The following is a 144,179-nucleotide window of genomic DNA, read 5'->3' on the forward strand; positions in this document are numbered from 1 at the left end:
ACACCACTGGTTTACATCATGTTGGTGTATCAGAAATATGGGATCTCCCCTCTCAAGTGTACCATACTACATCTACCACCAAGACACACATAGTCTACCACCATCATCCATTGCACCCCCTCCAACTTTGCTCTCATGCCTTCCCTCTCCCTTTGATAGCCTCAGTTTTATAGTCAACTTTCTAGGATTCATTCTTAGTTTGGCTTTATCTGACTATTTATTTGAATTCACTATATTCTACACATAAGTGACACCATCAGGAATTTGTCTTTCTCCTTCTGATTTATTTCACTCAGTATCATCCCTTCCAGCTCCATCCATGTTGCCACAAATGACATGAGTTTACCTTTTTGATCACTGAATAGTATTCCACTGTGTGTATTTATCACATCTTCCTGATTCACTCATCTGTATTTGGGCACTTAAGTTGTTTCCATAGCTTGGCTATTGCAAATTACTTATTTTTACAAAAATTTACCCTATTTGAAGTTGCTACTAGTACTTGAATTTTTTCTGCAATTACTTTCCTCATATTTTTTCATTGTTTTGCAGGCAATGAATTTCCAAATTATGTTTGAGACTGATTTATTTCAGTAAATACAGAATTCTAGTTTGGGACTTTAAAGATGTAATTCCATAACTTTTTTTACCTTTGAAAGAATGTCTTTTTTTTTTTTTCTTTACAGCCTGACTTGGCCTCTACCTGGGTTTTCAGCAAGTTCATTGTGATATACATGGTTATAGGCCTGTTTGTTTTTTTTAATTTTTCTTGCTTGGGTTTCATGGAATTTTTTTTAAGACATTCTATTTTTAATCATATTTGTAAAATTCTCAGCTGCATTCATAGTCATGAACTCTAATATCTTACTATTGTATGGACTATACTTTCCTAACTCATGAACTCAAGATGGCCCCAAGGAGAAAACTTGGGCAAATGTGGGGCTGAGCTCAAGTGTACTCCCTCTGTCTGGTATTGTGTCCTTGCATTGATTGTTTTATGAGTGGTTCCAATATTGGGGTCAGCTTTTATATTTGTTCAGTCAAAGGTAAATTCCAATTATGGCAAAAATCAAATTTGCCCTTGTCTAATAGAAAACTAAATAAACCACAGCAACAATAAAATACCCTCTTGAGTCAAAAAAATGACCATTAGCACCAGCAAAACAAGGAAAGAGATATGATTTTTTGCCATAAAACTTCAAAATGAATCTTCTAAGGGAATAAAAGGTTGTGGTGTAGACTGCCCTACCATCCAGAAGCAATACTGATGAGATGTTAGATTTGAGTATTCCCCCTCACCAGTAATAAATACCTCCAAGCGTGGAGTGAAATGACCCGAGCAACCATCCTCATCCTTTCCTTACAGCTGACAGTGTGAGTAGTTACAATGGAAGTAGCTTAGGGGACAGAGTAAGGGAAGATTCCAGGAATGAATGAGGGAGCCATGGCAAGCATGAAGAAATCTTTTCTTTGGAATGGTGGGTAATCCAGATGCATACACTCAGTCATGCTAAAGGTCCGGGTTAGACCTAAGAAGAAAAGCGGAGTATGTGACATTTAACAGAGGCTTCATAGAGACTCAAAGGACCTTTTCTCTTTGCTTCCTCTTCTCATGTCAGGCTGGTAGAAAGAGTGAAATGTTCAATCTATAAACCATCACTCCACAGAGAAAACAACAGGTGTCAGAGGACCAGAGCCAAGTGGATTTCATTCACTGTGTATCACAGAAAATATGGTATTAAAAATAACATAATAAACACAAAATAAGTTATGCAGAAAAGGAAAGAGCCTGGTAGTGAGTAAATAAAAATAGCTAAAAGAGGAGATAGGTTTTTTCAATTACAAAACATCACACCTAAAAGGCCCTACTGAAAACATCAGTTAATAAAGAAATGAAGAGCTTAATCAAAATAAAGGATAATACAAAAGCTATGTTAAAATAACTTAAGTAAATTCATTCCATTTGATTATCTGACTTAGCTGAAAGCACCTTGGGAATGAGATTTATAGAACAAATGCAAACATTCTAATCCTGACAATGAGAAGGTAGTACAGAAGTAAAAATATAAGAGGGAAAGGAAGTGAGAGGAGTAAGTGAGAGGGATGATTTCCTCCTTGTTAAATAGCAAGAAGTCAATTGATATTGAGAAAAAATATTTGTGGTTAAATATAAACAAATGTATACATAACCCATAAGTATAAATATAATCAAATATATTGTTAAACATTATGAATTCAGGCTTGAGTTTATGTAATAGTTTAACTTTATAGGAATCTTTAGGATAAAATAGTTCATGAGGTAAGTAAACATTTACAGTTCTGCCATCTTTTAAGTTTCACTTTAATTACATTCTACTCAAGTGTTTTTTTTTTACTAAAATAGCATCCATTTATTAAAAATATGCTAACAGGACCTCCCTGATGGCACAAGGGGTTAAGACACAACATCTGAGGCTGCCCACAGTCACTGCAGCACGAGTTCAATGCCTGGTAAGCCAGGGAGCTACCCACATGCAGCAGCAGACCTATCCTGACTCACCCGCTGCTCCCCTCACAGTGCCTTTCAGTAGATCTGCCTGTTCTGTTCCCCATTCTGTCTCTGGTGAATCCTCTCACCCCCCACACCTCTGGCCTATACCCCAGTTCTTCTATGCATAAATAAATAAATAAATCTTTAAAAAAAATGCTAACAGCACTTAGTATATGTACATGCTGGTTTACATATCTAACAGTTCATCTGTGTTTTCTCCATAGAAGGAACAATGCTCATATGGTAACAATGGTTCTTTCTGGAGAGTGTGATTTTGGGGGTGATTTTCTATATATTTTTTTTCCTACAACTTGAATTATTTACAATGAAAACTACACACATGTGACCACACATACTCCATAAAATAACATACACACACAAGTCCAATGAGCGGGGTGTTGAACTGACTCTTCATCTACAGGTTTTGTGTTAAAGGTTTTAGCTTAAGGCTGAAGCCAGGATAAGAGACTGGAGTATGACAAGATCTCTCACCAGGAGGATTTCTACCCAGTAAGAACCTACTGTGGAGCTGTAAGAGCTAGGCCTCCTCTGCTGTTCTTATTGATCTATGCAGCAGGCAGTAATGGTTCCTTTTTGCTGCTTTTGAGACAAAGGAAGGACACCCATTGACAGGATACGTACTGAAGCTATAGCACACGGTGTCAGGTTCCAGTACAGCTAGTTATATTCCTTGGAGCATCATGTCACCATCTGCAGGTGTGTATACTAATGTGTCCCTTGGTGAGAGAGGAGTGCCAGTCTCTGTGGGAGGGCAAAGTGGGAAAATAGAGAGAAACAGGTTCCACAGATAAGATTCCAAAGAACTAAAATAAAAGGGACCTAGCTTGAGCATTCTGTACTATCTCCAATAAGATAAGAGAGGCACAGTGGGCACTTCAACTAAAATTTCTGTATGTGGGACATGCATTTACTAAATCCTTTCATGAATATAGGATTTTATTGTGAAAGAAAGTAAGACCCAAATACCACAAAGTACAAAATTTCTGGGCAAGTCTTTCCTTCCTCAGTCAGGTTTCAAAGACTTCCTGCTGGATGGGAGAAGGTCTTTTACCTGAACTTCAGATCTATATGTTCAACTTCTTGCTGGCTATTCTGTCCCACACGCAGCATGTAAGATAGCCAAACATATCCTCTGTCTTTCTATTCCTTCACTCAACAACTATTTTTTGAATAGTCACCACGTGCAGCACTGGAGTAGAGGTATAGACACTACACCCCTCTATTCAGAAAGTGCAAGGCTTGATGAAGGCTGAGAAATGAAAATGGAGTACAATGCAAACATGATGGTTGATCACGGGGTGCTGTGCGTGAACAGGTTCTCCAGTTCAGGTACATGTTGGGAAGAGAATACAGATGATAGATTTGTGATCAGGAAGTCAGATGCAACCAGGCAATTCCAACCTCTGCATGGATCAGCTACTCCATTCAGCCTGGCCCACCCCTAGTGGCTGCAGTGGCTTTCCAGGTCAGCCCAGCCCTGGGAGCTGACTCCATGGTTATATCTCTTCCATCAAGGACTCAGAGCAGACTCCTCATTGGGCCCTATGCCCCTCTCTCCCAGGTCACAGTGGTTTTCTGGAGGCCACCTGATATCTTGGAAAGAACATACAGACTTTGAATGGAAAAAATAAAGTCTTGGTGTTCCCCTGATCCTTTGGACAGAAGTTGCATTTTGGGGAAATCACTGGGGCTCTCCAAACTCACCTCATCGATGAAAGGCTAATAATGACAATACCAAAATGAGATGAGAGAGGTGAAAGCAGGTCTAGTCCAGCACGAAGATGACTCTTCTGTGTTCAAGTCTAAGGGCGAAGGCGCATGACTTCAAATGTTATACATGCTGATCTTGTGAGGAGAACGTGCAGCTCTTGGGACTTTCTCCAATACAGATATGCATGTCAATTGAATTTATTATTTATGGCTCTTGCAGCATGTCTCAGCTTCCAATCAGTGAATCAGCCTCCAATGAAATCCTGAAATCCATACTTGGATTTCATTCCAACTATGCACTAGGCCTTGGGCGAGTTCTTTATCCCTTCTTTCGGTTTCCCCTTGGGTATCAGGGATAATTAACAGTTCCTCCAAGGGAGGCTGTGAGGATCACCTGAAGTAAGGAACAGTAAACACCACCTAGTGAGGCTTTCACACGCAACGTTTGAAGCCAAGGACAGATGTCCTGCGGCCAGGCCCCACAGGCCCAGAACCTATGAAGGGAAAGGGACGCCTGTTTGGGGTGCCGCAAAAGGGGCAGGTTGCAGCTCTCCAGCCCGGGAGGCAGCATGGCGGGACGGGAGGAGCCTGGCCCGGCCCCGGTAGGGGGCGCCGCAGCGCCGCACTGCAGCATCCTGTGGCGGAGCGCAGGGGCCCGGCGGGCAGAGCTGCGTCCTGCCGCAGTCCCTCGGCCGCTAGTCGGAGCGAGCGCCAGCGCGGACACCCCGCAGCCCCCGCCCGCACTTGCTGCGGCCGCTCCCACCCGCGATCGCAGCCTGCAAACTCCCCGCCAGCTGGGCAGCGCCGCGTGCAAGGGCTGCGGGAGCGACTCCGAACTTGCAGGGGACCGCGGCTCTCCGGGCCTGGAGAGTGCGAACAGGTGAGTCACGCATGTGCCCAGGTGGCTCTGTCGGGATGACTTCCTGCAGACCTTTCCAAGCCCCTGAACGGTCGGCCTGTGGGGCAGTCCTCCTGGCCACTGGGTCCCCCCAGGGCGGCTATGGGGTTCGCTGAGAGGGAGTGTGGGCGCCCACGACTGGAGCTTGACGGTGCCCTCCTGGCTGAGACCTAGGAGGATGCCCTTAGACTTAGGCTGCGATTGCTTCCTTGGTTGAGAGCTTGGGACCTGCAGTCCACTATGGGCGTGTTTGTTTATCCTTCCCGGATACCTGTTGCTTTCAGAGCAATGCCACAGCCAGGGGCTTGCCCAACCCTCCTCCCTGCTGCAGCTGCTGCATTGTATGAGGAGGGAGAATTCCTGATCAGGAGACAGAAAACTTGATTTCAGAGCTAGAGAAAAAGCAGCCCAAAGAGAATCTCATTCCCACGACCAGACTAGATGGTTTGCTTCCCTAAACCCTACCTCTGCCCTGTATTTTGATGATAACATAAATAGAGAAGTTAGAAAAACAATAACCTTATAAAGATGCTTGCTTTTTCTTCCCCCAACCCCTCCAAAAGGAAGTAAAGAGCATGGACTTAGATAAATATAGTGTTAGGAATGATTTATGGTAAATGAAATCTTTCTCTAAATAGGTAAGAAAATCAGGTTTTAATCTCAGACATAGCTAGGTGTAACTTTAGTCTTAGGCGTGACAGGAATTTAGAAGTTTTGGGTCTAAAGAAAGCACTGTCCACCTAAAAAAGTGAATGGCAACTTCTAGACCCAACCAAAACAATTCTGCAATAACGTGAAGACATGTTTTCCTAGGTCCATGTTATGGGAAATCTTCGGTTGAATTATTCTGAACATAAGAAACTTGGCAGCATGTCATTCATGACAACTTTGTTTTCTATATCAAATATAACTTTTCACATGTGAAGGAAATATGTCAGCTTTGCCTTCTTTTAAATGATTTTTCTAAACATTTTGTCAATAGCTAACTGAATTAGGTTATAAATGAAAAGAAGTATCACTATCTTATATGAAATTCCTATGCTTCTGAGGCCATTTGGGAGTTACTGAAATATTTGAGTTAACAAATGTTCATTTTCTAAAAAATCACATTTGATGACTATATACATGAAGCATAAATCAGATAATTATTTAGAGTTTATGTGTATGGGAATGAACAGTTTTGCATGAAATAACAAATTATAGTTTATATAAGCTCCAGACATGTGCATGCTCTATGTTTCAAAGAAATGTTTGTGATTCTTCCTTAGAATTTATGTATAGACAATATCTCCATGTGTTATGTTTCCATGATGCTTCTGTAAGGAAGCAATGAACTTTAAACATGAGGCTTTTTCTTAATGAATGCATATAAAATGGCAAAGACGGAAATGCTTTTATCTTTAGCCAAAAATATGGGACTGGACAAATTGCAAATGTTAAAGCTTCTGGATGTTGTTCTATTAATTATTACTAAGAAGTTTTCCCATCATTGGGGATGAACTAAACAAGAGCCAATGTAATGGTAATGTTGACCTTAGTGTCCTCCAGAGGAGGCCCTGGCACTATGGGAATCAGTGAACACAAAATATGTTAGGTACAGGTTGATGATTTAGATGTATCATAAAGAAAACAACCATATCTTGGGCCTCCCTGGTGGTGCAAGGGGTTAAGCACAGCACTATGAAGCATTCCACAGCCTTTGCAGCACGAGTTCGATCCCCGGCCGCAGGCCAGGGAGCTACCCACATGGCACAGCAGACCTCTCCTGACTCACCCGCTGCTCCCCTCAGGAGTGTACTTCGATCAATCTGCCTGTTCTGTTCCCCACTCTGTCTCTGGTGAATCCTCTCATCCCCCGCATCTCTGGCCTGTACCCCCCAGCTCTTATATACATATAAATCTTTTTAAAAAATCACATCTTAATGCATTTTAGAATTACTCTTGCAGAACGATTTTCACTACTTTCTTTCCCTGAAGAAGCTCTTTTGAATATCTGTAGATGACAAAATGCTGGCAAGAGCCATTTGCATGTTTAGATCATGGATTTGTGTTTCAAAAATATTTTTACAAACTGGGAAAATGGGTGAAATGAATAGAGTTTGTCTTCATTTTATTTTAATTTAACAAGGATAAAAGGAAAGTCTTATATTGGGGTTTGAAGCACTGACTGCAGACATTCCAATGAGGGGAGTCTGCAGTTTGTATGAAAGATGTAGCCTTCATTTGAGTGGCTGTAGTACAACACGGCCACACGGCCACACAGCCAGAGAAAAGACAGGAAAAATCTCAGTGAACTTTTCTCTGGATCACTTCATCAGGTCACATCTCAAGTGGTGCATGCATGCAGTGGATACCACATTTTCAGAGTGCTTTAAGGCAAGGGAGGGGGAGAGAGCTGCATATGGTGAACAGGAAAGGTGAAGGTCAAAAAAACATAAACAAGAACATACATTCCCCTGGAGAACAAGAGAGATGCTGGGCCTTTTCCTAGAAAGCAGCAGCTTAAATGGGACAAAGGTTCCTAATAGTTGCTAGGCTATCTAAAGGGTCTGAGTGAAAGGAAAAAAAAAAAAATTGGCTTACTGCCCTCCTCCTTGACCTCCAAGTCCCCCATACCTAGAAGTGGTAAATGACATCTTCAGGAAGGATTCCTGCGGTGACTAGAGCATTACCATTCCCTGGGTTGACCCATAGGCTCTTTACATTTCCATGGAACTGAGAACTGAAGCACCTACCTATCTAAGATGTGCTTACACTGTGTGTACAAGTGTCCCCAACTTTTTGTAGATTTGCCACTTTGCTTTTAGATTTGCATTAGTAACTGTTATCATTAAAAGAAAGAAAGATGATTTCTAAACAGCATCAGCGTGGGTTTTGCAGTAACTGTTCTGGAGGCATCAGCCCCAGCAAGTTCCTTCCCTGGGAACTACTTTCTTTTTTTTTTTTTTTAAAGATTTATCTATTTATGCATACAAGAACCGGGGTATAGGCCAGAGGTGCTGGGGGTGGGGGGGGGGCGCGCGAAGAGGATTCACCAGAGACAGAGTAGGGAACAGAACAGGCAGATCTACCGAAATACACTGCTGAGGGGAGCAGCGGGCAAGACAGGAGAAGTCTGCTGTTCCATGTGGGTAGCTCCCTGGTCAGGGATCGAACTCATGCTGCAGAGCTATGGATAGCTTCACAGTGCTGTGCTTAACCCCTTGCACCACCAGGGAGCCCTTGGGAACTACTTTCTATAGGCTATTATTTATCATATCATTCCTGCTTTGGTTTTATGTGTTATTTGGTATAATCTGGTAGGTTACTTTTTGGGTCTGGGATTCATAAAAATTCCCACATAGAATGGTAATTGCTTCTTCACTTACTGCCATTTTAGGTTAGGAGAATTTTGCAGGAATGCTTTCATTCTGACAGCAAGGGAAATCTATTGTGTCATTTCTCAAGTGTTAGGATGACAACATAAACTAGCTTGAAAGGGAATCAGAAGTTCGGGTATGGGATTTATTTCTTGTGTATCAGAGCTTTATGTCTGGAAAAATATAATTAGGATGTTACATATCGATACCTGGAACATGCATGTCTGTCATGTGACTTGATCATGTAATCTAGTGTGAAGTAATTGTGAATTGCAAAGTTAATTGTATTGCAATGGGATTGACTAATATGAATGTTTATTATTCAGCCCAAAGGGAAATAAAGAATTCCAAATGTGACTCTTCCCCAGCAGCTGTGTTTGTATATAGGATGTTTACAACTATGTGGAAATGCATGTAATCATATACTTCAAGTATTTGTTATCAATTACTGACAAAAGCAATGGCCTCCTAAAACAACCCCTTGAGGAAATATTTTCGAAAATGCTATCATGCAAGAAAATGCATGTTTTAGAACCAGCACATCCAAGTTTAAGTCCTGGGTCTATAATTTTTTAATTGAATAATTTATAGTAAATTATTGTCACCCTCTCAGTGAAGATCAAAGTGGAATATAAAATGTTGATGAAGTAATGTTGGCTGGCATGTAAGAAATATTTAATAAATATTCCTTTCTCTAGTCACATATGAATCATGAAATCCCAAATCTCTTTCAGATTTCAGATTTACAATGATATGGTAAATCCAAAGGCTGGAACCAAAGATTTTCTCAGCTCTTTAGTTTGAACAACAGTGCATTTTCTACCCAACACTCAGAATGGCTAAAAGTGCAGAGGTCAAACTGGCGATATTTGGGAGAGCAGGTGTGGGCAAGTCAGGTAAGATTTTTGTTGTGTCTGTTGTGTGTGTATGTGTGTGTGTTTACTTTTGCCTCCTGGAAGGATGGTTGGCATTTCCTATATCCTCATGTGTTGCTTTTTTAGATGAAGTCTCTTTATCTATAATTTTTACTTTGCATAACCAACTTTTATGTACATTTGCCTATTTATGATAAAGTAGCTCCACTGATAAAACTCAGGGCTATATTGTCAGTCTTGCAATTCTGAAGAGGGCGATTACACAAATCTCCAAAGAAATTAGATTGTGAAAATTAAGAAAATATTTTTGCTCTTTATTCTCGATGATACCCTGAAGGGCCAATTTTATATCTCATTATAGCTTGGTATTCTCAGTCATCAGCCCAATGTGAAGCCTTTGCTGGTTATAATAAATGCTTGTTGAATGGACAGATCTTTACAAGAAACAGAGCTGCATCATGGCCCAACAATTCTAAAGCTGGGGAGGACTGGCAAAAACTTAGATAGCTATTGCCAGCACTTCTGGGGTGAATTTAAATGACCAATTTCTGCTTCATGTTAGTCATTCAGAGACTTTCTATTCCCCACCTGAGAAAAGTTTTAAAGATTTTTAAGATTAAGGGTGGACTGATGAAGGTGAATAGGTATTAAATCCAATTTGAAACATACATCTGATTTTATAATTAAAGAATATTAAAGTAGATGTTGCTTTTGAAAAAGCTTTTCAGGTAATGTTGCCTTGAGCTCTACTGAAGGAAAGAATCATAACTGACTCTGTATACCAAACTTCTGGTTCTCAGGAAGGGACTCAAGCAGATATCTAGCAGTGTGTATTGGTAGAGGGAAACAGTTGGGATCATCCAATACAACAGGTAACCCAAATAATCTTAAACAAAAACACATATGCAGTTTTTAATTCTGTGATGACCTTTCTTTCCTAATCGGCTCTCTGCTTTGATTTCAGCAGTAAGTCTTCCCTATTGCAAGTCTTTTCCTCTTTCTATTTTTTCTTTTTCTTCTCTGCCATCCATTCCCCTTTCTTCTACTTGTTGCTTGCTCTCGCCTCTGGCAGAAACCATGCAAAGAAAATAGATAGTTGGCAAGGCTAAGAAACTGCCAGCCTTCCCAGATGAAAGATAATTCAACTTCTCCCCATTAATCTCCTCAGTGTTTCCTGATAGCATGAGAACCTAATTTCTGTGGCTGGTAGAAGGATCTGGAGAATGAGGAAACTGTTTCATGAGTGGAGGATGGAAGGTCATTGCTGCCAAGAGCAGTTTGTTTAAACCCTCTGAGTGAAGAGGGTCTAGACCCGGGGCTGACTGTTTATTGCCCTTTCATTCAAAACTCACCCTAGGTGATAAGCAAAGGGGGATTCTAACCTTACAGCCTTTACCAAAATAAACTCTACATGGTTTGAAAAGTTAAACATAAAAATAAAAACTCAGTTGAGGAAGCCCTTAGCTGAATGTGCATCTATTCCTTTCCCTTCTGTTCCATCCCAGAGCTACTTCCTTCTATCAAGACTGATCCATCAGCCTGTGCTCAGACTCTAGTTGTCTTTGTCTTCCCCCAAATTGTTTCAATTATTCCTCTCATTCTCTGCCAAAGGTTTTCCTTTAAGCTGTTCTTTGCCCACTGCCCCACCTTTTACTTTTTCTCTTCTCAAGCTTATTGAATGTGGGCACTGTCTTTACTGTCCCATTCATTACTTACAACGGGGCCATCTTCCATTGTAATCATGCTACTGAAATGCGTCTGCTAAGGCCACGCCGATCAATAACCAACAAATGTAATGAACATTTCTCAATTCTGATTTTCTGAGACCTCTTGTTAACATTCAACACAACTATTGACTCTTTCCTAAAATTATTTCCTTCCCAGGCTCCCTTAGACATCAGAGTTCTTGGCCTTTCTACTCTGTCGCCATTACCCCTAACTGGATGCCTTCCTCTGCCCAGCCCACAAACCAGAGCCTGTAGTGCCCCCCACACACATCCTTTTGTATTATTCTATACCTTCTCCTTGGCTGAGTCCACATGCCTACTCTGATGGTAACCAGGCATGTGGAACACAAATTCTGCTGACCTTGGTTTTATTTTGTGTAAAGTGCAGGAGATGAACTTGTTCACGAAGGTCATTTTCCACAGTAAAGTTCCAGGCTTCTGGATTCCTGAATCTTCTTTGGACTAGTTCTCTGTCATGCCTATATATGTCTGACCACTTTTGTTTATTTTCATTTGGGTGAAATGATGATGACAAACTCCACACCTTTAAACAACTACCCCTTTGTTAGTCATCTGTACATTGACAGTGTTTTCCTATTTCCACATTAGAGTGTTTTCCTGAGACTGTATAACCACACCCCATATTTAAAAAATAGTGTACTGGTCTGACTTAGGCATGGGAGGGAGACCTTTTCCCATAGTTCAGTGAAAGCAACCACAGACTTCTTCAGGTCTATCAACTTTGAGATTAGACTTTAGCCAGACAGAGTTCATGTTATTATTTTTCACAAATATGGATATAGGATATCTCTGCCTACACATTTGCACACATCCACATCCCTGTAGTACAGACAAGTCAGTCTTTTATAAGTAAGAAATTACACCTGCTGGAATGTGATAGCACTCCTCCTTTACTCTAGTGTCTGCCCCAAATCATCATGGTCTCCCTGGTAAGATCAAATAACCTGCTTTTCTCCAAATACCCAATAGCAGCAGCATCGCTAGGAGCCAGCTTGGAGTGGTGGAAATAGCTCTCTGCTTTCGAGGGGCCTGTGTGAATTGATTCAGAGGTCTCAGTTCTTACCTTTCCCCACATTCAATACCATATTGGAATTTGGGGTAAATAAGACCAGATTGCTCATCTGCTAACAGAGACGAGTATAACTTGGGGTTAAAAGCATGAGCTCTACAGTCACACAGTGAGGTCTTGCTCCCAGTTCTGTACTTTATTAGCTGTGTGAACTTGGTAACTTTGGTAAAATACTTAACTTCTCAGTTTTCTCAAATGTAAGGGAATATAAGAATGTCCATCTCAAAGAGTTGTTGTTACCATTGAATGAGTTATTATCTATATCCAAGTTTGTTAGAAGGGCACCTGGCACCTGGTAAGGGCTCATGGCTTAGGTTACATTACCACCATTTTTGAAATATCCTCATTTTAATTCCTAAGTTCTCTAGGGAAACACACAGTCAAGGATATATTTACATGCAAGTGAGTATTTTGGTTTTCAGCAAAAGGAAGCTTACAAAAAAAAAAATCTTTGTATTGCTACTTAGCACACCCTCAAAACACACTTGCATGCATAAGAGTGCATGTGCACATTCTCTCTCTCTCTCTCTCTCTCTCTCTCTCTCTCTCTCTCTCTCTCTCTCTCTTTCTCTTTCTCTCTCACTTGAATCCAAAATCTGGTTAATGTCCATAGAGCTTGCCCAGTAGTGATCATTACAAGACTTCTCATGGCATATCTTGGAAATCTTGGACAGCAATAAATATGTTCATAACATCAATAAACTAACACCCTTACATTTGGAAGGGCTTCTAGTATGTGGTAGATGGATTCACAAGCCCTGGTAATAGGCACACGATGTTTAAAAGAGAATGTAACACTAACCAGAACAGGACTATATGTACATGTCAGCATGGACAAAATTTAATAATGTGCTATTATTACTAAGGAGCACTGGTAAACATGTGTGTGTCAGGGGAGGGTCTATTTCATGGTCTTTTGTGTTGAGAGGAGTCTTCTTTTTTCTGTCTAACGATACCTAGCAGTTTTGTCTTAAAGTGAGTTTGCTCACTGCCTTAGGGACTTGCTGACTTAGCATCCCCACTTTGGGGATGCTGCAAAAGTAGAACAACATGATTTTATGGTCCTTTCCATCTTCTGCTCCAGCAGAGTCAACATTTCCCTTCACTGGCTAAAGGTAAAGCACTAGTAACAAGTACAACAGGATTTCCATACTTGTGTGTGTGAGCCTGTGAGTTGTCAGACTCCAAGTAATTAAAGCAATCAGACCTGCCATAAAACCTAAAGTGCACACCACATTTATTTAAATGTTTCCTGGATTCATATTATTCAAATTTGTAGTAAGTGTGGGAGGGGATGAGAGAAAAACAAATGAAATTTTAAATTTAGTTTTACAGTTGACATTCTCATTTCAGAATTGAAGTATCATGTGCCACAGCTAAATATATTTTTTGAAAGGGCTAGTCTCAGTGTTAATTGAGTAATGCTATCCTCTAATTCAAAAGCCAATTGATGCACTCATCCATGAAGGTTCAAGTTCATAGACTTAGATTGCTGGGCTATAAACTGGCTGTCAAATACAAATAAGCCTGTGATTTTTTTTTTTCCCTTGGCACAAATAAAAATGATTTATTTTTTCCTTATTCTTGCCTGTTCTTTGCTCTCTAAATTATAAAAAGTTTTGAAAAGCTTATTTTCATTTTCATTTTAAATGAAACTGGGTAATTCTTATTTTAAATGTGACTTTTCTACTAAGCATCAAATGCTTCCTTAGCATATCTGTGTACTTTAGGGCTGGTGGATGTTTATCAGATCTCATACATATTATCCAAAAAAAAAAAAATGCAACATAACAATACCAATAGATCTTGGCTAGGTCAGTTTCCTTATGATATAAAATTCCTTTGTGTTTAGAACTTTTTCTCTACCTAGGTAAATATATTCCAGTTCACCCCTGTAGTCAAGCTGAACTGGGCAGGATAATGTTTCTGAAGTATTGCTGTCAAAGTAGTTCTAAGGGAAGAGTGCTCAGATATGGATGTTTTCAGTTCTGTAAGCATCTCATTACACTCATGTAATTATTTGACACACTTTATTAATTATATAAAATGTGTGCAGAATTTAGTATTAATCCATAATATATCTATATTTTTTTAATGTAAAAATTATTCTCCTGCTAAAATCAGTCACTAAAATGAACTCCTCAGAAAAATACAGCAAGCTGATCCATGCTTTCAGTAACACCTGGGCTTCAGGTCCAGCTTGATGACTGCAGTGATGGAAATCGCCTCCATGGTGCACACCACAGCACCGAGCATTAACACCTCCCCTGAGCCTCACTTTTCCTTTTATGGTTCCAGTCAGCTCTTCAACTTCTTGATCATTCTTGTTTTAAGATTATATAATCTTAATAGTAAATTTTCTTTGTCTAGGTAACAAGGGAGCAGATTGTATTTCAGGAAGATGTAGAACTTCCATGAGAGAGCAAGAGATATACTGACTGTGTGTGTGTGTGTGTATAATAATTTCCTAGGAAGTTGAAACTGAAGGATTACCAGAAATGAGGTTTCTTGTGTAGCTGGTAGTTAAAGGAACAATTGTTTTCTAATGGACTGAGCCAAAGGAGGATGGTAGCACTGACACAAATTTAGATTAGGGCTAGAGAAAGTCATTCTGGAAATGTGAATCTATTCCCCTAAGTCATATACAGTGTTGTCAACCAATCTTACCTCAGTTTAAAAAAAACAAAAGTCATTCTGTTGGCATTAAATATGGAGATATGGTTAGCTGTGGCTTTCACACATTTATACCTTCCCTTCCCTGCAAAAGACACAAACGCAAAAGGAGACAAACAGCGTAGATGAGTGGATTTTTCATTTGCTTCTTCTACTCCAAATGGAGTAAAAGGGTGTCTTCAAACTGCAGGAATATTCTTGTGGGTATGTATAAAACTCAGACCCCTGTGCAAGGCATAAGTTATGCTGATCTTCCTTGCATACCCAAGAAGTAAAGAAAGATGAGGAATGGCATTCATGAAGGATTAGAAAAAGAAAAGGGGGGGGGATTAAAATCATAAAAAATTAGTTTTGTATTGGTGAGTGAACATATTGCAGGTAGCTAGTGAATAATTCTTAGGCTTTTCTCTAAAGAAAAATAGTAGAATCTAGGGAAGAAACAATAATGGAAAACAAAACTAAGAACTGTTTTTTCAAAGCCAAAAGGTCATAAAGGTCATATCTGTTCCTGCTTTTTCTACTGAAACATATTATTGAAATTCAATTGTCCTTTATTTTTAACCTAGGTCAATTTATTTGTTGAAATATTTTCCTGTAGTTAATTATCAATTGTCAATTGGTTCCATTTCATCTTGACTTGTTTTCCTGGCAACTGACACAGACTAACTTTGAGGGAAGGGAATGAAGAAAATTGTAAATCATCCTTGTAATTCCCCTTTTTATTCCTGGTATTATTCCAACTTATGGGTTAGAGGAAATCAGCCAAATTTTCAAGGTGGTACTGGCCTTGAAGCCAAAATTCCAGTGCAAATGCATCTCTGTTGCTACAGCTGCCTTTGGAAGTTGATGTGGTTTCAGAAAAACAGCCATAATTTCTTCCATCCCATTAAAAATGAAAGTAGCTATATTCTAAAGACAAGGAAGTCTGAAATAGGTTATGTTTCAGCATGGAATAAGCAAGGTCACCTGCTGGCTGGTGCTCGAGCAGCTCTATTTTCCCACTTATGATTCTGCAAAGCTCTTGTGACTTTGCTACTAAATGTTTTCATTTTACATCACCTATTTTCTACATCTTCCTAAACACCCTATATTAAGAAATGATATGCTCATTAGAACTTCATAATGTGAACCGTATAAATCCTGATGAGTTTTGTTTTTATAAGAAATTTCCATTTATCAATGAATAACCAATGCAGTCCCTTGAGAGGACTGGGTATGTTATCAATCAATACAAGAGTCTCACCACCTGTAATGCAGTACTCCATTTGCTATAGCTTTAGATCAAGTGTAAAAAAATGAACGAATCATCTTTTGCTAATGAGTATGTTTCTTGTTGTTATCAACAGAGAATATGTTACACTATGTTGTGTCAATCTGTGCAAATCAAAAAAGCATCCAACTGAACTGACTGAAAGGATTCGGGTTTAAGCTTCAGTTTTATCCCATCCATGTCTCTTAATCTTCTTTCAAATTACATCTTTGTTTGCTCCATTTTTTTTTTTTAAATAGTGATGCAGGCTTTGAAGGTATTTTGAAAAATTCCTAGTGTGCTACAAATGTGGTCTTCATGCTGTGGCGTTCTTGTTGTTAAAATACATGCCATTCTCCCCCATGTCCCTTGATTTGTGTTTAGAAAGCATTCTGGGGAGTTTTCCGCTGTCCATCATTGGAGGCTGGATGTCCAGCACTGAACAGCAGCCCCTGAGCCCATCACATTGCAGATTGTCCAGAGGTTGTCATTTCTATGTTTCAGGAATTTGCACTTTCAAATATGTTAAATAAATAGACATTGAGTCAGGATTTTTTTTTTTTTTTTTGGATCAGAATGTAAGGAGGACAAGCAGGGAGGAGAGTTCAGGAAAATAATTTAGAGCTAGGCCTTATGAAGATGGAATCATGGAATGTGATAGAAATTTTAGATAATCTAATCTTATCCCTATTTAAAATGAAAGTTTTAAAACATTTAAATTTATTTGATAAATGTTTCTCAAATCTATAAGCATATGTGTCTATATATTCCCCTACACTCTTAAAATAAATTTGATTCAGTTAGGACACCATCTTTTTCTGTTATTATCCAAAGTAGCTAGCATTGCACCCTGCACACACAATAAGATTCACAACATTCCAAAAAGGCAGAGCAAAGGCCTTTTCTGCTCGTGATTTATCCCCACAACCTCACACAGTATTTGACACAGACAAGATCTTCAATAAGGCAAATAAATTAAGTTAGACTATGTGGTCTAGTTTGATATACATGCTTTATAACTTTATTAAGCTCTTAATATACTAAGCTCTTAATACATTTCAAATGGTCTCTGTATTATAACCAAAATGGTTTCTTCAGCTTTCTTCATTGCATATCTCCAGGGACAGAAACTCAATAGTCCCACTCCCATGCTCGATAAGGGTATCAAACTGTATGCTTCAAAGAAAGAACCACCACCATACACACAAACACACACAAACAATACACACTTGTATTCTTTCATTCATTCACTTATTTATTTCAGGTGGGGCAGGCAAAAACAGAGTAGATCGAGCTGGCAAAATGGAAACCCAAGAAGGAGCAAATCAGTATGATCTTAAGGAAAAATTGCTTTCACTCCAGGAAACCTTAGCTTTTGTGCTAAAGGTCTTCCAGATGAGATGCACTCACATTTTTAAGGTTAATCTTCTGTACTTAAGGTCATCTGACTATAGAGGTTAACGACGTCTACAAAACAGCTTCACAGTAATGCCAACGGTAACGTCTGATTAAATAATTGTGTATGATTGTCCAGCCAAAGTCACAGGAAAAACTACCATATCAACTCCTCCTCTGCTTTACTCTATCTTCTATGGAACCACGCTTCTACTCACTGGCATTAAGCTTCACCCCTGGTTCCCTCTTTCTATGTCAGCCCTTCCCATATGTGAAGCTAGCTAGCATGCCTTGACCCAGGCCTGAGTCTTCTCGTCCTCCATCTACTGCACAGCTACAGCATTTACCTGACAGAGATCATGGTTTCTAGTGACAGCCCTCTATCTTCCCTGTTCCATACAGTGTGGGTCTGGAAATGAATGTGGATGCTTCAAATGTGGGAAGTGCAGGCAAGATCAGCACACAACAGAATTTTTGCTTTTAGACACTGCTTCTGCCATAACATCCTAATGTCACATTGTTTTCAGGTGACAGTGGATGAAGTGTTGGCTCATGGGGAGTTTACTGCAAATGAAGTCTTTTTATTTTTTAGTAAACCATGCTGCTGAGTCAGATATTTCCAAAGTTACACCCAAGTGCATGTATTTAACCCAGGTGTAGAAGTTTATTTTCATCTTCCTAAATACTGTTTTGTTTGATTCAACCTGTTCTTCTGGTCTGTCAAGAGCGTTTTGGATTCAGCATCTGTTTCATTCCTCCTCACTGTCTGTCATCAGGGAAAATGTTGGTTTTGGAACGTTATAGGCCCTCGGTGCTCTTATGAGTCATAGAATTTTCTACTTTGGTATTATTTAGCTCATTGAAAATAATGAGGAATCCCAGTGAGTTTCTGGATAATTTACAGTGAGTAAAGAAAAACAAAGGAGGTCTTTAGAACTTGGTATGAGGATTAATTAACATCAGATCACACTATTTCTGTTCACTAAACAAGTTCTACTTAGTTGTGTCATCAAAGGGGGTGATCTGGAAGGAAGCCTTATAATTATAATCCATTGCTCAATATCTCATTTAAAATTCATTATTTCTATAAAACATTTCTGAATATTTTAATTAATGTTTCTGTCTCACATTATGAAATATAATAAAGTTATATAAAGTGCCTATCAGTGATCAAATTGTCTTGGTCCACAAATCTGTTTTACATAGAAAGCTGTTTTTCAGATATTCATTCCAAGAGATAGATGAGTGTATCTGTACTAAAACCGCTGGATTTACTTTGTTTAGAGCTGATGCTGCAAATTGAAGCTGTGTATGGGAAAGAGTGTCGTTTCTGGGTTATAGTGGTATGCCCCAGGATCACATGGAGGGCTTGTTAGAATGTATGTGCAAGACCTTGTCCCTAGAGGTGCTGGCTCAGTAGACCTAGACCTCTTATAGGGCCAGAGAATCTGTTTTTCTAACATGTTTCCTCCCAGATGATGTTGAGGCTTCTAGTCTTGGGACCACCTTTCAGACATCAATATGTTCAGTTTGCTAAATGCTCAGTGTCCTTTTGAGATAGATGTCTTCTGCTTTATAAGACCATATGGCTTTTTTGTGAGTTGCATGTGATATATATTGAGCACCAGGCTCTGTCATGAATACTGGCCATAAGGAAGTAAATGAAAGACAAACTCTCTGCCCCCAAAAGTAGGGAGTAAACTGAGACAATAAATACTCCTTGGGGTAGAGCAAATGGGAGGCTATTTTGTGCTTCCTTAAGTCTAGAACTTTTCATTTTACATCACAGTAGGGTAAGTTTTGTTTAAAGAGTGTCACTCCTAACAACTGTGACAGGCTGAGCTTTGGTTTTAAGATGACATTTTGAGCTGTTTGGCAATAGTGAAGGTCAGTTGTCCTAAGTGTCTGGGTGATAAATAAACATGTATAGTCTCAGGCTTTGGTGCCATTTCCTCTGAGAAAAGCTAAGTAGACAACATAGGAACTGAACCCATAACCTTGAGCTTGTTGCCACCAAGCTAATGCCAGTCAAGTTATGACTGACACAGAACCAAATTAAAGTAAGATGGCTGTTCTTTCCCCAATGTTTGGAAAAAGTGAATTGAAACTGCTCTTTGACAGTGACATTTATAAAACTTGCGCAACTGTAGTGTAGAAAGAATTGCAGTATTAAGAAAGGTTCATAAGTTTCCACTCTTTTGGATAGAAAGATAACATCTTTTCCTCAATGATGCATTTCCTGTTTTCTTTTCATTTTTTTTAGTATTTTAAAAAGTTCTCTTTTGTTCTATGTTAGTGGATAGTAACTTAAGAGGTAAAGCAAAAAAACAAAAAAAAAAAGTAAGAAAAAAATGTATTTATCTGTCTGAAGACTATTTGACTTCTTTTTTTGCATTAAGAACCCCATAAATTACAACTAAACCTAATAAGTGAGCCAGCTTCCTAGACATTTGGCAACACAAGTTGACTTAGACGTTTTAAAGGAAGATGCAGCCATGAATGGTTATATGACTAATGTTATCTGTTTCACTGCCTGGGACTTTGTTTCTATTCAAATATTTTCTATTTTGATTCTGTCTTTCTAGCAGTGTTAGAAAAGAGGTAAAATCAGGAGCACAATAACTACACATTTAAATCCTCAAGACACAAAATTTAACCCATGATTTCTCTGTTTCCCATTCATCAATTTACAAATATCCATGAAATTCCTATTTCTATGTTCTCATCTCTTCTCTCTCCATCCTCCTACCATATGCCCAATAAAACACCAGTTTGTGTGGGGAAGTCCAGAGAACGCCACGATTGGCCTTGTCTTCAGGGATCTTAGTGTTCTTTTGGTGCGTGACTTACAATTAGTAATCAGCTAATGGTTCAGCAAGCAATTGATTTTTTTTTAAACTTTCTATCTTGAATTCTTTTTTGTAAAATTGTGCAGTTACAATTGCAATTGTAGAGTTGCTCAAATAGTACAGAGTTCTCATGTACCTTCTCCGTGCTTCCCCCAGAGCTAACATAACACTTATCCATAATACATTTCCAAAACCAGGAAATCAATATGTATACCATGTGAATTGTATGACAAAGGTAAAATGAAGCTAAAGATCTCAGAATGATTAATTTTTGACTGAATTCAGGTTCAAGACCCATTTGAAAAGACAATTGGGAAGGGACTCAGAGAGAGAGCTTCAAGAAAGGCTAGAGCTGATCATGAGACTTATTTTCAAAAACTTTGATCTTGGGCCTCCCCTGATAGAGCAGGCAGTTGAGCGCAGCTGTGAAGCTGTCCCCAGCCTCTGCAGCACTGGTTTGAGCCTGGCCGGCCAGCGAGAATCCCACATGGTGCAGCAGACCTCTCCTGTCTCCCCCACTGCTCAGCAGTGTCTTCAGTCTGTCTGCCTGTTCTGCTCCCCGCTCTGTCTCTGGTGAATCCTCTCACCTTCCCACAAATCTGGCCTGTACCCCGGTTCTTGTATAAATAAATAAATAAATAATTTTTTTTTTGAAAAAAAAAACTTTTATATTGAGGTAAGCATAATTTAGCGTTTTAGATAGTACACAGAAAAACATCCTTGCAGTTTAGATGAGGCTATAATGTCACCAGAATTCACAAAAGGATGAAAAATCAGTGGGAAGTACTTGGGAAGGCCTTGAGGGAGCCAGTGAGATGAAGATACTGTAGATGAGTGGGATTTTTATGCTGAGGAGTCAAACAACTTTTGCTTTTATTTCTTATCTTTCAAAATGATGGTTTTTTTCCATACCAATTCACACACTATTATTGTTAAAATTAGAAGAGGAAAAAGAAAAACAAAGTGATTAAAGAAAGTGATAGGAACTGAGTGAGTTTAGGAAGGGAGAAGAGCTTTTGGAATTGTGCTAATTTTCCCTTAGTGGCAGGAGAATGAGTTTGGAGTCTGACAGACCATTTACTAATTGTGCATGTGATCAGCTTGCCTAAGAAACTGGGGCCCCCCAGTTTCTTCTTTGTTGCAATTCAGATGATAATAATGTCTTATATTATGGCCAGTTGGGCACTTAAACTAAAGGAGATAGAATAATGACCAGCAAGCATAATAACTGATAATGCTTATAAAATTTATTACAAGTCAGCCACTTCTATGGGACTTGATACATGTGAATTCACATAAAAATCACAACTATTTTATGAAGTTGGCCCTATTATTATACCTTCTTTTAACACGAGAAATAAGCAACTTGCCCTGGGTCCAGAAAATAGTGATAGGATTCTGGGATTCAGGTAGAATGAGGGTTCCAAGGCTCTTTGGTTTTAGCCACAATAATTTGAAAATTCTAAAATGCTATAAGCAATTCTAGATATCCCACAAGTATCTTCTTCCCCTCTTCCTTCTTGTCTTCCTTGTTAGTTAGGAACACTCATTTGGATTAATCAGAATCAATGAAATATACTTTATTTCACTTTAAACATTGCTAGAGAAAAAAAAGGTAACAGAGGAAAATGATTAAACTACTAAGAGATCTTAGAGCCCTGTATTACATTTTTATTCAACTCAGTTTTAAATTTTAAACTCTGTTTATGACTTCACGTTAAAAATCTCTTATTTGGCTTTTGAGGCCCAGCTAGGAACTCATCCTGAAGGAGATGTTAAGGGAGAAAGATAGAAATCGTAAAGAAAGATGGAAGAGCTTAACATTTAATATGTGAAAAATGTGAAGTGTGCTAAATATCCTCAGTGGAAAGGGAGGATACATTAATAATTTGACCTGGAAGAGCCCCAAAAGCAAAACTCAGAAGCTTTTAAAAAATGTGGAAGTCATAGCATATCAACATTAAGGAAAATTTATAGTCAAGTCAAATTTTTTGAATGATGGTATGTGTTAAAAATATTAGATTGCAGGGATTTTCTTCATTATTTATCACAATGGGAGGGTGTTTTTTTCCTTTGCTGAAATACAAGATGTTCTTGTGAACCAAATAGCTGAAAGAATCAGACTCCTTCCTACACAGGGCAAAATGCCAGAAGGCTTCAAACATTTTATGGGGGCAGATTGGGTAGGACTGGATCCCATCAGATAACTAGAGATCTTTTATCTGCTGTGAATAATTCATGATTAATTATTTCTGGAGACTTCTAGGTGAATAAATATTGTTAAAGGCCCCTATCATTTATTGTTACCAATTAGTTTTTTTTTATTCCATAATTGATTATTCAAAGCTACATATGGTGGTACTATTTTGGATGAAGAATTAGCTTAAGTAGCCTTTGGGCAAATGGAAGCTTTATATATAATTTTCTCAGGTCATTTATTCAGACTCAGTAAAAAAGAGGGTTTATTCAGTGCCAATTAAGAAATTCCTCAAACTAACAGTCACAAGAAAATATAAACTTTTAAAAATGGGTCTTGGGGGCCTCCCCTGGTGACGCAGCGGTTGAGCGCTGGGCTGTGAAGCTGCCCGCAGCTTCTGCAGCACTGGTTCGATCCCGGGCCGCCAGCCGGCAAGGGTCCCACATGGTGCAACAGATCTCTCCTGCTGTGCCCACTGCTCCCCTCAGCAGTGTATTTCATCAGTCTAGCTGTTCTGTTCCCCGTTCTGGCTCTGGTGAATTCTCTCACCCTCCCGCACTTCTGACTGCACCAGTTCTTGTATAAATAAACAAATCAGTCTTTTTAAAAAATAATAATTAATTAATTAATTAATTAGAAGGAAAAAAAAAGTTAAAAATGGGTTTTGGCCTCCCCGGTGGCGCAGTGGGTTGAGCGCTGCACTGTGAAGCTGTCTGCAGCCTCTGCAGCATGAGTTCGATCCCCGGCCAGCCAGGGAGAAACCCACATGGCGCAGCAGAACTTTCCTGCCTCGTCTGCTGCTCCCCTGAGCAGTGTCTTCAGTGTGTCTGCCTGTGCTGCTCCCCACTCTGTCTCTGGTGAATTCTCTCGCCCTCCCATGCCTCTGACTGTACGCCAGTTCTTGTATAAATAAATCTTTAAAAAATAAATAAATAAACAAACAAATAAAAATGGGTCTTATTTATGGGATCATAAAAGGAGATTTTTAAAATTATCTTGATGCAAACACTTCTATCTTATTTGGTCACCTACACAAAATTCATTATAGTCTCCCAATTACTTCTGTCTTGCTACTTAGTCAAGTTTATGCTAAGGCAAATTACAATATTTTGTTAAGTTCCAACATTATTCATACTATTAATGTGTGAATATACATATACTGGTTTGAATGACCTCAAAATCACTATTGAGGTGGCCATCTCAACCCTAGGTCATAAGAGTTTTGTGAGATGGAAAACCTGAAATAGCAAAGAGTAGACATATGGAGACATGCAGGACAAAACCCCAAACATTCATAGTCTCTTCAACAAAAATGCATCATAAAGCCATCACCAATGGAAACATCTGATAAAATGAGTAAGTGACAGAAACAAGAACAACCAGATTATTTCCAAATTCTTGCATTGGGAAAAGGCATTGAAAGTTGCCACCCCGAAAGTCACCTTAACCTGATTTGTTTGAGGCAGAGAATGAGACTTGGGACTTCTGAGCTGATGAGATCACATGAGATCTTAGGCCTTTGTGCAGATGTTGTACTGGGTTGAGAATACTGAGGTCCTTAGGATGGTAGGAATATATTTGCTTGTGGAACTCCTGGGGGGGTGGGCAGAAAGAGGACAGGGATGGACAGAATAATGACCCCTAAATATATCCATGACCTAATCTGGAGAACCTCTAAAACGATTACTTTACATGTAAGAAGGGACTGTGCAGTTGTGATTGAGTTTATCACCTTGATGGGGGAGGTTATCCTACATTAGCCCAGTAAGCCCAACCTAATCATGTGATTCCCTAAAATTGAAGCATCTTTCCAGGCTGAAATCAGTGGATGAGATCAGGAGATATGTGACTAAGCAGGGAGGGTCACAGAGATGCAATGTTGCTGACTTTTAAGACAGAGCAAGGGGCCACTAGCTAACAGTGTAGGTGGACTTCAGGAGTTGGAGCAGCAGTGAGTGGATTCTCCCCTGGAGCCTCCAGAAAGACTTTGATGACCTGTATGGGAATTCCAACTTACAGAAATGTAAGATGGAAAATTTGTGTCATTTTAGGGCCCCAAATGCATGTCAGTTTGGACTCTTATGCATGAAAATTAAGCATGGGTCACAAACATTTTGTTTGATTTCTTACAGTTAGAGGTGGACGAAAGTCAATATGTCATACATAAAGGAAGGACTATGAGTCTGTGCATATGTACCCCTTATTTTGAGGTTCAGAATAGCCTGTAAAAGAAAATAGAGGAACAGAATCCTAGTTAGATGCAGGGAAGAATAAATGGGTAGGAAAGACCAAAATCCTGAAGCATGATACCTAGTAAATTCCAGGTCTAGGAGGTCATACTGAGTGATCATTTGAGTGACACATGTGTGGACTTGATCCTGCACCACTCTTGGCAAAGAAGGAAGAAGTGCCTTTGAGGACTATATTTGTAGCACAGGAGGTTAGGGATGGTAGCTCAAGCCAAGGGAACCTATCAATGGACGCTTCCTCCCCAGGAGAGAGAACAGGAAAATGGAGTACAAATAAAATCAAGCCAGAAGCTGTGAACTAAAGAGAACAGAGGCTCTATGTGGAGCAGCCGAGCCAATTTATATTCTCTTGAATGAAGCTGCCCATGATCTTAGGCAGCCTGGATTGCCATGGGGCTTGGGTGACAGTGCCATTCTGAAGGCAGAGGAGACTTAAAGGAAGCAAAGTTGGTGACAGAGGACAAAAGACCAGTCTTTTTCGGGTAAAGGGAACTCAGCATCTGAGTGAGGCTGAACTGACTGGTGCCCCTGGGTCTCACAGTCTGTCCTCTCTCTCTGCAGACATAAGGAAGAGAGGCGGGTGAGACACGTCTGTTCTGCTTCAGTCTGTACAGTCAGGGATTTTCAAGGCACAGGAACCACATTCCTAAGTTGACTGAAGTTAATATCTCCTATTCTGTTGTCTAGGTTGGAAGGCCCATAAATAGCAAGCTAATAAAAATATTTTATATAACACCAGACACTTTGCAAGTTATTTCATTTATAATATTTACAGTATCTTACTTAGTAGTGCAACATAATAAGCTAGGTCTTGTTACAATCTCTGTTTTACAGATGAGGAAACTGAGGCTCAGAGGGGTCTGACAACTTGGTCAAACCTGAGGAAGTGGTCGGTCCAGAATCTCAACCTGGGTGTGCTGACCCAGAGCTAGCTCTTCTCAGATTCAGACTATGCTCATCTGATTCCATCTGAGAACAGCTCAATCTCTGCAGTGCAGTAATACCAGTCCCAGAACACAAATATCTGCCAGTGGTTTCACACTGAACTATTTGTGGTTTATGAGGTCTCACTGGCCTTCAAACAAGTCTGCATTTTTTTTAAATACCTGCTATCTGTAAGTTTTATAGCTCAGTAACCAGACTTCTTAGATTCAAATCCTGGCTCCACTGCTTCCTGGTCGCATAGAATATACAGGATACGTGCGTGTGTGTGTGTGTGTGTGTGTGTGTGTGTGTGTGTGTGTGTGTGTGAGAGAGAGAGAGAGAGAGAGAGAGAGAGAGAGAGAGAAAGAGAAAAAAAAATCAGAACAATAGCCCTAGCACACAGACTAGAATTGAACACAATATAGGTGCTCAATAAATATTTGGAGAATAAAAGACTTATTCAGTTGTCATTGTATTAAGTGGAATCATCCATGAACACTTTGAACAGTGCCTGACTTCTAATAAATTCTCAGTGTTAGTTATGGTTATTAAGCTCAAGACCAAAGCCACGGCTCTGTGACTGAGAGGGCCTGAGGTTCCTTGAGTTCTAATGACAAGGAGGTTTGGTTATTTTATGATAAGAACCTTCCTTCCTCACAGCTCCTGGCCTTTCTCACTTTCATCTCATCCTCATCTAGTGCTGTTTTGTTTCAGTGACAGCAATTAAGAAGCACTACACAGTCTTTGTAAAAAAAATAAATAAATAAACAGTGCTATGAATGCTTAAGAATAGTCTTTCCTATCCAACATAATTATGTATAAAATATCTTTCTCTGAATGAATTACTAATTGAGGAATCGCCATTTTAAAGTCTTTAAAAGTAGTTTCTCATTACAGAGAAGTTGCAGGGGCTCACCAATCATCAAAAGCTTTCCTTCACTAGGGTGTTTATTTGAGTTGACTCTGAGAATATTTTTGGTGCAAGATCCACAGTCTTGGGCACAGCTGACTGATTGACCTTTTCGCCAGGGCTTTAAACTTGAACATATTGGCTAATAGAAGCCCAAGCTTGTACTTGCATTTGTTCCAGAAATACTCCCTCTGGGGAAAAGAATGATTGAGACAAGGTGCCATTTTCTAGCATGCTAATGCCAACAAGTGGTAATGTTATAAGTTGATAATGTTAACTGTCTCAGTGCAGGAAGTCAGGGTCATCTCTTCAGTTGGAAAAGCTGTGTCTGAGTAGAACAAAATGTTCTCTTTTTCCCATAAATAAATAAAAGCTCTGCATCCAGACCATTTCTCTGGAATAGGCTGCGTGCTCATTCCCACATCTCTCCACTCCAGAAGTTTCTCCTGCTTTCTCATTTGACGTAAGAGAAATCCTGCTCAATGAAGGGTTGACTAAGGAGGGCTTGCTCCTGTAAAATTGTAGAAGAGTGATCCCTGTCTAAATTTTAAATGTCCTGAAAGAAGGCAAAAGGTGATTGGACCATAGTCCTCAGGTGGTCTAAGGTCATACCCTCAGCTTCAGGAGAGCTGCTTTAGATGGGAAGCGCGTGCAGTGCACTGAGCATTGTAGGTGGGTAGCTACGTCCCTTCCACACCTCTGCCCATTCAGCTGGCAAAGCAGCTGAAGACACACAGAACACAAAACTGTCCAGCAGACCAGTTCTTCACCCCATGTTGTTCTGCCACATTACATGTAATTGGGCATAGTGGCACAGGAGGGGAATTGAAGCTGGGAGCCTTCTGGAGAGAACCACCTATGGGCAATGTGTTCATGGCCAGTGATGCATCTTCCAGGTATCTTCTTGCCTCAGTTTGGTGCCATATGGCAGCCCTCACTGGTTTCCTCCCACCTTCCTGATTTTCATTTGACCTCAGTTCAAACTGAGACAAATAAATGCTAATGGATTTGGGTAATTAACTAAACCAACAGGTTGGGGTGGTTGGGGGAAACAAAACAGAAACACATAACCAAGCTTTCTGTGCATTAGCAAGATAAGTGGAGTTCCTGCAGGTTTCAGAGCCAGGATACAGTCTTTCAGAGAGCAGGGTGAAGGCCACCTACTTCGCAGGAACAAAATGAGTGGGAAGAAACCACTGATTGATGAGCAGTGACCTCTCTCTTTTGGTCCAACCCTCCTTTCCTAATGAGGCTCCATGGGTACTGGTGTCAGAGAACGATAGTGTGGGGTGAAAAGGGCAGGTAGGTGGTCCTATGAAGCTGGCATCATTTCTACCACCTTGGCTCATCCTCAGTCGATTGGCCCTTACCCAAAACATCACTCCTGAAGACATTGTGGGAATCTCAATTCCACCACCATCTATAGGTGGCTATTTAGAATCTTCTTGTTTCTGCCGTTATGAGTTCCTTAGCCATGACTGTGATATCTAGGAGGATATTCCTCCTGTCACTTTGCCAGCAATAACTTGATAAGCTACCTGGCTGCTTGACAAAGGGATGGGGGAGAGGGGTGTGGAATAAATGTCTCCAGGAGTGTATGCTAGAAGAAAATATACACAGATGTAAAAAACAAAACAAAACAAAACAAAAACTGCTCAATTTCTGGTGGATATCAGGGGTATATTCTTGACCTAAGTTACTACGTGTCATGTGGCAACCTGGAAATTTGCCTTGCAGAGGTAGCAGGTGTTGAGATGGTAATTCTAACAGTAAGATTCTCCTTGTGGATTTCATCAAGTTTTCAGCAGTCATGCATCAACTCAGTATCCCACAGCAGCCTGAGGGTGACAATGGGCATTGCAAGACTCTGCTGTTGTCAACAGTTACTTTTTTTTAAAGATTTATTTAGTTATTTATTTGTTTATTTATACAAGAACCGGGGTACAGGCCAGATGCTTGGGAGGGCTAGTGGATTCACCAGAGATAGAGCGGGGAACAGAACAGGCAGACTAAAGAAATACGCTGCTGAGGGGAGCAGCGGGTGAGACAGGAGAGGTCTGCCATGCCATGTGGGACCCTCGCCGGCCGGCCGGGATCGAACCAGCACTGCAGAGGCTGCAGACAGCTTCACAGAGCGGTATTCAACCGCCTGCACCACCAGGGGAAGCCCAACAGTTACTTTTAAGTACTAAAGCAAAATATAACTCCTTCTTTGGCAACTGTGAACCGAACATCGTGTTAAGCAATCATGGAAGAAGGTGGCTCCAGGCTTTTAAGCAACACTGAGACTACACATAGTGCAGGAATTGGAGACCATGAAGTGCCAGTAATGAGTGAAGCATTACCCAGAGATTTCACTGAGTAACCAGCTTTTTTAGGAGATCAGACTTCTTTTTTGCTCTTAATTAAAAAATATTTAGTCTAATAAAATCTATCAAAAGTGGAGGTTCTAAGGGGAGAACCTATGAATTTTGAGAACTGGGAGTAGCAGACAGTAGATGAGAGAGTAGAAAACAAAAAGAGATTTCAACAAAAGGTCTGCTTCTGATGACTTCTGAGTGACCATTTATGATGGAGCTTAACTGTGCCATTGTCCTCTGTTCCCTCTACAGCAGACCTGGAATGTACTGTCAAAAGAAGTCAGAGTCTGTTATCTAGAGACCAGCCTGAATCTTGTGGACGTGTGTCAGACCAGTATAGGTGTGCATCAGCTGTGTGCCCCTCCCCACCCTTCAGCACAGGACTTAGCATAATCCCCCCACAGTCCTCAAAACAGGGAAATCATCTGAAATCCTTGTACAGAGTTTGTGAGTCATTGTTTTGATTGTTCTTGTAAAGGTACTTACTTTTGTGTGTGTGTGTGCTGGCAAAGTGAAATCTCAGCTTTAAATCCTTTGTGGGGGAGGGGTGGGAAAGGAAAGAACGATCAGAAGCATGTCTCTTTTTACCGATTCACTCCTTTTTACAGTATAATTATAACCTGAATTGTTTGACTGCCACTGAAATTTGGGAACATGAGAATGCATTCAGGGGAATAACAGCCAAGTGTTCTTAGGCATATTTCATTTCTTTGCTATGATATTTATAATTTTTATTATTAACAATATCCTTTAATCCAAACTAGACCCAGAGTCAAAATGCCGGATAATCAGAAATACCTCCCAGCTCCACGTCCAGCATTCTGCTACAGCGGGGAGCCAGGTGTCACTCTTGTTTCATGGGCCCAGATAGGTTTCTAAAACTGTCCTCTTCAGTTTGTCTTTCTTGATGGGAACAGAGAAGAGCTAGCCTGGGGGTCATGGGGATGGGTGTCCTGTGAAGGCCGTTGCTGGGTTCTGGATGGCAGATATAATATTCCAATAAAGGGAACAAGAATTCCTTGGAGAAGTGGTTTGTGCCAGGCCAGAGGCAAATAAAAGATAAGCACAGGACATCTGTGAGGCCAGAAATAAGGAAGTGCTGAGAATTAAGAGAATAAGAAGCAATGGAGGGCCTCCCCGTGGCGTAACGGGTTGAGTGCAGCATTGTGAAGCTGTCCTCAGTCTCTGCAGCATGGGTTCGATTCCTGGCCAGCCAGGGAGATTCCCACATGGTGAGGCAGACTTTTCCTGTCTCGCCCACTGTTCCCCTCAGCAGTGCTTTTGGTCCGTCTGCCTGTTCTGCTCCCTACTCTGTCTCTGGTGAATCCTCTCACCCTCCCACGCCTCTGGCCTGTACCCCAGCTCTTGTATAAATAAATAAATCTTAAAAAAAATAAAGGACAGAAATATTTAAAAATATGTTTTTTAAAAAAAGAAGCAATGGAAGAAAGCCTGCAAGCCCAAAAGGCTTCCAAAGGGCTTCCCTCTTTTCTGGAATACAGTCCAGGGCCCCACGTTGCCCGAGGCTGTCATGTCTCCTTGTCTCCTCTAGTCTGTGACAGTTCCTCATATTTCCCTGGTCTTTGTTGGCCTTGGCACTTGTAAAGAGTCCTGGTCAGCTGTTTGTTAGAATGTCCAGTTTGAGTTGGTCTGATATTAATCCATCACTGGATGGAAGTTCTGCACTATGGGAAGTCATGGCATATTTTATCCCTTTGCAATTGAACCACTTGAGCAAAATAAATCTGGACATAAACCCAATAATAGTATTGCTTATAACCCCAGGGATAAGTTGGATGTTTGTAAGCTCATACGGATATTAACAAATAACTGGATAAATGAATAAAGAAGGAAAGATGACATCTTCCTTACCAAACAATTCCAATTAATAATTACAGAGTGAATGATGGAAATAAAACATAAGAACTCTACAATAATAATTGCTACACGGATTTAGTGGGTGAAAGTTGAAGCAGAAACGGTATTTGCATAGTGTCAAAGTATAAAATATTATTAATTACAAGTGGGAAAATAGAGCCTTTACAGTGAAGAAGTCTGGCAGACACTGCCTTCCCCGAACACCAAAGGTCAGCGTCTTAAGAATAAGGCCATCAGCATGGGGTTAGGGTACAGGGAGAGGCCCCTCAGGGCCATGCCTTTCCATGCTGCAGAACCTTCATGTAGTTGTGGATTAATATCAGACAAACTCTAGTTGGCCATTCTAACAAACAGCTGACCAGGACTCTTTACAAGTGTCAAGTCAATGAAGAACCAGGGAAACATGAGGAACTGTCACAGTCTAGAGGAGACAAGGAGGAGATATGATGGTCTCAGGCAACAAGGGGCCCTGGACTATATCCTAGAAAAGAGATTTAAAAAAAAAGACATTTTGGGGAGAACCAATGAAATCCAAGTAAAACCTGCAGTTAAGACTATTGTACCAATGCTAATCTCTGTTTTAATAACTGCTCTATAGTTAAATAAGATGTTAACATTGTGTGAACACGGGTGACAGGTATATTGGTTCTGTGCTATTTGCTTAACTCTTTGCATGTCGAAAATTATCTCAAAGTAAAGTTATTGCATAGCTGATATTTAGTTATCTCTGTACTTTTCAACACCGGGGAATAAGAGGGCAGGCATCTGGGACAGTGGCGAGATTAACAGTAAATCTTGGCCTTTGTTCTCTCAGCAGCTACTCAGCAGCTTCTAGATCAATTCACAATGTTAGTCTTATGGTTTTAGCAGCTAACAACTCAGACAGTTCTTGACAAAGCAGTGAGTGCCAGGATAAGTGGTTCTATGGGAAAATGTGGAAACAACATTTCATTTGGGTTTAGGGGATCAGAGGTCACAAAGAAAGTGAGTATGAACAAGCCAAATGGGGATTGGCTGGGAAAAGGCGGGTGTAGGAGGGCAGCAGGGGTGTGTTTAGACAAAAGAAACAGCACAGCAAGAGTAGCCGCAAGAGAACACATGGGCCTTTCGAAAAACAATAAATAGCTAACTGGGTTGGACAGTGGCATTCAAAGAGAGCTAGAAAGGTAAGCAGAAACCAGATCACTTAAGAAGTTTGTGACTTCACCTAAAAGTGAGGGAGGGCAGCTAGTAAAGAAAACTCTAATCAGGGAGTGATGTTATCAATGTTGTGCTTTAGAACAATTACTCTGGCTCCCTGCAGAAGGGACAGATTATATGGAAGGACAGGCAGAGGCAGAGGGCAGGGAGGTCAATTAGGAGGCTGTTTGCAGCAATCCCAGAAAGAGATGACAGTGGCTCTGATGCAATGAAGAGGGCTTTACAGAGAAAGTTGAGAGATTTGAGAGTTTTTAAGGAGGTATAAATCAGTAAAAGTTAATGATTGATTATATGAGGGTGGGACAAGGAGTATTCAGGAAACATTTAGAATGTTCATGTCCACATCCAGAATCTATAAGTCATTGCTTAGCTGACAGATAGGTTCACACAATCTGCAGAGGAGTAGCCTGTGATTCCAGTATGATTGTCTGGAGACCTATGATGATGCTTACGTGGGTTTGACTGACACACTCTAAGAGGGCCCTGATGAGTCTCGTCCCTTCCTTCGAGGTTGGGAAGAAACTACAGCTTGCTTTTAACGAACAGAAAATGGCAAAGTTGATGTTAGTCACCTCTGGGACTAACTGACAGTACATACGCTCTGTCTTAGCCAGTTGAAGTGAGAGAGAACCCCTTGCTGGCTTTGAAGAATTAAGAGGCCATGTTGTAAGAGGCTGTGTGGCAAGGAATTAGTGGTTTGCTTTGGTCATGAAAAGACCTAGCAAGTTGTTACTTGTTGATGAAAAAGTGTGAGTGAAGAAGTGAGGAGGCTGGGCTCCTCCCATTGCTCTCCTCTCCCCATCTGTGCTGCGCTACACCTGGTTAAGACCGCGAGAAATCGAACTCGTGATGCAGGTAGAGACCTGCCTTGCTCACATGGCAAGTGATGGAATTGCTCTAAACCCCAATCTTCTCCCTACATGGCAAGCTTTTGCTTTTGATCCACAATCTGCTTGCACCTCTTTCCCTGAAGCCACTTGTATCCTCATCTTGAAGCCCCCGCTCTACCATATGCACGTGGGCTTTGTCTGCAAGATCCTCTTCTCTTACCCACCATAGTACCACTCTGGTAGGTGGTCCCACAAGTGACCCTTCACACATTTACGGACTTGGTCCCCAAGATCACCTAAGTTCACTATCCCACCAGGTATTCATTCTCCTGCAGGCCTAACTGCAGGATCATGTCCTTCAGCAGGTACATCCATCCCCCTTGGCAAGTAAATTCACCCAAGGTCACACCACACATTAAGCCAGAAAGTTGCTCCTCATTCTGAAGCCCCTCAAATTTGGAAATGATGCTCTGAAGCTTACTTACTAAACGAGGTATCAGGCAGCCCAGAAAGTAGTTACAAAATAGGTCAAATAATAGCAACACCAATAAAGTCAACACCAAAAAGAACAAAACTTTCCTTCACATTCCTGTACCTTTTATAAATCAATACCTGTTCTCTTAAATTTAGAGACAGTATAACCCCAAAATTTTTACAAAGCAGCTCCCCTCGTCCACACCCCTCTTCAGAACCCTCTAGTCTCCTGACTTCCCCCTGGGTTTTGCAGAGCTTGAGTCCCATCCTTTTCAGATGGGGACAAGGGTGTCTACCTCTAGAGCTTCAATAGATTTCCAATGTGGGGTTTCTTTCTAGTCCAACATGGAGGGCACCCCTCTGATCCCCAAGCATTTGCTCCAATTTTAAAAGTACAGCAAACTTTCAAGATTGCAGAAATACACCAGCCCTATCCCCAGCCCCCCAAATGTAAGCCCCAAGCTGAAATGCAACCAGATCACCAAGCCTGGTAAAGCAGAGCAGCCTCTGTCCACATCTGTGACCCCACACTTGGTACCCCTGGCCACGTGGTAGAGCCCTAACCTTTGCAGCATATACAGCACCAGATATACACATTGTAGGCTTTTAAAACACCACCTTGGTGGCCCCAGGCATTGTTGAGACACAAAGTTCCTGCCCAGCTCCCAGGGAGGGTCTCCAACTTGGGCTGGGCTGGGCCACATGGAAACTTTCTAAATGACTGTTACCACCACTGACGACATTTTCCCTAGGTGCCACAGTACCCCTCATCTGTGGACACCTCAACCTAACAGGCACATCTCACAAACACAGCTGCTGGAAACAGAAGAAAACTGAGTAAAGAGGAAGTGATCTGCACCCCCCCACCAGAGGTCTAACCAAGGCTGGAGGCCTCACTGCATGTCCTCCCCTGCCCCAACACTCATGCTTAATGAGCACCATAGATCAACAGCAGTGGTAGATTTCCCAATAATTTTTGAGGATGGTATTCACCAAGCTCTCTACTTTTTAGTTGGAACTGTTAGTGAAAGTCATACAAATTCCTCTCCTAGAAGCCCCTTCTTCCTCATACTCCAGCTATAGATGATTTATTCAACCAATATTTCTTTACCACCTACTATGTGCTAGCCACTAGGAATATAACAATGAAGGAAATACAATGGTGTTTGCATTCAAAAGCAGAAGGGCTCTAATAAGGAAATAAATATTTATAATGCACAATAGGTCAGAAAATGGAAAAAAAATACAGAAGGGAATTTAAACAGAGTGTGTGGGCAGTGATTTTAAAGAGTAGTCAGGGAAGACTTTAGTGAGAGGACTGCTTTCAAGCAAAGATCTACTGGAAGTGAGGGAGAGAGTCACGTGGTTTTCTAGATAAAGAGCATCCCAGGTAAGGGGAACAACAGGACAAATGTCCTGTGTCTTCAAGGACAACAAGGTGGATGCTCCATGTAGTTGGAGAGCAGTGGCGTGGGGGAAGAGAATGAGGTCAAAGAGACTCTTAGGATGGTTAAACCATATAGGTTCTAATAGGTAAAGACTTTGGTTCTTACCAGAATGAGTCAGGGAGTGACATGATATGATTTGTGTTTTTACAGCACTACTCTAATTTTTTTAAAGATGTATTTATTTATGCATACAAGAACTGGGGTACAGGCGAGAGGTATGGGGCGGGGGAGGATTCACCAGAGACAGAGTGGAGAACAGAACAGGCAGATCTACTGAAATACACTGGTGAGGGGAGCAGCGGGCGAGTCAGGAGAGGTCTGCTGCGCCATGTGGGTAGCTCCTTGGCCAGCTGGGGATCCAACTCATGATGCAGAGGCTGCGGACATCTTCACAGTGCTGTGTTTAACCCCTTGTGCCATCAGGGAGGCCCACTACTCTAATTTCTTTGCTAGGGATATAATGCATGTCTCTGAGGAGAAGAGACTGAAAACAAGGGTAGGAACACAGACACCAGTGAGAAAGCAATTATAAGAATTCAAGTAGGACAGCACAGCTATAGAGCATGTCTGTCATCACAGAAAGCTCTGTGGGGCCATTATGGGAAACCTGGGCTTCTCTGGGTGACTGATTTAAAGAGGTCAAAGGATTTCTTTCTTTAAGAGAGTGGACATGGTCTTTGGAATGTTCTCTTAACTCCTGCCACTGGAGAACAGAGAATGTAGAAGGGGTAACAGATTCTTCCCGCTCTAGCTAGAACATTTAATTTCTCTCTAAGGATTACAATTTGGCTGCAAAAGTCCCTCTATGGGAGAGCAAATAAAGTCTTTTGAGCACCAATTACATGCTAGATCCAATTTTAATGTTATTGGTTTAAGCACCCATTATGTACTAAATACAATTTAAATGTTATTTCAATTTTATCTTTGCACTAAGAATGTAAAATATGTGCCCACTTCTAGGCAGAGGCAAAGTTCAGAGAAGATAAGTGATGTATGTACTCAGGTGGAAGTTTCTGTTGGAGCAAGAACTGATCCCTTTTTATTGACATACTTCATCCCAACTCCTTTTGGGTCATTTCTTCATGCATGCTGATCAAAGAAGAATGTTACTAGATTAGAAAGCTTTGTATATGTGTTTGTTCAACTTCCTTAATGTAGCTCTAGAGACACTGTGGCCTTCTCTGTGCCGCTGTGATTACCCAAGCCTGGATCTTTGGGCAAAGTGTGCCCTCTTATCCTTGGTCAAAAGTCCATCCTATTTGGGTATGAAAGATAAACATCTCTTCACTGAGGAGGCATAAAAGCTGGCCCAGTGAGAAAAAGAAAACACTGGCAGAAATACATGAATATTGGTAGGGAGGGTAGGGCAGGGGGTCAGAAGTTATGGTGTTCAGTTTCCTATCAATTTACCTTGTGACTTGGGTAAGCAGGAATCCACCTCTGGCTATCTAGCCCTCATCCTTAAAACAGGACTATGAGCTGTCAAGAAACCATTTCAGCTCTCTAACCCAGCTAACTAACTCGATAACCCAGCTGATATCCTCTCTCCTTATTTATTGACTGGTCGGAAGGAATTTCCCAGGTCCTATTGACCTTGGTGTTTTGTTGTTTTTTTTTTAAATTTCCTAATAATGCAGAACACAGCAATATGTAGTCCTATAAATTTATAACCTATGTAATATTACATCCAATCAATTCTCCTAACTCAACTCAAAGATCCTAAAATATTTGGTTTTGCTAAAAATTTCCAAATAACCACAATGCAGCAGCAGTATGCATGGCCTTAATTCACATTGGTTCCTAACCCTATCAAACGCAAGAGTTACTGGTGTTGTGACTGGCCACTGAAACATGAAATATATTAGCAATAGTGCTAAGAGCCCAGACCTTAAGGACTTCCTCACTGCCAGGCAAATCATATTCACATTTCATACTAATATATTAATACTTAGCATTTGGCTGTGCAAAATACTGCACTAACTCTCTGGCACCTTATAAGTTTTGGCCTGCAAAAAGTAATGCCTTTTACTTAAGATTTATCACCGTGCCTTCATCTTACTTGCTGACTTCACAGCTGGTTCTACCACCCCTTGAAAGTTCGTTTTTCATAAAGTCTATTCTCTCCCTCTCCTCATCTCCTCAAGAATCATCTTGGTCATAACTCCCACGTTAGCCTGGGGTAGTGGAAAAGTTTTATCCATGGTTAAGACACTTGAATAGTGAGAGATGAACTAGACAGTCTAATTATCTCTGTAGGAATCTTAATTGAAACCAAACTCTCCCGTGTGAATTTTTTTTTTCCATTAGAAGAAAACAAGCCAAGCACCCAAGCTTCCTCCATTTTCTGCTTAAAAGCAGAGTTCGCGACGCTTTTCCCGGTGTTACTCATTGACTGCATCATTTTGGCTGTCCTCAGGGCCAGCGACTCTTCCCAGCTGCTCCATTAATCTTTGGGAAATCCCCAGCGCTGCCACTGTCACTGTATAATTAAATGCGCTGTTATTTTCTGCATGGCCCTGTACTTTGGCAGCTTATTTTCTTAATAGTGGGGTCTGTTCTTTGTCACTTATCCCATATGCCTGTGAAGAAGCAGCCTGCAAATCTTCCCTCTTTTTACTTCCCCTCCTTCTGACTCAAGCCGTGTCCTCCTTCTCCTCTGCCTTTCTCATCCCCCTTCCTGCCCTTCTCCCCACCTCTTTAACTAAAAGCCAGATTCTCTAAATAATGTATCTGGTTGACATTAACTATTTTTTTTTCACTATCCTTCTTTTTCCTACCCTGAAGGAGACTGGAAACTATAAATGTACATCACATTTTACAATTTTCCTTCACAAAGGTGGATCTGTGGCTTGAGTGCATGGCCCAGCAAACATGCAGTGTGGATTGCAATAAAAATTGAACAAGAAAAACTAAACAATTTCGCCTCTAGACACTGTCACCAGGCTAGTCATTTCTTAATCATGGGAATAAGGACTACAGCTTGACAATACGGGAAGTTGTTTTTAAATAATTATTTTCCCCCAGAATGTCCAACCTCAGAATTTTTCCTTAACATACCCTTTTGTTGCTCCCCCCCACCATGCTGCCACTGCTTTCACACAGGTTGGAAAGCTCTCTTGACTCAAAATGAGGTGTCTTCCATTTCGAGGCAATTTGGGGCAGTGGCAGGCACTAAGAGCAGAGGATCCCTAGATTGAACTGTAAGCTAAGAGCGTTCCTATATGGTTTTACATCCCCTTGTCCACTGATTCTCAGCCACTGGGTGCACATGATTGGATTTGGGAGCTTTAAAAATCTTCATGTCTAGGCCACACCCAAGATCAGTGTAAGAGGAGTTTGTTATGGAGAAAGATTATTTAGTAATTCCAAATGAACTTCCATCAGAAGCCAAGAGATTACAAAGTTATAGATTTGGACCTGCCCTAGATTTCTCCTTAAAGGGAGGTATCACAGTGGAGCAGGTCACAGTTGGGGCTGCTGACAAGCCTGGACCATTCCTCTGGAGCCCTCTGGGTTTCTCATTTGCACAGGGGGATGATACCGGCCATGACGTTTGAGTGAGAACACACTGACCAAGTGTACAGACAAGGTGTGGCACCTCCTGGGGACCCAATACATCACTCAGGGGTAGAGCCTGATAACTCTGCTCCACACCTCATCTCTCGTCCCTGCTCCCTCAGCTCCACAAACTCACCTGACTCAGGAGTCACAGCTCTCACTCATACAGCCACTGTTTTGTATGTGCTTTTCTAACCATAAGAAGACATTCTCACTGTTTACTTGGTAAAGTGATACTTATCCTTCAAGGCTCAGCATGGTTTCCACCTGTCAAGCATTCATCAACTTACTTAATCAGACTTACATCCTCCTTTGTCAGCTCTTCCCTAGTGCTTTGTACCTACCTTGGAAGAGGTGAGAAATATACTAATGCTCTGTCTTCCGACTAGATTCTAGTTATTAAGTACTGGATCTAATTTCTTTTGTCTTAGAGCCCAATACCTAGCACAATAACTGGAACAGAATACAAGTTCAATAATTATTCTTTCAATGAATGAACATATAAGTCCTTTTAAAATCCTCCTGACAAACATTGTTGGAGTTTCCCACCACACTCAGGCGTCAGAAAGGAGAGGGAGTCAGACAGAATTAGCCTCCTGGAGGTGGAGATTACCCAGTAGTCAGAGAAAAGAAGCTTAGCAATAAAAAGGGATTCCTCTCAGGGACAGTGTCTTGTTAATGGAGGGCTCACAATTCACTGAGAAGCTTCCAGCATCCAATCTACTTTCGTTTCTACTGACTCTGAACCTGCAGGTGTCTACTGGGAGGACCTGAGAGCTTTAAAAAAAAGATCTCAGGCCACATTCTTGATCTAAGCATCAGCATTTTCTTAGTTCCCCTCTTGAAGTAGTGAGAATCGAAGGTTGAGAGCCATTACCCATGGAATGTAGCTTAGTCCCTTGCCCACAGTGGACACTCAAAATTCATCTTTTAATTGCAAAACTGAACTGATCGCTCATTATCCAATTCTCTCATCACAGCTGAGAGTCAGTGCGAATAGCAGTGTTTTCTAAATTCTGAATTAATCAGCCCTACAAGACTTCAAAACAGACAGAAGGAACTAATTTGTAGCTTCAGGGAATGAATCTTTGTTATTACTATTTTTTTTTTTTTTGGCATGTTCATCTTTGCTGTCAACCTAATATATTATGGTCTTAAGAGTGGTAAGACAACTCCAAAACTATTGCAGCAGAAAATGGTGGTTAGGGGAGGGAAACAAGAGTGACAGGGCTCTGTTTATGCTGCCTGCAATACTCAAGTAGCTTGTCACCCTAACCAAGCAAATGAATGAGTGTGCTACATAGGAACTGGCCATTTGGCATATGGAGGCCTCTGGGCACTCCCCCAAATGGTTGCACTGACCTGGGTGATTGTCACCCTTGTAAAACTGCACAACATCTTGTGGTGAAGGGAAGAAGTCATGGGATCAGCATAAGTTTCTCTCCTAGAAGTGAGAGTGTTTCTTGCATATGTAAGAGTAGAAAGTAAAGGGAGAGAGAAGGCGGGGGTGGGGGGGACATTTTAAACTCTGATTTGCCTTACCATCTTGGAAGTTAAGGAATCCTGACTTCCAACCAACTTTCAGAGTCTATGGATTCATGTTAAGACATGCAGAACCAATATGCTGCAGAATGCTCTGGAACACTTGCATGCCATACAGACAAACTTTCAAAAGCTCGTCTGTCTTTCATCAGTATTCCTTGAGGGGGTGGAGGGGATGTTCCTTATAGATTGGCATGGATGACTGTCATTAAGCAGGCTGACTTGTCATTGTTCAGAAGTGCGTTAGCACATAGGAGGCAGTTTAACTCCTCAGTCTTCACAGAGATTTAGAGTGGTATCTTGTACCTCGTATGCTGAAGACCCATATATACTGGAGATGGTATTTTTACCAGTTTTCTATTGCTTCATAACAAATTTAGTGACTCAACACAATACCCATCTATTACCTCAGTTTTTATGGGCCACAAATACTGGCTCATCTTAGCTGGGTTGTCCGTGAAGAGTCTCAATCAAGGAGTGGGCTGGGGTACATTCCCATCTACAGGCCTGTCTAGGGAAAAATTGGCTTCAAGCTCATTTAGGATTTTGACAGAATTCATTTCTTTGTAGCTGTATGCCTGAGGCCTGCAGTTTCTTGCTGACTGTCAGCCAGGGACCTCTCACAGCCCTAGAGGTGACAACAGTTGTTTGCCAAGCATCCTTTTCACAACACGACAGCTTTTTCCTTCAATACTAGCAAAGAATCTCTCCTCTCGTTCTACTGTGGAGTGTTTTCATTCAAACAGACTCCATTTTGTCTATAAGATGCCATGCAGAGACTTCTAGGTGAAAATTAAACAGCCTAACTCGTTCAGTGACTACAAAAACCAAGAGGTCATCAGCTGACCCCCACCCTGCAGCCTCCCATCTGAAGACTTTTGCCCATCAATCAGAGGCAGACAAACAGACTTAGAAACCAATCTAATGCTTCACCACAAGTGACCTAACCTCAAGACTCTCTGCCTACCTTTGCACTGACCCCTGGTGGAAAACACTGAGGTCTGCCTTTTGGATGCAGACCCAAATCATGGTTCCTATTCTCAAATAAACATCTGCCTTTCCTGATTATGTTACAGTCAGTTTATTTCTGAGTTGACACCAATCCAATGTGACATAAGATAATCATGGAGGCGACATCCCACCGCCTTTGCCATGTTCTATTATTGGTCAGAAGTCAGAGCCATCACCACAAAAAGGGGAAGAGCACTGCAGCACAGTGAATGGGCATTTTTTTCCCTGCTCCCACTTACATATAGCTGCCTTGGACTATAAGACCCAGTGTGCCTTGCAGGGGAGCTACTGGGAACTAGGGGCAGAGCTGAACAGCCCCTATAGAACATGGAAGGCAGGTGGGTCTCCCTCCGTTTGACTTCTGTGGCCCAACTTACACCCTAGTACTGCTGGGAGGAGACAGAAGGAGACATGTGGAGAGACACATGGGAAGTTGATATGGCAGCTCTTACCCTGATGTGTATTTTCGTTTTGCTCCTTTTGTCCCAAACTCCCCTGTCAACTTATGCCCTTTTCTTGTGTTTCTCTGCCAGAAGCAACCTCAGACTTGTGGCAAGCTTGCAGGCCCCAGTAGCCCTGCTTTGGGCCAACTCAGTTTGGCTGGGCATTTGCTCACAAGACGATGGTTAATTTGGAGAGTTTTATTGGGAAACTATTATAGGGATATAATAATATCTCTAATAGATGGCTGGATCCCTTTAGAGCATGCAAGTTTGGGGGTTCCTGGGTACTCCTCGATCACACATTAACAGTTTCACACTCAAGAAGGGTGTAAGGGGAGGAGTTTATACACATCTATGAATCAGTGCTGTGACTTACTGGTATGTGTTCACTGCTATATTCTAAGCGGTCTTTTTACTGAATTTGTTACTTTATTAGAACCACTCAGTAAAGGTGGCCTGACGTGGCATGAAACCGAGAGCACCAGGATTAATGTGCTCTGTAGCTGTGTAGACTGATGTCTTAAACTCAGAGACTCAGTTTCCTCTCCAATAAAGTGGTAGTAACTAACATCTACTATAAAGAGTTATAAAGATAAGATCATAAATGTATTTGAAAGTTCCTGGAAGTTGTTCAATAAATCACCATCTCCACTAAAAAGAGGAACTGACAGAATATTTTAGCATGTCTGTGTCTTTAAACTGAAACCATGTCACCAAGATTAAATCTTTCTTCATTTAACTCAATTTCTGGAATTTTAGCAGGTATTATGTAAACAATATAATTTCTTTTCTCTAGCAGGTATGGAGCCCCTATATGCAAGGTCAGTCTCCAGAAAACCTTACAGGGTGAGGTTACATAGAAAAATAATCAGACAAATTGAGGCATATAGTTAGCATATGATTTTCCCTCCCTACAGAAAAGAGGATTTTTTTTTTAATGTGGAGAAATAATGAAGGTCTTTGGAATATCAAGTTGTAGGTCACAGAATTTCATCCCAACCCATGCTGTTCCCTTTTAGGGAATGTCTTTAAGGGTTGGGCTGGTAAAGAACATTATTTTAGGAATATAGACCATATCTTAGAAGCAAAAACAAAAAAGAAGGAAAAAAAGAAAGAAGTCTAAGTACTTCTAACTGTTGAAATATTGCATAATTTTGAGTTCAATTTTGTGTTTTTTAGCAATTGTGGCAATCAACATAAAACTTAAGTTTTGGGGAGATGAATATTATATAAGCAGAGCCATTAGAGAAAATCACTGTTGGCTTTCACCCTGTCCTGCGAACTTGCCTGCTTAGGAATGAAATAAATGTTGGGGCATCACACAGAGACTACTTGCAGAGTGCTTATTCTGTGCTTGGCAAATTATTGGAGCTGTTTTTCTGTCTCTTTCCATCTATATTAGGTTAAAGGAAAGTAAATTACATATAAAACAGAGTACCCTTCTTTATGCCTGCCCCCACTCTTTCCTGTAGTATTTCAAGTCAAACCATGTAGAAAAGACTTTATAATAAGAACTTCAGCTCACACTCTAAAGGCCTCCTGAGAGTTGGCACTCTTAAGAAGTACAGGAAAATCACTAGTCGCCCCCAAACTGACTTGATGTTATGCATTTTTCACAACTCATCCCTGATGGCTTCTTTGACACACCCTCTGTCATTATGATTTGCTGTCATTAGATGCTATTAAATCCATCAGTTCAAAACACTCTGTTCCCAGGTTTACAGCTGTGTAAAAATGATCTAAATCTGTGCATTCCCGATAAATGAGGCCCATATGATCATGAAGCATGCATGGGGGAGAAGTTGACTGGGATAAAATACTTCAGATATTCTGCTTTATTGTATATTCTCTGGGGAAAAAAAATCCATAGGTCTTTTTCTCTTCTATTTTTCCAAGAAGGAAACCAGAAGTCTAGCAAAGCAAACAACATCCATTTGAGGATAAACAAGATTGTTCCCTACTGCAAAATGTGTCCTATATATAAATGTACATCCCTAGGCCACTTTGGATTAATGTGACTTTCCACTGCTGTGCTGTATTATTTGCATGGTGAAAAAAAAAAAAAACAGGAAATTAAAAAAAAATATTTATTCATGCATACAAGAACCGGGATATAGGCCAGATATTCAGGAGGGTGAGAGGATCCACCAGAGACAGAGTGGGGAACAGAACAGGCAGTCCAACTGAAATACACTGCTGAGGGAAGTAGAGGAGAGGTCTGCCATGCCGTACAGGTATCTCCATGGCCGGCCGGGATCAAACCCACACTGCAGAGCCTGCGGACAGCTTCACAGTGCTGCGCTCAAATGCCTGTGCCACCAGGGAGGCCCAACATAGGAATTTTTAAAAGATGAAATTAAAATAGAAACATAAGTTTGCATATGTGCATCCTCCAACCCTTTGAACACTGCTGGTGTGGAGAAGGAAACAGGCAGTAAGAGGTTCACCCATTTCTGGCCTCTCCAGCCTATGCTCACTTTTATGCCCTTGCTCATGAGTGTCTTGGCTTTGATATGTCAGTTGCAGGGGCCTGTGATTGGCAACAGTGTAGACTGGTTTTCCACAAATTCACATCACACACTTTACTTTTAGAAATATAATTTGCTTCCTACAAAAATTATGTAGGAAAACTGAGATATTAAGTGTTTGCATACAGCCTCCTCCTCATACTCTTTACAGATGAAAAGATAAATAGTTCTGATAAACTGGGCATTATTTCCAGCTGGGTTCAGGCAGGTGAACCACGAAATGTGTGGATTTAAGGTTAATGAGGATAATCTTTGTGTTCCACACTATTTGTGGGCTTGTATGAGAGCTGTGCTTTTTATGAATTTAGGATAAATTAATCTTTTTTAAAATAATATATTGTCAGTTAAAGAAAAGTAAATATCTAATAACTTTCTAATTTTTGACATTTCAGAAAGACACATTTTAAAGTAAACATGCTATGGGCATAAAGCTTTACATAACACCATGGAAAATATTTGTCCTGGGTTAGAAATTGTCCACCCTACTATAAGTCTGAATCAAATACCGTGTTTCATGTCTTCATTGGTTTTGTTTTACGAAAAATTGAGATAGATGCCTATATTTTTGTCTGCAAATAGAAGAATTGTCTTTATCACCACATATTTCAGAAAGATAACAAATTTTTCAATTACAAAAATGGTATAGAAAGTATACCATTCATTACACATTTAAATTTGTAAACATTATTCTTTTTAATTAAGGTTTAACTTTTAAAAATTCTAAACTAAGTTGACTTGTCCATTTTAATATTCTAATGCTCTCTTGACTACAGATAGTTATATGTTCTCCTGCCCATCTCACAGGTTTCGGATAAAATTTAAATGTTATCATGACTAAAAAGGCATTTTCTGAACCACTGAACACAAGATGATATCATCATATGTCAAGCATGCATTGTGTAACTTAGCTCTTCCATCCCACATGTCTTTTTTTCATAATGTTTAGACAGGAATCTCCCATTAATACCTTCCTAATGAGATAATGTCTATAAAATATTTTGAGGTCATCAGGAAGTGAAAGATGATTATTGTTAAGTCAGAATGTAAAGATCAACAGTTTATTATCACTTGATGTTGATATTATTCTGGAAATGTGTATGTGGAAAACATGTTTTGCAATTTAGCAGTTGGCTCATCTTGTCTAGAATTATAGATTTTTTTAATGGCTTTAGATGAGAAGATAAGAAATAGACATATGTTTCATGATGTGATCTTATATCTGGATCAATATTTGATTATTTTTAATCTCTGAAACTTATATTAGGCAACAGTTATAAAGTCTTTAGACCCACCCGTTATGTTTAAGACTGGGAGTGATTACTTGATGTGAACAGAAAGTTTTTTTAGCAAGCAGTCGGGACTGTTTTCAAGCTTACTCTGCCAATTGTTTTCTTCTTCTGAGATAAAATTGTCTCATGGACAGTAATTTAATTCTTCATGGTATAAAGTAGACTAAATAACTGAGTTTCCCAATACTCCTACCAAAATCATAATGACATTCTTGCAGGGTTTATAAATAACACAGTCATCCAGCCACACCTCAGCAATGACCTCACAGGCCATTTCAACATTTTCCACCTGCCTGATTATGTGATATCACTTCTCCTTTTCTTCTTTCCCCATTCTCACCTCATTGACAATTTTGAGGGTCCAACCTGCAGGCTTTGTCATTTCCTTTCTTCCCATACACAATGCAGAGTATGTTCACTGGGACAGAATAATAAATCTACCAATGACTGAGCTCTCCTGATGTTCCAGGTATTGTTGTAAATACATAGCCTTCCCAAGTTTAAAACTAAGGGGACTAACGGATAACTGTTAGCTACTAAGAGTTTCAGAGGTTAAAAATAATCAAATATTGATTCAAAGATAGATGATCACATCAAAAAGTACATGTCATTAATTCTCAACACAATCAAAAGCAACAGTTACCATTATTCCCACTAATCAATAGGGACATTGAGAAGAGGAAGTTTAGTAATTAAGAGGAACAGAATTTGAAATCTAGCAGGCCTGGCTGCCAATTCCCTGCTCTTTGTCCTTACGCTAACTCATTGCTCACTCTTTAAAATGGCAAAACCCAGTGATTAACAATCCTGATTTATGGGGTATCTGTGAACATAAACAAGGACATGAACCCCATGCCAACTTTGAATTAGATGTGGAGTTTCAGAAAAGTATCCTAGCTTAATATTTCACATATTGTTTGGATTATTAAGATTTTTGAGGATGAAGATGACGACAAGCTTGCTGGCTGTAGGATTTCTGGGTTAAATCCACGTGGCTCAGCCATGACGGGATGCTCTAAGGGCCTCTGCTGTCCTGGGTGCTTGAGGGCTTCATTTGGGCTCTAATGTATGTGCTGTTCTAAATGAAACCAGAGTCTCAGATGCAGAAAGTGAACCAAAACCAGACTTTTGAAGCTATTGATGTCTATGTTTGAATTCTTGCTGGCTAAAGGATGTTTCCCTAGGGAACCAAAAATAAGTGGAAAAAGAACGTCTGGATGCAATAGAATTGTCACTATTAATTGTTTGTGTATGTTAGAGGAATTGATACTGAAAACATATGAAATATCTTTAAAACTTATTGGTGTTGCCTAACAGCTAGAAGCAACCTGGCTGTGTGGTCTTCTTGCAGAGTTTGGATAAAGAATATTGGAAAATTTCACAAAATTAGGAGCCCCTCCTTCCATCCCTTACATCAGATACAGCCCCAGGAGTCAGGAATGAATGGGCCTGACAGATCCACCTTGGAGACTTCTTTATCAGCAGAGCAAGGGACAGACAGAGGTTTAGTTAGCATCACCTAGCATCAGCTAGGAGGGCCTCAAGCTGTCCTTATTAAGACTCTTCAGTCTTAAAGCCTGTGCCCCAGGCTGGAGGATGCTGTTGGATTTTGCTCAAGGGCATGAAGGTTTGAATTTGAATATTCTTGGCCAGTCCTCAGTGCTACCGCTTGCAGGAAGTTTGGTTGTCAGGCCTGTGCAGAGAGGCCCAGCTCCTCCTGATGCTGTCAGGCCATGCCACAGCTTATTCCAGAACTAGGAATGGCTTGGTCTGGGGGAGGAAATGACTCTGGGAAGGGGCTTCTAGTATCCAAAGCGGATGTGCCTTGAAGGTCTGTTTCACACTGGAAATAGGGCGACAGCTTTATTTTTCATTTTATAACTGAAACCTTTGTTCACTTCCTAGTCAGTCTTTTGCAGCAAAGTCCAAAGGCCTTAATTGCTTACAAAATAATATTCTGCTGTTTGAAATGACAGTATTATGTTGTATTTCTTGACTTCCCAGTTTTAAAAATGGTTAAATTCCCAGTTAAGAAATGCTGCTATATCTTTTTTTTTTCTCTTCTATTTCTTTCCATTGGAAACCTCCCAAAATATTTTCATATGCGTAAATTTCATGTCTCTTCTTCCTCCTTTTTCTCAAAATGACTACATCCAACCCACCTGCTTTTCATTACAACTTTGGCCTGGCTGCTGACCCTGATCCAGGTCCAAGCTTGTGAAGTGCTGCCCCATGAGCTGCATGCAATGTCCAGACACAATCTTTAAAGCTCCTGCTGTGCAGCAGAGAAGCTGTGCTAAGCATGACTGTAACTGGGGCTGCCTACACCACAGCCCTCAGTGGCTCCTGCTTTCTCTGTTGATTGGTAATTTTCTCCATGAAAAGCACTGAGTCACACTGTTGTGGTTTGCAGGGACGGCAATGGGAAATCAGAAAACCCACAGGCATTTTCTCACATATCTCTTAATGCCCTGATATTTCTGGATGTTACATGGCAGCAAACAAATATTTCCTAACAATTTTTTTGGAGAAAGGTGCACCATAAACGATGAAGATGATGCATCCAAGGGGATGAGCCAGATACTTCAAATATTGGGGTGGAAATTCAGAAAATCTATTCACTTAATTTCAGCACTGTGGGGCAGAAGCTTGCTTTGAGCAGATACACAACTTTCATCCTAGACTTGAACAGTGATTGATAGCAGAGACCTCAGTGAAGTTCTAGAGTTCAATTTAGATAGATACAAGCAATGCGGAAGCTAGCTTTCAGTCTTCTCCAAACTGCCCTGGCTTACAGACCCTTGTGTTCCAAATCATCTCTGCGATTGCAAACAGTTATGACTGATCATGTCAGGAGAAAATCACTGCTGTCTGAAGCAATTGCATTAATAAAAGGACAATCCAGGGCTTTGGCTTGGAGTCAGGATAGCTAACAAGTAGCCACACTCACCAACACCATCCCAACACACACACACACACACACATATACACACACACCCCTTCCACCCTCTCTTCCCCAGCCTCCTCCTGTCTGACTGTTCTGCTATCTCCCTTCCCATCTTTATTTTACTTCTACATTTCTGATATCTACAATCTTTAACTTGGGCAAAGGGAAACTGTTGTGTTTTGGAGCAATATATCTGCTAGGAAAAGTAATAAAGTAGTAATCTCATCACAAACTCCTAGTAATCAATTGAAAAAATGCATTGTAGACACTTACTTCTTGCAACTGGAATAAAAGAGTTGACTTGATTTTTAACACAGCTAAGACTTCATAAAAGAAACAGCTATATACTGACAGAAAGAACCTTGTCAGACTAGCAAATGCTTTTCATATCACAAATGGGCTGATTCTTCTAGGGACTCTCCATGTAAATTGAGAATTTGGAGAATGTGGCTGTGTATATGTCCTAGGCGAAAATATTGGAGTATGCAGGACAAACTTTCCTTTCAATGTAGCAATTTAATGTTTATGATTGATCCTCACAACAGGTGTCATTATCCATATTTTACAGATGAGGAAATTGAGGCTTGACTTTAATAAGTTGCATAAGGTCACACAATTAGTACAGAAATGAACCTGGAACTCAAATCTAGGCTTCTGTGACTTCCAAACTTATTTTCTCCCCCAAATAAAATAATACTCTATAAAAATTATGAAAAGCAAACCGATGGCTGGTTGCCTTTCTTCAGAGTATATTGATCATTTCTGTTACTTAGTTTTGCAGAGTATAGTTCAAGTGCATGCATTGTTGCCAAGGTCCCCAGTATTCATAATTTCATCAGAGGCCTCCCAAAATACAATATTACAGAAAACCACCGGCGTTATTTTGAGAAGAATGGCTAAATTGAGTAAGAGGACTAGAGAGCCATTTCTAGATAGTTTAGTGCTACTGATAAATTTACTTCATTATAGAATCATGCTCTTCTTAATACACAGCCAAAATGAAAGAACAGTGAAGTATTCCTCCATGATAGTGCTTACCTCTCCCTTTCATGTTCCACTTCAGTAATAAAAATATGAAAATCCATTTGTTGAGTCATCCAGCCCATAAGGGTTTCAACCTGTTGAAAAGAATAGAGCTGAGGATGATGGCACTTAAATATCTAGCTGTACGCATCCAACTCCCTTTGTTCCATGCTTCTGGTTAATGCCAGAAATAGTAGTCTAATATTATGGAAATAAGCAGTAAATCTAATTATTAGATGATATACATTGAAATGAAATGGAAACAGAGAGATTATAATTTAATTTCTCATTTTGTCTTGTGTGCCTTCATTCCTTGTCTGCTTCATTGGCTCTGTCTTGGAAAATATATCTTGGCCTATCCTCTAGATTTTTTAGGTGTAGCCTGGGTGTTTATAAGAGAGAGAGTTTGAAAAAAAGATCATTCAATGTGATAGTTTAAGTGTCTTCAATTCTAAAGTATATTGTGATGACTTCTGCTGCTTTTTTTGTGTTCAACATGGAGTCATGGAACTTATTAAGAAGAAATACATTTTAATATGTTCCATTAAACAATGGAATGAATTCCAGAAGAATCAAATAAATAGATTGGCTAGATTACAGAGGGGGTGGTTTCCATATGAGTTTTAAACTTTTTAAAAATTAGAAGTTATCAGGCAAAAATGTTTTTAAATTTATTTGAAAGTAAGTAAAGGATATATGTACCCATATATCACTTAGATACAGAAAAATTGAGTGAGGACATTTTCAATAAAATCATGGTTTCCTTACATAATGATAACATTTTTTTTTTTATAGAGGCATGTTTTATTTATTTTTTTGTTTGTTTTGCTTATACATGCACTGGGTACAGTCAGAAGCGCAGGAGGGCGAGAGAATTCACCAGAGCCAGAGCAGGAAACAGAACAGGCAGAAGGACCGAAGTACACTGCTGAGGGGAGCAGCGGGTGGCAGGAGAGGTCTCCGCGCCATGCGGGACCCTCCTCCGGTGGCCGGGGAGCAGCCGGGGATCGAACCGGCACTGCAGAGGCCGCGGGCAGCTTCGCAACCCAGCGCTCAACCGCTGCGCCACCAGGGAGGCCCCATAATGATAACATTTTAATAAGATGTCAGAAAGGTTTAGTGGGCAAATAAATTTGTCCTTTCTGAATTCTTTATTTTTAAGAGGTGAGTTAGTGTGTGTTTGTGTGTGTGTGTATGTGTGTGTATCTGTGTCTGTGTTTAGTTACTAGGAGTGAGTTTTTTAATTGAGAAATCAAATATTAGAAGTTACTCTAAGGCTATACATTTCCTAATGGAAGAATAATTTGTATGTTAATATAATTTTTTAAGATTAAGGAACAAAATGAAATTTTCCAAGCTCTGGTACTTAGATCCTAAAAGTGGGTGGATATTTTTCTTTACATTATTTTACAGGCATCCTGGCAACCATTGGAAAAAAAATGTGTTTTAGTCAACTGGCCTTCTGACCATTTTCATATTCCAATATACCCAAATACCTGACCTCCAAATAGGGGAAAACTAACTGATTCAGCATCTATTTTATAATTTGCACTATCCAATGTCCTACTTCAAGTGGAAATAGATTCATATAATCTATGTAGATCCATATAATCAAGCAATGTGCACTGACTGGACAACAGCAATAGAAGCATAACATCTCCAATGGGAGGATGGAAAATCCTTTATTTAGCAAAGGTCTAACTGCATAGGAATACTGTGTTCTATCCTGGGGACCAGTGATAAGACAGGCATAACCAAAATAGGAGAAGAAAAAGGAGGATCACTGAGGACAATGAATCTTCTATATAAAACAAGGAACTATGTCATAGGAAAAATGGACTGAAAAAAAGTAGGAAAATTTAGGTTTCTGCTATGTGTCATAAATTCATGAACTTTGAACTAAAATACACAATTATCTAAATGAAGTAGATAAAAATAAAGATGAAGAATCATTTACAATGAATGAAGTTTTAACCAAATTCATTTTCTTTTAATAATGATGGTAGGAGACTTCTAAAATGGCAGAAGAAAGACCTTTGCAAATTCACCCTTCCATAAAAGCAATAAAAACACTGGTGAAGTCATCAAATAAAATGTTTAGACCTCTGTACATTAACCAAAGTCATGTAACAATCTGAAAAGAGTTTATTCAGGTAAAACTGCTGGCCTTCATTAAAAAACTGTAAGGTTTGTGATATTTTACCTTGATCTACATTATCAGGTTCCCCCAAGCTCTGCAGTAGTCTTAACACCAGTCTCACAACCATAATAGTTATGAAAATGTCAGCCTGCAGTTTCTGGAGGCGCAGGTAGATCAGGTTTGAAACTCCACAAAAAGGTTCACCTGCAGAGCAATGTCACTGTTTGACTGATCTCACACTCTGGAAAAGTCCATTCACAGTGTTGTTATTTGATCTGACTCAGTACACCTGTTGGAAGGAAAGCCCTACCCCCCAAGGCAGTTGTCAAAAAGTATATATTCAGTGGTGATTAACATCACAGAAGATAAGAGCCTGGCCAGAAGCTTAAAAGGAAGATGAGAGAAATGGGATATCCGTGGAGGCTTTTGTAAGGTCTAACGTAGTCCTGGGGATCTAGAAGGCTACACATATGTAGAAGACTATACACATACCCCAGAAAAGACCTTAGAGGGTCTCAGTCTCTCATGTCTAGCTGATCTCAAAACTCAACAAGCAGAAAATTTAGTCTAAGGCAGAGTTGTAAACTGACTGCCTGCACATTGAAAGCAACTTCAACACACATACAGCGTCTGACAGGTTGGGAGACTTCATTTTTTTCCAAAGTATTGAAAGAAATCTCCAACCAATCATTAGTTGACTAATAAGTTATCTGAACAGAGATTTCAGCACTTACATACCACAGAGAATAAATAATTTTATAGGACTGGTCCAAGAAAGTTAAAAAAAAAAAAATGTCATACAGCAGCAGCAGCAGCAACAGCAACTACAAGAAAAATAACAACAGGGCCTCCCTGTTGGTGCAGGCGGTTGAGTGCAGCACTGTGAAGTTGTCCAAAGCCTCTGCAGTGCCGATTCGATCCCCACGGCCGTGGAGATACCCACATGGCGAAGCAGACCTCTCCTGTCTCACCCGCTGCTCCCATCTGCAGTGTATTTCAGTCAGTCTGCCTGTTCTGTTCCCCACTCTGTCTTTGGTGACTCCTCTCACCCTCCTGCACATCTGCCTTGTACCCTGGTTCTTATATAAATAAATCTTTAAAAAAGGAAGAAAAATAACAACAAAAAAAACTTGTTTGCAATGGGGTGATGTAATTTCCAGAGTTTCCACATTATATTATTTAAAATGTCTGCATGTTCAGAAAAAAATATGAAACACAGAGGAATAAGATAGTATCATTCATACAAAGAGAAAAAAGCAGTCAGTGGAAACTGTTCCAACATGCTCTCAGATTTTAGATTTCGTAGACAAAGTCTTTAAATCAACTTTTAAAAATATGTTCAAAGGAGTAAAGGTATGACAGTGACATCTCACTAAAGAGAATATCAATAAAGGGATAGAAATCATAAATAAACAAACAGAAATTCTGGTTATGAAGATAAAAGAAACAAATGAAAAATACACTAAAGGCCCAAAAGCAGATTTTAATTGGCAAAAGAAATAATCAGTGAACTTGAATGTCTATTAATTGTGATTATGCAGCATGCAGAATCAAAAGGAAAAAAGAAGAAAAAGTAACCAGAGCCTCAGAGGCCTGTCAAATACCATTAACAATTACAGATATGTATAATGGGAATGTCAGCATGGAAGAAAAAGAAGAAAGATTATTTGAAGAAACAGATTCTGTAAGTCTGATTTAAAAAAAAAAAACATTAATCTCTATATCCAAGAAGATGAAGAAACTCCAACTTAGATAAAGTCAAAGAAAGCCACACTTACACATATCACAGTCAAAACTGCAAAAAAAAAAAAAAAAAAAGAATTTTGAAAGCAACAAAAGAAAAATTATCATCTATGGTGGATTAGTGGATCCCCCATAAGACTAACAACTGGGAACACATACCCAAATGCTGAAAGAAAAAGAATCAACAGACTTCACCATCCAGCAAATTTTGCTTCAAAAATGAAGCAGAAATGAAGACTCAGCCCAAAAACAGAAACTGTGAGAATCTGTCCCTCAAATATCTGCCTTACAAAATACATGAAAGTAAAAAGCCTTTTGGCAGAACTGAAAAAGACACAAGAGTACTTGACTCCATATGAAGAAATAAAGAGAATCAGTGTCTCCCTGGTGGTGCAGTGGGTTGAGTGCAGTGCTGTGAAGCTGTCCACAGCCTCTGTAGCACAGGTTCAAGTCCTGGCCGGCCAGGGAGATTCCCACATGGCACGGCTGACCTCTCCTGTCTCGCCCACTGGTCACCTCAGCAGTGTTTTCTGTCCATCTGCCTGTTCTGCTCCCCTCTGACTCTGGTGAATCCTCTCACTCTCCTGCGCCTCTGGCAAATACCCCAGTTCTTGTACGAATAAATAAATCTTTAAAAAAAATACAAATAAAGAGCATCAGTAAAGATAACTGCAGAGGTAAATGTATGCAGTATAAATGTTCCTTTTTAAAATAAAAGGAATTCAGAGCCTCCCTGGTGGTGCTGCGGTTGAGCGCTGGGCTGCAAAGCTGTCTGCAGCCTCTACAGCGCAGGTTCGATCCCCGGCCCCCAGCAAGGGTCCCACATGCCGTGCAGACCTCTCCTGCCATGCCTGCTGCTCCCCTCAGCAGCGTATTTCATCACACTGCCTGTTCTGCTCCCCGCTCTGGCTCTGGTGAATTCTCTCACCCTCCCGCGCTTCTGACTGTACCCAGTGCTTGTAGAAATAAATAAATTTAAACCAAAAAAAAAAAAAAAAGGAATTCAGATAAGATAGGACAATGCAATCTCTGTTTACAGATGACATGATCATGTATGCAGAAAATCATAAGGAGCTGGAAAAAAATTACTAGAAATAATAAATGAGGTCATCAAAGTTTCAGGATCCAAAAACAATGTACAGAAACCAGTTCTATCTCTACACACTAACAATTAACAATTCAAAAGTGAAATAGAACAATTCCATTTGAAAGAGTATAAACAGAATAAAATGTGTAGGTATAAATTTCAAAAAAGAAGTGTGATATTTGTAAACTGAAAATTACAAACACTGTTGAGAAAATGTCGAAAACTACAAAGACAGTCCATGTTCATATACTGGAAAAATCAGGATTGGTAAGATGACATGATATTCTCCAAGCTGTTCTACACACTCCACACAATCACTATCAAGATTTCAGCTGGGATTTTTGCTGAAAATCACAACCTGACACTAAAATTCATATGGAAATGCAACGGCTCCAGATTATCCAAACAATCTTGAAACAAACAAACAAAAAAAAAAATTGGAGAGCCATATTTCTTGATTTCAAAATGTACTGCAAAACTACAGTAACCAGGACAATATGCCACTGGGGTTAAGGATAGACATGCAGATCAAAGGAATAGAGTTAAAAGTCTAGAAATAAACTCATATTTATGGGCTACTTGATTTGACAGAGGTACCAAAACAATCCAATGGAGAAAGAATAGTCTTCCAACAAATGGTTCTGGAACTGACTGTCCATAAGTAAAAGAATGAGGTACCTTAAACTATCTATAAAATTTAAGTCAAAATGGATCAAGATCTAAACTTAAGAGGAAAAACTGCAAGTATTTGCAACATTGGGTTAAACAGTGGTTTCATCTATATGGCATAAACAATATAAAGTAGAAGAAAAACAGTAAATTAGACTTCATCAAAATTAAAATATCATGAAAATTTGTAGGCTACATATCACAATTATTAGTATAATTTTAACAAAGATGTTTAACCAATGACCTCTATTATTTTAGGTAGGTTGCACTCAGTGTGTTAATGTTCTCTTCCATAGAAATACATCCATTACAAAGTACTCTTTTGTATGAATGCAAGGAAACTGCATACTTTATTTTATTGAACTTTCAGGTTAATCTAAAACTCATTTTACATAATTCAGTAACAATATAAAATAAAAAGGAAAATTGCTTTTTTAGGACTGTCTATTAGAGATTGACCTTGACTCCTTATTCCCAATCACATTCTTACTAAGGCACCCTTTGGCCATGTCCTGCCCTCTCAGAAACCTTCAGTGGCTCCCTTTTTCCTTTGCTTGCCATGAAAGATGTCCCAGTTTAACTGCAATCCATTGGCCAATCATATCTGCTGGTCTTATATAACTTGTAAATCATTCCAATTATTTGGTCACTGAACTCACCTTGCATTCATTTCACTCCATTAGTCTTTCTTTAAAAAAGATTTATTTATGTATGCATACAAGAACTGGGGTACAGACCAGAGGTGCAGGGGAGTAAGAGAATTCACCAGAGACAGAGCGGGAAGTAGAACAGGCAGACTGACTGAAATACACTGCTGAGGGGAGCAGCAGGAGAGACAGGAGAGGTCTGCTGCACCGTGTGGGTAGCTCACTAGCTGGCCAGAGATCAAACTCATGCTGTAGAGGCTGTGGATAGCTTCACAGTGCTGTGCTACCCCCTGCGCCACCAGGGAAGGCCCTCCATTAGTCTTTCAATTAAAATATTTGTTCAATGTCTACCATGTATTATAAGTACTATCAGTTCAAAATCTTCTATGTGGAGAGAAATCAGAAGACCACATGGCCATGTAAAAATTAATGGTATTAGTCAATGCAAACACAGGCAGCAAGAATACCAAGCACCAATTGGCAGTTCAGATTAAAGTCTCCGAAACAGGTGAACATTCACATCCCAAAGCAAGGCAGTGGCATCCCATCAGAGTGATCTACATAAGCCAAAAGACCAGAAAACTGTTGTTCTTGTTACCACAGTGATCAACACAATAAATATGTCAACTAGAGTCTCTCTTTTGGTCAAAGAGAAAAATAACCTATGCATATAGCTGAAATTTTCTAAAGCTCCCTTACATTCCAGTGAGCAGAGCTTTTATGCTCACAGGCCAATTGTAAAAGAGAAAGATAATTTCTAATTCCCTAGATTGTTAGGAAATGGTTTAGATTTTATTTAAGTGGTTGTTTAGGCTCATTTTCTCTTTGGGGAGCTAAAGTATTTAGGAGGCAGAGTGTACTGTTAGTGAGAGCTGGAAACATTTTTTGACCCAGAAAGCCTTACCACTGTAGAATTCTGCAAATTTCCTCACAATGCATCCATTCAGAACAAAGTTTATGACCAAAAGCTAATGTAGAGTTTAGCTTCCAGGCCAGTTTATTGTACTCAAGACTGGAAGCCATTGGTCCCTGCTTGCTTGTAAAATGCACTTGAGAGTAAAGATCTAGAAAGTATGCCTTTAAAAAAAAAAGGATCAATATTTCTCTTTTAAAATATATTTCACTTTTTTAATGCAGTTTTAGGTTCACGGGTAAATTTGAGGGTAAGTACAGAAGAGTTCCCATATAAACTCTGCCTCCTTCAGCCTCCCCCACTATCAACATCCCACAGCAGAGTGGGATGTCTGTCACAATCAATGAACCCACAGTGACACTTCACTGTCACCCAAGTCCATAGTTGACATAAATGTTCATTCTTAAGTAATTTAGAGCATTCATTTTATTTAAGTCAAATTATTTCTTTATGGTGATGGATCCTAAGTCTTATTATCATTTGACTAGTTGAGTTCAGTTATAAGTGCTATTTCCAACTGTACTTCTCACTTTAAATCTATTGGGGTTTATGACAATGAAAACACTAACACTTTGCAATGAAGGTCTTAACCTCTGGTACCCACAGAATCCTTGCATTGTAGATGCCTGATGAGTATATACACACACACACTTTTAAGTGAATGTCATGGTGATGTGGGCCCTTCTTGTTTTAATGCTTACATGATATCTCATTCTGTTTATGTCCCACCTCCTGCACTCCATAAGAAGTGAGGGTTAATCATTAAAAGGAGAAGTTTAGTATTGACCAGTAATTGGTGTCACATGAATGTCTGACTAGGAACTCATAAAAAATAAAATTCTGCACACTTATAGTTAGAAGGAACACAACAGATCTGCTTTTATAGGCTGAATCTATCTAAATAAGGTGAAACTATCTAAATATCACCACTGCAAACCTCATGGGTGTATTTGGGTTTATAACTCATTTCACTGGCAAACCAGAGGTCACTTCCGTTCTCTTATTTTATTTCCTTTCCTTCATACATATTTGATTTATAAATCAAATCTAACCATTTCTTCCCAGAAGTCATTAAAATAATGTTCTTAAACAAAAGAGAAAGCTTTAGTGTATCAGCAGGATACACCATTTGGTTGGCTGTTTATCTCTCTGTACTTCTGTCCCTCCATCATCTGTGTGTCTGTCTGCCTATTTACCTACCTACCTACCTGTTTCTTAATTTATATTCTGAGAAGTACTCTTTCAGATAGAAAGCCATAGACCATTTGAGAGGGCTGGGTTCTGCCCCTTACTATGTATTTGGGCAGACAAGAAGAATTTGCACTTTGTTTCCGCATCTGCAAATGGGGGGAATAATGTTAACTGTGCAGGGTTATAAAGGATAAGAGAGATCATGTGTCTGGAAGAGACAGTAACATGTAGCAGAGCAGGGGAATGGCAGCACTGTGGACTATGGGTGAGTGATATGGGGTCATCCTCGCCTCTCATTGGTCACGGAGGAGCTAGCCGCACACAGATGAGGAACCACTCTGAGGGCAGGAGCACAGGCTCTGAACTAACAGTCCATTGCAGAGAGCAGACTACCCTGGAACATGACACCAGGAAGGAGAAGTTGCTGTATTTTAACAGTTTCCAAGGTGTTCTCACTCAGGTTCTGTTTGTTCATTTGATCAACAAAACAACACTCTGAAGTCGTCCAGGCACAGATTATTGTTCCATTTAGCAAGTGGAAAAGTCTGTGGCAGCAAGGCCTTTCTCGAGGTTCTGGAATCAGTGAGCATTATTGCTGGGTGGAGGCTGAGTCTCTAGACTTGGAATAGGAAGCTCTCCCTGTCCTGTGGCTTGACTGTAACAGGACAAGCAGAGCAAGGAAGGGCAGAGGCTGAACCTGCTTTGACTTCATTTCTGGTATGTGGTAGATAATTGAAGCTATAGGGGACACATCCAAATCATTAACACGGGGTGTGAAAATGGCACATAAATCTCAGGAAACATAATCTTTTTAGGAAAGCAGAAAGTTACACACATTTCTGTTTTGATGGAATGTTCCATTACAGTGGTGCCTTGGAGCTCTGAGTTGGACAACAAAAAGATTAAGAATTTAATTGGTTAATTAGATGAGAAGCAATCATAAGTCGGACCTGCAGGTATAATCAAGGGAAAACTAAAATCTAAAATTGACTTTACATTCTCTCAGGGCATAGTTTCTAATTATTATTCAATTTTCCAAGGATAATTTGTAAATCTATGTTGCCAATCTGAAAGCCTTTTGCCTTGATTTGGGCAAAGAGTCAATTAAAACTTTATTCAATTGGGGGTGCGGGTGGAGGGGAAGAGGAAACTAATGAAAGATACCAGGTGATTTTATGTCTTTATAAAAATGTTAAAAAGAGAAGTCTACATGAAAAAAGTGTATTTATTTGGATGTAATTTATATGACTACATTACCTATTTTTTTAAATTGAAGTAACACTGGTTTACCTTGTTGTATATATTTTGGAAGTATAAGATCCTTCCCTTCAGGTGTTACAGCCATAATTTATATAACAATGTTATCTATTTTAGAAGTTCATACCTATCACCCACCTTTTTAAAAGCATTTTTTTCTATTTCAGTTCCCATCAGAACCAAAGCCTCAGACTACCTGTTTCTAAGGCACATATAAAGGGGCATCTTAATGCCCAGCCTATGAGAGCTGCAGCAGAGTGGGGATCCTCTGTACCTCCCTCACCACCTGCACCCACATCTCAGAAATGCAAATTGTCAGGCCCCAGCTCCACTGAATCAAAAGCTCTGGAGTTGGGGTCCAGCAATCAGCCTCTGTGTCACAAGTCTGAAGTTTTTGAATTTTGAAAACCACTGCTCCAGAAGAGTCACAATGCTCCAGGAGCTCATGAGGGGTTGCTCGAATGCAGAACCTGAAGGATCGCACTAAGAGGAAACAGGAGGTTGAAGTAGAGGCTGGATCACTCTAGCTCCCCAACAGACAGTCTCATTAATGTAGCCTGGGACTAGTCTGCAAAAAATTCTGTGCTTGGACCCCTACAGGGGCCCACTGGAGAAAGCCAAATCAGAGTAACCCTCCAGTATCTTTACACATGCCTGAACTATTCCTTCAGTGGAGGGAAAAGCCAATACCAGCTTATGCAATATCTCCTTAAGAAGACTTGCCTTGTTTTCAAGACAATGTATCTCATTAATGTTCTGACCTTAGATAAGGAAACAGCATGAGCACAGAGGTAATAAGATCTTAAGTCAGGAGCATTCTTAAAAGCCATCTAGTCCAGTATTTTCCAGCAATTCAGGAAGTCCTCACTTAATTTCTTCTATAGATTCTTGGAAAAATCAACTTTAAGTGAAATAACATATGACAAAACCAGCCTGGCTAAAAGCTCATTGATAGAAGCAAGTGTTAAGTGGCTAGGGCATATTTCTGGTCACAAAAGTATCACCAAATATCTAAATAAAGACCCCAAACACTTTTAATATTAAAAAATCATTTGTATTCATTCATTCATTCATTCATTCACTCATTCCTTTTCTAATCTGCTTACCCATCCTGGCAGCTCAGGGCATAACGGTGGAACCAGCCCTGGACAGGATGCCTTTTCATCTTGGGGAACGTACATAAATACACACACACATACACACACACACACACTCACTCTGCCTGGGGCAACTCAGACAGGCCAATGAAACTCACATGCACAGCTTGGGATGTGGGAGGAAATCCAAGTCTCTGGAGAAAACCAGTGTAGACAGAGGGAAAAGATGCAGACTGCACAGACAGTGGCCCTGGCCAGGAACTGATCTTTTTTCTTTCATTAACATTATAATGGGGCGGGGGTTGGGGGGGGATGAAGGAAACATTGTTTAAAAATGAAAATGATGTAAAAAAGATATTAAAAATAAATTAATTAAAAAAAAACATAACAAACAACATGGAAGAAATGGCATCATTCAAAGACCTGCTATACAGTGCTTGATTACGATGCTCGGAAGACGTCGACTACTACGTGACTCCATGTATGTGAATGTGAATTTCAAATAGCGTGTCTGCTGGAGAATGTGTGGTTTCATCATCAGGAAACAAGCCCAGAGAGACTGAGAGGCTTTTCCAAGTCCCAAAGGTCAGCGTTAGAGTCGAGATTGCAATTCCCACTCTCCCATTCTCTTCGTGTTACTCCTCCCTAGGACTGAGGGATGCATTTAAATTGGATGAATTGTATGTACATCATGTTTTATTTCAAAAATTCTCTTTCAAATCCAGGGAATGGATGTCTTTTTCATTTTTCAAAACTATTAGAAACTCTGGAATCACTAGCTCTGTCTCTCGCTCCACTGCCTTTAGCAGCCTCTTTTCTCCACCACCTCACCACACAGCCTTGCTTCTTCAGAAAGCAGGGCGATCTCTCGTGCTTGCTAGAGGTTGATAACAATATAAATGTCTTTCGAATTCTTGCCCAAATTAGAAACCATGGGTCCTCATGGAGCTAAGTCCTTCTCCTGCCCCCTACATGCAGAAATTAGGGTTACAATTCTCTCTAGTAGTGCTCATAATTACACACAAAGCCTCTCCCAATTCTCCTGTGACAAGAGCTCTCTGCCTAGGAGAGGGCCAGGCCAGCTCTAGATAGTCACGGGGCAGACAGTGACACAAACACCTCCTTGTCTTTGTCCATTTCCTATCTCTGAAAGATTGAGAGGGAGCAATGGAGAGGACAAGGGTCTCAGATGAGCAAATGGCAGAGTAATCCTGAGGGTTTGTGATGAGAGACTTAAGTGCTATCTGAGAGCAGAGTTAACTTTCAGGGAATCTAGAACAGTACTGTGCTGGTGGCTTTACAGCTACTGGGGTTATTACTTAAGCTCCTTGGATCTTGCTGGTACATACTCCAGGGCACCATGACCCCAGATGGAGAAAAACACTCTGCCCGTGAAAGGCTGCCCAGCTCATCTGCGCCAGGCAATAATCTGAAGTCACTCAAGTCCCTGCACGCTGGACTTGTGGGTAGGGGAAGGGGGATCCTCTGAACAGTACCTCCTACCACCACCCAGGACAGCTGGATCATTTGCCCCGGGGCAAGCAGAGCATGGAATGAGAGAGCCGAGAATCCCACATCATCTATTCTGCAAGGTCCCTTAAGGGAAGCAGGGAGTGTATATTTTCTGGAAGTACAGTTTATTATGTTGTTTGAAAATGTTACTCTGAGCAACAGATGTTATTTTTGGAGCCAAGCAACTTTATTTTGGTGAGAAAAAAAAGCTTTGGCAGAAGTTAAAAGAATGTTGGCTAGAAGAAGGGGTTGGTATATGGGGTTCCAATCTAGCCTCTTTAGCTGTATTTGACAGTTTACATGCAGAGGCAGACATCCATAATTTGCAGTTTTGGAGTGGCCACCGCCCTGCTCTGACTAATGCTCCCAGCACTCCAGAGAGTGCCTTCCTCACCTTCGGCTTCATGTGTGTGGGGAGGTGGTGGCCCAGCAGCTCATGGTGTGCTCAAAGCCCACCGGGGTTCCAAGACACTTAGTCCCCACTACATTAAGCTCAGAGTCTGCGTGAGAGGAGCAGTCGGTATCATTGAGGCAACCCTCAGTGTCAAGAGGCTTATGTACAGCTTAGTCTTCCTCTTAAATTTTCACAGCGACACGCTGGCTTAATGAAGAGAGCAAGTTGCTGGAAAATTTCCATAGCATCCTTTTGGATTTACTCCAGGGGCGAAAGGTCAAGTTTCCAGAGGAGATTTGGTTTTATTTCTGTCTTATTCTCTTCCACCTTTGACTATTATGTGCTCATTAACACCGCTCATGGGTTGCAAATCATCAAAAGAACTGATAGAGAAGGAAAGTTCGATGTGAGAGCTCAATGAAGCAGGACATGGAGAACAAGGAGCCAAAGAGTGGCTGCATTGCCCCTGGCTGAGAGCCTCCAGACGCAGGCGCAGTGCCACATGGGAAATTCTGATGTGGTGTCAAGGAGGTCCAATGTGGAGGTGGGGAAGAACATCCCACAGGAGGCTGCACGAGTCACCAGAGCGTCATTCTGTATTGGATCAGGACTCTGAGGGTTCAGGCCTTTCCCTTGTCCCTTGGGAGGAGGAATTCATGAGAGCAGCTGAGCGATGTCTCCATTTCAGAAAATACAGCAGAGCCAGAGCAGGGTCTTGGGGTGAGTGGGAGGTTAACTACGATGCCCCAAACACTGCAGTTGTTTAGGAAATCGCTAAAGCTGAATGACTAGACAATAAGCTTGGAGCTTACTTCAGAAGCACTAGAGAGGAGAAGGCACAAGTGTAGACCCTCTGGTGAGAGCAGTCCCAAAGGAAAACCTGTTCCAATTGGGACCTATCGGAGATCACTGCAGGGCTCGACCTTAGCATTAACTGTACCATATGCTGGTCAATTACCTGAGGGATTTTGGATCTGTACCCAGCCTTCCCCTGCTTTCCTGTCTTTCAAATGGGATGACATATCCTAGGTCCCAGTCCTTTGCTTCCTACTGTCTGGTCAGTTTGAGGCAATAGCAGAAGGTTGATTGATGGGAAGAAGAGAAAGTCCCAATTTCTCCTTTTCTCTGCTCCCTCTCTGCCTCCTGAAGTAGCCACATTTCCTCTAGATTTCCTCCATGAAACCTCCCTCCATGATGCCATCTCCCCCAAGTCAGTTCTCTGGGAGGCTCCAGATGCTCTGCTCTAGTTACCAACTTCCTCCTGCTGTCCTTCTGTTCTAGTTGTGGTTGTTCCTTTCTGCTGTTCCTCCCCATCTCCTAGAGGAAATTTTCATTTCTTCCCTCATTTTGGGTAACACTTTCCCTCTATTAAATACCCTCTTTGAAAAACCTAGACAGTTTCTGTTTTTCCAGCTATACCCTATGCTACTCCCACTGTGCAGTTCTGGGGTCCTGTTAGAAAATAACTATTAATTATTTCCTTTCTCCTATTCCTGATTTATGTCCTCTTCTTTACTGTCAACATTTCCACTTGGTAGCATGGTTCTTCACATCCATTTTGAATTTTAGTCCTTTTGGGTCTCTGTCCCATTTATCACAAAACGGTATATACATCTTAAAATTAACTGGCACTGTTTGAAATACAGACTAGAAGAAATGGCCCTGTGAGTCACAAAATGAAATGATGTAGTTGTCCTCTCCTCCTCTTCCCTTCAGCCTGAGTCATCCACTCATCCCAGTATGTTTTTCCTGTCTCACTTGTGAATACTGGGCCAGCAGGCAGGGGGAGTGTTTGCTCGGGTGTGTGCTTCCCGCAGCACTGGTTCACAGCAAAAGGAGAGCACTCATGATCTCCACCTACACTGTGCTATTCCAACAAAAGGCAGAAATGCCACGCCACTGTGAAGCTAGGGGCCCTCAAGAGCACACAATGCTTGTTCTGCTTTAGCAAAGTTGGTTAAAATTCTGAGCAAAAACGTAGGCTTCACATGAATCTCTTTTTAAATCTATTGCTAGTGGTAGGAATTGAAGCTGTCCACAATACAAATGTCTATCCATCTGGGAGTCTAAAGTCTGGCATTGCAGTGGATGGACACCAGAAGCCTGTGCTTCACCATGCCAGTAATTAGCTGTGTGACCACAGGGAAGGCTTTTCTTTCTGTGAACAGATTTTTCATTTTTGCAAAACCAGGGCATTACACTAGAAAATCTCAAACAGCTCAGAAATACAAATTATAAGTAAAAAAATGATATTTTTTCTCTTTTTTTATTATTGTTCATGTTTTATATTCCCTACTTAAAAACAAAAGAGGGCTTCAGGGGAATGAACTCTAGCTCTTTCTGGATCTGTGCCCTTTCTCTGCTCCCCATTGCCACTACGGCCCCATCATGACCAGCAATGTGCCACACAGGCCTAGGCATCCCCTCGCCCTGGAAGCAGTGCTCTGGAGCCCCAAGAAGGAGAGGAAAGACTAATAGAGGTTTTAGTTCTTTATTTTCAGTTTGTGTAGTTAATATTCATATACCTAAGCTCTCATAGCTTTGCCTCTTAGCTGGAGGGCTAATTTGGTGTATGGGAAGACTTGAGCTCTTGATTGTTTTCTTTATTCTAGCTGCCCCACCCCATCTTTCTCCTGGTGGCAGTACCTGTCAGAGCTCAGCATAGACCTTCTGCCCCTCAAACATTCCTCTTCCCATTTCCCTGCCATTGCCCTGTGGAAAGACCAAGAATGCTTCACAGAGGCTCATTTTGCTTAGGATATATCTCATCTATCCAGTTTCTGCTTAGACAATATGTCCTTAGGAAGCCTTTGTATTTCTACCCCACGTCTCAGCTAGATGGTATTCCTACAATTCCTTCTACTTTCCTTACCACCCAAGAGTACTGGAGACATTCTAGATTTAAAGTCCACCTCTGCAAAGGAGTAACTATGAGAAAGTTACTTAAACTTCATTAAGACTTGTCAAATGGAAATAATAACAATCTATACATAATGCATATTATCTTGGGGAGGGAGCAGTATTTTTCATGTTAAACACATAGAACAGTGCTTGGCTGACGGCAACAGTGTGGCTTGTTGTTATTACCAGTTGTTATTATTGATATGACTGATCCATTATTTATACCCCCCACCACGGAAGCTCCATGAAAGCAGAGACTCTCATCAGAGTCCCAACTCCTAACACAGGCCCTGTCCCAGGAGAGGCGCTCCATGAATACCTATTGAATGAATGAGGATGGGAATCAATCAATCAGTCTCCAAGATCTCCTCCTAAAATGCATGCACTTCTAGGAGAATTAATTGAGTGCATCAGCCATTCACACTAAGGGAAGGAAACCTGGCTAGTTCCTGAACAGGTAGACTGTGAGCAAGAAGAAAGTGGAAGGCAGGTCCAGAGCACATGGAGAGCAGTGCACGGCACAAGGGCTTTTGTTAGCAAGCTTACCTGAAATAGGAGAGTGCTTAAATGGAAGATGAATGGGGTCCAAAGAAAATGCTTTTTCTGTTGCGAGGTCACTGACGGGGGTTTTGCTGTGAGACGCCGTGGTATGGCTCACTTATACCAGCAGACCTGCTCATTCAGTGATGCTCTGCTTGTGTGAAGCATTATTCTCTAAGGCTTTAATACTCATTGGGCCTCATAGGATGCATTTTTCTAAGTCAGTTCTTCAGTGTTCCATCTCTACTATTGCAACCATCCCTGTGATGAGAGAAAAGGAAGACTTAATTTCTAGCACTCAACGCAATGTCTCCAAAGGTCTTTGGGCAAAGTTTGGTCACAGTTAGCATGACTCTGTCATACACAAAACATTTTATAATGCACTATCTCTTTGAATCTTAAAATATCCTATGGAATAGGTAAGTTTTATCAGGCGTATTTTAGAGATATTAAAATTTTGATTTAAAAATTAACATACCTAAGGTCATCCCCCCAAATTTGCATAACTTCTGCTGTGTGATCCTTTTGTTTCCTTTATGGATGCAACCTCTACAGAAATTTCCCAAAATGTAGGCTTTAAAAAGCCACATTGCAGTGGCATCTGCATGTGCCCTGCATCTGCTTCAATCCTTGTGTGCTTTATTCCAGCTCATGAAGTGACCTGGAGCAGACAGGGTTACACTGCTACTCGGTAAGAGTCACAATGCTTCTTACTGAGAACTGATGAAATCAGTGTAACCTAATACTACATTTTTCAACACTGTATCAAGAAAATGATTCAAAACAAATGAGAGAAATGTGCCATAATGTATGTCGAATACCACACTCACACACACAAAAAAAAACCCTGCTCAGCTATCAAGAAAGTATATCCGCCATTATAATGAAACATATTTTCAAAGAAAATTTTGTCATAGATGCTAAGTGACTATGGTCATTTTTCTCCCCATTTTCCAAAATTTTAGGTAATCTCTAATGCTTTCTTCCTTCTTATGTGACCTATGGAATATCACATTTCCCTTCATTGTCTTAGGCATATCTCTATTAACTCATACTATTTTCCAATTCCAGGAAGATAAACTTGGTTAGATTTTTTTTAAGATTTATTTATTTATATAGGAACTGGGGTAGAGGCCCAGTGTGGGGGGTGAGGGAATTCACCAGAGACAGAGTGGGTAGCAGAACAGGCAGACTGACTGAAAACACTGATGAGGGGAGCAATGGGCAGGACAGGAGAGGTCTGCCATGCGATGTGGGCATCTCCCTGGCCAGCTGGGAATCGGATGCAGACTGCTTCACAGCGCTGCGTTCAACCCACTGTGCCACTGGGGAGGCCCTGGTTAGATATTTTTGTTGAGGTTTATTTTGGTTTTGGTCTGATTTATTCTTCTATCAACAAATGTAAAGAAGGGTCTGAAATTATAACTGGCATAAGGAAAATTTAAAATCCTGAAAAGTCAAATACAAATTAAAATAAAATGGTTAAGTCAATCATTCTCTTTCCTATAAATGTAAAATGAGTCATCTTTATATAAGAAGTAAAAATTTATTTCTGTACTAGCAAGGCAGCAAATTATGCAAGAGAGTGAATATACTAGGGCTATATTTGACCAATGAAGGAGACCTGTCCAAAGGACCCTGAGCCAGCATGAAAGGGCCCTCCCTGAAGAATCCTCAGACAAACTAACTTTGCTGACAGAAACAGACTGCAACCCATTCAATACGTGTCACACTAAGTGTCACACGAACACACACAATAACATACAGCAGAAAACCAACCAATAAATGTAGGAAGAAATGACAGATTTTACAAACTACCATATGGGGATGATCAAAGTACTGACTCAGGCAAGAGTTACCAGTGGATGCCAAAATTAATGGGTAAAAGTTTGAGGAGGATATTCCATAGTCTCACAGTATCTCTCACAAACTATTAATTATCAATGGGAAAAATGGCGCCTTTACAATGGGGAAACCTGAAAAATGTAAATAAATAAATTTGAATAAAGTTAACCTCACCAACGATGGGAAAACCAACAACCTGTAGCTTCTGATATGATTAAGTGAGAAAGATGCAATGTCCCTTCTGTGGCATTTCCATTCAAAAATGCACATGCTATATCTAATAATGAAAAAATATTTGACAAAGTCAATTAAGGGAAAATGGTATGTCCCTTTTCAAAACTGTATACTCTTCAGGATGCCCTGTTATTTGTAAAAATATCAGTCTTAAAAAAAATGTAAACCTTCATTTTAAAAGCAAACAGGATATAACAACTTAACATGCAAAAGTTGCTGCTGAATTAGATCCACAGGAAGAAAGGTAGCTGGAAAGGTCATTATTGAGACATCTAAAGAAAACTGATATACATAATGGAGTACATAATATTATCGCATCAATATTAAATTTCCTGATATTGATAATTACACTGTTGCTCTATTAGAAAATATTTTTATTATTAAGTATAAATATTAAAATATTTAGATACAAATGTATGATATCTCCTGTGCACTCTCTAATGGAAGTGAAAGACAGAGTGAGTGATAAAAACAGATGGGGCAAAATATAAATAATATATGGATCACAATAAAGTATATTTGAGAGTAACTTATTCTATTTTAATAACTTTTTTTCTAAGTTTGAAAACACATCCCCCAAAAGTTACAAAAGATACCTAAAAGCAAAGTTTCCCCATGGGTGGAAGCAATGATTTGCATGTCACTGGAATTACATGCTCTGGGATAACAACGAAAAGCCAGGCTTTCTAAAATAAGCAGCTACATGTAACTCTCCTTGCCTGGCCATCGGTTATTTGTGTATCTTTGTGTGCTTTGGAGTCAGAGTTCTGTTTCATTTTTTCAGCTTATTTTATATTTAGTTTTTGCATCTTCAAGTATAAGGTGGGAACCAAGGAGAGTGAAGACGGGACATTGCTGGTGGATGTAGTCATCCACTTTAGGGACAGGAAGCTGTCGATCAGCATTAGCACCATATTTTCATGAAACAGGACTATGATTGTTTCCCAAGAAAGGCCATCAGTCATGTCTGTGAAGTCAGCCCAAATGGGTGGGAATGAATCTTTTACGTAAAATTACTTGCTAGTTCTCAAGCTCTTTGCACGGCCCCTCATGACATCTTGGCAAAGTGAAACTGGGGCTGGCTGACCGTATGATATTTCCCAAAACTACAAAATATTTTAGAGCTGATACCAGACTTATACTCTTATCTGCTGGCTCCAAATAGTTTTCAGCTACTCTGGTATGCTTTTAACCTTACATGCAACCTCTCCTACTTTCTCCTGCCTTCCTGAACTGAAGAGACCCGCAGTCCACAATGAAAACCAGGGCCCATGCACTAAAGGGGAGGAGCTAGAGCAGGCCCCATGAAAGAATCTGGGAGAGAAGAGAGGCTGAGATACCTGACAGGTCTGTCACTGGTCCTCATTTTCTCACATCACTGATTTAGCACTTTATCTTGCCTTAACTCACTTAACCCCTTAAAATTTCTGAGATACTTTTAATTCACATTTAATAGCTCAGATAACTGAAGTTTAGAGAAGTAAAATGTCTTGCAAAATGTGAGTGGCAGCGCTGAGATTCTACTGAAATTCTGCCTGACTTGCAAGTTTTACTAGCCTTTAACAGTCCTCTTTGATGGACTCTGGAATTGCCTCTCTGGAATTACATGTAAGTCCCACTGGACTTGCCTCTCCTGAGCACCCACGGTGCAGTGATACTACACTGTGATATTACACAGTGATACTACACTGTATTTCTTACATATCCCAATTTAAAAAGAAAATACTAACAACCATAAGTTTTCTGAACACTCTTATATACTAAGATTGTGAAGTGATTTGTTGTCATCAGAGATTCTAGATTAGGAATCACCAGAGGACCATTAAATCAACACTTTTTTTGAAGCTGGTATCATACATAGGAAGTTGCACAAAAAGCAATGTGATATTTGTGATAAACGTATGTATCAGCATAGGGAAACCTCTATTAGAGCTCTTAACCTGGGGCCCAAAACTACCAAGGAGTCCATGGAGAGATGCCAGGGGGTCTGGGAGCTTGGATGGCAGCACACCTCATCTTCTTTTTCACTGCCTTCCATTATGAATGTAGATACAAACAGCTGCATTGTGAGCTCTGCCTGCAACGGTGTCATCAATTGAAATCACAAATGATTTCTTTCACATAAGCTGTGGCTGATATTTCAAAACATTATTATACTCATAATTAACTTGAAGTTATAATTATTAGGTAATTTATTAAACTGAGGGCTAGATTTTATTTAACATGTTAACAGAGAAGCATGTAATTGCTATGTCACAAATTCGTTTTTAAAAATATTTTATAACAGTATGTTAATACTTCTAATATTTCAATAATGGTACTTCAACCTAATTGGTTTTATTTGTAATTATATGCTTTTTATATTATTTATTTTATTTATTTTATTTTTTTAAGATTTATTTATTTATTATACAAGCACTGGGTGCAGTCAGAAGCAAGGGAGGGTGAGAGAATTCACCAGAGCCAGAGCAGGGAACAGAACAGACAGACCGATGAAACACACTGCTGAGGGGAGCAGCGGACACAGCAGAAGTCTGTGCGCCATGTGGGACCCTCTCCCAGGGGCCGGGGATCGAACCAGCGCTACAGAGGCTGCGGGCAGCTTTGCAGCCCAGCGCTCAACCGCTGCACCACCAGGGGAGGCCCTATATTATTTGTTTTAAAATGTTATTGTGTAAATAGTAGTACAGGCTATGCCAATATAGTCTACAGCACAAAAATGTTTAAGAAGTTTCACTAGAGCATAAACTCCATCATAGCCTTAGTGGGGAACACCCTGACTTAACAACTGGCTGCTTTGGGGACCACTATAGTATCCCCAGGAATGAAGAAAGGCTCCAAGTGCTGGAGCAAGGTAACTGTTAGACAACCACACAATCTACCATTGGTTCTTAGTCAGAAGAAGGAAGCGACCATCTCCTCACCCAACCCCAACCCCCTGCAAGGCTCCCTGTTCTCCTTCCTACTCAATTTTAATGAAAGGAGCTCTTCTGGCAGTAACTGCAATGTGACCCCAGTGCTCTGTGAAGCTGGGCCTGTGTTAGCAGACCATGGGGGTGGACTGGAGCCAAGGCTTTTGTGATTCTCTCCACCCTCATTTTCCTGTGGAAACACAACCAGAAGGACTGTGCTGGAGGACTGATCAACTTAGCTATATATTTACTTTGCTGGAAACTTAAGTTGTCCTTTTATGTGTCATTTTCTCTAATTTTTTTTCTTTTTTTAATCCTTTATTTTCCAAACAGACAAATCTGGTCTCACCTACACAGGTGTTACCAGGTATGTGAATATTTTCCTGATGGTTACAATGCATCACAGACCCTTTCTAGAAAACTAAAAATGAAAAAACTTAGTGGTGTTAGGTTACTTTATATAATCTGATACGGTGCCTTTTTTCCCCTTTATTTTTAATCACTTGCTTAAATTCTTCATGTAAGTTTTCTTATTTGGGTTTTTCTTTCTTTTGGTCTGAATTATCACATAGCTGAGTTTCCCCCTCAGTTGATCATCCTTCACATTTACTATTCAGTTGTTTTTCCACGTGCCTTTGTGGATACTGTGGCACCAGTGTCTAAATGCCCAAACACTTGTAACTTATATAGTTCAAAAGATGACAATGTGTGACACTATGATCTCGTTCAAATGAGCTTCTTTAAAATTCCTTTATCAAATATCAGGACAGGCCATTCTGAAGTTCAGTGTTTTAAAACTTTTAACTGTTTATATGAAAGGTTTTACATCTTCATCTTACCTAAATAATATACATAGGTGGTGTTTATAAACATGATTGTGAGTTCCAGCTACAGATTGCCCCATTAGACATAGGACTAATGAGCTGCTGTGTAATGGATGCACCAGAAGATTTGCTAAGGTTCTTTGGCCATCAATGATGTCCACAATTGCTTCTTATAATTCCAGGTTTTTCACACTCTGCAAAATTCTGATTAATCAGTCTACTCTAGCTATTTTGCCAAATTTTCCTGGAAGAAAATGAAATACAATCAACCCTTGATTCATTTCTGGCAATTAGATCCACTGCTTCCTTCATGAACAACAATAATCAAAGGAGAATTTACATTTGGCTTCATAATGCAGTATGTGAGTTTTCACTACAGATTTGCCCTCCTAATTGCTTTGATCTGGCAGATTTTAAAAGGAAAGTGCCTTGTGTAGATGGCAACATGAGGTGGGAAAACCAGACAAGGTGGTCCAACCTAAGGGCAATCTGTGCACAGCTTCTGTGCTCTGCTGATTGCAAAGGTAAGCCAGAGACAGGGTTAGGGACATGTGTCTGTTTGTTTCCTGGGGCTGCCATAGGAAAGGACCACAAAATGAGTGGTTCAAATGACAGAAATTTCTCATTGCCTAGTTCCGGAGGCTACAAGTATGAAATCAACATGTCAGAGGCACAATTGGTTCTTTCTGAAGGATGTGAGGAGAATCTGTTGCAGGCCTATCTCCAGTTTCTGGTAGCCTCAGGTTTTCCTTGGCTTGTGGACTGCCTTCTTTTTGTGTCTTCACACCACCTTCTCTGTGCCTGGCTGTCTCTGTGTCTGAATTTCTCCTTTTTATTTTTTTAAAGATTTATTTTTTATGATTACAAGAACTGGGGTATAGGCCAGAGGCACGGGGGGGGGGGGGGGTGAGAGGATTCACCAGAGACAGAGTGGGGAACAGAACAGGCAGACTGACTGAAATACACTGTTGAGGGGAACAGCAGGAGAGTCAGGAGAGGTCTGCTGCACCATGTGGATAGCTCCCTGGCTAGGGATAGAACTCATGCTGCAGAGGCTGCAGACAGCTTCACTCAACCCCTTGCACCACCAGGGAGGCACTGAATTTCTCCATTTTGTAAGAGGAAATGCAGTTGCATTGGATTAGGACCCATTCTAATGACATCATCTTGTCATGATCATCTGCAAAGACCCTATTTCCAAATAAGGTCACACTCACAGATATTGGGGGTAGAACTTCCATAGCAGTACAATTTAATCCACAGCAATATCTTTATAGAAAAAGTACTAGAGGGGCCTCCCCGGTGGCGCAGCAGTTGAGCGCTGGGCTGCGAAGCTGCCGGCTCGATCCCCGGCCACTGGGTGAGGGTCCCACATGGCGCGCAGACCTCTCCTGCCGCCCACTGCTCCCCTCAGCAGTGTACTTCGTCAGTGTGCCTGCTCTGCTCCCCACTCTGGCTCTGGTGAATTCTCTCACCCTCCCGCGCTTCTGACTGTGCCCAGTGCTTGTTTAAATAAATAAATAAATAAATTTAGAAGAAAAGAAAACCTTATTAAAAAAAAAAGAAAAAGTACTAGAAAGGATAATTTGTAGCTATTAATAAAATTTAAGTGACTCATATTATTTGCCTTCAGTGATTTTTTCCTGAATATTTTGTTTAGATGATAAGATGTCTAAAGTAATGCACCAGGAATGTTCTTTTTCTATTAATTATAAGAGCTATCCAACCACTGCTACATTTTCTAAGGATTGTGATTCTCTATTATTTCCTTATAAACTTTGTTTAGCCTTTACCTGAATTTTATTGCTTCCTCCCATTGTCATGCTTGAGAAGCAAATATCTAAACATTGGGGTAAAGTATCAGAAAAGAACATGTCTGAGGCTGTTCTTTGGGAAATTTAATTCACTTTCATTTATTTCAGACATTTGAAGTCTACACAACTGGTTCATAATTTTCAATATCCAGAGCAGTAATCCTCACAGTGGTTGGCTGTGCTTCTAAAGTAGCAGATGATTGTTATCAAATTTAAAATTAACAACTCTCCCCCATTCTTTCTTTCAAAAACCCTAAAGAAGCCTTAGATGACCCTAGGGCTCTGTGGATTGACTGGAAAAACACTGACCCAGAAGATAAATGTGTAGCAAGTCACCTTTTTTTCCCATTATTTAAGGGGAATTGCAGTGTTAATTTTTTTTTCTTAATCTATCAGCTAAATGTAAATATGTGACTCACCAGAACGACCTCATTCTTAGCCCATAAATATTAAGAGTGATGACTTAAAAGGAGGTCATGTTGATGTGTGGTGAGTAAACGCTTTTCTGCACATATTAATTTAACTGGAAAAGAGCATTTCCCTAAGTAGCCTAATGTAAGAAACAGTAGAGAGTTCAATATAAGTAAAAATCACTGTTATTTTTGAAGAAAAATTATTATGACAAGCGAATCCTTTCTCTTTGTTTCAAATAACAACATAATTGTATTAGATTTTAATACCTAAGAACATGTGTGCTAGATCTGGTTCCAATCATAAATGTCCTATTAAATTTCAAATACTGTTTGAAAATTAACTTAAAAAATTTATTTGTTCAAAGCAAATTTCTATTCCTAGTATGTGGAAAGCCACAAAGAGGAGTTCCAGCTGAACGGGTCTCCTCAATTCAAGTTGTTAGTGTTAGTTTCGCTCCTAGGGCACTGCTGCGTGACTTGAATTTTTCGTGGCACATGGGATGATGCTCTGTGCTCCCTGTTCTTTGAGCAAATCCCTGCCTTGCTCAAGATCGGATGGGACAGCGTGAGGGGCTGGGTCTCCAAGAAGTGGCTTCTACAGAGTCTATTCTATTCAGGGAAAACATCCACTATGCATAAAAGCTTCGAAAAATATGAAAGCCATCTATTACAGCAGGTGAGATGGAAATATCACTTGGTCTCCAAAGCAGGGGAATTGGTGCACTTAAGTTTCTCTTGAGGCTTGAAGCTGTACTCCCTAAACTCCAATAATATTGTAAACAAATGGTAAATCATAAAAATTTTATTACAAAAAGTTTCCAAATCACAGTGACACAGTCAGAAATATTAAATGAAAGTTATTAGTTTTCCTTAGTGATGACATTTCTCCTATGACTTTGCTAGTGCTGGCTTCAGTTCTTTTCTGCCTATTCTGGTCACAACCCTTCTATGCCTCTTCAGATGGCTTTCCAAGATAAACTGGCATTTCCATCACTGAATAATAGTACTTAGTAGTACAAAAGGGTCTCAGCCTTCTGTATTTTACAGTTCCTAAGTTATATTATTTCCTCATAGTTATCTCAGAAGCCCTTTATTGTCTTAGAAGTTCATTTAAACCATCGCAGTGACAAACTCATTACTAAACACATGGGAAATGCTCAACATTAATTGTAAAATAACATTTTTACAAGCAAATGGCGACAGCCATTTAAGACAGTCATGACAGTAGGGGTAACATATAGTCCACTGAGCACTTTGTGAGGAGAAAAAAAACCTTTATGCAGGAAAAGCAAGCAAGATAAAAATGGCAATCTGTGGATCTAATCACATTTGCTTTCTTTGCCTAGAATTGGGAGGTGATGGTGGGGAGTTTTGGGGGCTGAGGGTGTCAACTTTGACTGAAAACGTTTTGTATATACTGGCAGTGCCCTCTGGTGGATGGTCATAATTTTTTTGCACCACTCAAGTCTTGGGCATTTCATTTCACCTAAGTATCTGTACCTTTTCCTACCACTTACTGCTTTTCCTCTCATTTCAAAGGGACATAGAATGCTACAGTCTACAACAAATGTCGCTGGTTGTCACGTGTAAGAAGTATCTAAGGTGAATTCAATTAACATGAAATCTTTTTAACACTGCCCTTCGAAATCATCTGAATGCCAATGTGGGTGCAGTGGAACTGGTGCATGCAAGCACTTGGCCTGAGTGTGTTTATGTAAATGGTTCAAAGCTGTGGACTGTGTGTCTGGCAAACTACTTCCAAGAAACAAAGGAGCAATAAGCATGTTTTCCATTTAAAAGACATGTGGTTCTTATTGCCTTACGGAGATTGGTTTTTGTTTTCACTTCATTTTATTTTTAAAGTTAGCTTTCCTCTGTGAAATAGTGTATGTTACAGAAAATGTTGAAAATACAGAGGAAAATAAATCTCCCATAGTTCCACCAAAACTGAATTCATATATAGCCTCAAAGGTGGATGACTTCCCTAGAATATATGCTAATATATGCTCCTAAAAGAGTAGGTTCTAATGGACTGAAGGTGGGCACATCATTAAACCTCCTCACAGCTGTTTTCTCTATAACGTGCAATAAATATTGTACTTAGGTACTTTCGTTCTCTGTCTCAAATTAGGAATGATAATTGCATAATAATAATAGCCATTTATTTAGCACAGAATTTCAAAGCCTAAAACTAGAGCTGCATTTTGCTTCCTAGATAACAGCAATTTGGCCCACATGTGACTGTTCCCCATAACCTCCCACATCTCTGGCAGGATTTGTTCTTGTAATAGTAATAACTGCCATTTATTAAGTCCTTATTACACAGGACAATACAGTGGTTAAGGATATAGCCTGATGGAAGTTTAATTTGGGCCTCTCCTCCTAAGATCTGTGTGATCTTAGACTACAAATGTAAAATATGTGCTGCAGATACCTCCTTTGTCAAATAAAAGCTCCGCCCAAAAAGGTTTTTCAAACAAGACAGTTTTAAATTTTTATTGAAATAATGATAAACAGCTTGATATAAGATCATTAAAAATAAAAGCTTCCTGTCCCTAGAACAGAGCTGAGTAGATGGGAAACAATATAAATGTTAGCTGTTATTATCAAAGTAATATGACATTCTTTATACTTAATGCCATTTAACCCTCATAACTATCCTCTGAATTAGATTTTTTTAATTCCTGTTTCCGACAGGAAAATGAAAAAGAACCTCAGTGATTTGTCCAAGTCAGATGCCAGGTTACTCTGCAGAACCTAGATCCTAGGGCAGATCTGACTGTAAAATTTGAGCTCACCCATCTTCTGGATGGAGTGGGTTACCTATTTCTTTACTTTTTGTTCAAGTGTCAAATACATATAGAAATATGCACAAATAATCAGTTTAAATGTGCATGCATTTTCAAGAATGAAAAGCACCTGAGAAATAGACAAGGCAACTTGACCACACTCTCAAAAACCAATGACACCTCCACATACAACCACTAAGTTCACTTCCAATACATGCACAGCTTGCCTGACTTTGAAATTTGCAAAAATAGAGTATGTAATAACTTTTCTCTGCATCTCGCTCCTCTCACTCAGTTCTGTGTTTGCACGATGTATCCAAGTTGTTCATCCCTTTTCATTACTATGTAATGTTCTATTTATTAGCATAACACAACCATAAGCTGGGACATTTGGGATATTTCTTGTTTAAGGCATATTGCTGCTACGGTAATTCCTGTACATAACTTCTGGTGATTATATGTATGCCTTTCCATTGCATAAAAAAATGGCAGTGGAGTTGTTGATTACAGGGTAAGCATATTTTCAGCTTTAAAAGTAGTTACTGCCATATAATTTTCCAAAATGGTTGCGTCAATTTACTCTGTAAGCTGTTAAGAGCATTAGAGGCCACTTTTTTATGTTTAAAACACATTAAAACAAAAGACATAGTTTGATCAAAATCATTTGGGGATTTAAAAAATAAAATCAGTTAATTATTTGCTCCTGCAAAGCACTTGAGTTTAAATTTACCTACAAAATAGAGCACTCATGTTAACATAGTTAAAAACTATGACATGAATGAAGTTTGTTGGAAAATTAAATTTTAAGGGATAAAGTCAAGAGTAAACAAGGAGGAATTTGTGGTAAAGTAGCTGAGGAGCAGACTAGATAATTCACTTGCTTGTATGCTTGGAAGCATATGACACAACATCACTATATAATCATCTACAAACTGTGTGTGTCCACATGGAACAAGCTGTTTAGTGTCAGGGATCTTATCCTTACCTATTAGAGAGACTACAGAAAGAGCTAAAGGACCTATATTAGAAAGTTGAAACCATTTTCACTTTTTTGGGATCAAATCTATTGCCTGAGAGAATTCTTATCCTGAAGTGCAAGATATTAACCAGAGGAGCCAACATGAGATACTTTGGATAGCCTGCCACCCACTCTGCCTTCCCATCTTTGCTCCCAGTGTGCCTCAGGGACTTCCACAGGTCCAAGGATCATGGCATGAGAAATAATGCCATATCCTGGATGATAAAATGCATGCACCTCAAGTCACTAGTCACTCAGCAGCAGCTCTAAGGAACAGCATGTCAAGAAAGAAGGATTCTAGAGCCATGTGAGAGTAAAGTGTACCAGGATTAATTGGTAATGTCTGCCACAGCACAAAAGGGGATAAAGGGGGCCCTAGATACCACTTCTCTCTCTCTCTCTCTCTCTCTCTCTCTCTCTCTCTCTCTCTCTCACACACACACACACACACACACACACACACACACACACACTTTAAGTATTTTCTGTTGGGTTGGCAGAAAAGTCATGATGTGAAAATACATCAAGTGAATTATCTAGTCTGTTCCTCAGCTACTTTACCACAAATACCTCCTTGTTTACTCTTTATCCTTTTAAATTTAATTTTCCTACAAATTTCATTTGCATTATAGTATTTAACTATCGTGACTTCTCTGACATCCCAATATTAATTTCAAATCCAGTAATAGAATGATTGGCAGGTCAGCACCTCAAACAGATGGCTAATTCTGCAAGTGCAGATAGGCTAAATACTGACAGAGGATTCATTGGGTATGTACATTGTTGTGCTTTTGTCCAATATGTCTTTTGGGATAAAATACTCAAAGTGGAACTCCCTCCATTAGACTTAATCTCCCATACTCTTCTACAGAGCAGTGTTCTGCCCTGCTGCATCACATCACATCCTACCAGGTACTGCTGCTGTTAGTGAACATGTCTTCCATCAGAAATCGCAAAGCCCTGGAGTATCACTTGTCTTCTGCTTCTGTATTTCATGCCCCACCTATCCACCCAGTAGTACCTAGCATGCTGCTTCTTTTTCCATAGGTGTAGATATGTATTTTTGTTTGTTTCAAATATGAGACATACATTTTAATGTTTTTGAAGGCAAAGAATGAAGTAGCAGAGTTCAACTTCTGTAAGGGAAATCTGAGAGGAAATAATCTAGAAACAGGTGAAACCTGCCTTGATTTTAAGAAAAAACAAGCAGTCCAGCTCTATTTCTCTCAATCACTATTAGAGTCAGCATTAACAATGAAAGAATTTAATGGCGCCATTGTCTAAAGTACTGATGTTCATGTAAAGACCAAAATCTCCTTGCCAAATTAATTTGTGTCACATTAATACTGGCGCTGGAATATGAATATAAAAAAAAATCTCTAAATGTCTGTGGAATGGGTAGTTTTAATAAAAGGCTCTTCTCTATTTCAATTCATGACCCTAAGTGCCTCTGTTCTTGAAATCAATTGCTCATGTAGCAAATCATCTCCATAAAGCTTATTCCTTAATCATTAACATACTTAAATTATTCCTTATGAAGCTTCTTGTGCTGACATGGATAGAAGTATTTTTCCAGTGTTTTTAAATTTGAATATTGCATTACTCAGCTCCAAATTTTTTCAAAAGCAGGCGGTTCATTAAAGTAGACCAGTACTGACATTCTCCTTCATCTGCTATTTGTTTTTTAGGTCTTTTTTTCATATCTGTATTCTTCTTGTTTCATTCTAGGGAACATTTCCAGAAGCCCTTTTGAAAATCCCCAAAGCCCAAATGACGACCAGCCTAGCCCTCTGGGTGTTTTTTGACCTAACCCTAACCTACAATTCACTCAAAAATGTAAATTTTTTTTTTAATTTTATCAAAATATAATTGACATACATTATTTCAGTTTGGGGTATATAGCATAATGGTTCAACATTTGTATGTACTACAAGATGAGTATCACAATAATCCTATTTACCATCTTGTCTTAACAGCTTTCAAATATGCAACACTACATTATTAACTATTGCCCCCCTGTTGTACATTACATTTAACTTATTTTATAATTGGAAGTTTGTACCTCTTGATCCCCTTTACCATCTCACCCACCTCCACTCTTCACCCCTCTGTAACCAACACTGTGCTTTCTGTCTCTGTGGTTTTAGTTTTGTTGCATTTATTTGTGCTTATTTAGATTTCACATATAAGTATAATCACACATATTTGTTCTCTCTGACTTATTTCACTCGGCCTAATAGCCTCAAGTCCTTCCATGTTGTCACATACTTCTAATTTAACTGCAATGTGTCTGTAGCTTTGTCTTCCAAAACGCTTCTCTTGTTTTTTGTTTTCTGTTTTTTTGTTTTTTTCCACTAAGTTCGTATCATCTAAGAATGTACTACACTCATTCCTTGGGCCCTGAGTATGCTTTCAAATCTGTAGTGTCTCATGGTTCTAACTGCCTTCTCAGTGAGTGGGTGTCTCAGATCTGGACACTCCCCCATGTTATTCCGAGGGAATCAGATGTATCTGACATTGATATCTTACACTTTTCATGTCTACAGAATAATCTTCTCCATCAAGACTCATCAATGTTTCCATTCCTGAAATGCATTTTTGACCCTATATGGCAGAAGGATTAGACCCAATTTTACAAAAATATGTTTTCCCACGTAGAAAGCAATTCAGGGATATCTCTTGTTCAGTATCTTAATACATGAATTTCTCACAGTCTACCTTCTACTGCATTCAAATTTTGTCTTTGTTTAATCATTGTGGGGTAGTATTTGATGTTGAAGGTTCCTAAGTAGTTCATCGCATCTTGACAAGACATTCTGGGTCAGTGAACATAATTTCAGACACACTTTTTACAAGCACATTTATTTTAAAACAAAGTTTCAGTTTCTTTCATCTTTTATCAATTGAAGAGGATGCTAATTTATGCCACCACTATTCTGAAATATAAATATATCTGCATCGTTACAGTGGTCCCACTTTTCCTCCATCTTTACTGAGGTTATTTTAGCCTGAATAACTAACGGCTGTCCCCTCCTCCCAAAAACTCATTTCTCATTTCGTTAGGTTTATAAAATTGCAGTTTTAGTTTAAAAATTTTGTAAAATGCATTTTTGTTTAAGGCAGGTTTCATACCAGGAATAATGTTTATTTTCAGACCCAGATTTTAATATTTTTTTATTTATAATATTAACTTAAGGCCACATAATTCTGCAGGCCAAAGCCAGAGAATCTTTCTGATCACCAGTATGATGATAACATTCATCCAATGTTTACAGGAGACCGTGAATTCACTTTCTTAAAATGAGATCTGGCATGAACCTTTATTCTAGGCTTAACTGAAGCAAACATAGGTGTTTGTTTGTTTGGGTTTTTTTTCTTTTTTTTTTGGAGGTTTCACTAAATTAGATTTACAAGCTGGACACAATTAAAGGCTTTGGTATGCCAAGAAAAAGGCAGATTTAAAGGAGATGTAGATTTTTCTTTTTAAAAGAAATCCAAATTAAAATAAAACTGGAGAGAGGTTAGTTGCTAATGTAATATTTCTAAGTTGATTTGCTTAAAGTTAATCTGCCTGCTTTGTACCACTTGCCAAGCCAATGCAAAGGCCAAATGGCTAAAGGTAAACAGGATCTGGGAGGCTTCCAGCTCAGGAATTCAAGGATTAGCCTTTATTCTTGACTTGACTTTCTGCTGTCAGTCTAAATGACTTCCATCCTCTGTGACTCGGAGAAATTGCTTCAATTTACACAGTTCTAATGCAAATAAAAACAGTAATATTGTTCCTTACATGATGGTACAGTAGACAGAACAGGTCTGACCTTTCAAGTTGGTGGACCTAGACTTGATTACAGCAGCACAGTAAAGCAGCATAGTAACTATGAGAGCAGTTGTGAGGGATAGGTAAATTACTCAAGCTGGTAAAATTTTAGATGCCTCACCTATTTGGAAAAAAAAAATACTTACTTTACCTTTTAAGGGTGTTATATAGAAATGAAATATAAGGTGGCCATGTAATTTATTATCCAAACCAAAAATATTTTTGAAAGTAAAGGAGGCATTATTAAAAACATGCCAAGACAATATTTGTAAAATAAAGTTATTGCAGGAAAGCCAGGAATAGAGCAGAATAAAGAATAGAATAATTACATATATATGTTATATATTAAATATTAAAATACTACATAAAATAGAAATATTATTTACCATTATATAAGCAACCTGGTACATTGTAGTCCCTGGTGACAGTTTTTTACTCTTATTTTAGAACAGAGTTTAAAAAGCACTTCTACCTAAATTACAGCATTTGACAATCACAACAGTTTTGTAAGATATATTTACTTGTCCTCATTTCACAAATAAGGGCACTAGACTCAGAGAGCACAATTACCTTGTTTGCAATTTTAAAGAAAGTATCAGAGCTGGGATTCAAATCTAGTTCTTATCATTCCAAGTACATCATGTTTTTTTTGTTTTTTCCATATGTGCACAATTTCTACCAAAGAGCTTGTGAATGCTCTTTCTATGCAATTATGGACTTATGTCATGGTAAGAATGTCTATAAAACAGCCTAATTTCAAGTCTTATTCTGTATTCTCACATGAAACTAAAGTTTCATGTGAGCTTAGTCTGAAACTTCAGATTTTCCTTAGTGGACTTATGGTAACTTTAGCCACTGCAGGGTGCTGTGATCACCTCTCTACCACCTGTATGAGACACAGATTAATATCAAGTATCCAAAATTCGTTCCTCACCATTTGTCACCACTGGTCATTGCAGGGATTTTGCTGAACTCTGCGCATATCTGCTGGTGAAACCCTCTTGTCAGTCAACTGGATGTGCTCAGGTCTGCTGGCTCTTGAATGCACACCTGGAGCACATTCTGAGCCATGAAGCAAACACGACCTGGATGTGCCCCAGGTCCTTTTTGGACAATGGTTCTGTGATCCTGACTATCTGCCTAGTCCCATGAGCAGCTGCTGTTATTCCTTCTTAGCCAAAGAGGACTTGATTTGGGTTTTCAGGATTAAAGCAGGATGCAGAAGAGCAAGCTCCCCTTTCTATAAACCTTCTAAAGGAAACCAGGGATTTGTATTCCTCTTTGGTCTTTCCAACCCCAAATTTCTGGCTCAACCTAAGAAGGGAATATTAGGAACACATGACTATGGTGATGGATCACGAGTGCTAGTAGTGGGAGAACTATGTGGAATACACCTAAGTGGAGAAATCAAATGTCCCAAAATTAACAATGATGTAAGCAAAAAAGTACTCCGTCTAAAAATAAACTTTAAAAAAAAATCCTCTCACTTGCTTTTTTCTCTGACTGCTCTCTTCCTAGTTCAGAATGTATTTATCTCAGTAGTCTAAGGATAGAGTGGGGGTTCAGGTGGACAGAGGGTTCCTGCTAGAATCTTATTGTTAATGCCAAGATATTACCTCTGGAATGCTAAAAATTAGGACTAAGTGTCTGGTTTCTCTTTGTATGTGCTCTGGCTAACTTTCCCTTGGGAGAGTGGAGGCCAAGGTCTAGTTTAAAGGGGAAATGAAAATGGGAAAAAATCCAAGAAATTTTCTGCTTAAAAAATACTGAAGTAAATGCTTTACCACACTATTCACCACTCTCAATTTACAACTTTCCATCATTTTGTCCTTGTTTCCATAACACTGCACATTTAAACTATATTTGTTATACTACAAAAGAGTTTCTGAATAGATCATTCAAGTTGTATTATTCATAATGTATCTTCAAATAAAATGAAGATGGATAAATATTCAAAATGGGTATATTGCTGTGAATTTGTCATGTGATCCAGAACCATTTGACATTAGTCCGAAAGCCTAGATTTACTTCTCCATTTCCTTTCATGGCCTAAGAAATTGAGAGGATGAACTGCCACTTCCTAAGATGAGCAAAGTTTGTGGGTAGAGATTAAAGATAAGAAGCCTATTTTGAACAACGTAAGTTTGAGGTTTTATTAGACATGCAATGGAGTTGTGATATCTAGGATTCTGGAGTTGAGGACAGAGATCCAGGATAGAGATGTGAATTTTCAGATAGGCATTATAAATAAGATGGTATTTAAAGCCTCAAGGCTGGGCCTCCCCTGGCGGCGCAGGCAGTTGAGCACCGCTCTGTGAAGCTGTCCGCAGCCTCTGCAGCACCGGTTGGCTCCTGGCTGGCCGGCGAGGGTCCCACATGGCGTGGCAGACCTCTCTTCTTGCGCCCGCTGCTCCCCTTAGCAGTGTATTTCGTCAATCTGCCTGTTCTGTTTCCCACTCTGTCTCTGGTGAATCCTCTCACCCTCCTGCTCATCTGGCCTGCACCCGGTTCTTGTATAAATAAATAAGTCTTTAAAAAAAATAAATAAAAATAAAGCTTCAAGGCTGGCTGATGTCACCTGCAGAGAGTGTAAATATAGAATACCCTGAACTCTGAGCACTGCTAACATTTAGCAGGTGAGTGGATGAGGTAAAAAATCAGTGACAGTGATTAGAAAATAAAGGAGGAGAAAAAATAAGAGCATTTAGGATCTTGGAAGCTATGAAAAGTAAGTTTTTCATAAAAAATCTATCAGCTGTTTCAAATGCTACAAATAAGGAAGATGAGGACTGAGGATTGAATTTAACTGTACGACACTAGTGACTGCGTGGAATGGATGACCACATAACTGAAGTGAGCCCCAGAGAATAGGGAGGAGAGGAAATGGCACAAACAGTCTTTTTAACATATGGTGCTGAGCAACTGGACAGCCACGTGCAAAAAGATGAATCCAGACACAGATCTTATAACCCTCACAAAAATTAACTCAAAATGGATTACAGATCCAAATGTAAAACATTAAATAATAATACACACCTAATTAGAAGGGGGAAAAAAGACAAAATAAAACTGGCAATACTAAATACTGACAAGTGTGTGGAATGACAGAAAAATCTCACTCATTACCGGTGGAAATGCAAAATGGTACAGTCACTTTGGCAAATAAAACTATACATAATCTTACCATAATCCAGAAACTGTGCTCCTATATAATTACCCAACCATTCTGATAATTTTTGTCTACATAAAAACTTTCATGCAAATGTTGACAGCCAAAACATAATTGCTGAAAACTGGAAGCACCCAAGATGTACTTCAGTTGGTGACTGGATAAACAAACTGGTGTACAATACAATGGAATTTGTAGCAACAGATAGAAATGAGCTCTCAAGTCAGGACATGACACACAAGAACCTTAACTGCACATTAGTAAGTGAAAGAAATCAGAATGAAAAGGCCACATGCTGTATAATCACAATTACCACTTGACACATTTACTAATGGATAGAAGCGAAGGAGGAGTCTTTCTGTCTTACTTTTTTTTCTTCCTTCTGTAGTTTTGGAATAGCTACTTAATTAGTTCTATTGTTTCCAGCCTAATATACAGCCTCCCACCCCCAGTTATCTTCCCGCTGAAACGGCAGTGACCTTCTTTACAAAGCAAGATGATCGCGTCATTTTTGTGTTTCTAATACTTTAATAAGTCTCCAATTTTTGTCATTTCCCCCTGATTTTTAAAATTAGGCTATAAAACAGCAGCAGGATTCATGATGAGGCTGCACTCTATTATTGCTAGAGGAAACCCCCCCCCCACACACACACACATAAACACTAGAGTCATAGGTGAAGCCTGTTAAATTTATATGAGCCCTTAGAGGCAGGAAGGAAAATGAATCTGGAGAAAAGGGCATGTGTGAGCAGAGTAACTTATAAAATCTTTGGTTCTTTATAAAAGAAGATTATGTGATATTCCTCTGCTTCTCTGGGACTTTGTCCCTCAGAATCACTTTTATATCCCAACAAAGCCCTGATGTTTCTAGTTGCCAATTTCTTATGTTCTCTAGTAATCTAAGCGTAGGGGAAAATTCAGACATCAGAACCATATGTATTTCCTCTTTCAGAAGAAGATGAAAATTAAAAATCCAAATTTTATATCCAAATTCCCTTACTCAGCATTCAAAAAAGATAAACACATGCAATTTGCAGCATATGGATGGCGCTGGAAGGGATCATGCTCAGCGAAATAAGCCAGAAAGAAAAAGAAAAATACCGGATGGTCTCACTCATAGCAGGAATCTAGAAAACTTAAATAAGGGACAAGGAAAATGAATAGCTCTAAGAAAGTAAAAATCAAAATCAACAAACAACTACGAACCAGAGACACTCTATGGGGGGTGGGGGGTGGAGAGGGGAGGGATTGGGGTCAAAATAAGGGGGTTGCAATTGTATAAGGAATATAAAAATAAAATTTATAATAAAAAATGTAGAAAATACTTAATACAATACAGATAGCTCTATTTAAAAATGATGTGTTGGTATGAAATATTTCTAATCAAAATAATAAATTGTAAGTTATTAAGTTTAAAATTCTAGTTTGGGAAATTTAGTAATTTACTTCACCAGCATCACTCCTACAATTTAAATTTAAAAAAAATAATTTTCAGCTGATATAAAACTGGCTTGAACTCTTGGAATTTTTTTTAATTCTTTTTTTAAAAGATTTATTTTTATTTATACAAGAACTGGGGTACAGGCCAGATGTAGGGAGTGTGAGAGGATTCACCAGAGACAGAAATACACTGCTGAGGGGAGCAGCAGGCAACACAGGAGAGGTCTGCCGCGCCATGTGGGTTGTTCCGAGGCCGGTGGGGATCGAACTGGCACCTTGGAATTTTTGATTTGTTAATCTTCAAGAGGCAAACAAAAATACAAAACTAAATCAGTTTATTAACATATTCCAAATTACAACTCTTGTTTCCACTTTCAGTTTAAAATTAAGAGTTTATTACTGTCCAATCATGCAAGTTAATTTTTTTTTTTAAATAGAGGCATGTTTTATTTATTTATTTGTTTGTTTGTTTGTTTTGTTTATACATGCACTGGGTACAGTCAGAAGCGCGGCAGGGTGAGAGAATTCACCAGAGCCAGAGCAGGGAGCAGAGCAGGCAGAAAGACTGAAGCACACTGCTGAGGGGAGCAGCGGGCGGCAGGAGAGGTCTGCGCGCCATGTGGGACCCTCCTCTGGTGGCCGGGGAGCAGCCGGGGATCGAACCGGCGCCACTGAGGCCGCGGGCAGCTTCGCAACCCAGCGCTCAACCGCTGCGCCACCGGGGAGGCCCACAAGTTAATTTTTTAATTAAAATTGCTTTTACATTCTTTATAAGCATCTCCTAACCTACTGCCATCATGGTTCTGCTAGTTTTCCCATTCTCATATTATGATCCTAAACCCCAGTTCTGAGTACTAAACTAACCATTTTCTTACCATTTCATAGGAAAGTAAGTCAATTTTTAGGACCTAAAATGCACTGAAGTTACTCTCCTAAGCTAGGTTTTCCTTGAAAAATTCTTGGAGATTACACTATTTATCCTTAAGTGATTGCTTGCACAAAGAACGTAAATTGTTCTAATACTTTTTGTTAGAATGATATTTTTGTCAGAACGCAGGACAAATCAAAGTTTTCATGCTTAAACACAATCATTTAAAAACAATCCCTAGACCTACATGTGAAATTAATTTAATCCTCATTTTTTAACTTCTGTCATTAAAAAGCATTCACATATATTTGCATTGATTTTAAATTTCCATTAAATTGCTTAAGTTATGGGGCTTAAGGGTTTTTTAATGTCGATTTATTCTGTCACAAGGAGCAGAGTAAGGGAAGACGTGAGGTGGGAGTATGGAATGGGCTATTTCAGAAAACTACAGCTATATTAATAAATGTCTGTCCCCTGGATTTGGTCTATTAAATGATTTAAATGATTTCATTCAGCTAGACAGTTTAAGGAGTTGGAGTAGAGGAGGGCAGGGAAAATAGAGACATCATTCTGAGATGGGGCTGAAAATAAAGTTCTGTGCTAAGTCTTCTCTTACTTTAGCTACATGGAGCATCTTAACAAAGCCCATCAATTTATCAGTCACGAGAAGGTTCCTCTCTGACACTGATCACTCAGAAGCTTCAGGCTTCAGTGTCAGCTCCTACAGGACAGTGATTAGCAATGTCTGGGACATGACAGACATGCAAAAAACATATTGAATGGATGATAGATAGGTGGGTGAAAGGGAGAGAGGGACGGAAGAAAGGAAGGAAGTTCTACCTGGATATTTCACTGATGTTTCATTTTCAGTATGTTTAAGTCCAATTACATGCTTTTAACTTATTTCCCCATTGTAATGTGCTACAGGGAATGATGCTTTCCCACCCCACTCCCCAGACTTTATATGAACCAATCCCTCTCACTACAGCCAATTAATGAAAATTCCTATAGGTAACCAGATCAAATTGAGCTATCCCTCTATCCAGAACTTGTGTGTGCCCCTGGACTTCAGTGCAAAAATCCAGTCTTCTTAGTGTAGCCTATAAGCTCCTTCTTACATGGGCTCAGTAGCACCTCACCATCTACCTCCCAAAATGCTCCCCCACACACCGCTCTACCTAGCCTGAAATACTTGTGATCCTAATTGAATCAACTCTTCCTTGTCTAAGCCTTTAAATAAGATGCTCTTTGCTTAGGCTGTCCCCCCCTAAATTCATGCTTCAACTCACCCAGGACTCAGCTCACAATTCAGCTTTAACATGAATTCATTTCTAATATCTTAGGGTAGCCTCTCAGTCTTGATACTTTGGTGCCTAGCACAGTGCTTAATAAATATTTACTGATGAAATGAATATGTCTGAAACTCATGTGGGAAGGATTTAATGAAAGCCCCAAATGGCTAAGCATTTGGAAATCATTAAATTTAGTTATCAGCAAATCTATTTGAAACCTGGTTTCTGTGTTCATGATTTTATTAAGTACCTCTCTGTAAGATCTGATATTTCAAATTACACAATTTGCTGGGATTTTTGACATGCCATTTCCAGTCCAGCCATTTCACTCCAGTTTATCAGTTCTGAAGGTCCCATCCACAGGGTTCTGAGATTCCAAACTGGCACATTCCTTGTCTCAGCTCTCTCTGTAGCTGTCAATTCTAAACTTCAAAGAGATGTCCTGGCCCCACTTAGCTACTAGGCCAGCATCCAGTGCTATATATCCATAGTTCACTTCCTGATTTGTGGGACAATGGCACATGTATATTGGAGTATGCTAGAGGTGTCACAGAAAAGAGAGACCAGCTAAAAGAACATGACGTGGTTGTTGGTTAAAGACAGGTCCATGTATAGGTTTCAGGGACCCAGGGAACGGGGAAACAGGGAATTTTATTTGGAAGCTTGATTTGAACCAGAGGTTCAAATGAGGAGGGAAGAAAAAATTGAACTACCTCTTGTATTTTAGGTAAACCTTCTGGTGTGCCATCTCTACAAGGGAACACAAGCCGTCACAGGGCTGACCCTTCATACGTGTTACTTGTCTTTCACATTTTCTCTTCCATAGAACACAGTTTTTCTCCCTCTGAGGCACTGAAGTGAGTTAGACTCACCTCAGTCTGATCTTCCTTTTACCTATCCATCATACCAGGAACTTGAATTAGATAAAATTCTAAATTACCTGCATATCTTTTCAGTTTTTTCCGGGAACATGCAAATACAGAAATTCAACTCCTCAAGAACAAAAACTACATCTTATTTTTTTTTTTTGCTATCTTTCGTAGTGTCTAAAATATTTCCTGAGATTCTAATCTTTTTGTTGAAAAAATGGACTTATGTAAATGTCTGAGGAAACTAGTAAGGAAACAGCTGCTTACCACATACTACTTTATCTACATCTCTATATACTTGTTTTCCTCACTTGCTACATCTGTAAAGACTTTTTCAAGTGAAAAACAAAACTCTTACTTATATAAAAGTTTCCTTCTTGATTCTTGAAATTCATATTCTTTTTACTGTGTTGCCATGGTTTCTGGTCATGGATATTCTCTCCACTAAAGATGAAGAAATCTGGTCATGAATAAAAAATTCACTTTCAAAGCATGCCTCTCCATAAGCTGTATGCTCATGTGGAAAACAAGTACAACCATTCAGAATTAAATAATATCCGTAAAAATAGTAAAATACAGTGCTAGGTATTACATATTAGAAAAAGAACAAGTAATAAATCTGGATTCCATTTAAGTTGTCATTTAACTGCTCTGAAAACTAGACAAGTTTATTTACTTTTCAGTTCAGATTTCTTATGTGTAAAATAGGAACATTAATTTCAAATTTTAGGAGTGTTTATGAGAAATAGATGGTTTGTAGTCACTATTCAATAAACATTTAACTCTTTTTTTGATACTAGCATTCCAAAGTCCCAGTGGTCTTTTTATTCAAAACATAACTAAAAGCTTCCTAATGGTATTTTCTATTAGTAACCTGTTTAATCCAACAGCTCATTAGATTAATAGAAGGCTACGTTGTTCCACATACTTAATTTATTCAACAATAAACTGGCTCCACAAATCTAGGTAAACACTGCCTGAAGCCTTTTGACCCCAGACAGGTTCAATTTAGGGCTGATATCTACTCTGAGGTCAGGCAGAATCTAAGAGGCAAGGTATGGTGTGTCCAGCCCTCACAGTCAGGCCGTAGTGTGGACTGACCAGATGGACATCTAAAGCAGACAAGGCACCTAGAAGTGGTCAATGCACATTCAAACAACAGCAGTTTCCCTTGTAAAGGACATGTTTTTCAAATAATAAGCAATACTAGAATACAGATCTGAGTCTGACAGTAATATGAGAAGCAAACAATTCATCTACTTTGTAATTGTATCCTCATTCATTTCTCAAATATTTATTCATTATGTATCATACATCAAGCACTATGCCAGCTGCTAGAGGTGAAGCTAAATGGTCTTCATGTGCAGCCTCAGGTCATTCATCATTTGTAAGACACACATGAATATAAATGAATATTTACAGGGCAGTTGTGCATGTTCTATACTAGAGTAGAAACAAATGACAGTGTCACATCTCATGGGGATTATGGTGTGGGAAGGTCAGGGAGGAGGTGGTGCTTCATCAGTTATAGGTTAAATGCTCTCTGGTGAATAGTAGTAACATGATCTTTGAGTCCATAGCATTCAAAATATACCTTTCTTTTCCCCTTTCTCTGACTTAGTTCCAGTCTGGGTTATCTACTTAATATGCTTGCCTGGTTTTTAACTTACTTGGCCTTTCAAGAGTGCAAAGTTTGTTTGTTTTTTAAATCAGCTTGCACTGTAAGAAGAACCCTAAATAAATAATGATCCCTGCACTGTATTTAAAATAATAAGCTCTTAGTGAAACCTTAGAGATACAGGCAACTACATTAAAACTGTACAGTTTGATGAAGAAAAACTGTCATAAGGATGATCACAGTCTGTTTATTACATCATGGATCACAGAATGAAATGAATGGTATTAGCACACCATGGGTCACAAAATGAGAGAATCACATTAGATTTTTTACACTGTGGCAATAAAAGCAAGTCATGAATGTGCAGAAAGCAGAAATTTGTCTAGAAACCACTTTTTTTCTAGAGATACTTCCAGCTTCATTTTTACCAGGGTTCGATGCTTTCATAACAAAAGCAGTTAGGCAACCAGACAATATATTTTCTTCAAAATGGACTCTATACATAAAATATAACTCCCTCCCCCAAATTTTTCACATTATGAGGTTAGTAATAACAGAGGAGTACTACCAGTGAGACACTCAAGCTCTCTAGTTGCAAATTCACCCCTGTAAAAGAGGTAATTCCACTGAATGAGTCAGGGTGATATACTCAAAGTGTACATGGTTCCTGAGGTCAGTCAAATGCGGGACATATTTCAGAAAGAAATGTAATAATTTGAGCTTCACTTTCTTCATCAACAAACACATCCCCACATGCATATGCATATATTCCATGCTGTGGGGCAGTGAAGAGTAAAGAGGTATCTATGTAGACACAGGATAGAGTCTGATCCAGCAGTGCATGCTCTGTAAAGGATAGTGGGTAATAACAATCGACATTGCATTATTTTTAAGACTTTTCCAGATATAAATTTTTATGATGTTGTTTAAATTGAGGTTGTGCTTAGTCAAGTATGAAAACAATTCTCAAGTGGTATTAAACCTTCTCATCCTCCTTGCTTTCATTATTTTTCAAATACTTGCTTCATTTATTATGACATTTATAGCTGCAGATAATAAAATTCAAAATAAAAGCAGCTCAAGATGTTTTTGCTGCCCATGTCAGAGTGGAAATAAACACCTTCGACTCATGTTTTGTGTTGGCCAAGTAATTACACTCTAAGTATTGTAATGAAGTACAAAGAAGATGGAGGGGAAAGAGATATTCCATCTAGCTGTATCCCAGTTTGGAGAAGTTTCATGCTTAGTATACTGTGTGAGTTTATTAAAATGAAGGTGTAGCTTTTAATCTTTAACATTTCTAACTATTAAACATTAAAATTTGATTGTAAATAAGACCTGGGAAAGTAGTTCAGATAACATGGGATAAATAAACTTATCACAACCCACAATGGACTAGAATTGTGCTAGTATTATCCATAATTGCCTTCTTTGCCTATGACAAAAATTGGGGTGGGGGTTTGGTCACAGAATAATTAAAAATCTTTGTGAAAGAATTATCCTAAACCTAGTAAAATCTTGTAGCAAATCACTGAAGTAAAATTCTGTAAGAGGTCATTAAAGATGTATTTTAAAGTTACTTGGTCTTATAATAACTAAAAGGAAGTATATATTTATAATGAAGTGTCTGAAGTTACAGAATGAAAGCCATATAAATCATTACTATATATTCATAACATTCATTATAATATGACAATGAAAGTGATTTGAATACACAGTAGTGATTTATATGTAGTATATATATATGTACACAGTCGAGAGTTTGAGAATATAGAAAATCAAGCATTGTCATTGCATATGTAACCAGTATTACACACAAAATTCAAAAAATATTCATGACAAACCAGCAATGAATAGTGTTCCTTGAGAAATTCTTTTTTTCTTATTTTTTAATTTATATGCATATTACACAATTGTTCATTTTTAAATAATATCTGCTTCCCTCTCCCTCCCCCTCAGGTGTAGTCCCCATAGAAATTCCTTCACCAATGCACCTGTGCACCATCATCTCAGTGCCCTGTGCTCCTCACTCCCTCCCTCCCATCCCTCTCCCTCCTCCTCCCCTGCAGGATGTCTCTGATTTATAATTGTCTGTTTTTGTTTTTTTGTGTTGTGATTTGTATTGTTATTTTTTAATTGAAGTCAAAACTTTTTTCCTATCCCCCAAAACCTAGCCTGCCCATTTAAAACAGCTTGAGTTGGGTTTTTCCAAAACAATCACTTGACCACAGTCTAATAAATACATGATAATTCTCCACCTGCCTAATAATAAATGCTTTCTGTCATATGCTATTAAGTTTTGGTATGTGTTTCTTCAATGGCAACAGGTAACTGATACAGAAGGTAAGGAAAGGTCTCACAAAGGAAGTTATATTAACTGATACAGAAGGTAAGGAAAGGTCTCACAAAGGAAGTTATATTTGAACTATATTTAGAAGGATGACTAGGATTTTATTGGTTGGAGGATTTCCAAGGCAGCAGTAACAGCATTAGAGGCACTTAGAGAAGAATGTGCTTATTTTTTTTTTTTAGATTTATTTTATTTATACAAGAACTGGGTTACAGGCCAGATGTGTGGGAGGGTGAGAGGATTCACCAGAGACAGAGGAGGGAGCAGAACAGGCAGATGGACCGAAGACACTGCTGAGGGGAGCAGCAGAAGAGGCAGGAGAGGTCTGCTGCACCATGTGGGTGGCTCGTGGCCAGCGGGGATAGAACCGGTGCTGCAACGCTGTGCTCAACCGCCTGGGCCACCAGGGAGGCCCAAGAATGTGCTTATTATTAAGTAATGCAGTCTGAAGTGCTGATGTCAGCATTAGAGGTTCTACTGGAAGTGATTAAAACTGAAGTTACATGGGGCCTCCCTGGTGGAGCAGGCGGTTGAGCACAATGCGGGTGGGAATGTCTGCAGCCTCTGCAGCGCCGGTTCGATCCCTGCCGGCCAGGAAGAATCCCACATGATGCGGCAGACCTCTCCTGTCTCGCCCACTGCTCCTCTTAGCAGTATATTTCACTCAGTCTGCCTGTTCTATTCCCCGCTCTGTCTCTGGTGAATCCTTACTCTCCCATCGTCTGACCTGTAGTCCGGTTCTTGTATGTATGAATAAATAAATCTTAAAAAAAAAAAAAAAAAAGTAGGGCCTCCCCAGTGGCGCAGCGATTGAGCGCTGGGTTGCGAAGCTACCCGCAACCTCTGCAGCGCCAGTTCGATCCCCAGCTGCTCCCCGGCCACCGGAGGAGGGTCCCACATGGCGCGCAGACCTCTCCTGCCACCCGCTGCTCCCCTCAGCAGTGTACTTTGGTCCTTCTGCCTATTCTGCTCCCCGCTCTAGCTCTGGTGAATTCTCTCACCCTCCCGCGCTTCTGACTGTATCCAGTGCTTGTATTAATAAATAAATAAATCATTTAAAAAAAAAAAAGTAAACTTACAAAGGATGTGAGAATCGAGGGTAAGCAAGAGAATCAACTCTGAGTCAAAGGGTGGTATTGCCATCCAAGCATTATAAAGGAAAAAAAGTTTGGAGAGGACCAGGAACTGCTTTAACTGATAAAGTATTCGATATATATATGAGAGAAAAGATGGAAATTTCTTGCAGGCAAAACCATTAGTAATTTATATTGAGATATCAAGAGACCTATAAAGAAGAACAATAACACATATATTTAGAATGTCATCTATGCTGATGTGTCTTAGAAAACAAGTTATTTGTGAATTTTGTGACTGAAAAATAAAAACAGGATTTTGAGTCTGAAAACTAACATTTGAAAGTTCTGTTTCAATCTCTCTTGAGTGTATCTCTTAAAATTCTGTAAAATCTAAAAATGTGTTAGAATTTTTTTTTTTACTTTGAAGGGTTTCTTTCAAAAGCCAATTTAATGCACAGACTATATCCAATCAAATTTCATTTAAAAGCATCATTCTGATCACTAAAGCTTGTACTCTTTTTTATGCTTTTAATTTTCAAGAGACACAATGAACATCGTTGTTCATTTTTGTACAAAGTTAGATTTCTCCTCTCAGGCATAGTCCCCATAAAATTCCTACCACCAAGTCACAATGAACCATCACCATAGTCTCTTGTGCTCTTCCTGCCTCTGTTTTAATACCTCTCCTTCCCCCTTCCCTGCTGAATGCCTTCTGTTTATGGTTGCCTGCTAGTTTTGTCTTTTTTTTTTCCTGATCCCCTGTTTGGTTCCCCTATATTCCTCCTATAAGTGAAACCATCTGATATTTTTCTTTTTCCTTCTGACTTATTTCACTGAGCATAATCCCTTCCAGCTCCATCCATGTTGCTGCAAATAGCATGTTTATCATTTCTGTTTGTTGAATAGTATTCCATTGTGCATATATACCATATCTTTTTTATCTAGTCATCTGTTTTGGGGCATTTATGTTGTTTCCATATCTTACCTATTGTAAATAGTACTGCAATAAACATAGGAGTGCAAGTTTCCTTTCAGATTAATGTTTTTGTGATCTTTGGGTAGATTCCTAGGAGTGGAATTGCTGGGTCATCTACAGCTCCATGTTTAGTAGTTTAAGGACCCTCCACACAGTAAAGGTGGTACTTCTGAAGCCTGCACCTCACTGATCATGATGTCAGGAATTATTTTTAATAACTATCCCAGACTCACTAATGTTTAGAAAAGTAAAGATATTTTATGGAAAATCTTTCCTTTTATCTTTTATCTATTAATTGGGAAATTACCCCATTGAATTGTGACTTGATTTCATGTTAAATATTTCCTTCGATTGAATTCTCTTGAATGAATTTTCCACTTTGTCAGAAATCAATTTTCATTCATAATCTTAAAAATCAATGCTAGTAATATAAAAAAAAGAATCACATATAATGAAGTAATATCCAAGTAGGCTATAAATTAGGTAAAATGTTCTCTCAATTAACCATTAGACATATTAGGCTTGTTTAATGGAAAGGAATGGGTTTTCAAGGTGGGGGGTAATAAGACATTTCTGAATGCATAGATTTAATTGCAAACAATCAAATACGTTAAACATTCAAACTTCTAGAGACCTTGTATCAAATTCCTAGTGTAAGTAAAGATTATTAATACCACATTTTACTTCAAAAGAAAAGCTTTCCTCAAGACACTTGGGGTGGAGAAGAAAGGATATTCAGAAGAAAATTAGATCAAACTTACATTAACCATTTGAATAAACTTTAGAATATAATTTGTGCAAGGATCATGAAATAGTCATTACCAGGAATTTCAGATGATTATTTAGGTAACCTTTTAAGAAAAATCTACAAAAAGTTGATATGGTTCTGCTGTGAATATTCTCTTGATGCCTGGTTCTTATTTAACTGTTAAGAAGAGTGAACTGTGACATGAGCTGGTATCTCTTCAGCAAGTACTTTTTAAGTCTACTGTCCACTAGACACTATAAAACAGTGACTAATGAAACAAATTCCATGCCCTCAAGGAATATTCTTTCTAAAGAAGGAAATGAATAAAATAATAATGATAAAATATACAAGCATTCCAGCATTTTTTCTTATTAGCAGAGTCTCCCCTTTTCTGTAGGAAGCCCAGTGGATACATGAAACCACAGTTAGTACTGAACCCTATTATACTATGATCTTCCCTACCCATACATAACTACAATAAAGTTTAATTTGGGCACAGTTATTAACAACAATAACCAATAACCATCTGTGAAATAGAACAATTATACAATATATTTCAATAAAAATTTCATGAATGTGTTTTTCCTCTCAAAATAGTTTCATGTATGTAATATTTTCAGACTGGCTGACATGGGTCACTGAAACCCTGGATGAAGGGGCACTGCTGTCCTATAAGCAGTGGTGGTCAGAGTGGCAGGCATCGCTGGCAGTAGCAGGCAGACATCTTCTCCTGTTGCACTCACTCTTTTTTTTTTTTTTAAATAATGATAGTTTTTTTTTAATAATAGATTTTATTTTTATATTCCCCGTACAATTGCAACCCCTCATTTTGACCCCAATTTCCCTCCCCTGCCACCCCCCACCCCCCCAAAAGTGTCTCTGGTTCATAGTTTTTTGTTGATTTTGATTTTTACTTTCTTATAGTTATTCATTTTCCTGGTCCCTTATTTAAGTTTTCTAGATTCCTGCTATGAGTGAGACCATCCGGTATTTTTCTTTTTCTTTTTGGCTTATTTCACTGAGCATGATCCCTTCCAGCACCATCCATGTTGCTGCAAATTGCATGTGTTTATCTTTTTTAAATGCTGAGTAATATTCCTTGGTGTATATGTACCACATCCTCTTGATCCAGTCATCTATTTTTGGGCATTTGGGCTGTTTCCAAAGCTTAGCTATTGTAAATAGTGCTGCTATAAACATAGGGGTGCAGGTGTTCTTTGGAATTGAGGTTTCTGTGTCCTTTGGGTAAATACCTAGGAGTGGAATTGCTGGATCATATGGAAGCTCTATGTTTAGTAGGTCCAGAAATCTCCACACAGCTCTCCATAGTGGTTGGACCAGTTTGCACTCCCACCAGCAGTGCAGGAGAGTTCCTTTTTCTCCACACCCTCGCCAACATTTGTTGTTGCTAGTTTTTTTAATATGTGCCATTCTCACTGGTGTAAGATGGTATCTCATGGTAGTTTTGATTTGCATTTCCCTGATGACAAGTGATGTTGAAGATTTTTTCATATGCCTGTTGGCCATTTGCATTTCCTCTTCAGAGAAATTTCTTTTTAGCTCTTCTGCCCATTTTTTGACTGGATTATTTTCTTTGTTGTTGTTGAGTCTCCTCAGCTCTTTGCAGATTTTTTCCTGTTGCACTCACTCTTGCTCAATCTGTTCACACAATCTAATGTTCCTGAGCCTATCAAGCACACTCCTGTGTTAAAGCCTTTGCACCAACTGTTCCATCTTTTTGAACATTATTCACCCCAGACACCTTCCCAGTGAGCACCACATTGCTTATCTATCTTAAATAACAGCTCATGCCCTCATTTCCCTAGGCCTATCCCCCCTTACACTGCTCTTTTTTTTTTTTATCCCAGAGCACTCATAACCTCTAACGTGCACTGTAATTTATTTGTTTTGCTTTTTGATCTGCTTCCTACTAGTAGAATATATTTCTGTGAAGTCAGACATCTCTGTAGGAAGTGCTTACTGGATTATTCCAAACAGCTCAATTAGCACCTGGCACAGGACAGGCACCAATAAATATTTCTTCAATAAAACAAGGTCAGGGAGAATTAGAGGCAAAGATGTGGCATGAGATAGTTTATGCTCTGACAGAATTATTGGCTGCTGTATGGACAATAATTTAAGGGGTCCTCTGGGTACTGGTGAAGTAGGGACACTCATTAGGAAGCAATGATTTAATTATCATTAAAGGTGAAACCATGTGTTAAAAGTGGTAGTGCTGAAAGAGGTAAGAAGGGGTAGGAGATATCACATGTGAAAATTTTATTTCATAAAATTGCAATAAAATCTAGAGCTAAAAATACTAGTGATATTTAATAAATACATCAATAAATGGTGAAAGTTAACTAAGCACTTCAGATGCAATACAAATAATAATAGAATCTTTAACAGGTACCACTTCCAAAGATACAAAAATCAGACTAACAATTTTAAATTGAAGACTTAAAGATAAAGAAATGCATTTGACTTTTCCAGGAAAATCTGTGAGAAATATGAAAACATCTTCAGAGAATGTGTATATGACAGTCAATTGTTCAAAGTGGGTCTGTGATTTTTTTTTAGTGCATTTAAAATGGATTGACCTTTTTTTTAAAAAAAGATCTATTTATTTATTTATACAAGTGCTGCAGTACAGGCCAGAGCCGCGGGAGGGTGAGAGAATTCACCAGAGACAGAGTGGGGAGTAGAACAGGCAGAAGGACGGAAATACACCGCTGAGGGAAGCAGCAGGCAAGGCAGGAGAGGTCTACCGCACCATGTGGGAATCTCCCTAGCCAGCTGGGAATCGAACCGTCTGTCTGCCTCTGCAGACAGCTTCACAGCACTGCACTCAACCCGCTACGCCACCAGGGAGGCCCCTGGATTGACTTTTTCTAATGTTGTTAAAATAACACCAAACAATGCTGTGTGTCTCCTGAAAATGGATCCCAAAGATATTCAGTTTGCTTTTCTTGAAGTCCAGCAACCCTGCTAGAAGGTGAGGATCTGAAATGGAGCCAACAACCCACACATCAACAGGATCCACTGAGCAACAGCTGAGATGCTAAGAGCCTAAGAGCCAGGGAAACATTTACAGAACAAGTCCTTCCACCCAAGCTCAGAGCTAAGCTACTCAAACATCAGCCATAACCCCAACAAGCTTGTTAACATGGCCTTTAGAACAAAACAGAAATATAGATGGGCCATTCGAGGTGGATTCAGTGATAGTGGCAAAAGATAAATTCATGGTATCTGAAGGAGGAAAACAATTATGTGTATGTGTGAATATGCATATATGCATGTGTGTGTCTATGTGCATATATATGTGTGTATATATATATATGTATATATATATATACACACATACATAAACACAATAAAAGAAAAAAATACTTAAAAGCCCTAGCACTCCAGAGTTGTTCTGCCTCAACCATTCTACAATTACTTCTAAAATTACTGCTCCATAACCGCAAAGGACACCAAATCAAGGCTCCTAACTAATCTAAGACCCAGACAAAAATAATTCATTTATGTTCTGCAGACTCAATTTCTAAAGGTGATCAAGTGTCTGATGCATTTTAGAACAATTTCTTTGAGAAACGATTAAAGTTCAAATGGTTTTAGAATTTAGGTAACTTCAAACTTCAGTTACCTAAAAAAAATGTTAATTTGTCACAGCTCATTCATTGAAGATGCCAGAAAAATGAATTTTCTAGGTTGTAGTCTTTAAAGTTGAGACTACATATGCTAACAAAAGATGAAACTCTTTGAACACCACAGGCAATTATGTTTACTGACACTGCTAATTTAAAAACAGAAAAAATCTCTCTCTAGGGCTTCCTACTTCTAACATGCAAAAAAAAATAAATAAATAAAAGCAACTCAGTCTCAAGAGAGTGAACAGTGACAGACTGAAAACTGCAGATAAAACCACAAGTGCACTTGCTGTGGGAAGGATTATAGGGTCAGTGGCCTTGCTACTTTAGGCACTACAAATATTTTGGCTCAAATCCGGCCTCACACTCTGTAATTAGAAAGAATTTTAGAAAATCCAACTCAAAATGGATTAAAGAACTAGACATAAGACCTGAAACCATAAAATACATAGAAGGAAATATAGGTGAAACACTACATGATATTCACATCAAAGACATCTTTACAGACACATCACCCAAAGCAGTGATAGTGAAGGCAAAGATAAACAGCTGGGACTACATCAAATTAAAGAGCTTCTGCACAGCAAAAGAGACAATAACAAAAACAAAGAGAAACCCCACCAACTGGGAGAACATTTTTGCACACAACACTAATGATAAAGGACTGATCACAAAAATCTGCAAAGAGCTGATGAGACTCAACAACAACAAAGAAAATAATCCAGTCAAAAAATGGGCAGAAGAGCTAAAAAGAAATTTCTCTGAAGAGGAAATGCAAATGGCCAACAGGCATATGAAAAAATCTTCAACATCACTTGTCATCAGGGAAATGCAAATCAAAACTACCATGAGATACCATCTTACACCAGTGAGAATGGCACATATTAAAAAAACTAGCAACAACAAATGTTGGCGAGGGTGTGGAGAAAAAGGAACTCTCCTGCACTGCTGGTGGGAGTGCAAACTGGTCCAACCACTATGGAGAGCTGTGTGGAGATTTCTGGACCTACTAAACATAGAGCTTCCATATGATCCAGCAATTCCACTCCTAGGTATTTACCCAAAGGACACAGAAACCTCAATTCCAAAGAACACCTGCACCCCTATGTTTATAGCAGCACTGTTTACAATAGCTAAGCTTTGGAAACAGCCCAAATGCCCAAAAATAGATGACTGGATCAAGAGGATGTGGTACATATACACCATGGAATATTACTCAGCATTCAAAAAAGATAAACACATGCAATTTGCAGCAACATGGATGGTGCTGGAAGGGATCATGCTCAGCGAAATAAGCCAGAAAGAAAAAGAAAAATACCAGGTGGTCTCACTCATAGCAGGAATCTAGAAAACTTAAATAAGGGACCAGGAAAATGAATAACTATAAGAAAGTAAAAATCAAAATCAACAAAAAACTATGACCAGAGACACTTTTTTTTGGGGGGGGCGGGAGGGGAGGGATTGGGGTCAGAATGGGGGGGTTGCAATTGTATGGGGAATATAAAAATAAAATTTATTATTTAAAAAAAAAAACAGTTTTCAGCTCTAATGCAAGTATAAGAAAATGGTCACCGTAGGTCCCACCACTATTTCATGATGACAGAGTCTACATAGTTCAGCAGTTGGCTTTCTACCACCCATCTTCCCGTCAAATATTATCCAGATGGCTTGGGACTTGACTTCAGTTTCGTAAAATGGGCCCATTGCAGGCTTTGGAAACAAGGCTTCTTGGATTCAAATCCTGACTTGACTACTAACTAGGCAAGTGAGCTCAGTACAATTAGCCTCTCATAACTCCATTTCCTTACCTGAAAAATGGGAGCAAGTATAGTACCTGCCTCATGGGGATGAAGTAAGGGTTGAGGGCATGACTCTGAATGGAAGTATTTCTTTTGATGAAATTAATGAGTCACCAATAAAACCCTTCATTTTGAAAATCTATTTTTTATAATACAAAGGACCAGCTACTGGTCTTTTGATTAGAGTAGAACACATTTTACTCACATTTGTCAGTTATTGTCAATATGCCAAATTTAAGACATTTATATTGCTACCCTATATATCTAAATTCATTATTTTGCTAACAATTTTATAAGTGAGCATTTTCACATCACAATGTCTTTTGTTTGTTGCTGACCCAGAGGCTAAAGAAACAAATCTAAGCTATTGATTAATGTGCAATGAACCCACGAAAATGTTATACCAGTTTTTAGGCATGATAGGAAATTGGGAAAATATTTGAATAAGCATACGTACATGTATTGGCTTAATAAGTTGAGGACACATGAAATGTAGTTGTGTAGGCAGTTTCTCTTCCATTAGAAGGATAAGAATTCTAAGATAATTAACACATTTATTTGAAATATTGCTGTTTTTTTTTTTTCCCACAGCTCTTGTAGTGAGATTTCTGACCAGACGGTTCATCTGGGAATATGACCCCACCCTTGGTAGGTTCAATTTTGTCTTCTCTCCTCCAGTCAATATTTATGACCCAAAAGAGAAAATGACATTTTCTCTTGCAACATTTTAAACAATTTTCCAATGTCTTTGGAAGTGTATTGTCTAATGATACAAAGAAGCTAGGTCTGTGTTTCTGTCTGACCTTAGAACCTTGCAGGATTTTAATGCAGAGGTGAAGAAATTAGTGCAAACCAGAGATAAAAAGGAAGTGGCTACAATATGATATTCTTCCATCAAGAAAATGTAGTATTATATTAATGGGAGAAAGAGGAGACAGTGGGCATGGCTAACTTCATGTGGGATTGAACAGAGTATAAAAGTACTGAAGAGAGGGCCTCCCTGGTGTCGCAGCAGTTGAGCTCTGGGTTGTGAAGCTGCCCACAGCCTCTGCAGCGCCGGTTCGATCCCTGGTCGCTGGGCGAGGGTCCCACATGGCACGCAGACCTCTCCTGCCGCCCGCTGCTCCCCTCAGCAGTGTACTTCGTCAGTCTACCTGTTCTGTTCCCCACTCTGCCTCTGGTGAATTCTCTCACCCTCAGGACTTCTGACTGTACCCAGTGCTTATATAAATAAATAAATAAATCTTTAAAAAAAAAGGTACTGAAGAGAGTATAAAAAGTGCTAAAAAGAATATAAAAGTAAAATTAAACTTCTCAATACTAACTGTGGGAAAACACAAAAATTAACTATGTTTCTACCCTTCCTCTCTCCATCGAATCTTGATTAAAGTCAATTTTTAAAAATTTTATCAAAGAAACAAAAATGGATTATCTGTGGATCTTAAAAGTTACGTAATGGTGATGTATGAAGAATCCATGGTATGTTTTTTTTTTAAAACAAAACATCATACTTGCTAGAAATCTATATAACAGTCCTCTCTAAAATAATGCTGCAAATCCATGAGATCTAATTTATGCATAAGATTTTACTCTAAATCAAGCCCTTGAGTTTTTGTTTGTTATGCTTTAGAAGCCCAGTTCGTTATGTCAAGGGAAACAACTTTAAAATCCAGAGGGAAAGGGAATGACATGCACCACTTCATTACCAGGCACAGTGCCCCTGACCAAACTGCCCATACTCACAACAGTAAAGTGGGTAAAGAGGTTTAATTTTGATTTATCACTATATGGTTCGATGGAAAAGGGAACCTTCTTTTCCCTTGTGCCTCCTTTCATTTTTTTTTTTTACTTTTTTGTCAACAAATATTGTCTAAATGCCTCCTCTATATCAGATTATTTTAGGTGCAAAGGACAAGTGAATAGGCAAAAGGAGAAAGGCTCTGTTTGTGAGGTGGGGCAGGGGCAGGGAGGGAAGAAAGTCTGGTCAACAGAGAAGAGTCATGTGTCAAATAGCAGTAAGTGGGCCTCCCCAGAGGTGCAGCGGTTGAGCGCTGGGCTACGAAGCTGCCTGTAGCCTCTGCAGCGCCAGTTCGATCCCCGGCCGCAGGCGAGGGTCCCACATGGCACGGAGACCTCTCCTGCCATGCCCGCTGCTCCCCTCAGCAGTGTACTTCATCAGTCTGCCTGTTCTGCTCTCCGTTCTGGCTCTGGTGAATTCTCTCACCCTACCGTGCTTCTGACTGTATCCAGTGCTTGAATAAATAAATCTTAAAAAAAAAAACAAAAAAACAAATAGCGGTAAGTGTAATGAAAAAAAAAAAAACTGAACAGGGAAGAGGATAGAGTGGTTTTGTAGTGTGTTTAACCTATGTGGGACTTATTTTAGTGAGATGTACAAGGTGAAGACCCAACATTTTCTCCAAATTGTTGACCAATTGTCATGTTATTATTTATGAAATAGTGCACCACTTCTCAGCTACATCTATGCTGTGTATTGACCATTTACCCTAGGATGCAGCTCCAGATTTGCCTTTCTAGATCCAATACCTGAACCACACTCCTATGTTAACTGTATGTTCCACAGAACATTCTGAAAGGCAGTAAAGAAAGTCTTCCTTCTTTACACTTTTAAAAAATTAGATGAGCTGCTTCCTCCAGTTTCTTGTCACATTAATTTTAGAAACGCTATCATAACATGACACAATTTTGATTGAAACTGCGGTAAAACTATAAATTACTTTGAGAAGATTCACATTTTTTATGATATTCAATCTTTTTATCTCAGAGAATAGCATGTCCCTACATTTATTAATCTTTACTTCTCCATTTTTACTTGTTTTTCAACATTAATAATTTTTACTAAGCTTTTAATATGGCCACAGTCCAATCCTTTTTTTAATTTTTATATATTTATGTGTAGATGAACTGGGGTGTAGGCCAGAGGTGTAGGGGTGTGAGAGGATTCACCAGAGACAGAGTGGGGCGCAGAACAGGCAGATCTACTGAAATACACTGCTGAGGGGAGCAGTGGGCAAGACAGGAGAGGTCTGCTGTGGCCATATGTGGGTTAGCTCCCTGACCGGGGATCAAACTCAGGCTGCACTGGTGATAGCATGATAGTGCTGAGACTTAACCCCTACGCCACCAAGGAGGCCCCACAGTCCAATCTTAAAATGATATATTTGGATCTAAAAATACACCTGTTTCTAAAAATAAAATTATTTTTTGTCACACCTAAGTAAATATGCTTCTCTTAAATTTTAATACTTGTTGAAGCTTTACAAAGGTTATGATTCCTGAGGATCTTAATGATTTATAGGAGTTCAGAAGAAAAAACACTATTTTTTTTATATTAGTACATCTCAATGAGTGATGAACCTTATGAAAAAATTATCTCAAAATTTTTGAACTCTCTCTGAATAGGTTCCAGTAACTAATGTTGCTATTTTTAATTAATTTAGGTGAACCATTTTCTATTTTTGTTTTATTCATTTTTAAAAAACAACTGTTATTAATAGGAACCTGCCTGCATCAGTATTCCATAATGTAGGCTTCCTTCATTAAGAATAATGAAACTTTATTGAGTGACCTTGTATGGTACCTCGAAAAGGATTGCAATAGATGCTAAGCAACAAGAGTTTTCTCCCCACTTCATGAAGATCAGACACATGACTCACTCCAGGTGAAAGTGGATGTGTACAAGTGTGGTGTGCACAAGTGGAAGAAGTCACTAATGTTCTAGCCTAGAGGAGTTCCCAATCCATTTGCTCCAAAAGGAGTCAGCATTTGTTGGGTTCGACTTCTATCTGATCATAGAGTTTCAAAACCATCAGCCAAAGAGAAAGCTATGTTAAAAAACAAAGTGGCAAGTTTGCACAAAAAGCAGTCCTGATTTGTAAATTCAGTACCTTCCTTAGAAAGGTGGGACAGTTTTTTCAAGCTATCACAGAACAATTGTTCTTGAAAAGCTAAATACTATGAACTATTCAACACAGTAACAAAATTGCAGTGTTCACTGCTCTGAAACAGTTCTGCAAAAACATGCTCACTACTTTAGTAGTAAAAGATTCCCAAACTTATAGATTTCAAGATCCAGTGTTCTGTTTTTATTTACTTTACTTTTTTATGGACAGGGCTACCACTGCAATTCCAAATAGGAATGCAAGCAAGGGGCAGAGGGTGAGGGAATAGTAAACCTATCCTTTACTTGTATTTGCATTTCATAGAAAAAGGAAGTATTTTTAATATCCAAGTGTTTTGGAGGATATAATCTAAGCATAAGATTCTATCCTTTACAGTGGACAGCTTTAGTTTTCCTTAAATTTTTCTCATTTCACTGTGTGGACCCGTGAAATCATTGTCAAAGGCTAGCAACGATCTATGAATAGCATTAGAAAACTACTGCTGAAGCCTTTAAGATTTGGTACATGGGCCAGGAAAACCTATATGGTGGTGGCAGGAATGTTCTGGTTATAAAACAACAGGAGCCATGTTCTGATTAGATCCCCCCAAAAGAACTAAATTTCTATATCTGACAGTCTTACTACTCCTGAAAATGTGGATTGTGGCAGACAGTACAAAGGCGGAGAGAGAGGGAAAGAGTCATCTGGGGAGAAAGAGACTGCATTGCAAGTGTTCACCACTACGGGTAAAAAGCAGGCACCCCGCTGTGTGTGAGCAGATTTTGATGTCTCTGGTTAGGAAAGATTCAGACAGAAGTGAGGGTGGGAACCCGGAGACATCGTGGCCCCACTTTGCTTTCATAGTTGGTCCGTCCAGCCTGCATTATACTTCCCTCTCCTTGGAAAGGCTCATATAAAGAGACACACACCCAGAATAAATCCTCTCCTCTGGACAGTAAAGCAGAATGCTTAGCCAACTCACATAACTATTTAATATCAGCACAGTAAGGAACTTGGAGACCATCATTTTACAAATAAAGAAGCAAGTTCAAAGGAGTAAATTTATCCAAGATTATGTGGTTAGTTTGTGGTTAGACCAGCAATAGAACTCAAGTTAGTACAATTTCCATTCTACCATAAATCAACACTATTAACTGTTATTGTTATGTACTGAGAAAATATTCTAAATATGTGGAAACTTGCAAAAACAAGCTAAATTAGTCAAGGGTTTAACCAGATACAATACCCCTTTAAGCATCAACTTCTCTTAACGTACACAAAATATACTCCTATTTATGGAAATATTATTCAGATAAATATACTCCTATTTATGGAAATATTATTCAGATACAATTTTGAATTTATCTTACTCCACCTAGAAACAATATTGGTCTTTTGGCACACAACATTTGGTTCATTTACAAGCATCTTCTAAGCAATTATCCCCCTAACCTTCAAAAAAGCTTACCAGTTTATGTTAATATGAACAGGTAGTATGTCCATGCTCCAAATACATACACATTGTCTCTTTTGTTTAAAAATGAATAGTTCAGGGCCTCCCCGATGGCGCAGCCGTTGAGCACTGGGTTGCGAAGCTGCCCGCAGCCTCTGCAGCGCCAGTTCGATCCCCAGCTGCTCCCCGGCCACTGGAGGAGGGTCCCACATGGCGCGCAGACCTCTCCTGCCGCCCACTGCTCCCCTCAGCAGTGTACTTCGGTCCTCCTGCCTGTTCTGCTCCCTGCTCTGGCTCTGGTGAATTCTCTCACTCTCCCATGCTTCTGACTGTACCCAGTGCTTGTATAAATAAATAACTAAATAAATAAATCTTAAATAAATAAATAAATAAATAAAAATGAATAGTTCAAATCTAAAAAGTGGTTTTACTCCTATGGGGACTACAGAAGAAAAAAAAAAAAATAAAAACAACCCAAACAATAAAAATGAAACCCTAGAGATCTGACTATAAAACTGAGGCCATCAGTGGGGGTGGGGGAAGCAGAGAGCCAAGTGTGGAGGGGCCCAGTGACTATGGTAGAGCACTATGGGTGCCTTAGTGGTGGATGTGGTTTGGTAACATATATCTCAAGAGGTGTGAACCTGTATCTCTGAATCACATACAATGTCGTAAACCAATGTTAGTAAAAAATAAATAAAAATTTTAAAATCTTTCCATTAAAAATGAATAGCAGGGCCTCCCTGGTGGTACAAGGGGTTAAGCACAGCACTATGGAGCTATCCACAGCCTCTGCAGCATGTGTTCCATTCCCACTCAGCCAGGGAACAACCCACATGGCGCAGCAGACCTCGCCTATCTAGCCTACTGCTCCCCACTCTGTCTCTGGTGAATCCTCTCACCCTCTGCACCTCTGGCCTGTACCCCAGTTCTTGTATCCATAAATAAATACATCTTTTAAAAGTTAAAAAATAAAAAAAAAATAAAAATGAATAGCAGAGTCTCCCAATAGTGGAGTTTAATTCCAAAAAGTGTATGATACATTTTTTAGAATAATCTTCAGAAAAGCTAGCAAATAGATATACAACATTTCGCCTCTGTAGGCAATTATTTTCACTGTTTTACATGTAGAGATTGGTTCCTAATGATTAAGAGAAGAGGCTTAAAGAAAAAAAAATGCCAAATGGCAGGAAACCAGTATTCTGCTTAAATGAAAGCCACCCGCTGTCAAGACTGTGGCAGACATTCCCTCATTTCCTGCGTTTCATCATTTTCATTTGGTTGTTAACAAACAACCAAAGAGTCACAGAACTTCATACAATTTTCATTATATCCAATTCTCCGTCCCCCTCCTGTGGCCTTCTGTGGTTGAAATACATATCCTATTTATCATGGAAGCAACAGAGAAAAGTATCCCTGTCTGTCAGAAAACTTTTGGTGCAAAGAGATGGAATAGAGCCCAGAACTCTGTTTCCCAGACTGCAGGCTGATGCCAGTCCTTTGAGAAAAGAAGGCGGCACAAAGGCCACTACATAGCAGGGGAGCAAGGAATGAAAAGGTCAAGAGGTTTGCTGCCTGGTTCTCTCCTCCCAAGCTGGGGAGCACTGACGATAACACAGAATAACCAAGGGAACACTCAGAGACAAGTAGCCACTGTAAATGTATTCTAGAGCATCAAAATCCTACGCAGCAACAATCTCCCATTTAACAGAAAGAGCTCTGCAAATAAGAATCATTACACATACTACAGATCACAGGCTCCAGGAGAATAACAATAATGTAAAGCACATTCATTAAAACATATTAAATGTGACCCTCATCTTAAGGTTGCATTCTTTGAAAAATAATTCAGCACTGTGCCATGCCTGTGCCGATAACCATTATACAGGGTTGATGACAAAAAGGCAGGCTGGGCCAGGCTGCTTAGGTAATTCTCCTTTCTGCAGTTTGTGGTTGAGGTAGGAGATTATATTTACAGGGAAGTAACATTAAAATGCCCCCCACTACCCCAAAAAAGAACTGTAAAATAGTTGATAAGATTTAAAAAATGAAAGTTGAAACACCAGCTAGATAGGGAAAAAAATGAGCACTGACTTACCAGATACCCAGATGGGAAAAAAATTTGGTTGGATAGTTTTTGGGTAATATTTTATTCAAAATTTTAGAATCTATGATCAAAAATGAAGCAGGCTTACAGATATCTTTTTTCGCTCATTACTCTTGTAATACTTCTTGGATTCAGCATAATGATCAATGAAAGAACTGGTTTGCCATCCCTTTTCTGAGTTTTCAGAACAAATTGTTTAGTTGAAATCTCTTATGATGTCAATTGGATGCAATTGCTTTTAATAATTAGGAACGCTCTACAATTAGCATTTAAATTTATTTACTGGTTATTAATCTTGTTAAGTGTTCTATTTTGACTGCACCAATTTGCATATTTTTTTCCTTCCAGAGCTGGTCCAGGTTTGGAAATTCATTGATATACAAGTTCAGAGTTTATTTTATTTTAATATATTACGATGTACAGTTATCTCATCTTTTTAGGTGAAAATTTTGTTTGACTGAAGTATCCCTCTTAATTTACTAGTCACTACTGCCAGAATTTTACCTCTCCCTCCCTTTTAGTAAAAAATCTTTTCAAGCACCATGCTTTTTGTTTTGTTAACCTTATCTGTTTTTTTCTCTTCTTTTTCTTTCCTCTATTCTTCTGGATTTGATGTTTGTCCTCCTCTCATTTATTGAGTTAATGCTTATCTCACTTTTCTATTCTTTCTTGTTATGATTTATCTTCTAGAACAGACAATTAGCTCATTCAAACCTGCCTCTGATCTCCTGCCCCACCTTCACACTGATATATCAGTAGCACCTAAAATTACAATTCTGGATTGTTTCTGATGTAGTTGTATTCTTTTGTTTCGCTCCACTATGGTCTTGAATTTAGTTTTGTTGGTGAGAAGTCCATTGCCAATCTGAGTACTGACCTATTCTCTAGATCATTTCAAATTTTCCACATTGCCACTGATATCCTTAAATTGTGCAGTTATGGGTTTAGCTATGGGACTTTTTCTCTCAGGTATTCTGTTAGTCCTTTTGACATGAAACTTTTCAATGTCTCCCACCCTGGGAGGCGCACTTTATGCAAGAGATATAATTTCTATTATCCATATCACTTATAATTTACTTTTACATTTTCCTTCTTATCATTTGCAATACTTTCTAGGACAGTTCCTGTGACCTTCATCAGCTCTTCAATCATTTGTTGAGTTCTTAATATCAGCTGTTCTAGTTTTCCTACAGAACAGCACCAGCTGATATACAATCTAAGCTCTAGTTTCTATTTCATATGGTAAGGGGCACACTCAAGAGTCACCCAATGTTCTTGCATCTTTGCTTCTCACCTAGTACAGGAGGAGGAGAGGCTCTCTAATATTAACTTACCAGCCTACAGCTGGTACGGAGCTGCTCTCATTTGAAGAGGCAAAGTGGGCAACAGAATTCTACATTGTTCCATCTTCCCTCCATGCTACCCAGCTCTCCTCTGCTTTTTCTTCATCAACCCCCCAATTACTGGGGTCCAGTCACCTTCTACTGCTCCAGGGGGTTCTTAAAGCTATACATGGTCATTGTTTGTTTGTTTTCATAGATAGCTATTAACCTCCCTCTAGGGTCTACCATATTTCTGGGATAGAGGTCTGGAAAAAAAACCAACAGCTCTTGATTTCTATGTCATCTTGTTAGAATAGGAATTAACAGTGATTTCCAGAAATTGAATTATAGGATTATCAAGGAAGAATGCATTTTGCGGAAAACAATGTCTTGTTTTAGGATGTGAAGGCTTCATTCTAGAAGGAATAGAGTATCAGGAAGCTGGCCTCATGGGGAAATAAAATGAACAAAAAGGCAAAGAAACTATCTGTGAAAATCTTTAGCTCCTATATTGGAATTCTTATATCCAGGAGCTTGAAGAGTACAGAGATGGCAAATTCTTTCATCTCCATCCTCTCCTTTCTGGGATACACTCACTTTATGCTATAAAAACAGACACACTCCTATGACTAATTTCCAGTTTTCAGTATCAAATTAAACTATGCACTTATTTACCTTTTAACCTTCTTTTTTTGGCTCATTCCCTCAGAATCAACCTACCGACACCAAGCAACTATTGATGATGAAGTTGTTACCATGGAGATACTAGACACAGCTGGCCAGGTAAATAAGGAATTTTCAGAATCAAATCTAACATTTTCAGAATCAAATGAAAAATTAAATGATATAATGTGAACAAAGCTAATTTCCTACAACTAGCTAGTGACACCTAAAGACTTTTTTCTCTAATTATTGACTTATTTTTTATATCAGTGTATTCATAACTGCCTGTGTATGTACCCTTATAATTACCCAATACTTAAAGGAAATTTTGAAAATATTTTATCATCACATGACAGTAATTAAAGTAGAATTTCTCACCTAAATTTTGTAGGATAACAAGATATTAACAGATTTTCATGATTAAATGTGTTTGGAAATGTTCTATACAGGTATCTTTAATAAAGAGGGTCTCAGAGTCTTTAATGTGCTATGTTTTAGGTGAGATTCACTATATATTACATTTTAAACTTATATGACCTCAGAATCATTTTTTCAGAACATTTTAGTAGTCTCTCCTCTAATATTCTTTCTATGCCTTACCACATCCTATTGAAAATTTGAGCCACATCATTGAACAGCACCAACAACTAATTTTAAAATTGTGGTTACTAGGGGAAGGGGATCGGGTGGAGGAATAAGTAGAAGGGGTCAACAGGATAATAGTGGATAATAATTAGACCTTTATTTGGTGGGTCTGGTGTGATATATAGTACATACACTGATCAAAGTGTAAAACTATACTTCTGAAGTTAATATAATATTATAACCAATGGTTCCTCAATAAATAAATATATATATATATATATTTAGCAGGGGGAAGTATGTAAGTTTGATTAGAGGTTAATCATTTTGAAATTACAAAAGGATTCATAGAGGAAAGAAAGTCAAGGCATTGAGGATTTCCAGGAAGCTTTACCAGTGAACTATATTCCGAAGAACATTTGAATTGAATTATTTAATCCTAGAAATGTTCTTGCAACTAATCATACACTTTCCTCATTGCCATATATGCTCTCACCTTCTGATACACCAGTGCTTAGTGCTTCTAAAATAAGAGGCAGTAGGATGTACATGCCGACAGAAATCATTTGAGTCAATACAAGCAATGCATTTTCAAATCACTCATGTAACCTCCATAGGAAAGAGTGAGAATCTCGTCAATTGAATTTCTATCATTATTGAAACTGCACTAGTTTGGGAGAGTTGGCATAAGAAAAAAAAAAGGCAAAAACCCCTTTGCTTTTACTTTCTATCCAATTTTTTACTGCTCTTTTTGTTGTGTTGTTGTTTTGCCATGGTCCCTACTTATCTATCATCTGAAGAGAAAGTAGATTAAATCAAAAAGCAAACCATTTCTCTACACTGTGCCTCTAATTCTGATCTCTAAAGGGTGGGGTAACGGCTACTTGTTCACTGCAAATTTGCCAATTCATTTACAGTGATGAAAGTCTTAGAGGCAATGTTCTCAAGTAAGTAATTTATAGTTCCATGACTGCAGATTTAAAGACATGGCAAGAAACAACTAGAAACAGAAAGTTAAAAACTTAGCAGTTATTATCATTTTCCTTACCTGAAATAGCTTGCTAGGAGGAAGTAATGCTTCTAATCTAAACTCACAGAGAAGCTTAGTGTGGCCAGGCAGATTAGCTAATCTAATGAACATACCACTACTGAACAGAATAGTGAGTGAGGCATCACTGCCAGCATTAGTAGCATGTCCACACCACAATGACTTCTGGGTCTGCTGACTGCAGTCTGTCCTTGCCAACAGGAAGACACCATACAGAGAGAAGGACACATACGATGGGGGGAAGGTTTTGTGCTGGTCTATGACATTACTGACCGAGGAAGTTTTGAGGAAGTTCTGCCACTTAAGAACATCCTAGATGAGATCAAAAAGCCCAAGAATGTGACTCTCATCTTGGTTGGAAACAAAGCTGACTTGGACCACTCCAGACAGGTTAGTACAGAAGAAGGGGAGAAGTTGGCCACAGAGTTGGCGTGTGCTTTTTACGAGTGTTCTGCCTGCACTGGAGAAGGGAACATCACGGAGATATTCTACGAGCTGTGCCGGGAGGTGCGTCGCAGAAGGATGGTCCAGGGCAAGACAAGGCGACGCAGCTCCACCACACATGTCAAGCAAGCCATTAACAAGATGCTCACCAAAATCAGTAGTTAGGCAGCTCTGTGCTGGAGGAGGCCCTGCTAAGACAGGTCAGGTCATTGGAAACACTCTCTGGTCCTCCCATTTTTTTTCTCCTCCCCCCACTCCTTGTCCTCTGGGAAGTATCTCTGCTTCCCATTATCCCCGCCTCCCACATGTTAAAAAGATATAGAGTGTTTTATGCAATGTCAATGCTGCCAATTTCTCCCTTTGCTGCTTGAATATACTTTAATGCAGTTTAAAGTTGTAATTGCCAGAGATTCTGAAATGGCTGGGTTCATATTAAGCTATTATTAGGCATCTTCACCTTGCTTTGATAGAGTAAAGTCTTTTCAAAGGCATTTTTAAATTTCATTCCTTGTCAAACTACAAATGATCATCTTCAAAGTCTAAGATAATAGAAAATAAAATAAAACACAGGAGGGTTGCTGAAATATTAGAGCAGGGAATAAAGCTTTCTAAGGCTCCTATTTGAAGCAAGGATTTTCTGAATTATCTTAAATCATCGAGTTTTTCTTTAACCTTTATTTTGTTCTTAAATTCAAACGTGTTCTCACAAGGTTTCCTATGGTAATAGAGCATCCCATTTCAATTTGCATTGGTTCTCTCGATGATGTATTGATCTTTACACTGTCATTCTTCTTCTTAGGCTCAAACAAGATTTAATTATAATAGATATAGCAGAGCCCATTAATCCAGATCCCGATAGGAATTTCTTAGCAAGCCTGGGGTGATGTGAAGACATTAGAAATGCTTTCACTGAACCCTATTTTACTGAATGCTAATAGGAGATTTAGAATCAGAAATACCAAAGTCATTTCTCTCTCTGCTTAACAACCTAGAAGACAGACAACAGTCCACAAAACAAGAAAACAAAGAACAAAGCTTAATGACCCTTTCACGGGGGAACCAAGGCTTTGTTATGTGCCAAGCACGGTAAGACAAACTTAGCCTTTAACTCATTAAGTTGACCACAGGTCCTTTTTTAATGTTCTGGATAGATTAATTCACTTCCGCGAATTCAGAAAAGAATGGGTGATTTAACTTCACTGTACCTGAATAAATATGTATGAAACAGATTCTTATATTGTTAAAGTACAGTCTAATTAATAAAACCCTGTGATTCTTTTTTTCCCCTATTTTGCTCCCTGTATATCAAGATTTAGGCACTTTATTTTAGAAGAAAATATATATCTTTTACATATGTGTGTATTTATAAATGATAGATATATGTATAAAAATTTGTATGAGTTGGATGCTTTAATTCACCAATGCATTTGAACAACTTGGTGTAACTATTTTATGTGAATATAATAAAAATCATAATTTTCACATTCTGTCACATTCTAGCATTTTTTCTTTTTATAGCATAAAAAGTTTGTCATTTATGAGAGACTTGAGGGTACAATCAATTGCAGAATTGATGAATCAATAAATGTGATATAAAAAATAAGCTCCTTGATCATATACTTTAGGCATTTACTGTATTATCTTATCAAATCTTCACAATGATCCATGCAAGAGATATTAAGTACTATGATCAAAATTATAGGAATGAAGATATTGAGCCACAGATAGACAAGTTTGCACAGCTATTTAGTGAGGACAGCCAGGACGTGAACTCAAGAGTGTAAATCAACCCAGAGTCCATAATATGACCTACTGACATATATTAGTAGACTGAGAAGTGGTTCTATCCTTGAGCTATGGGGATGAAAACACAGGAAGCAGAAAATCTGGTAAATGAGCTTCATTTTGTAATATTCATTAACAAATATTTTACATGTGTTGGACATATAGTTTGCCACAAGTTAGTCACTTGATGGTGTGTGTGCTGAACCCTGAAGAACATACATAAATTTCTAGGCGAGGGGCTCCCCTGGTGGCGCAGTGGTTGAGCACTGGGCTGTGAAGCTGCCCGCAGCCTCTGCAGTGCCGGTTTGATACCCAGCTGCTGGCAAGGGTCCCACAAGGCGCGACAGACCTCTCCTGTCTCGCCCGCTGCTCCCCTCAGCAGTGTATTTCATCAGTCTGCCTGTTCTGTTCCCCACTCTGGCTCTGGCAAATTCTCTCACCCTCCCACGCTTCTGACTGTACCCAGTGCTTGTATAAATACATAAATAAAATCTTTTAAAAAAGTTTTTTCTAGGTGAAAGAAATAACATGGAACCAAAACATGTAGACATGAAAGGTTATGGGGAGTACAGTAATTTAAAGCAGTTTAGAAAGCTACATATATCATCCCCCAAATAAATAAAAAGGGAAAGAGAACAGAGAGAAGGAACTGAAAAGAAGAAAAAGAATAAGGAGTCTGGAAGAAAAATGCCGAAAATTCATTAAACTAGAAGTTTAGGTAACAATATATTAAAGGATCACATAGGTAAATTTAACAGTGATTTATTTTCAGAAATGTCCATTTAGACAAGAGGGAAAGGAAAGAAGAGTAAAATTGTATTCTAATGTTGTTATCATCTAGAATCACAGTCTATTTCATTCTCTCATATCATCTCTTGGGGGTGAAGCTCAGCTAGTTCCTACTAAAAGCAATCTCTTAAGGAGACAATGTGAAATGCCTGACTAAAGTGCCAACTGAGGTCGAACACTAAGAAAGTAAAAATCACAGTCACAAACAGCAGCAACCTCCCTGGACATATGTACACAAATCCAGACCTGTTAAAGCATCATAGAAACACTGGCCAACTCCCAACTGGTAGTTATAGAAGAACATGAGATTGCACAAATATAAACTAGTTATTCCTCTCATGCCCCAGCCTCCACAAATGAAAGCACAGCACTTTTAAGCAGTATTTCACTGATGCAAACCTGCGTGTTCTTAATAATAATGATGGGTTATCACCATATCTCCCATTACCAACATTTGCTGTTTGTAGTTGCTTTCATTTTCTCCTAAGATTCAAGAGTTTCTCTCTAACTATTGGATCTGTACTCACATGCCTCCCAGCATGGAAGGAAAGAACTCAAAATTCACCTATGGTTTGCAATGGGATTTCACAATCTCCAACTAGGCTCCCAAAGTTCCCATGATGGCACTTTTATGCAAGGGTGAATGCTAAATTGTAGTTGTTGAAGGGAGAACATGTATGAAGGACGTCTTACTTGGTTATCTTATAACGTTACTTCTTAACAAATTAAGCTGTATTTATTTGAAGGCTTAATTTACCTTCAGTAGGGATAGAGTTTGGGGTTTTTTTTTCAGTGTGAAAGTGTATTATTTGGGCCGCCCTGATGGCACAAGGGGTTAAGTCTCAGCACTGTGAAGCTATCAGCAGCCACTGCAGCAGGAGTTTGAACATTGGCCAGCGAGCTGACCCACATGGCGCAGCAGACCTCTCCTGCCTCATCCACTGCTCCCCTCAGCAGTGTATTTCAGTACATCTGCCTGTTTCTCCCCCACTCTGTTTCTGGTGAATCCTCTCACCTTCTGCACCTTTGGCCTACACCCCAGCTCTTATATGCATAAATAAACAAAATAAATCTTTTATTAAAAAAGTGTATTATTCATCTAGCCATGATGGAGTAACAGGCACCAGATTTATTCTTGCGTATAAAACAAGACACAATCAGACAAAATATATGAAACACAGTTTTCAGACATTAAGCGACAAGCAGAATGGCACCGTGATCTCTGAAAGAAGGGGAAGAAAGGAGGCAAATTCTGCAATCCTGCCAGTCAACTGCCAAACATCAGGTTCTAGGAAGCAGCACATTCCCAAAGAGAGCCTGGCAGGCTCACTAAATTGAGGAAATAAAAATCATAGTTTGGGGAGGTCAAATTGACAAGAATCTGTGGGATAAAATGCCTGGGAAAAGGGAGCTTCACAGAGAAAAAACTCCAAAGATCTTCAGGTAGATTTCCTTCAGTCTTGCATTGACTGTGGATCTCTGCATGGTGAGAGAAAATTTACAGAATGTTGGAGGAAAAAGCACTGAAAAGCAAGAGAATGAAAATTTGGGAGAACAAACACAGGACTAGGAATAGTTTATAACCCTGCCAGCCAGGATACAATACAGAGGACATCAAGTAATGCATAGGATCTAAAAAGGACATTGTATTAGTTGAGTCTAAACTAGTCCTAGATCCAACTGCTAAATATCTGACTTAAGAAAATTTAAAAGCAAGTCTGAAAGTTTTCAAACTGAGTTCAGGTAACTTGTACGACAGAAAAAATACTCAACACATTATACAAAAGTATACAACAAAGTCCTGCAACAAACAAGATAAAATTTGTAATGTCTAGTATCTAGACAAAAATTGCCCTGGCATCATGCATGTTAAGAAATAGAAAAATAAAATCCACAAATAGGAAAAAAAGCAATCAATAGAAACAGATCAAGCAATGCCAGATGATAGCATTAACAAACAAGTAACTTAAGACAGTATTATAAATATGCCCCATATGCTCCAGAGGCAAAGATAGTCGTGAGCATATGAGAACAGAAATGAAAGCTACAAAAGAGACCAAATGTAACTTCTAAAGATGGAAGTTATCATCTGAAATAATAACACACAAAGATTAACATCAGAGTCCAAAGAAATGACTGGTGAACTTGATTACATAGCACTATAAATGATCCAAATATGAAGTAAAAAGAGGGGGAAAGATGAAAAAAAAATGAACAAAGGATCAACCACCTCTGAGACAAAAATTAAACAAAATATATATATAACTGAATTCCCAGTAATAAAAGAGAGGGATGGTGGGACAGAAAAAACTATTTGAACAAATAATGAATAGAATGCTCTGAAATTATAAGCCCATAGCTCCAAGAAATGCAACAGACCTCATAAAATAAAAATCAGAGAAAAAGACACCATGGTACATCAAAATCAACTCCTGAAAAGTGACAATCAAGTGAGTTGTAAACATAACCAAGGGTGGAGCAGGTGGAAACACACACTTACAGAAGAAGAAAATTATAAATGGTAAAATGTAGTTATATTATTTGATGGTGGGGAGTGATGAGTTCAATGTGTATATTGTAAATCTTTGAACAGCCACCAAAAAATATAAAAGATATCTATCTAATAATTCATAGTGCATATGAAATCAAATCACAAGAACTGATTCAAAAGAAGGCAGGAAAAGAGAAAATAAAAGAACATAAAACAGATGAGATAAACTGAAAACAAAGAGCAGGATGGTAGCTTTAAACTTAATCATATCTATAACTATATCCAATGTAAATGGTCTAAACACTTTAATTACAAAACAGATTTTTTGAGTGAATAAAACAAAGGCCACCTATGTGCAATCTATAAGAAACCCTTATTAAAAGCAGCTATCGTCGGTTAAAAGTAGTTTTACCTACTGACATATAAACCACGTAAACACTAATTAGAGGAAGTTAGAAAGTTGCATGAATATCACACAAGGACATTGTGTTAGGAAATTTTCAAAAGAAGAAAATTAACAGGAATAAAGAGACAGTCCTTTCGCTAAAGTGAAAACAGCGATTCAAGAAGAGATAAAGTTTCTAACTGTATATGTACCTCATAATAAAATTTCAAAATAAAAAAAGAAAAAATTATAGACATGAGAATTATAGAAATAACACCTCATCTCTCTCAATAACTGATAGAAAAAAGAAACAAAAATAATGAGTAAGGAAGATGTGAACAATGTTATCAATAAACTTGACCTAATTGAAATTTACAGAATACCACACTGACAAAGACAAGATACATGTTCTTTTCAAGTGTACACAGAACACTTATCAAGCTAGAGCAGACTGGGTCATAACATAAAAGAATCTACATTATGCAGAGTGGTCTCTGACTTTAGCAAAATTAAAGTACAAGTCACTAACACAAAGATAACTGGGAAATAGCCCAATATTTGGAAATTAAACAACACTTCCCAAATAACCCAAATAATCCAAAGATCAAAGAAGAAATCAAATAACAAGTTAGAAAATGTTCTTAACAGAATGAAAATAGAAACACAACACATCACAATTTGTGGGCTACAACTAAACCAGTGCTTAAAGAAAAATTGCTTGCACTTATTTCTTAAATTAGAGAAGAAAATAAGTCTAAAATTAATACATCCCTCTGATACTACCAGTAATCTGTTAGAAAACCAGAAAAATGACCTTATAAGAAGAGGAAACCACAAACAAATATCATTCATGAACATAGAAACAAAAACACTTACTAAAAGTTTAATAACTCAAAAACACACATATCAACACATGTATCACAGCCAATTTATATCAAAGTTGCAAGCTTAATTTAACACTCAAAAATCAATTAACATAATTCACAATGGTGCAGTCATTATGGAAATTCCAATATGATCCAGTTACCCCACCTCTTGACAGTTACCTGAAAAATACAAAATTACTAATTCAAAGAGATATATGCATCTCCATGTTTCCTGCAACACTACGTACAATAATCAAGAGCTGGAATCAATCTAATTGGTCATTGAGTATGGATAAAGATGATGCTGTATGTATAAAATACAGAATACTATTTAAAAAAAAAGATGAATTCTGTCATTTGCAATAACATGGATGGACCTAGAGGGTATTATGCTCAGTGAAATAAGCCAGAGAGAGAAAGACAAGCACTGTATGGTTTAATCACATGTGGTAGATGGAAAACAAAAAGAACTAAAAACACAAAAATAAGCTTTTGGACTATAAGACTAACTATTGGTTACTAAAAGGTAGGGAACTGGATAAACTGGGGAAATGGAACAATGGTATGATGAAGGATAGACTTGGACATTTAGTGGTGGATTTAATGTAGACTGTACATATGTTAATCTCAACAATGAACAACTGGAAGTCATATGTTATAATGCAATGTTACTTCAATTTATAAAAGTTATTTTCATTAGGAAACAAAAAGCTGCCAGACCAAAAGTGAGTTTAGCAAATCAAAAGATATAAAATCAGCAATAAAAAAATGAGGTGTATTACCATATATTAGCCATTCAAAATTGGAAAATGATTTTCAAATCAATTTACTATTACATGAATAAAATGAAATATTTAGTAATGTTGCAAAATAGGCACGATCCTTATATTCTGACAACTACAAAATAATACTGAAATAAATCAAAGAATCAAAGAAAATATAATTAAATGAAAAGACAAGCCATTTTCGTGGGTTGGATGATTCGGTATTAAGGTGTTAGTAATCCCCACCTTGATTTACAGATTTAATGAAATCCTAGTCAAAATGCTAGCAAACTACTTTGCAAAACGGTCAAAATTATGTTGAATGCAAGGATCTAGAATAGTCAAAATAATTTTAAAATTTTTTTCAAGAATTAAACTACCTGATTTTAAATGCCTATTATCAGGCTATCAAGATAGCATGCTATTAGACTTTTGTATAATGGATAAAGGTGGAACTGACTAGAAAGACGAGAAGTAAAAACACACTGACACAGCACACTGATCTCTGACAAAGATACCAAAATAATTCAAGGGGAAAAAATATTTTTTCTAACGAATAATTCTGGAAAGTTGTATAGACATCTGCAAAATAAATACATAGAAATCAATTTACACTTTACATCATACATAAAAATTAATTCCAAATGCCTCAATGACCTAAGCATCAACTAAAACTATAAAATTTCCACAAGAAAACATGAGTAAAGCATTTGTGACCTCAAGTTAAACAAGGATCTTTGAGATAGACCACATAAAGCACAAATAACAGCAAAATTGAAAGTTATCATTTTGAAACACTTTAAGTCAGACTTAGAGAAAAATATGTGGAAAACATGCATCTCACCTAGAATGTATATCCAGAATGCATTAGAATTCTCAGAACTCAATAAGGCAAATAATTTGGTTAAAATATTGAGCAAGTGTTTTGAATACATAATTCACCAAAAAGAAATACAAATGGAAAATAACATGAGAATATGTTTGGCATTATTAGTCACTAGGGAAATACAAATTAAGACAACAATATTTTAGAAGTACACACCAGGAGAAAGACTAAGTTCAAAAACAGACTGACAACACACATGTCAATGAGGACATCCACAACCTGGACGCCTCAAACTTTGCCCTTGGGGATGCAAAACGGTGCATTCATTTAGGAAAACAACTGGCAGTTAATTATAAAGCTAAACATATATTTATACCCAACCCAGCAATCCTATTTCTAAGCACATCTCAAGACAAATGAAAATCTATGTCCATGTAATGATATGTCTGATATCATTTATAATAGCTTTATTCAGAGTTGCCAAAAACAGCCAATAACTCAACTTTCCCTCGATGGGTGAATGGATAGACAAATTATGGCATATGTATACCATCCCTGTGCCATTTCTGGTCACCTGCCCTGTCAGAGACCCATCGATGCAAGGGAATGTGGTATTTTCTTATGAGTCCAAATCATTTTATACATTTTTTTTGCAAACCACGAGTGTTTGGGCTTTTTGAGCTTGCGAGTGTGTGTATGTGTATATATCTATCTACTCCTTAGGTATTTTATTCTATGAAGGAATGAATATTTTTAGGAATAAAAATCTCATTAGTTAGCAACTAAGGAAGTTCTTGATAATGGCTTCTTGAAGTTCCTTTATAATTTATGATATTCTATAAATATTGTCATAAAAACTTTTATTCTATCATCTCCCCATTTTCTCACATTCAGAGAAAGCAAAGTGTTTACTGTGAAGAACAAGGCAGGGCTCTGAAACAAATGCAAGATGTTGACTGTTTCTATTCCCTGTGCTTCTGAGTCAATCTATGTCCTGGTAGTGTCCAACCTACAATTTATGATCCTAACATTTGCTTGTAAATTGGCTTTTGGGGATGCTGAGTGCAATTTCCCTGGAAAACAAAGTTATAAATCATATTTAAGCTCCCCAGCTTGTCCACAGCTGCTTGTTTAACCCATAACATAGCACTTCTTCTTGGTGAGGAATACATAAAATATAGCATTTCAAAAAGCACATTTATCTTTTCTGTATCCTCTTACCGCCCCTTCTCTATCTTTTCTGTAATTCTGGTTTGTTGTCCCCAAAACATTATGGTATGTTGTCCCCAAAACTCTTGACTATATAACTTCTTTGGGGAGTGAGGTAAATTAAGAAACTTTTTTCAAGGATGATTGAAAACACAAACATATCTAATTGGTGACATTTTAAACAGCCTAAAAAAAAGTAAAAGAAAATACCTTATGCAGGATAGGGCAAGGATGGTTTTAGAAAAGAAGGACGCACAAGTACAGAGGCACAAGTACAATTTATACTAGATGAGCTTCTATAAACTGCCTATAAACACAGAACAGACCAAGGGATTTAATTATTTAATCCACCAGCATTTCACAAAGTAACTTTCTAGAGGCTTGAGACTGCTACTACTAAAAATTTTATTTCTTATACTTATTTCTTTTTTTTTTTAATGTTGCATGACTCTTATTGATTTATACAAGCACTGGATACAGTCAGAAGCGCGGGAGGGTGAGAGAACTCACCAGAGCCAGAGCAGGGAGCAGAACAGGCAGAAGGACAGAAGTACACTGCTGAGGGGAGCAGCGGGCGGCAGGAGAGGTCTGCACGCCATGTGGGACCCTCGCCTGGTGGCCGGGGATCGAACCAGCGCTGCAGAGGCTGCGGGCAGCTTCGCAACCCAGCGCTCAACCGCTGCGCCACTGTGGAGGCCCTATACTTATTTCTTTATTGAGGTAACATTGGTTTACAACACTGTATATGATGCAGAGGTACAGTTCACTCCTCTTCAGACCTGTTACCACACCACACCCACGACCCATGAACCCACCCATCCACAGTGCAGTGGGCCCCATGCACACTTTGCTCAGAATTCTGTTTCAAATTAATGTGAAAACCATATATTAATGCAAGTTTCATTGCTGCATGATTACTCTGAGTTTTCTTTATGCTAACCAATGCAGTGAACCAGTAAGAAAAGTATAAGAAGCGCAGGGTTGCCTAAAAAACCCACTCAATTTTGTAGCTGCACCTCATATTTGTGAACTATACTTTAGGAGAAAAATGTCTCTGCCTTTCCTCTAAAAAATCTCTCTGACATCAGCAAGACTTTCCTTGAATACAATCAGCAATAGGGAGCTCACTGCTTCTTTTGTAGGGTGGATACCCCCAATAAAATAGTACTGCCCATTAAAAGTATAAAGTGAGCCATATGCAGAAGTTAAGATTTTCCATCTTTGTTAGGTTGTTAATGTCCAAAATTTAATTGAACTTTAAAGGTTTGCATTTTAATGTTTTATTTATTAACCCATCATATCCAAAATATCATCACTCCAACATAAAGTCAATATAAAAATTATTAGGTTCTTGAGATATTTCACAATCATACTAAGTCTTTGAAATTCACTGTGTACTTTATACTCACAGCTCCTCTCAGTTTGGACCAATTGTATTTTAAGAACTCCATACCACATGAGGCTAGTAACTACTTTATTGGATGGTATAGCTTTATAGAATATTTTAACATCAATTGAACCTTAATCCTCATTTATTGTTAACAATAGTCACTAAAAACTTGAAATTAGAATCCTGAAATTTTAGACATAGACATGTTCTTAGAAATCATCTAATACTATCTTCTCAATTTTATATCAAAGTAATGAAATAGTGATGGGACTGAAATACAGGTCTCTTGATGGTTAGGTAATATTCTTCTGATTCTTGACATACTACGTATACAGCTTTAAACATTAGGATTTGAATTTATAAAGAACTGCTGACTTTAAGAATTCCCCTTAACAATCCTCCATCTCCAGAAAACTTGAGTTTTTAATAATTCAGTTTGTAAAAACACATTTTCCAGACTACATTACTGCATAAAGTGATGCCACCTGCTCATTTTTAGCACCAAGCTAACAAGTGTATATTTTACAAATGAAAGAGCAACTCTAGTCTGTTGCTACATTTTCCTTGTACAAAGTATTTATATGAGCACAAACTCAGTGACCACAGCCAAATTTAAAATACACTAGTTGGGCCTCCCGGATGGTGCAGCGGTTAAGCGCTGGGTTGTGAAGCTGCCCACAGCCTCTGCAGCGCCAGTTCGATCCCCGGCTGCTCCCCGGCCACCAGGTGAGGGTCCCACATGGCGCGCAGACCTCTCCTGCCGCCCGCTGCTCCCCTCAGCAGTGTACTTCGGTCCTTCTGCCTGCTCTGCTCCCCGCTCTGGCTCTGGTGAATTCTCTCACCCTCCTGCGCTTCTGACTGTACCCAGTGCTTGTATAAATAAATAAATAAATCTTTAAAAAAATAAAATAAAATACACTAGTCTTTCCATTCCTCTCTAGAAAGGGGGGATCCAGCTTTCATTTATCTGCTCAGATGTTGTCCCCAAGTCAACCGATATCATTTATAACTTGAATTTTCAAATTCACGAATTTTCCTAGGCAACTCATTCTATTAGACCTTGGAAAATAAAATAGAAATATGAAAATATTAGGACATTTAATAGAGTGGAATTTAATTATCTATACAACCTTCATCAAAGTATTTTTTCCATGGAAACCTAGAACATTTAACACCCATACCATTGAATTTCTAGTTTGCTGGCTTAGACTTATTCCTCCAATGTCTAATAAAATAGTAGAGATTATGCACCCAAGTCTACCAGTGCACCAAATGAAAGCTTTTATGGGGAGAAAAGGAATAGAATCAAAGCATATGTCAGAACAAAGCAGACAAAGCACTATCAGGACAATGACAAAAACAAATGAGATGTGCAGCTGTGGTCACCTACCTCACTGAAATTAATTAACAGTGAATCAACATCCTGTCTCCAGCTACATACCATCTTGGCTACAAATAATTCATTTGAATCTCAGCTCAGAGTGGGGAACAGAAGTTCTGCAGGATGACTGTATGACGCTGGTCACAACCATAAAGAATCATGAGCAATTAAAGCAGATTGGAACTCTTCTCACTAACTGTAATTACTGGGCATCTGCCGACAAACCATAGTGCTGTATCTGAATTTTGTTTAGACTAAAACTAAGCTTCATGCTGGACTGCCAACCTGCCAGATGTTATTTCCAGATTGCAAATCATGTCCTTGGCTAAAGAGTCAAGGGTAAGTCATTGGGAGAAAAAAATCTGAACCCATAAGTAAATAGTCCTTTCTCTCGTGCCCATCTTGGTCAACACATATAGGGAGCATTAGATCCCATCCCAGCTTGGGGGGATGGTAGGAATCCCTCAGCTCTCCTGACATAGATGAACACCATATTTCCGACAGCAAAGTTTCTTAAAATAAGAACCCTGGAACCCTGGTCTAAGGACCACAGAACTATCTGGGAAGATTGTTTAAAAATTTAAATTGTAACCCACTTCAGACCTACTGAATCAGAATATATGGGTGTAAAGCTACTCCCTAAGAAATTATTGTGTACATAAAAGCATGAAAACCTTTCCTATAGGGATGAAGAGACAAAACAAAAATAGCTATAGTAAATACGCAAAGTATCCATTTTCTGAAGAATCTATGAATCTCATGGGGTGGGGAAGTATTTCTAAATTATTACCATTTTCTGCTACCCTACAAAAATGTTACATCAGACATTCATATTACTGGACAGTAGCCAAGGTTATCTAAGGTTCTTTGTGTTACAAAAGCTTGGATAAAAACACCTGAGTAATCTGTGTAGTTCTGGAGACTGGATGAAACTCAGTTTCTTTTTCTTACAAAAAAAATTTTTTAATGAGTGCCATTTTTTTACATCCTTGTTAATATTTTGACAATATAGAATTTTTTCCCTGAGGTGTGGTCCCATAGCACCTAAAGCACCCATATTCCTCCACCACAGTCCATTGTGCTCACTCCTCTCCTTACCCCTCAGATCTATGGTAGCTTTCTAGGGTTGGGTTTAATGTTTGTCTGACCTTTTAGTTTCTCAAAGCCTTGCACCTCCATCTTGATAACAACATTTGTTTAACTAAATTGGTATAAACAACTCAGGCCAGGGCCTCCCTGGTGGCACAAAGGGTTAAAACACAACCAATGAAGCTGTCCGCAGCTACTGCAACATGAGTTCCATCCCGTGCTGGCCAGGGAGCTACCACATGGTGCAGCAGACCTCTCCTGATGTGCCCGCTGCTCCCCTCAGCAGTGTACTTCAGTCAATCTGCCTGTTCTGTTCCCCACTCTGTCTCTGGTGAATCCTCTCACCCCCCCATGCCTCTGGCCTGTACCCCAGCTCTTGTATGTCTTAAAAAAAAATCTTAAAAAAAAAACAAAAAAACTCAGGCCAATATATTGCACCTAAATACCGAAGCCTCTGTAATCATCTTGGTGCTTTGTATCCAAAACAGATATTGTCTTGAAATAGCCTTGGCATCAATTTACCAGGTTATTTTACAGGGTAATCCTCACTTAAATGGAGCAGAAACACATCTAAGGAACAAAGCAAGGAAATAGGTTAATTTCTGAAGCCTCTAAGGCAGCATCCCAAGAAGTCAGCTCCTCCAGTAGTCTGTGGGGAGTAAACTGCTGAAGCACCTCAGTGGGGCCAGGACAAGAATGGGGACTTCTGCAATTTATCCTGTGGAGTAAAGAAAACAGCACACCAGAGCTTGCAAGGAGGTGCCAAAGTTAAACCTGCCTAGAAAGGAGGGTGGTTTTGTGCTACTGCCTGAAGTTGTCAAAGAAAGAGTAAAAACTGTTTAACCCAAGTGCTAGGAAAGACATGGGGAAATAATTACAAAGAATATCAGAGGCGTTTTCCATCTCAAGGATTCAGATTATTCAGCATCATTGGAAGTATCTTGGATCTAGGCACAGACTGCAAAGTCATAAAATCTAGAAAGTGTTGACCATTTGGAAGCAGGCCTAGACTTAATACATCTTAGTATGCAAAAAAGCAAAGAAAATTTACAACCACCCTATTGAAAGTGCACAGGAGGGATAAACCTAAAAAGGTCAGCAAGCAAAGATTAGTATACAACAGGTACTCAAATAATGTATTTCATTGTAACTGATCACAAAAAAAAAGAAGAAATACTGGCTGACTTGAACAAAACAGCATTATTCAAGGACCTGCTTTCATTAAGGAGTTCTTCTTAAGGTCACAATTTCCAAGAACCTATCAGTGACATTAAGTGAGGATTTACTGTATAGAAATTAAAATACTTGGGACTCCCTGGTGGCACAGGGTTTAGTTAAAGTTAGTGCTATCAAGCTCTCAGCAGCATGAGTTCGCTCCCCAGCCATGGAGCTGACCCTCATAGCAAGGCAGACCTCTCCAGTCTTGCCCACTACTCCCCTCAGCCATGTATTTCAGGAGTTCCACCTGTTCTGCTTCCCACTCTATCTCTGGTGAATCTTTTCATCCCCTGCACCTCTGGCCTACACCCCAGTTCTTTTTTTTTTTATTTATACAAGAACCAGGATACGGGCCAGATGTGCGGGAGGGTGAGAGGATTCACTGGAGACAGAGCAGGGAACAGAACAGGCAGACTGACGAAATACACTGCTGAGGGGAGCAGCGGGAGAGAGGAGAGTTCTGTCTTGCCATGTGGGCATCTCCACAGCCGGCGGGGATCAAACCCGCACTGCAGAGGCTGTAGACAGCTTCACAACGCTGCACTCCACTGGCTGTGCCACCATGGAGGCCCTACACCTAAGTTCTTGTATGCATAAATAAAAAAAGAAATCTTTTTAAAAAAGAAATTAAAATACTCATGTTATAGCTTAATTTAAAAGTCATTAGCATTATCTTTGCACTAAATTTGTTTGGTATTTATGAACTTAAATACTTACAAATGGTATTGGACCATCTAGTTTTGTTTTCATTATACAAAAACCCAGTATTTTTCCAGGGCAAGTATTTCTATCATGGAGACTGGAGTCTAATTGCTCAAGAGGGAGTACAATATACTTTACTTTCTCGTTTCACTAGAGTCTGACAAATAAACACTGCCTCTTCTTTAACAAACTCACTTCTGTGGCACATTAGCAATGCATGACTTGTATCAGTCAGTACATTTTCAGTCATAGCTGACAGAAACTATGCAGTCTTGCTTGAAGCACAATTAGGAAGGTCAGGGATAAGGGCTTCAGGCATGCATGGATCCAGGGAATTAAAGTACAATAGGATTCTATCTCTCTTCATTCTCTGTCCACAAACCAGAAAGGAAAAATAATAGTTATTGGTTAGTCCAAGAGAAGAGAGAGGTTTTGGTGATGTTTTTCTTCTGAAAACAATCCACAAACCTTGAATATCCTGATGTGGCTATTAGAACCATCTTTAAGTCATTTGCTGTGACCAGCAGGTTGGTTGTCCTAATTGCTTGAGGACATGTTTGCTGCCAACCTCTCCCTGGGAGAAAAAGATCAGCTCCACTTAGATAAGAGCCACTGGTTTCCCTAAAAGAAACAATGGCTCCTATTCTAGAAAGAGTGGGGCTCTAGCAATGGACAGTTTAGTTTTTAAACTACTGAAGCAAACAAATTGAAGCTCTACATGAAACCACTAGTGTGCCAGGGATATGCTTCTCTTTGCTGTTATCACCTGAGGTCAAAGGGCCTCATTTCTGGCTACAGAATAGACAGATTTGGTACTTTCCTCTCATATGGCAATTACCAGCCAGTAGTGAGTCTCAACTCTCCATTCTTTGTGGAAGTACTAGGGCACACTCTTATTTCCTGATCTGGGAAGAGGCATCCCTATTAGGCTGGCAGGCAACCTTAGAACCCGTTTTTTTCTTTAAGAATACTTAAGACTTTTATTATTTATTTTATATATTTTTACATCATTTTTCATTTTTGTACCATGTATGCATTTTCATCTTATTTATAATCCCCTTGAAATTCCCACCACCCTTGTTTTGAAAATCACTCCAGAATTTCTTCCCATGGTTGTTCCTATGGTCCCTCTGAGAAACTGTCTCAAGGGCCCATTTCTTTTCTTTTTTTTAATGAACTCAGAGTTTCTTTCTTTTTTTTTTTTTAAAGATTTTTATTTTTTATTCATACAAGAGCTGGGGTACAGACCAGATGCGTGGGAGGGTGAGAGGATTCACCAGAGACAGAGTGGGAACAGAACAGGCAGACTGACGAAATACACTGCTGAGGGGAGCAGCGGGCAAGACAGGAGAGGTCTGCCACGCCATGTGGGATTCTCGCTAGCCAGCCAGGGATCAAACCTGTGCTGCAGAGGCTGTGGACAGCTTCACAGTAAGCGCTCAACTGCCTGTGCCACCAGGAAGGCCCTCAAGGGCCCATTTCTGACTTAAGGTTTCAGTCCGCACTTCCTCTGCCACACCCACTAATTCATCACTATAAAAGTAAGATCCTTTTTTAAGATTCTCTGTGTGAATTTTATTTGCTCAGTAAATTCATGTTAGCTCTTCCTTTTTTTATCAGCCTCTGGAAAGACTGTGTTTCACTATGTGATTCTCCCATTAGCAAGTTATACAACCAGCTTATCCCACACCATCTTAAACTCATTTTTACATATAATTCACAACTGTCTGCACACAGCCTAGCTATAAATGTCCTCTTGCTCCCACTGGGAGAAAATTTATCTCTGTAAAATACTGTATTCAGGGACTCACTATGTTGTTTATAATTTAAAACGTTCTCAATGACTGCAGGTTTTTTTTTTTTTTTTCATACAGAGAGACTCTGTGGTCACATATTAATGTAGGACCCATGCAGAAGTCATTTCTTTTTTAAAAAAAAATTATTCATGCATATAAGAACTGGGGTACAGGTCAGATGTGCAGGAGGATTAACGGATTCACCAGAGACAGAGTGGGAACAGAACAGGCAGACTGACGAAATACACTGCTGAGGGGAGCAGCGGGCAAGACAGGAGAGGTCTGCTACGCCATGTGGGTATCTCCCTGACCAGCCAGGATCGAACCCGCGTGCTGCAGAGGATGCGGACAGCTTCACAGCGCTGTGCTTAACTGCCTGCACCACCAGGGGAGGCCCTAGAAGTCATTTCTACATTCACAGTCCTCTTTCTAGACAAAGTTTATTTTTCAAAGCAATTTTTACAACAGGGGTAGCAGCCTACCAGCGGCCATGCTGTTACCTGTGGCAAGGCCCCTGCTTCTGAACCTATCCCTTTATACCCCTAGTATTTACACACAAGAGTCCATTTCCATAAAATTATGCTAAGAATGCAAAAATGCAGCATAGACTTAATACTTGCATTAATCTCCTAACAACAGAAACAAACACACAAACAAGGAGAAACATAAAAGGACCCTACTTATATATCCAATAATAAGGGATGTGTTTAAAATGGTAGTATAGGCAAATATATTTCCTATAGACACTGTAATATTACTCGCAAGCTTTAAAGAAAACATGGGAAAGTGATTATGACTTTTTTTTAAAAATGAGATATAAATTATACAGATAAATCTCAACCATTGTAAAAACTATGCATAAAAAGAAAAAAGATGGAAGTAAAATGCTTGTGTGGTTGTGTTTTACTGGATTATGGAGGCTAACATTAGTATTTAGATGCATCACTTTCAGGATAAGAAAAATAAACTATAAATGGCAGTAAAAATAAATCCTGCCAAATCCTAAAGATTCAACTTACATATTGTTTTCAATGACCCATTCATTGGCCTTCCTTCTTTTCCTTCTTTGTATTCACAGATTACTTGGCTTATCATGATCACTTGTGAACTTTCATTGTGGTGATTTATGTTTTTGTCAGTCTCATGAAGCCGATCATTATTCATTTAATTGCAGAAGTCAGGCCTTGTTTTGATTTTGGTTTCCACAGCCCTGAGCACAGGGTCTTCTGTGCTCTTGGTACCTATCTGCAGTTTGTTGTATTAAATTCAAAGTGTAAGAATTACAGTTCTGATTTTTAGTTTTTAAATCTTCTACCTTCCGTATAAATGAGCTACTGAGAATGTCGCTAGGGAAAAACAACAATAATAACAGCCAGCATCTGATTCCTAGAGTTACTAGACATCAGTTATCTGGACACAAGATCAGTCTCTAGATGGAAATTGCCATTGTTTCCAGAAGAGTGGAAAAAAGAAAAAAAGAAAAAAACAGCGTACCAGAACCAGAATTAGAGCCCAATAACAAAGCCAGCATTTAAATCAGGAACAAGTAATATGTGATCTTTGTCCAAAAAATGAAAATGTCACTTTTTATTTGACGTATCTGCATGCACTCAGTCACAATCAAGGCTTCGTCTTCATCCCTGATTCTAGCTATGATGACAGAGCCAAAACCACCGGCTTAAAAATGTTAGTCAGTAAAGTCAGCTATTTGTTTTTATGGGACCCAAAATAAACCAGTTGTTCAGACTTTTTAAAATCTAAGGTTAGTAATTTGATCTGTGGTTTTGCCTTGTCTCAAATAAGACCTTAAATGTAAACCCTGAGTAGTCAAATATGGATACGACCAACTCATAGTGCAGGATTTGACCTCAATTAGAATTTTGAAATAAGCTGTTTGTCTTAAGTCTCCCTCCCCTTCCCTGTGCTTTCTTTCTTTCAGTCTCTCTTTCCATCTCATTGTTCCCCCCACCTCCTGCAGCTTTGTGACCCTAGCCCATCACAATTTGCTATAAAGTAAATGAACAGGTCGGTAACTAAAACCTAAGTGGAAAATAATTACTTCTCAGAAGAAAGATACCTTGATCTTGGACTTCCAGCCAGCAGAACTATGAACTAATATGTAGCTGTTGTTTAAGTCCCAATCTGTGGTTCTTTATTAAGGCAGCCCTAGCAAACTAACACTCCTGCCTTCCCAGGAACAAGGCCCCATTCCCAATTCTAGGTGTATTTCATAGGGCAAGGTGGAGCCTATATAAAAGGCTGGGTTTGTGTTAATTTAGATAAATTCTGTCTGTGGAGAATACAGGTTTTTAACAGGTAGAGAATAATCTCCTATCATTCAGATGTATTTACCAAGTGATAATTATATAGGTTAACATTAGCTTTTGATCAGTAGGAAACTAGCTTTACCTTGCTTCCATGCACTGGTTTCTGAGGACCTGTATGTAACTGAGCTACAAGAAGCACTGACACAGAGGAAGTTTTGCAGCTTCAGTGGTGAGAGAACTGTTTGAGTCTCACTTTGTTTCTATGTCGGTAAGTTTTAGACTACCTAACTTTTCTGGATCTGCATTCCCTTCTTAAGAGTGCTGACCAAAAGGACATTAGTACTAAACTTCTATGGCTGTTCTAAAATCATTGAACACAACCTCAAAAATTCCTATCTTTCATTTCACAAAAAAAAGCATACTACCTTCGATGAGGTAAAATGTTATAACTCCTCTCTTGCCTAAAATTCTACAAATATCTCTTTTCTTAGTAAGTATATCCTAAACACTTCAACAAAAGTCATCTATTTTAGTAACTATTTTTTAAAACATTTTTTAAAAGATTTATTTATTTTTATATAAGAACCGGGGTACAGAATAAAATTTAAAAATAATGAAAAAAAACAAGAACCAGGGTACAGGCCAGATGCGCAGGAGGGTGAGAGGATTCACTGGAGACAGAGCAGGGAACAGAACAGGCAGACTGACGAAATACACTGCCGAGGGGAGCAGCGGGCGAGACAGGAGAGGTCTGCTTCACCATGTGGGATTCTCGCCGGCTGGCCAGGATTGAACCCGCGCTGCAGAGGCTGTGGACAGCTTCACAGTGCAGTGCTCAACTGCCTGCGCCACCAGGGAGGCCCTATTTTAGTAACTTTTAATGACAGTTGCTTGTATGGAAAGTGCTACTTGCTACTCTGGCCTGGTTAAATGGAAAAGGAAAAATTACCACTTCTAGAAAGAGACGGCAAGGAAACTAGAAGCTGTCCCTCTGCTCATGCCAAGTTCTTTGCTTGCTTCAGGTTAGCTACCTTCATCTTGCCAGAAGCATGGAGTGCAAAAATTCCAGTATTTCCATGTCCTTCTGTTTTACTATCTTCACAAGAGGAAAAAAAGAGAGTTTAAAAAATTCCCAGCATGTACTTACTTGATTTCCAATGAACTATTTAGCCTTAAGGACAACAGTTATAAAATCGGTAACTAACTGTACTTCTCAAAATGGTTTTAATTAACCAGTCATGTACATCATAATTTCTTCTAATATTCTCAGCGCAACAGTTTACTTCAAGTCTGTTCTTCCCTCTCTGTCGCTATGCCCAACCTTTAGATAGCAACCTCATTCCATGCACAGCAAAATGGCCCTTAAGTCTGAAAAACAGGCTCATAAATAAAAAGTAGATTCTTTATTGTGCTATTAATTTAATCATGCTGCAAATTTGGCTGTGGTTTATTCAAGCACTTGGCATGAATACAGCTAATATCTGACACGTAAGCACTGAGCACAGGCTTCACAAGCATTTGAAGGCCCAAATAGCTGGCAAACTGTAGTTGCATTTAAAATCCTTTAAGTCACACATCCACAGCATGCTCATATACCCTATTTACTATGATCCTACATCTGTATATTTGTCTTGTGGGTCTCTAAACTTAAAATTATTTCTTTAGATATTCTAGGATCTAGGATGTACTAAGAACATCCTAGTACTAAATTTGGTACTAAATATTTCATTTACTTGAAACCAGAAAAGCACTTGTCAGAATACAATTTTTATGAAAAACTTATGGTGTTTACTGACACTATAAGTACTAATACTTCAAAATGATGGAAATAAACATAAATAGATAATGAACATGAATAAATAATAATAAGCATAAATAGATAATGAATAGCAGAGAGAAGTCCCCATTACTAGGAAATTTCCTGTCTTTCCATAATAAGGGACCTTCTTTCCTTTTTCTAAATAACTCAAAAATATTTGCTAAAATGTATTTGCATTATAGAGATAAATTATACTAATTTAAACTGCATTTGTTATGTCAAGTTATTTTTTTCACATATATAGACAGTCTAATATAAACGTCCAGTCATCACTGATGGAAGGGCTGGAGTCACCCTGATATCACACCATATGTTCTGAGGCCATTTCACCTCTGTGTGTCTACCAGATACCCTCTTTAAATCAAAAATTATCTGCTGTATATTGAAAGAACCAAAATGCCCAAAAATAGATGACTGATCAAGAAGATGTGGTACATGTACACGGTGGAATATTACTCAGCAATCAAAAAAGATAAACTCATGCAATTTGTAGCAACATGGATGGAGCTGGAAGGGATCATGCTCAGTGAAATAAGTCAGAAAGAAAAATAAAAATACCAGATGGTCTCACTTATAACAGGAATTTAGAAAACCTAAATATGGGACCAGTGAAAAGACTAATTATAATAAAGTAAAAATCAAAATCAATAAGCAACTATAAACCAGAGACACATTATGGGGGCAGGGAGGAGTAGGATCAAAACAAGAGGGGGTAGGAATTGTATGGGGACTATAACCAAGATGAAAATGCATACATTGTGGAAAAATGATGCAAAAAATATGTAAAATTAAAAAAATAAGAAAAAAGAAAGAAAAAAAAGAAAAATGGATATTAAAGTATTAAAATGAAGATATTGGTTGGATATTATCTAAAGTCATCTCAAGTAGCAGCAGTGATTTTTGTAGAACACTTTTGGAAACACTGAAATAATTATCAATGAAGGAAAAAAGAAAATGTATTCCAAAGTTAATTTTCCAGTGATTGAAAACCTTTGACTTTATTTTCTTGGGACTAACATATAGCAACTGAGAGTAAATGCTGACAGTGATTGCCTTGATGTGAAGGCAAGGGGAATTAGTTATGTAGAGAGACCTGGATTTAAGTGACTTGCTTTTCTACTTTCTTACTGCATTACAAGAGAAGTCAGAATGCTCATTGGTGTACACATGATTGCATTGTTAGAGATAAATGAAATAATCAGTGTGCTTTAAAAAAAAAACTGAGGCAAAAAAAAATATTCTGGAATAACAACTACTATTGCCCCAATGTTTCAGAAACTGTAAGCATACAAGAAATCAGAAAATACTTACAACTTGCTTCTTTAATAAACATACAATTAGATTTTTGAATGTGATTTTACACTTGCTATCAAATTTATAATCCAATGGAAGCACTTTGGAGCAAAAGAAAATATGTTTAATAAACTTGCTGGGAAAATAGGCATACAAAAGATTGGCCCAGGCAAAATGTTTTGTCTGGTCAGCCTACTAATGAAATATACCACTTTTGCCATAATATCATAGAGAAGAATTCTGTGTCTAAAAGTGTGTTGATGCTCTAAGAATACCATGTTTTTCATTAAAATTCTGCAGTCTGAAACTGTTTGTACATTTTCTCCTGCCTGTGGAAATTTGAATGTCAGTTCACCGAAACATAGAACTTAAGAGCAAATGCACAGCACAAAACTCAAAATTAGGGCAGTCCCACATGGGTGGTGACTCCCTGATGCTGCACCAGTTCCTTCTGTCGGGCACATAATAGTCAGATAAAGGGTGCCATCTTGTAACTCAACTCCTTTCAAAGCTCTATCTATCCCTCACAAAACTTTAGAGTATGAAATATAATCTATTGTTGGTCTAGACAGAATCAATCAATGTCAACCATTTAAAAATTAACAAAAATGGAAACTAATGTCTAGAAAACAAACATGAAGTGCTCCCAATAAACTAAACTGCACACATATCACCACACAGAAAAGCTCAAGAGAAGTCTTGCTTACACCTTCAAATTACGGGACTGTTATATATGCCCAACCCCGGTATATACAGAGGACCTCCCCCCACCTCAGTTATTATGAACGTAAAGAATGTGAATCTTTTTTGGAAAAGGAAATAGAATTAAAATATGCTTATCCCACATGGCTGAATTCAAAACATGAATCCTGTTCATTCCTTACAGAGAAAAAGATACTGAGTTTGAAATGCTTTTGTCTTGAGTACTTGGGAAGGAGGCTTTCATTCTGGATGACTGCCCTATTCAAATTGAGGTACACAGACCCCAAGAGTCAGATGCTCCTGGGGCACAAAGAAGGAATTGGTTCCATTCTCCAATATGGCTGTCTTATGTGATGCAGAAGGAGAGAGACCCCAATATAAGTTTATCAAGGTCAGTTTCTGGTTTTAGTTATACTCAATAGTGTTATTTTTCCAGGACCTGGATGATGACAGAATATCATTAATAAAGCTTCTGGGGGGAAATGTAATGGAATCACTAGAGTTTAGCGAATGTTTGTCATAAAAGGCATATGTATTTTCAATTCTACAGTAAGAGTTTTGATTCTAGAAAAAACTGGGAAGAGCTTGCAGAATAGTAAGGTTATTGTGCACCCAGCATGAGCAGAAGCTTAAGTACAGAATGATTCGTGGTTCACCTAAGGTTACCCTGAGTGGGTGGCAGAGTAAAGGATGCACAATGCGGGTGCCTTCTGTTTTGTTATGCTACAGAGCAGTGGAGGATATTTTCAGCATTTCAAGAACAAAGTGTTCCTGCAAGGTTTTCCATGAAGACCACTCAGTATGCTGTAACCTTGATCAGTGATTCACAAAGACTATATCCAGATCAGCAACATCAGCATCTCCTGGGTACTTGTTAGAAAGTCCTGGCACCCTCCCACCCAGATCTACTGCAGAAACTGTCTAGTGCTCCCAAAATCTCTCTCAACAAACCTTCCAGTTTATTCTGACACACGCTAAAATCTAAGCAACTACTGATCTGTTTCGCAGAACCTATGAAATGAGGGTATTCTGATCACTTATTGGTTTTAAAAGGAGACTAAATGGCTTAAATTCACTAATTCATTTCATTCATTCACACTAACCAACTGTAAACTTCATCCTATAAGTCACTTGTCTGTGTTCTAAGGTTAGTAAAAGAAACAAAAAGGATAAGATGTGATTCTGTTCTTGTAGAATTCAAATACACCAAGAAAATAAATTACACTTAACAATACTTTGAAAGTGGTACCTGGTAAGTGTTACTATTATCAGGTAATTAACTGAGACCTGTTCTCTCCCATCCAGTTCCAGGTAAACTAATTTAGAATTCCTATAGCTTATGAAAATCTATAATTCTTCCTAAATTGTCATGTGACCACATCTGTCTCCTGATACCTGAACATTCCTGTCCTTGATCTTTTGTTCCTAGGCTGACACACAGTATTCTTCAAATTCTAAAAATCAAAGCAAAGTAAACTTACCCATATTATTCATGAATGCAGTCAGTTTCACTGGAGAATTGAGGATGATGAAATAGGACTGTACAGTGAAAGAAGGCAAACAGGTTTCAAATAAAAAGGATTTTCCTGGGCCAACAAAGTATGTTTTTATGGTTTCTCTCTGACTTTACTGCTCACAGCACCAAGCCCTCCAGTCTCCTCTCACCTCATTCTCATGTCTTCCTTCGCAAACTAAATGGTCTTGTTTGTTGTTTACCTTCCTTCTTGCCTCTATATCCAGGATTTCCAGTTCCTAACTTGGAGCAAGTTTTTCTTTTTTCTGTAAACAAATCCTCTCTAAGACATGTATTTGTGCTAAATATTTATAATATTCACCTCTTATAACCATAAAACGAGCACAATCAAAATCTAGTTTGTGATGAGCTAAGCAATAATATTTGAGATATTGACAGAACCTTCAAATGGACATGCTTAACAAACATTTAATCAAGAAAATATTTATAAGCTATGCCTAGCACTGGGCACTCAACAGAGCTTAAGATTCTGTCTTAATAAAGTAGTAAGTACTTGTTAGAAGAGGATTTTGGGGAGTGAGAGCAATTCTAACAAATATTGAGTAAACTGCTCTCAATTTCCTATAAAACAATAGCAGAAATGTCCAGCCTAGTGCTATTAAATAATCCCATAGATTCAAAGAAGCAACGGTAAACTCAGGATAGTAAATTATGACACAAGCGTTGAAGATTGTAGCTGTTTGGAAGAAAGTGCTAAGAACTATTGTTTCTCTACAGCATTGGAATTGTACCTCTTGGGAGCTAAGAGACATCAATTTCTCTCTATAGTTTTCAAGTGATCCTCCATTTGTGCTAGGCTATTAACAGAAGACTACAAAACTACCACAGACTCTTCCTGTGTCCCAAACCACCTTATTTTAGCATTAAATACACATGTTTGTATTTGAAAAGCAGAAAGCTGTTATATTCTCTAAATTTTGTAGCAAAGATAAACACTGCTTTCTTTAAACAGTAAGAAACAGTCCACCTACTAGTCATCTTCATTCACAGTGACTGAAACACTAGTCCATTTACATCCCTACTACAATCTCAGTTGACTCATACATCAAGTAAAGTAACTCATAAGTAAAAATAGTTAACATGCTAGAATAGATAAATAACAGAGAGGCATTGGAGAAGGGAAGGAATGAGTCATTTTATAGTTTAAGAAACACTTCTTTTGAAGAATTAGACATCACTGATGGAGGTTAGGACAGCTTTTTTTTTTTTTTCTTTCTCTGTGAGTTCTACCAACTCCAAAGATAACTATGTGCTTAGTTTTATTTAGTTATCAATAGTTAACAGGACCTAACAGAAAAACAAGAATTCTACTTTTGAGACTGGTAATGTTGCTGTTCTTGAAAAGTTTTTGTTGTTTTTTAAACAAATTTAGAAAAGGAGTAAGATAAATTTGAAGTCTAATATATTCAGCATATTTATTCAAATGTTCTGAAATTTCTGAAGTTCCTGTTATGAAAACCCATGTAGACTCAAATTATCACATCAACTTACCGGTGAAATTCAAAATATAAGCTATCAGAAGAAACATAGATCATCTTCTTAAACACTCTTAATTTGTAGTAAGGAGACTGAGACCAAAAAGGATATATGACATTCCTAAAGATTATAGTAGTTGAGTCAAGATGCTGGACGATTCCATAAACTAATTTTTGAACTAATGTACTCGGATATATGCATGTTAGACCAGCATGAGTTTATAAATTCCAATGGTTAGCAACCAAATTTAACACAGCGTTTACTCTTTTGTCACTTCCTTTTCATTTCTTTGGAAGTGCTCAATGACATGCACAGACATTTTATAAGACTAACATTCACAGAAAAGTCTTAAATGAAGGCAATCATACCACGTGTCCCTCACTTCTTTTGGTAGCGATATCATATAAATCAACACTATTCCAATGTTTAAGAGAGAGAATACATTACAGTATATCTCAGTTAGTGAATTAGTTTCACTTCTCCTCCAGAGGCTCCAAAGATTCTACCATCTTTATTTAACACACAGACTCCTATATAGGAACACAGAAGCATTAACTCGTCAAAATAATTGTGAAAACTACTGTGCATGTCTCTTATTTCTGAAACCTTTGATTTTACTGTACAGAGTTTTGACTGTCATAAAAAATGAATACCTAATACAATCCTTCCTCAAACTTAATTTGGGAGAGTTTCCTTTAGCAATAAACAGAAAGCATCTGGTAATTGCTAGCTGATGGTATTGAATTCATTTCAAGAAATATACAAGATCCCATATGTGAGTGGTCATAATATCATTATCAAGTACTCATTAGCATGCTATAATTTTCACAAAAAATAAAGTTCAGTTTCCACTGCAGGCAGCCAATTAGCTTTATGATTCCTTGTGAATTCAATAAAACCTGTAACTCCAACACAGAGAGCCCATGTAATAAGACTAACCACAATCAATCCAAATAAATTAACATTGATAGCCAAAGAAACAAAAACCAGTCTTTTCAAATAGGAAAATGAATACATGAATCTATAATTGTACTTAGTAATTCAAAATGAAAGGTCAAAGTCCCTGGGCCAGGAAGTGGGAATAACTATTGTGAGACAGTAATTTAATAAGTGTGTAGGTAACTAACTTCACAGTCATGGTAACTGATTTCTCTGAGACTATACAGAAAGCAGATTTGCCTAAGAAAGTAAAAGCTCTTATTTTATTGATATAGGTTGAATTTCACATAAGAAAAAACGATATCTACAAGCACTTACCACTAACATTCTTCAGTATTTGCTATGAAGTAATCTATGAAACAACTACAAAATTCATTCAGCAAATTTCATGCAAAGTACATCAGCAAAACCAATTTATTTCTATATACTGGCAGTACACAATTAAAAGTACAAAATTTAAAAATTCAGTTTACAATATTAAGCCAAAATATAGGGGGAATAAATTTAACAAAGTATCAAAAGTCCAATATGCTGAAAACTATACAGCATTGTGCATAGAAATTAAAGGCTCAGGTAAATGAGGATATATTAAGTTCATGGGATAAAATAGTGAATATGGTTAAACTTAATTCTTCCCAAACTGATCTATACATTGGATAGAATCTAATTATAATAGCAGCAGAATTTCACTAAAATGAACAAGCTATTTCTAAAATTTAAATGGAAAATACAAAGAGTCTACACTAGTCAAAACAATTTTGACAAAGTCACTGGGACACACTATCATACTTGCAGACTTAGAATTAAGCGACAGTAATTAATGCTGTGTTGGCATCAGGATCCATCACAAGAGAGTCCAGAAATAAGTATATTTATACAGGCAACTGACTTGAAAGAGAATAAATCTATTCATTAAGAAAATAAATACATTTTCAATGAAAGGAGCTGAAACAACTAGTTATTTACCTGGGGAAGAAATTGACCTCAACACTGCTCTTACACCATATTGAAACACTAACGCAAATGAACACAATATACATGCTAAACTCACACACCAAAATAAAAAATCTAAAGTTAAAGCTAAAAAACATTTATAAGAAAATGTATATTTGCAACCTAGGGTAAGGCAGATATTTTCAGACAATGCAGAAGGCAATAATAAAAAAAGAAAAAATATTTCTCTTTGAAACAGCATTAGGAAATAGATTAGTGAGGCCTCCCTGGTGGCACAGGGGTTGAAGTCTCAGCGCAGTCAAGCTGTCACCAGCCACTGCAGCATGAGTTTGATCCCCAGCCGGGCAGCTGACCCACATGGCTCAGCAGACCTCTCCTGCCTTGCCCACGGCTCCCCTCAGCAGTGTGTTTCAGTGGATCCACCTGTTCTGCTCCTCACTCTGTCTCTGGTGAATCCTCTAACCATCCCCCAACTCTGCACCTCTGGCCTACACCTCAGTTTTTATATGTATAAATAAATAACAAATCTTTAAAAAGAAAAAAAAAGAAAGAAAACAAATTAGCCAAGCATTACCTGAGAAAACACAGGGTTTTCTCACAAAAGATGTGTGTCCAGAATATATAAAGAATGCCTGCAACTCAATGACAAAGACACTGTTATTTTTAAATTGGGGTGGTGAAGGTAGAGGCTAGGAGACTTGCACATTTCACAAAGGACACAAATGGAATATAAAAGCCTAAGAAAAAGCTCAGCACATTAAGGAAATGAAAATGAAACTACAATGAGATCCACTACATATCCACTAAAATGACTACATTTTAAAGATTGACAACACTAAATATCAGCAAGGATGTGGAACAGACAGAATAATCCCATATTACTGGTGGGAATCTAAAATGGTAATGATACTTTGGGGAAAACCTTAGCAGTTTCTTAAATTTCCTATCTATTACCCTGTAAAGTTTCAATTCTTTTTTAAAAATGAAAATTTATAGCCACAGAGAAACTTGAACACAAATGCCTACAGCAATTTGACTTATAATAGCCACACATTATAAATAACTCAAATGCTCATCAACAGAAGAGATGAACAGCCTATAGCATATTTAAACCAAGGAATATTACTCAGTAATAAAAAGGAAGACACTACTTATTCATGCAACACTTTGGATACATTCCAGGCATTACATCAGGTAAAAGAAGTGGGACCCAAAAGAGTACTATGTGATTCCATTTCTAGTAAGATTTAGAAACTAAACTATAGGGCAGGGGGAGGAAGAATGGTGAAAGGGTGGGAATTGTTTAAAGGTCCCAGGAAAATGTTGGGGAAATTAAAATATTCAACAATTTCACTGGGGTGTTAATTGCATAGGTGAATACATTTCTCAAAACTCAATTGCACATTCAATATCTGATCATTTCACTCCTAATAACACCAATAACAAAACTAAAGTCACAAATACAATCAGTCTGGTATAAAATAATCATATTCTAAATAACTTCCTGTGACCTAGAAAAGCTGTAACTGAAACCAAATTATCTAGTGAACTTAGAAAATCATTTTAACTTCTCAGCACTTCAAATACTTATTTTGGAAGTAAGACAGTATCTACAGTGTATCCAGGCAATATTAAGAACTTATTACTAGCTAGAAACTCGAAAAGTGATTCTATTATTTTGTAAGCTTATTATAAAGTTCAAATGAGAATATGAGAGTGATTTATAAATTATGAGACAGTATACAAATGTTACAATCTGTTACTGAGTCAAGTTACTGAGTCAACTCACAGGAGGAAAGAAAAGATACTTAGGACTTCAAATTAGAGGGACATCCTGTACAGCAGTGAATAATTTCTGCTTTTTTGACATGAAAGAACATACGAGATCTTAGATGAGAGGGAATATTTTAAGAAGCAAACTACAAACAGCTCTTTTTGCTTATGATCACAGAAAGAACTCATTCATGCAATTAAAGTTGGTTGCCAAGGAAATAGCAAACCTTAAACCTTTAATATCAAAAGCCTAAAGATCAAATATTTAAATCCCTGAAGTAGACCAGCTGACCCAAGAAGAAAACATTTAACACAAAAAATAAGGTTTTATAAAACCAGGATTGAAACAACTCAATTGCATTCTCACTCATTTTAAATTTGGTCCGCATGAACAATAAATTGAAATATAAAATTCTCTAAATGGGAAAGCTATTTTTTTTTATTTAAAGTTAGAAAACAAGGCCTCCCGGGTGGCACAGCGGTTGAGCGCCGGGTTGCAAAGCTGCCCGCACCCTCTGCAGCGCTGGTTCGATTCCTGGCTGCTCCCTGGCCACCGGGTGAGGGTCCCACATGGCGCCCAGACCTCTCCTGCCGCCCGCTGCTCCCCTCAGCAGTGTACTTCGGTCCTTCTGCCTGCTCTGCTCCCTGCTCTGGCTCTGGTGAATTCTTTCACCCTCCTGTGCTTCTGACTGTATCCAGAGCTTGTATAAATATATAAATAAATCTAAAAAAAAAAAAACTTTAAAAAATAAATAAATAAGAATCACTAAATAAAAATATATAATTTAAATCTACACTTCACAGAATGAGATAATCCATAATGGTACCTACTTTCATTTAGCTCTGAAAATTATAATATCAACTGATATTAGAGAGACAAGCCCCACAACATCCTAAAGATGCTCTAATAAATTCCTCCAAACTTGATTCCTTGGGACTCAAATTGAATTTATAAAATTCAATTAATTTAGTCAACTGCATTTTAATAACAACTCTTTTCTTTTTTAATTCCAAATATGAAAATACATTAAATAATTTTTATAAGACCTGAGCAGTTGTGGAGACAAACTATTTTTAAATAAAAATTAGTTAAAATGAGGTACTGCTCCATTTTTCCTGGACTGTCCTTGCTTTCTTCTTACAGTACATATCGCTAATGTTAATGCTAGTGACAAACTCTACAAAAATGTATATTGTTTGTAATCATATATATCTGATATTTAACTTGGTTTCCAAAAGGGTACAGTGCCAGTCATGGATATCCTGTGAATTAATTTGAAACTTAGATCTATTAGATAAAGATTTCAACAAAACCCTAGTCAACTTATTAATCATAATTCAAAGGGATATATGCTCCTATGTCTAATACAGCAGGTGTATGAGAGCCAAGTTATGGAAACAACCTAAGTGCCCAAAGACAGGTGAGTGAATTAAGAAAATGTATGTGTGTATATATATATACACACACACACACACACACACACACACAATGGAATCCTACACAGCCTATAAAAAAAACAGATGAACTCTTGCCATTTGTGACAACAAAGATGGAATTGGAGGGATAATGCTAAGTGAAATAAGTCAGATGGAGAAAGATAATTACCAGATGGTTTAGATCACATAAAATATAAAGAAACAAAATAAAAAGTCAGTGAATACCAAACCAAAAAGAAAGCCTAGCAATCTGTAAAACTGAAGCTGCCATAGGGAGTGGAAGGGGGTAAAGTCAGCAAAATGAAGAATAGGGCGCAAGACTATGGTGGAGGACTTTGGGTGGCTTGGTGGTGGGTGTGGTATCAGATGATGATCCAATGGGTGTCATATGGTGCCAGACATCTGAAGAGGTGGGATCCTGTATTTCCGAATAATACACAATATACACTGTTACCTTAATCAAAAAAAATCTAAAAAACAAATTCACCTGATGTGATAATACCCCCCTCAATGAATGTCTTACAGAGCAAGGCATTTTCGAGGATTCATTTGAATATTAAATATCCTATGTTGGCAATATAGCACAACCTACAGAAAAGAAGGCTGACAGAAACAGTTTGTGTCTGCATTTATACATTGTCAAAATGATCATAAGATAGGGATGTGCAAGGGAAAATGAGTAAAGGTTCTTCCTCCAAAATAAAAGGATATGAAACACTCTCACAATACAAAGAAACATGTTATACCCATGGAAACTCTTGAGATATAGTGCCTTGTCCTATGGAACAATTAAGATACACTCCTCAGACTGTGAGGTTCTCAACTATTGTTAGGTTTGTCATGAAATATCAACATCTAATTCCTCAAGTACATGGAGAAAAGCAAGTAGGGAATGTACAGATTCATGATGGTAATAGTAGTGGATCAAAAAATGTTTAATCTATATCAGTACCTACTATTTTCTGGTGATC

The 144,179-nt window shown here is 38.7% G+C and overlaps 1 protein-coding gene across 2 annotated transcripts; it reads left to right on the plus strand.

Annotated features, from left to right (window-relative positions):
• Positions 1–9,353: 9,353 nt before the first annotated feature.
• RERG (RAS like estrogen regulated growth inhibitor) lies at positions 9,354–112,488 on the plus strand (the record flags this gene model as incomplete). 2 transcript variants are annotated; one of them, XM_084254772.1, is made up of 4 exons in its annotated part: positions 9,354–9,414; positions 101,394–101,450; positions 110,296–110,369; positions 112,081–112,488. In XM_084254772.1, 4 exons carry the CDS (start codon positions 9,354–9,356, stop codon positions 112,486–112,488), a joined length of 600 nt encoding a protein of 199 aa, XP_084110898.1. The 2 variants fall into 2 exon arrangements, with proteins under 2 accessions (XP_084110898.1, XP_084110899.1); XM_084254773.1 differs by lacking the exon at positions 101,394–101,450.
• Positions 112,489–144,179: the final 31,691 nt, after the last annotated feature.

This window comes from Talpa europaea (assembly GCF_964194135.1).
Source record: "Talpa europaea genome assembly, chromosome: 15".
Classification (NCBI taxonomy): domain Eukaryota; kingdom Metazoa; phylum Chordata; class Mammalia; order Eulipotyphla; family Talpidae; genus Talpa; species Talpa europaea.